This window comes from Sciurus carolinensis, chromosome 10, assembly GCF_902686445.1.
Source record: "Sciurus carolinensis chromosome 10, mSciCar1.2, whole genome shotgun sequence".
NCBI lineage: Eukaryota > Metazoa > Chordata > Mammalia > Rodentia > Sciuridae > Sciurus > Sciurus carolinensis.
The window spans coordinates 4,368,788-4,512,966 of record NC_062222.1 but is presented as its reverse complement, the minus strand read 5'-3'; the positions used below and the strand labels follow the sequence as shown (position 1 = coordinate 4,512,966).

Below are 144,179 nucleotides of genomic sequence, written 5' to 3'. Positions count from 1 at the left end.
GTTTAGCCTAATACTTGTTTCCAAAGAACAGGAAAAGTTTGTAAAAGAAACACTGAATTTTGATGTAGTTTTTGAGATGTTCTTTGAATAACTGCCCCAATAGTTACTACTGTGCACGTTGAATTCGCCGGCATTGACACAGCCTGTTTGTAATGACGGCTGTGCAGAAGGTCTTGGGAGTTGGAGTTACATTTGAGAATTCTCTGGAGGTTTTTCAAGCTGGAGTATCTGAGTTATGAATTACCTATTTGACTAAAAATGTGCTTTTCCTGGAGACAAAATGCTCTGAATAATCTCTCAGGGTCTTGTAAATCCACGTCCTGTTTCTCAGAGATATCTGTGAGCTTTGTGGCACATACAGAACTCTAAGAATTTCTCAATTGTAAGGAATTCTGAGAAAGTCCCTCTCTCTGAGCAATTGTCTGCTCAAGGATGCCTCTGGTGAGTAATAACCTTGGACTGCCTCCTATGAGAATTCCCTTTTTAGTCACATTTTCTTTTGGTAAAGTCACTGTCTTCATGCACATAATTGAAGGCCTGGTCTCAGTGCACTCTAGTAACCACGTGTAGAGGATAGGAAGCACTGGGCCCTGCCTCCTGGAGATGGCCACCAGGCTTCACAGAGGAAAGGGACCAGCATCCTGAAGGATCCTGAAGGGCTCCCCACACTTGCAGTAGGGTGGTTATGAAAAGGCCCAGTTTTTACCTTTGGGACATTGCTTCTAAAGGCTTTTCCACATTGACTTCACCAGAAACACCTGTGGAGGACTTAAGGGTTATGGCCTTGACAGATGTCCAGGTCCTTCCCCAAAGATTATTTGGTAACTCCCCAGGGGGTTATAGATAACTAGCCAGGCCTGGGAACAACTGTCAGACAATTTGGATATTTACAGAAAAGGAAACTTATTTGACCAGAAATACAAAGTAAAGCTGCAAGTTTCAACAGATTGTCTAAAACAGGAGCGAGAACCACAGCCTCATATCTGCAAATCTTCATGTCAAAATAAAGTTTCCAGATCTTATTTCATTAATTCACTTGAAATTAAGTGACTCTTATTTTAAAAACTACTTTCTCTACCTTATCACTTTCCATTAAATTTCTTTTTATAATGTTATTATGCGTGTATGCAAATACTCCTCCCCAAGGATTTCCAAGAGATTGACACAGGTTTCCCCTGGGAAAACCAGTCTCCTAAGCTCCTCTGTAACTTCTTTTAACATGTGCTTGTATTGCTTATGTGGGAGCTAAAATTTAGATTTAGGCAAGTTGAAGAATATATACTACCCTATATTTCTAGACCTACAAATGTAATATCTATTATGGTATTTCTAGCAAGTGACAATCTACTCCAACCTATTTTTGATTAATAAAAATGTAAGCCCATAATTCTTAAACTCCCAACAATCCAGCACTGATACAGAGGAGGGAGGGACAGAAGATCAGAACAGTGTAGAAAGGGGAAGAAAAGGGACAGTGCTGAAAGATCACTACAGATTGCTAGAACAGAATACAGCCAACTTAGACCCGGAAAACAGGAGGACCTGCCACGCACTGAGGTTCACACCTCGAATTCCAAACCCTGCACAGTGAAGCCCATCCGACCCCCAGACATCAGAGTCCCTGGGGCGTGCCTGGACAGAGGATGGAGCATTTCCAGACCTGAAGTTGCTGGTCCCTGACCACTCCCTTACACCTTCCGCTTTAAAGTTCAATTCTCCCAACACAGCGGAGCTTCTCAGGAGACGGCTTTAGAAAGCAGACACTGTGCTCTTTAAAGCCTCTTGCACAGGATCAGGACGCAATGAATCTCATCTTGGCTTTCTCTTTAAACACTGACCTTTGAAGCAAGCGTTCGTGTGTACACGGATGATGGCCGTGGAGTCAGAACAAAGCCGTTTTAGGTTGGCATTGCACAAGGGACTACAATACAGGGCTTCCCCAAATTCCTTGTCCTTCTTGAATTTAAAGTACCATGTGAATGAACTCCTAAAAAATTAAAAGACACATGAAACAGAAGCCCAAATCATTTGCTTCAGCTGACATAAAGTCAATGAGGTTGCTAGCAGAGTTTCTAACCATTTACTCTCAGTTTCTGCACTTGCCCCATGACAGGTCAGCTGGTCAGTAAGCCATTCTAAGTAAGGGGTACCCTGTTCATCAGAGACTTCCTGGGATCACTGAGGGCTTACAGGTTCAAATCCTTTCTAAAACAGGAGAGGATTATTTAGCTTGGAGTTTTACTAAGTCTCATGCAAACACGCATAGTTCACCTACCAGTGAACATATAGAAACAAATCCCACATTCGTACATGCCCGCAACCACCCCTGTGGGTCCAAGCTGGACACCTGCCCCTCCCCATGCTGTGGATGGCCTTTGTCCAGTTCTCACATTCACCATATGAATATTTGCTTTTGTAAAATGCCCTTTAGTGTTAGTAGGTCATTTTCTGTTAGTAGTGCCATTGTCTTTCAATTAAATGCACCTCCACTTATTTCTCTGCACACGGTCTTCCAAGCCAAATACTGGCAGTGGTGTTTGTATACATCTACACTGACATTTAAGAAGAAACGGACGGAGAAGTGAGATAATCAAGATGGGAAATCACTTTGTAAAATAAGACAACCCTCCTTTCTGTGGGAGGCAAGGCTGACCAAGGGTTGTTGGCTCTGCAGTCTAGAGATTATCTTTGCTGAGCCAAATTCCTTCTGAAGGTAGGAGTTGGGTCCCTGAGGTTCCAGCTCACCCCTGCTGTTGCCACCCCAGTGGGGTTTAAGTGAGCTCAACGTCCATCCTGTGTCCCACTGGGAACCCAGGGAGGGATGTTGTGCTTAATGACATCCTGGCCAGTGTCAGAAAGGGCCAACTCACCTCAGTGGAAGAGAGAATTGGAGACAAAGTTGACAACATGCTACAAACACTTGAAAGGCTAGTGCAAAAAATGTCCTGAACTCCAGATCTTTTTACATATGTTAAATAAGGTGTTTTGTTTTTGTTTTTTCAAATCTAAGTCACTCCCTCCCCACATTGCTTCATCTAGGTCTCCCTGACCAGAGAATTTTTTCAAAACCGGTCGTTTTTAAGTGCTTTTCTCCCGCTATGCCACATTCAAGTCCAACCATCGAACACAGGGCAGTTTCTTTCCTCCACCTGTCAGCTGAGCCTCTTCAGCCAGCACCTCCTGGGGCACGCACATCCCTGACCAGCTTGCCACCGCCCAGCTGCCTCTGCCCTAACGCCATCCCTCTCCAAGGACACTCACGCCCAGCAGTTGCTCTGCAAATGTCAGAGCGGCCTTTGCCAAAGGCAGCGTGATCACAGTACCAAGTTTCAGCAGGGTGTGATTCAATCAGAACTTGGCCCATCGCGATCCCCTGCTGGCAGTCAGTTTATGGAGGCTGCCGGCCTTCTGAGCCCTTTCTGCACTTGGCACTCCCAACCCAACACCAAGCTGTGAAAAGCGCTCACCAGCAGCAGCGTGCCTGCCTGGCTCTGAGCGGACATTTTTCCCTCAGGAGTGAAGGGGACTCTGGAGATGTTCCATCTGCCACATCTCGACCCCCGAGGTGACAGTGTTTGAAAGCTCCTGACGTTCTCCACTGACTGTTGGATCAGCCGGATGATCTAGTCTGATGTTCCCTTGCATCCGAGTCCCTGACCCGCTTTGTGCTCTGGCAACATGTGCGCTGTTTCTGGTTATTTTCCCTCATTCTCAATCAACTTTACATTCCCTTTGCTTCTAGATATAAACCAGGGAGGGGGACATTCCTAATTTTTTAAAACTATGTCTACAGCTTATCGAAATAACACCCCCGAATCACAACCTCCCCCACCCCATCGGCATTTCCTTAGGGCCTCCTCTTGGAAATACCGATATAACGTGGAACCGAGGGAGTCAGAGACCACCCCACCCTCCTCCGTCTCCCACCAGCTCCTCACTGTGGTCCCCAACTCCAGCCACCCGTCTCCCTTCCATGTTGACACTCCCTCCTCCAAATGGTTGATGATTGCACTCTTAGCTTAGGGCCCCCTAACTCAAACCCATTCTTAAAGTATAGAGAGCCAAGCCTCTTGTCACCTTTGCCCTTTGTCCCGTCTATTCACAATGGCCTCCTCCTGCTCGGTTCCAGCTAGTAGACTGCCAGCACTGTGCCCTCCCCTGAAAGCACCTCATGTGTAACTAACCAGCCATAAGTGTGATCTATGGGCAAGTCATTCAAAAGCATTTGCAATACTGATCACAGGGAAGGCGCGTAACGCACAGCTGGAGGGCTGGAGTTTGATTCTGTGACTAATGAGGGGCAGACCCTTCGATCCGTCTCCTACCTGCCCTCAAACTCCTTCTGCTCAGCTACGTAAGATGGCTGCCTCTGCTTAGAAGGTTGTGAGGCTGAGACTCAGTTGGAGATTGCAAATTCCGCTGAATTCCACGCAGCATTCCTTCCTCCTGGTCATCCTGCACCCCTAAGTCTACTCTGGGGTGCTCGGAGAGGCTGCCCCTCAGCAGCCTGAGTTACACGAGCTGACCCTTGAACTCACACCTCAGTGCAACGTGGGGCTTTGTCATGGGACAATGTGTGCCATGACAGTATCTGGTCCTGCCTTTTCATCTTCCTCCTGCTCAAGTCCTGCCCTGTGTGCAGGAGAGGAGGTTAAAACAGCCCAGTGACACTCAGGGAAGCTCTGTGCTGTGAGCACGCCTCAGGACCTCGTCCACTGGGACAGTGCCAAGATGGTCATGTGCCGATTATAACAGACCCATGAATCAAGGTAGACAGCACCTTTCCACGGGCCTTCTGAATCACGCATTTGCATGTTATGTGGAAAGTGACATTTTATCCTATAAAAGAAAGCACTGCATCCCTTCTTCAGCATAAAAAGATAAGGCATATATTATATCTGGGATACAATAAAGTCATTCTTGAAATATTTCAAAGTATAAAAGTCTGACTACTTGCATTTATGCACATGATTTACATGATCAGCATGCCAAACACATAAGAGCATTCTTTGAAGACATTTTAGCATCATAATTAATATTTATTCAGCATTTCCTATGTTAAGCCCAAAATCCCTTGCATGTGTTCAATAATTATTCCCAATTGAGGATGCTGGGATAAAGAAATGTTTAGTAATTTGCCTAAAGTGACACAATTAACAAACAGAAGACCTCAAAGGACAATTTTTTTTTTTTAACTTGCATCTTCGTGCTGTATACAGCAGGATGCTTTGATAGACCTGACTTATCCCAAGGGCTTGGCCTCAGAGACCTCTCTCTTCTACCAAAGCCTGAAGGCAGAAATGTCACCCTTATTCTGAAACTTGGGTGTCAGCTCCCTAAACTGGTGTCACAGTTGGATATGAGACCCCAGAGTCACATGTGAGAGTGCAAGTTTTAGAAATGAAACAATGGGGTTAGAGATCCTTAACCTCATCAGCGTGTCCATCCCCGGGGCAGGGTTCACTGGCTGGCAACTGAGGCAGGTAGGGATGGTTGGAGGAGCCAGGTCCCTGGGGGTGTGCCCTTGCAGTATGTATTTTGTCCTTGTAGAGCAGAGCTCTCTGCTTCCTGGAACCATGTCCCCAGCTGCTTCCCTCCAGCACACACTTTTGCCTGATATTCTGCCTCACCTCAGACCCCAAAGGGATGGAGCAAACTAACTATGGACTAAGCCCTTTGAAACTGAGTCCCAAAATAAACTTTTCCTCAAAATTGTTCTTGTCAGGTCTTCTGGTCACAGCAGCAACAAAGCTCAAACACCTGGCTACGTGAGAACTCTGGGCTCCTCTGCTCCTCTTCCCTGCAAGGGGAGTGATCACCTGTCTCAAGATACCACTTGAGAATTGAATGGGAAAGGTGTGAAGACTGGACCCACACTCTCTCCGATGAGGTGAGTCTGAGAAATTACACACTGTTCCTGTGCTTGTGTCACAAAAGCCTCTGGGATGGGAGGAAACGAACTGAAGAGTCTTTATTCTTCCCCAAACCATCCATTCCAGGAAGCATACTTGAAGTTAACTGCTTCAGGATCAGCTGTGAACAGACTCCAGTGGGGGCATCCTATCAGCACCCAGCATCCTGGACCCCCAGTCTTGAGAACCCCTCCCTCACCCCCCTGGCCTTATAATTGCACGTTAAGTGAAACGTCTGCAGTCTGAACTCAAGGGTATCTTGAGTCTGCTGTCAATCATGACGCATAGTCTATGCACTCAGAAGCGGGGAGGGGAATGGCAGCATTTATTGGGAGGAAATGAGGAAAAAATTCTTCAGTTTGTATAATGATCACACATTGGCTGGTGTTTTTTCAATTTTTTTCTGAGATAAAATCACTTTCGATAGTGACTGCAGGAGGTAATAATGTTATTGACTTTGACATTTTGACAGGCCTAATCTATTCTGTTAAGGAACCTTTATCAACAAAAACAAGTTGAAAGGGTTTGTCTGTTTTTATACAGTATCTCATCATATATCATCGTCTGTTATCCTTGCCTCAAAGAGCAAACCTTCCCTTCCTGCACGTCCTAACATCCTACAATAAAATAGAAGTACCAAACCATAGCACCCAAACACAATTTGTGTCAATTAGCTATGGTCTGCAAAAGAACACAGCTATGAATAGCTTATTAAAAAAAAAAAAAAAAAAAAGCACAGAATAAAATTAAACTTTAGAAAGCAACTATGGGATACAGTGACCCATACCACCATTAATGAACAAGCTACATGAAAATACCATGCAGCGGTCATTATGAAAATGAAAGGCTGAACAGCATTATACTACCAATTTATATGCGAGTTTCTCCCAGAAACTTGTAGCTTAGGAATGAGAAGCCAGTGGCAAAGGCAGACCAGCGAGTTTTAAGTGGGAGGACCCAGCATCCTCCTCTACAGCATCATCAGTGAGAAGCCAAATCCAAGCCAGCGATGCACTTGGACGTTACGACGGAACTTGGAGATTGACCATTTACTCAAAGACCTGAAATACACAAGTGGCAGCCCAGAGGTGGTTCAGGAAACCCGCGCCCTAGTAGCAGTGCTGGTGTGGGACAGTGCGAAGATGACTCGGCCCACTTCCGGGGCCCCTCCAGAGTCCTGCCTGGTCCCAGGCTCCTGGCCCACTTTCCTTCTGCCTGAGCACGTACTGGCCTTTGCAACAGCTGCCTCCCATTTGGAAAGGGACAAGTCACTTCCCCTCGAGTATCAGTAGACACACACTTCTCCTTCCGCTGCCCACGGCAGAACAAAGCCCAGGATGCAGACCGAGGCAGGCTGGCCTGTCTGCCAGGAGTGGCCTCAGGAGCTGGGATGTGGATGTCTGTTTGCTTGTTAAGTCTCTCAGGGTCAATAAAGGACCTCTCACTGGACCTTCCCACGCTCCAGTAGGCCTGCACAGAGATGTGCCCTCCGAGTGGAGAGGACTAGCCACAGCACAGAGCTCCTGAGGCTTCCCCTGCCAAACCTATTCTTATTGCTGTGACTCAGACAACTAAAAAGTTCAACGTGGTTATGAGAAAAATCAAAGATGTTAATGTCTATATAACAGTGATCTCACTAGAATTTCATTTTCTTTGTTGATCCTAAGAGAGCTTGTCTGAATTGCTGCAAATAGGTCAATATCAACATAAACAGCATTTTCTCTCTATTGTTGCAAGGTGCTTCAAAACTGAAATACAAATATATATTTTTTTCTTCATAATTTTCCCATTAACTTTTCCCAAAGTGTTTTCTACCAATTCCTAAAATGGATATACCCCTAAAATAATGGTGTCTATACAGATGCAGAGGCATAAATGGATGTCAAAATTTCTTGATCATTTTAAGAATTTATATACAAGCATTTGTTGCACATTTTTTGATAGTAGGAAATTTCTGAAATTCAATTAAGTCAAAACAGCCTGGAAACGGGACTCTAAAAGGAAATGAAAGGTTTATTCCACTTTGTGTCCCCTGCGTTTTTATACATATAATGAATCCTTCTTGAGAATCAGCTCTAGCTCTTCTTCTAATGTTTGTTTTCTAATGTTGACATCCACAGGCTCCCTCCCTCCCATTATGGGAATAGCTCCCAGGTGCAGCAGAGAAGCTACGTGCCTATAAAAAGGAGAGGAGAGGGCAGGACAGAGGCCCCACAGGGTCCCACAAGACCACCCAGGCAGCATTTGGGAGGCACGTTCCCTGGCCTCACATTACCTGCTACGTAGAATCCCCTCGGTTTCAAAAACACATGATACAGCTTTAGAGTAATAACATTAATGACATAGTTAACTGTCATATTACCTGTACTAAACAAAAACTGTCCTGTGGCTTCTCATAGTAGAAACAATGTATGCCTGTTTTAGGTAGCAGTGACCATAGAGTAAATAGATCACACTGGAGAGAATGCTTTTAAAGATCTACATGAGGCATTTTTAAATGACTGAAGAAGGTGTGATCCTACTCCACTGTAAAGGCCGTGGCTTTCACGCACAGCACAGCCTGCCTGGGATCCAAGGAGGACCAGCCTTTTAGTTTATTAGGCTGTGCCCAGATTAGATGTGGCTTTCCAAATGAAATTCAAGCCCTTCAGAAAACATTCTTGGTTTCAGATATCACTAGAAACCACCACACCGTAAGAAGGGTCACCAAGAGGTTTCCTGGGGTTCGCCGAGCCTTACGCAAACTCAAGATGAATTTTTTCCAAGGACAAATGCCAAGTTTTTAGCCAGCCCTGGTAAAGTTTCATGAAGATTTGACTGGCATGCAAACCTAGACCAATTAATAATTCTGAGGAGACACTAGGCCAGACTTAAGGGCTGCAACTGAAGTCCTGCCATTCTTCATGGTTCAGATCATAAACGCCATTCGGTGGCGTTAAGTTTACTACCATCACCAAAAAGCTTCCACACAAAGTCTGCATTTTTTGCTGTGCGTGTGTAACTGGCAACAATTTCTGTCAATATTTTTAAGAGATCACCAAACGTTTTCTTCCAAAAAATGTGTTGGTATCAAAACCAGTTAAATAAATGCTTTCTCATTTACTCTTCCAAAGTTTCTCTTCTTTTTCAACAGTCGCAGAACCTGCTGAAGAGGGGTCCTTGGTTTCAAGCAGGTTCAGGTGGGCTCCACAAATTCAGAGCAATTTCCAGGGCAGAGTACTTGGGGTCACGAGAGTCCTTCCCCTTTTCCTCAGAACCAGGGATTTCTCCTTGGGGACTGGGCTCAGCAGCTTTCAGTCAGCTGAAATCCAGAGGGGTAAGCCACGCCTATCGACACATCGCCATAAAGTGTACAACTCACTCATTTACTAGGTTTTGTTGTTAATCAAGTGAAGGGCGACTTTGTACACCAAATCCTTTTGGATAACCAAAAGCCAATACTTCCAAGAAATTGCTGCCAAGCAAACTGTGGTCAATTGCCTAATGCTCTTTTGTTTTAAATTTAAAATAATTAACATGATAGAATAAAAAGAATATTAAGCTGAAATCTTAACTTTGCAGAATCCTACATCATAACCCAACTGCTTGGTTGATTTCCAGTTTTCCTTTCTATTGAACATTTACCATGTATTTTTGTAAGCACAGTCATACAGTCCTCTTGATTTTGCATAAAGCAGGTTGTTTCTGGAAGATATTTTATTCCATTTAAAATTTTTAAGTCCTTAATTATTCAGTCCCTAATTATTCCAAAACTGATATATATCATATAAAATATATATCAACCAAGCGATTGGATGATGATGAAGGGCTTCTGGAAAGTGAAGATTTCATCATATCATTTTTATTCTACCATGTTAGCGTTTAATTCTACATTAAAAATGCAAAGGAAAAGAATGTTTGGCAATTGTTAAATACCATGTTTTGCTTGGAAATATTTGTGAAACAGATTGCTTTTCAAACTGCTTTTGAATAACCATTTAGTTTTATCCTTTATTTTTTTAAGGTATTATAATAATATATGCATATTGTTTTTTCACTAACCACAAATGTAAAGATTACTTGGAACTGTTTAAATGCAATTCACTGATTTACGTGTAGAGCCACGCAAATGCCAGACTGAGGTATGTCATAGTATATTATTAGGCTCTGTCCACCTCTGAAAGCAAAGTCTTCTGTCTGGACTGTTTTTAGAGATGAAAGTATAGACGATACTGAGCCTGTGAAATGAGGTCTCCTGACTCTACGTACAAAGTGCTTTTCATCACATCACGCCGGCCACGTTCATTGCTTATCACTAGCGAGGGGCAGCGAGCGGGAGTGACGTCAGTTCATGTGGCCCAGCGGTCAACGTGAGCACGCTTGTGATTTTTAAACTCTCATTTGTGTATATGTGTCTATATACATTGCTTATATATACTTATGTATTTTTATACATTTTATATGTATTCTATGTTTCTCCTCTACACATTTCTAAGACAAGCACAATCTTCTTTTCTTCAGTAAAATAAAACAGTTGAAAGTTACCTTCAATGTCTCATGAATAACCTTTATGCTTTAAATGCCAGACCCAAGTTTCTACAAGGGGGCAAACAGTGGAGCCAAATGGGTGTCTCGCCTCACTGTAAACATTCCACTTTCAATACTGCACGATGCACATCTGACCAACAGCACTGTTTCGACGCTCCCTGCTGCATTTTCATTAAGAGTCCCAGAAGAGTGTGCACCAAACGGCCTAGGAACCGTGGTGACTGCTGACAGGGAAGGCTTTCTCTCGGCCACCGATACTGATCGCTCACGCACTGTCAGAAGGAAAGTTGCCGCTGAACTTGGTCAATGAGCCTGAAAGCAGAGCAGAAATATCCAGCCCTCACATAACACATACCCCAGAGCTCACAAAAGGCCCTCACTGAACAGAGCTTATTAACTGATGTGTTACCCTAAGCCAAACTATCTTTACATCCTAAGTATTAAGACTAAAAGAAAACTGATTTGCACTACCGAGCACAATTTTTTGCTCACCTATCCATCAGACATTGGCTAAGACAGGGATTTTCCTATAGCTTGCCTATTTAAAAGAGCCAATTTGGGTTTGTCCACAAAGAACTAAGTCCTCTTACAGGACACTTCTTGGCCATGACTTTGACCCTTTCTAAAATGACACGTGTGAGGGTGGGACTGATATCCAGAGAAGGTAGACCAGGGATGGCAACTCAAAGGCATCGACATCTGCACTGCCCCTCCCATTCCCACAGAATGGCCAGTGAGGAACCCCCAGCACTACCACCTGCTCCCTCACAGCCCCTGAAGCACACGGCCCCCTGGGCCAGTCTGAATGAAGCTCAGAGGAGGTCGCCTACGTTCCCACGTAACTAACCGACCAGTTTCAACACTGTGCAGAAGTCCTGGCGTTATGGACAGCTGCTTTGTTACTTGGCTTAACCCTTTATTAATTTCTGAAATGCAATTTTCCTTGGGAGAGAAAAACCTCAACAGTTATTTTTATATTGGGGTGCATGACCCTGCAAGCCCCTGCCCCAAGAGATGTCTGAAACCTGTTTGGCATGCCTGTCATGTGATACCCCCATCTTGCTGGGGGAAAATAGCAATAGGCCCAGCCTGGGGTTTACCAAGAAAGCTGCCAGCCCGCACCCACTAGCATTCACGTAGGAACAGTCTTTATTTTTATTTTTATTTTTTATTTTTAGTAACAGTCTTGGTTATAATCCTTGCGGGGAGCAAACAACCCTGCAAGATGATTGTCTTTGAGCAAATGTCACACTATGAATAAAGATTTAATAAGCAGCTATATACATGTATACATATTCTAGTAATTGAGTTGTTTAAGTATTGCCTCCTCTGGAGGCTCTTTGCAATGATAATTTGGGAAAAATGTGCAAATGTTTGAGGGAGACCTAACAGTACTCTCCCAGTGGGTGAGTAGCATTTTGTTTCTGGGGTATAAAGTCACCCTTAAGTGCTGCTGTGGTTGCATTTGGCTTGTATGTGCTCGGGTGCTAGAAGCCTGGTCCCCGATGTGGTGATGTCGAGAGGTGATGAGCCTTTAAGAAGTGGGACCTAGTGGGAGTTATTAGGTCTAAAGACAATTGAGAGAGACGGATGGCTGAGTGCATTCCAGAGCAGTAAGTCCTCTGTGAACCGTTCTCTCCAGGGTGAGCCTGCCTCTCCCTCCCATTTCAGCATGTGACAGTGGCCCCCTTCTGCAGACAGCTGACTCTCTTTCTGCTCCTACCCCATGTGGTGACACATCCAGTGGGACCTCACCAGAGTCCAGATGTGGATGTCCTGCTCCTCAGCTTCCAGAACTGTGAGCCAAATAAACCTCTTTATTCATAAAGTAGCTACCGCCGGGTATTTTGCTTTAGGGGATCCCAAAATAGACCAAGCAGCGTCATTGCTTATTTTTAGGAAGGCTCATCTGTGTAATTTAAGATTTTTAAATATCCATCATCTGAATCCTGGTCTATTGTGTTGCAAATGTTAACTTTCTTTTTTTAAAAAAGGTATTCTTTTAGTGCCCTCTGATTTGATTCTAGAAAAACCTTTGTATCTTGAAATTATAAATATATTCAACATGTTCATTTGTCTAAATTTCTTTCATATGAATTTTAGGAATCCTCATTTTTCTGAGTGTTGACATACAACTAGACATGCAATCTACTTACAGAATTGCACGTGCCCCTTCCTGTTTGCACACGTTTATCACATTGCGACATGCATTTTGATACTTGATGTTTAATTCTACTAGAATTTTAAAGTTCAGTGTTTCTGAAATGCCCACACATTGGTTTTCCTCCTACTGGTCTTTACGATTTCTATCAACTTTCTGAGATCAGTAGTTTCTGTCCCCACTATTGTCACTCCTCTGCTATGACCAGGAGCACTACTGTTGGCATCCAAGACCTACCAACAGCCGTGTAACTGCAACAGCCCGTACTGTCCCCCCTTTGAATTCTGGACACTCCCCCAAACTTGGAAGGGACTTGGAAATTTCTAAGATGTTCTATTTCCTCATTTCTAAAGCAATCCACCCCACCTGTCTCGGATATTCATAACTACGTGATGAAGAGGGGACCTTGCGCAGCCCGAGTTTCTGACTTCCCACTTCCCGGCAGTCTCCTCCACACTGGTATTAAAACTGCATTTCATTCGTAGGCAGCTCTGATGGAGACAGGTTGTTCTGACGTTTGAGAGACCCAAGTTAAGAGTAGAAAAGCAAGCACATGTACTACATGTGCATTCACTTTATCAAATCAAGTTTGAAAAATATGTGTAAGCCTATATTTACATGACTATTGACAAAGCATCGAGCAGTCTGAAATCTATTCTGCAAGTCTGTATTCTACTGACATGTCTACAATGTTTTTAAAAATGCCAGCATAATTTGAATCCACGTGTATTTTTCAATTTTTTTTTTCAGTCATGTTAGTAGAAATGGTGAATTATGCTAGGGAATTTTTTTTCACGTAATTTGTATCCTGTGGGCAGAAACATCTATTAGATATTTCAGTGTTTACTTTTATTAGTTTTTTAATAGCTTTAATAACTTAGATGGTATTTTAACCTTATAAGTCCAAGGGTAATCATAAGAACATATTTGATGTAGGTTTTAAGATTTGTATCTTGAAATGGGTCCAGGAAGTTTTAACTCTAACATTTGAATTGTTCCAAAACTATCTGCTGCTCTGGCACAATCGACTTGTAGCAGGAATCCAAACTATGCACCATCCGTGGCCCAGAGGCGGCTCCATCAGCCAAGTAAGTGCTTCCCCACCTGCCAGCTCAGCAGCAGGGGCGCAGGCTCTCCACCAACCCTTCAGCAGAGAGTTGAGCTTTTGTTTACTTTTTAAAAATTATGCATTACAAATAATCTAAAATAAAAATATTACCCAGTCTAGCATTTAATATGTATTTGGTTGCCAATAAGCAGCAATGATGGCTACTGTGTTGGGTACGGGACAATGAACCCCAGGGCACTTAACCACTGAACCACATCCCCAACTCTTTTTATATTTTATTTAGAGACAGAGTTTCTAGAAGGTGACAAGACTGGCTTTGAACTTGCAATTCTCCTGCCTCAGCCTCCTGAGTCACTGGGATTACAAGCATGCGCTATGGCGCCTGGCTCATACTTTACATTCAATTATGTATATACACAATTGCTAGCATTATAAACTGTTTAATAGAAATCTAACTGTTGTCACATGCACCCGTTTGGAATAAGATTCATGAATCTCCAAGAACCTTGATTTAGAATAAGAAAATTGATGTTCGGTACCACTGAGAAAAATGTATTTCACCACAAGAAAAAGACCCTATTTCATACATCCTATTTGAGAAGACAGACTTGACAAGTTAAAATGATTTATATTTGTTCTTAAATTACTTCAGTTCCACTGGTCTGACCTCCAAAGTAGCTCAGCCTGAGACCCTTTACCACCTTCAGACATGGTCGCCTGTATTACGAAGTCCTAAGTCAAGAGACAGGATGTGTTACCATGGGGCTCATCCGGGCACACTCCACCTGGTGTGAGGGTAGCACTCAATCCAACCACTGTTAATTTCCTGGAAATCCTGATGTTGAGATAACACAGGCTTCCTGCTGGACTAACCAACAGTGGCCTTTACTAATTCAGATTGTGTCCAGTTATGACTTGATTGTGCAAAATGGCAACTTAAAAGTAAAGGTTTATGTCCCAACATCAACATCAACCCCAAGAGTCACTGTTGATAGTGTCCAGAACCACTTTCTATCTTTCCACTTTCCCATCCTTTGGAGTTGACTCTCTCCTCCTGGTGGTAAGATAGCTGCCAATCCTCTGTGTATGCATTTGCATTCTAGGTCTTAAGAATAAGTGATGAGAAAGACAAGATGAACAGGAGGAGAGCAAACCATCCCAGACCTCCAGAGCATACATTTCATTTCGCTTGGTGACACTGTGCCATGTATGTCAGAGAATGGGGCTTTTCCAACAAGATAGGCGGCTACCTTGAAAAAATTATGAATCTATCTGTATCAAGGGAAAGGAAGGATGGATCTGTGGACTAGGCAGCTGATGGTGCCTGCTTTCCTGATTACACAGGCAGTACCACGGCTTCCAGGGCATCTCAGCACACCCATGTGACATCATTCTGTCACTCAGAACAGTAAGCTGCCACACACAGGCCTTCCTGGTTTTGCTTTTGGATTTTCAGTATTACCACCATTAGACTTGTAAATAGTTCTCACTATGGATTTGGCATTTTATAAGGAAATTACATAGTATAAATAAAAATGCAAAATATTTAAGCATCTAATCATACTGTAGAGAGTGTGGTCATAAAATACACGCCTATATTCCCCCAAAATTCTATCACTCAATAGAAATGTAGGGAATTATGAGAAGTCTCACATGAAAATACTTCTGATATATAATTACCTAGTCTTGTTTGAGAAAGTACATCAATAGCCCCCCACCAAGAACATAAAAATCCAGTGAATAAAAATGCCACATGTCCTTCGAAGCATTACCGTCTGTTTGCATTGACGAATTTCTCCCACCTCCAAAAATGGCCTCGATATTCAATATAAAAACATACCTATTACAAAATGTGTGTTTTACATGGAAAAACAGGTATGGAAAAAAGTCAAACTCATCTTCAACACTATCGCTCAACAGCAATTAGTTTTTTCAAAAATCAACGAATGTTTAAAAGTGAAAAGTCTTATAAAAAGTTACATCCTATCATGGTTTATCTTTTTAATACATCCATGCAATAGTTTTTTTAAAGTCTTTCTTCCTCAAATACAGAAATTTTCTATACAATCTAACGTCCTCCATGAATTGACCTAAGTTTGGTGTTGAACTTCTGGGATCATCTTTCTCCCTGCTTTGGTGGGAAGAAGCCTGTCCTTGATAGCAAAGGCCTCTCATCAGCACCTACCCTTAATTCTCTGACAACAGCCCTGCAGCGCCCCCACCTGCAATCACCCAGGATAACCTGACACAACAAGGGTCCCCTGGAGTGCTCCTGTAAGAACCAGTCAGTGCCTTCTCGCATCGGCATGGCTGCGCAGAGCTGGTTGCATACAGACTAGACGCATGTGTCTGCATTTTATTAACAATCGCTCCCCCCAAATCATTTTTGGTACAGTTATTCAAGATACATAGAGTTTTGAGATATTAGGAATATTAGATAGTCACTTATTCTTGCCCCTTTCCCCTCCTTCATTGGTCAGAAAAAGTGAACCAGGTTTTCCTAATGAAAAAGCAAAATATTACTCAATTCATAAAAAAAAAAATCACACGTGACACTGGAGACAGGAGAGACTGTCTTTGCTTTATAGATTTCAGAATTTCTAGAATATATATTCCTTAGGATGAAGAAAGGCAAAGAAAATAAGCAGAATTGACCAGAAGCTGGGATTTGGTGAAGCACAGGCGCACAGGGCCGTCACACACTAGGGCCAAGTCAATGTCCACGTTCTACGTCTGCTTCAAGAGCGGCTGAAGGCCAAGGGGACTGCAGCATTTCTACACGGCCCCCTTGCAGGCTCCCTGTCGCCTCCGTCAAAGCTTCTGGAAAACACTTCCGTGGGTTTCTCCATTTTGGTTTGGTTTAGTTGTTACCTGCATGTCAATCATTTGGGTTCACAATATTCCAGCAAATTCTTAGCCTTTGTGCACCAGTAAGTGTGACTAATATGCATGATTTAAATCTTTTTGTAGATCAGCTGCTTATACTGTTATTTAATTTCGCTTCAGAAAACCACAGCTTTCTTACTGAACCACCCTCTACCTGATTTCTCCTGGGTACCTCACCAACATACTAATTTATGAGCCAAAATTCAGAGATGAGTTCTGCACCAATGCTTCATTTTGAGACTTTTGACATGATATGAACTTTAGACTAAAATTGCTCAGCGGATTGTACGAGGTAGAGAGTCAAGTATACTAGTTCACATCTGCCCTTCCCACTTTATTCTGTTCGTGATTTTTAAGCCTCCATTTCATCATGGTAAACTGCATTCCTTTTTATTTTTTTTTTAAACAAGATGTCGGTAAAAATCAAATGAGTTTCTGTGTACACAGAAATAACGAGTATAATAGTTGTAATTATTCCTAGTGCTTTTGCTTTAAAAATGGTCATTTTCTGGAATATGCTTTTCTTGAATTATGTGCAATGGAAAATAGAAAGCTGACCTGGCCCGGCAATTTACAGTGCCTCCCTAACCTGCAAACTGAGGGCTGTCACCCTGAAAAATAAGAGTCTGAGATTTGTATACTAGTTTGCTAGGGCTGCCGTAACAAAATAGCATGGACTGGGTTATCTTAATTTTTTTCACAGAACTGGAGACTGGACGTCCACGCTCAAGGTGCCAGCAGGGCCGTTTTCCTGAGGTGCTCTGTGGGACTTGCAGATGACCGCTCTCTTGCCGACCTGGCCCAGGGTGGTCCTGTGTGCACAAGCACTCTGGGGGCTCTTCCTCTCACAAGGACACAGCCGTGTTGGACAGGGCCCCACCCTCACAACCGCCTTTACCTTGACCTCTTTGTAGTCCTCCCCATAAGTGTGGTCACATCCCGAGTTCTGGGGACAAAGACTTCAACTTGTACACTTGGTTGGAGAAACCAGTTCAGCCCATAGCAATTTTGTTAATTTTCCATTTTAAATTGTATTGAGACCATTTCATCTCATTTGGGAAAATAACTTACACACACTGACATTTACAAGACCCCAGAAGACTATGTCATGCTGGGCCCAGGACAGGGATCCACATGCACATTCATGAGGCCTCACAATAATCATTTGTGACATGGTGGCAAAGGCCTCAGTCAGGCTTTGGCAACAGAAAACTGGACTCCTAGCTCTGCCACTTAATATCTGTTCATCCTTGGACAGAATATCGGGCTTGACACTGGAGAAGTTGCAGATGCTGAAAGGCAGAGCTGTATGCGAGTCCCACACTGTTTCCGGGCCTCAGCGACACACTCACGCTGGCGATACTCAGACATCCAGCGCTGCTGGCTCCGGGTTACTCCAGCTTTCTTCTACCGTTATCTGCACCCTGATCAGTCAGTCCACCCACTGGTAACACCATCTAATACGTATTCTAAGTCTTTTGTCTTCATCAAAAGTTCAAGTGTTGGATGAAACTTCTTAGAAGTGACTTTGGAGACTTCGACCCATGTGATGTAAATCCCCGTCCCTGCTCAGTGCCAGGGATAGACTCCCGGGGGCTTTCATTTACTAGTCCAAAGTCCTCAGTGCACTGTCTGCACACCCCCAGAGCTACCCTGCACGTGGTCCAGTGGTTATGGACTAACCAAGCCTCTGTTAGCAGTCCGAGGACTGCACAGCGCATACAAACCAAGGACAGCTGCAGAAACTTCAAATACAGAGGTCGAGTTTAGTAAATTCAGATTTTGCAATGCCTCAGTAAATTCTCTCTAGTATTTCGACTACCATGCACAAATCAGCAACTAATGTCTTTTTTTTTTTTTTTCCCCAGACCAGAAAAATGTCCACTAAACTCTCACAAAGGAATGATGTGTGATTTGGACTCTTCAATTTTAAACTGGATTCACGAGTATTCTGTGCATCCTAATCTTGCACCAAAGAGTTTCATAATTAATGCTTTTTAAGTAAGAACACAATTTTAACAAAAAAGCTTCACATAATGGTTGTGCCCTGGATTTTGCAAGTATAATAATCTGTGATGATTTTGCAGTAAAACACAATAAAAAATAGAGTATTTATGGGCTGGTGATTCAAAGGTGGGAAGTTCAAGATGTAAAGGGGCTGGAAGTTAGAGAAATTCAGGAGCCCCAAGCCTGCATGAACTCCCCTCATTTCGCTGATTGCACTTTCATATCCAAGCATGAGACAAAAAAAATCTAAGCTACCCTTAAAAGAAGTCTGAAAGAAACAAAGACAGATCTCAACAGCTTCCATTGCCTGGGAAACAGCACAGGAGCTCTGGCCCAGCCCAGCAGGAGTGGGAAACAGATTCAAGACTCCAGAAAACCCTGCGGAGCCATCCCCTGGGACCCAAGGGGCACCTTCTGGGATTCCAGGAGAAAATGCTATCGATACACTCTCATTCGGCTCACGAGCAAGCCTCACCCTCAGGGTGATAAACAGGAATTTAATCCTCTGCTAAATCAAAGAACACACCCGAATCCTGTCACTATGATGCATAAGCCAAATGCCCCTGATGTGTCAAAATCACAGACTTTGGAACAAAAACATGTGGCTCAAATTTAGGAAGAAATACAATCAGGACATGGACTCTGGGATATCCCATGTTTTGAAATATGAATGGACTTGAGACATAGGAAATCTTTAAAAAGGAATCTTATGAACCACCTTTAACCATATGAAACACCTATGCAATATCTACACAAAAAGCCTTTGGATGATAAAATCATAAATGTACAAAAAAGGAAGGACCAGTGATTCTCAAACGAGGTCAGAAGTTAAACAACTGAAGTATGTGGGAGAGATCAATACAACAGGAACTTCTCAGGAAAAAAAAAAAGTTAATGAGAAAATATTTTCACATACCTTCATTAAAATGTTTAGTATTTTTAGAAATGCAAATTCAGGAAGCCAGGAAATACCCAAGCAGGTTGAAGACAAGGTGACTACATATGGATACATCATAGTCAAACCTTTAGAAATCACAAGAGAAAACTAATCTAGAAAATAAAGAACGATGTAGATGTTGGTTCATTAGAAACAAGAAGAATTTAAAATATTTCAAGTGGTAAAATAAAACCTGTCAACATGTAACTACATTAATCAAAAAATCTTTAGACTTAAAAATGTGAAATTCAGACATTTTTAGATGTCAGTTTTTAGCCTGGCGACATAGCCACCCTATGAAGAATTTTGAATGATTTCTTCAAGCAGAAGGTAAATGGTAGCAGGTGAAAATTCAGATTTCTGAGGACATGACACTCAACAGTAAACACATGGATAAGCAAGCAACATTTTGAGTTGTTGAAGATCAGTTTAAAAATAGAAAACAAAACCATCAGTTAATCCCTTAAGCAAAAATAGCAGAATATCATGGAGCTCATAGCATTTGCAGAAGGAAAATATAGATGACCGTAGTATAAAAGATGCTGTCAGTGTCTTACATGTGTGCGGTAAAGGTGGTTGGCAGGAAGAGTGAATATTGTAATCCCCAGAGAAAAATCCAACTCTATGCTGTATGTAAAAGATGGGCCTTAAATGGAAAGACCCGGGCTACTGAAAGTGACAGGAGCATCCAGCAGCAAACGAGAAGAAGCTGCTGCTGCTCCATGAATATCAGACATGGGCAACTTCCGGACCAAGATTACTGCAGAGGTTGAGCCCCACCACCCCAAGGTGGAAGGGTCGGTGGGTCACCAAGCAACAATCCTGAGTGTGGAGCAGAGCTTATGACACCAAACAAAGCCGCATAATTAAAGGGAAGGATGAGTAAACCCACCATTGTAACTGGAGATTTTATCACCTTTCTCAACATAAAAATTAGACGAAGATTTTAACCATGCTGTTAACTAGCATTGCAAGACCCTGCACTAAAAACTACAAAATATACATTAGTTTTAAAAGGTTCCTGCCATGTTCGATGGGATAGAGGCAGACCATATATTGAGCTAAAAGAAGAACATTACTGATGTGCCTTTTAGTTGTGACCATCAGCAGAAATGACAGATTTTTCTAAATAGACACTACTTGTTGAACTTCCTTAAAGTTTTCTGAGCTCTTTAAATACTTATATTTAAAAACTAACTTTCAAATACAAAGTAAACACCTCTTATTCCAAAGAAATCAAAATTTCCAATTTTTCCCCCTATCTTATTTAGGAGAGTAGATAAAATGCAATATTCATGGGTGATTTTGAGTATGTGGTGGCAGGGAATGATATTTACCTTCAGTAATCTTGCTGAAATAGGGGGACAGGATCACTAGGAAGTTCTAACAATCAGAGAAGGTGAAATATTGGCAAAATAAAAAGTAATTGTGCATTAATGAAAAATAGGCAAGTTACATAATAACCTACAATTTTATATATATTCCTCTTCTACCACTGAATGAGCTTCCTGGCAAATTCCATTTTAAAAACTTTCCATCCAATTTTTCTTGTGAAAAACAAAGCCGAGGCTCAATTTCTCAGAAAATTCACTAAAAAACATCAACTATGAATTGAGCCTTCCCATCATTTCCTAATGCTATTAATTTTCCAAAATGCCTTTGTTTTTTGAAAAGAAATGTGTTCTTCATGTGTGGAGGTCATTTATCATTGTCAGGGAGGAAGCAAGTAAAATGAAATCGCTTCCCTAATGATTCAGGCTTTCTTTATAAAATTTCTGACTTGGTCGACATAATAAAGTGAAAGCATGAACTTAAGGAAATTAAGCCAGCTAGATCACATGGGGGAAAAACAATTGAGGGAAAGAGAAACCAGGAGGTTGGTAAAGTTTAAGATTCATAGGGAAAAACTCTGGTGAGACTGAACATAGTTTAATATGCCTCATGAGATTAGTGATTCTTGTGGTAATTCAATGAGAAGTTTTTTAAGTGACAATCAAGAAAAGTATCCAAATGTCAAACACAGGAACAGAAAGGACATTTAAAATAAAATGGGAATGATATCAACACTATGGCAAGTCACAGGGTCCCATTTTTAACCACCCCATAGCAGCAAGAATTGTGCAACAAATCATGGGGGACAAAATGGCCTTATGGAAGCTCTGTGGCCATATATGGGACCACAACCAAGATACAGCTGTTTTGATAGGAAAACTCACACCTACATGTAGACCTGCTGACTGTGACCCTAACTCCAGGCCCTGAGCCTCTGTAGACTCAGTTACAGCCCTGATTGAAGTTGGTCCCGTTAGAATCATCTGCCCAAGGACTCGGAAGAAGTCACATCCACCATGACTTAGGTGACAGGCACACAAATCTTGGTCCTGGCGGTGGACAGTGAAGTAGCCTTATGATCCAGCTCTAGTCTCTCTTGGCCACTGGATGGAAGTAAGGCTTATCTGGCCAGGTTCCTGCTGGGAGAAACCTGTCCATGCCAAAGGTGGGCCCACTAACCTTGGTCCCACAGGAGGTCCTGAAATGATCCTCTAACTCCATCTCATCTTCTCCAGCCGCACTCTGAAATCAGTCTCCCCTGTCCTACCCTGGAAGACGAATGCCCAATTGTGCCCTGCAGACAGGTTCACCACTTCTAGCTCACTGCAGATCTCGAAGTGGCCCTACAATCCAGTACATACCCTAACAGTTTCGGAGCAGAACTGCCTCTTCAGCAGGTGTAACGGTTAATTTGAATTGTTGACTTGATTGGATTAAGAGATGCCTATGATTAAGAGGCTTCCCTGTGTGTCCATAAGGGCGTGTCTAGAAATGATTGGCATGTGGGAAAGGGATCTGAAATGGAAACCCTCCCTAAGCATGGGAGGTACTGCCCGATAGGATGGAATAAAAGCTGGAAGAACAAGGAAGAAGATACAGATGCAAGCTTGGCTCTTCTTGAATGGGCTCTTGATTGCTGCTTCGATTGCCTGAAGATATCAAATTCTTGCTTTTTCACTCTTCCAAAGTGGATTCTGCCAGTGATTCTCCAGGGAGTTCCTGGAAGTCTTGGTCCTGGCCTAGGGTAGCCCTGTTGATCTTTTTTGTTCTGGGGCTTCTGCATCTTGGACTGCACAGCTGCTAATTCTTCCAGCTCTCCAGCTGCAGACGGCCATTGTGGATAATCCAGCTTCTGATCTTATAAGCCAATCTAATAAATCCCCTTTTATAATCCTACTTCCTGTGGATTCTGCTCTTCTAGAGACCCTGACTCATACAGCAGTCAGGAGAACCAGTGCCCCGCAGTGCCCCAGGAGCAAGCCTACAGCCTTGAGTCTGGGCCCTGCATCCTGCTGCACCCTGCTTAACTCTAGTGCAGCGCCAGGCCTGCGTGCACAGGGACCAACCTAGGAACAGAGCAGAAGCCCTCCAGGACTTCAGAGAGCCACTCCCGCATGTTGACCTGGTAACAGACTCACCAGATTCAACTGCAGACCCAACAGGAGCCAAGTGACAGCATGCCAACCACACCTAACTGCAGACCTGGAGACCAACTCATCATCGTGGGAATCAACAGCAGGAAGCCCTCACCTGCGGAAACCAGCACTGTACACAAATGGGATTGTGTCATTCACCTTTACTGACATCATCAGCTCGTTGAGAAAAGGTTTCTTTTGACTCAGTTTTAGTATTTCCAATCTACAGTCAGCCTACTGCTTTGGGCCTGTGACAGCACATCATGGTCTAAGAACAGAGTGGAGGAAAACCATTCCCCTCACAATCAGGAAGCAGGAAAGAAAGGAAGAGCAAGGGGCTGGAGTTCCACCAACCCCTTCAAGGGCATGTCCCAATCATCCGAAGGCTCCCAGTAGGCCCCACCTCTTCAAGTTCTGCTGCTATAACCCAATTCTCAAAAGACAGATTCTTGAGAACAGCAAGAATAAAGAAGAGCTGCCATATTCAAGTCAAGTTCCATACACATGGTAACTGAAATGTAGCTTGTAGCTTGGGTGCCTAGACACCCATCAGGCACAACAGACTTTCACTCAAAATCTGTCACGAGAGATAAAAAGACTACATCATGTTAAGAGGTCAATCTGATAGAAGGATAGAAGAATTATAGATGAATATACACCCAACATTGGAGCAGCTAATGCATAAAGCAAATATTAATATATCCAAAAGGAGAGAACACTGCAGTACAGTAGCATAGTGCAACATCCATTAAAAAATGAACAAATCATCCAGACAAACATCAGTCAAATATTAGACTTCAGCTACACTTCAGACCAAATGGACAACCTAGCAGACACAGAATGTTCCACCCAACAGCAGGGAATACATACTCTTTTTAAGTGCATGCACACGGATCATTTTCCAGAATAGGAAAGGCCATGTAAGTCACACAAATCTCAAGTTTAGTAAGACTGAATTTGCAACCATTTTGAAACACAAAAAGTACAAGTCCTGAAATCAATAGCAGGAGGGGTTCCTCAAAAGTCACAAATGGCAATGCATCCAGACATCCAGACACACAAATAGAACCAGAACATGGCAAAATATAAGGCATCCAGCAAAGGAATTTTACTGTATGCTTCTCTAAGAAGGAAGTTCATAACAATGTCTACATTAAGAACAATTTTCCAGTGACCTAAGTTTATACCTCATGGAACTAGAATACTAAACCCAAACTTAACAGAAGGAAAGTCTTAAAAACGGTCAGAACACAAACGAGACATGCTAGGGGAAAATTAAAAAAGGACCAATGGAACAAAGAGGGATTTTTGTTTGTTTTTGGAAAGAAACAGAATTGACAAACTATTAGCTAGGCTAAACAAGAAAAAAACGGAGGACGGAAAACTACAAATGAGGAGGTAGCCCAACGGATACCACAGAAATACAAAGGGTCATCAGACACTCTACGAACAATTATATCCTAGAAAGACAGGAAACTTTCCAGATATGTACAGCCTACTAAAACTGAAAAATGAAGAAACAAGTCTCAACTGATCAGTAATGAGTTAAGGAGATAGAATAAGTAATCAAAAACCTCCCAACAAAGAAAAGCTCAGAATCTGATCACTTCACGCATTTATATACAGAGCATCTTTGTAAAGTTAATTCCAGCCTTTCTTAAAGCCTTCAAAGAATTAAGAGCAGAGAACACTTGCACACTAATTTTATGAGGCCAGCATTATCATACCAAAACCAAACGAAGACACAGCAAGAAGTTTTAAAGCCAGTGTTCCTAATGAACACAGATATAAAATCAATACTAGGAAACAATTCCATATCATGTTAAAAAAATAATTTATAAGAAAATGGGATTTCAAGATGGTTCAAAATCAAAATCAACATGACAGATCCCTAATAGAAGGAAACCCTAGGATAATAATAATTGATGCAGAAAATTTGAAAAATCATTTTTAATAAAAACAAATTATAGAAGGAACGGACCTTCACATAGCCAACATCAGATATGACAAGTCTAGAGTAATCATCCTACTCAATAATGAAAACTGATTAAGTCAAGGGTATTGGTTCCAACAAAGTATTAGAATTCTTAGAGCAATTAGAAAGTAAAATAAATGGCACTTAAATTATAAAGGGAGAAGTTAAATTATCCGCTGATAACAATCATATAAGTAGAAAACTTTAACCCAAAACTGTTAGAATAAAGTTTGCAAAATCATATAGAAATCAGTTCTACTTCTATATACTAACAATGATCAGAAAGAGAAATAATCTGTTATAATTTTTAAAAAGAATACTTAGGAATAAAGTTAACCAAGGAGGTAAAAATCTACACTGAAAACAATACTGATGGAAACTGAAGACACTAATAGGGAGACATCATATATTTAAGGATTAGAATGATTAATCTTGTTAATTGACCGTTCTACTTGAATGCAATCTATAGATTGAATGTAATCAAAATTCCAGTGATATTTTTCAAAGAAAAACAATCTTAAAATATATATAGAATCAGAAAACCCAGAATAGCCAAAGCCATCTTGAGAGAGGGCATCACACTGATTTCAAAATACATGACAAAGCTATAGTAATCCAAACAGCAAGGCACTGTCCTAAAGACAGACGAGTAGGCCAGAAGAACAGAACAGAGCTCAAAAGTCACCCATGTACCTGTGGTAACCTAATCTGTGACAATTCACAATAGGTAATTTGTTCAATAAATGGAAATGGGAAGCAATTTCTATATACAAAGAAATTGGGACTTTATGCCATGCCATGTTCAGAAATTAACTCAAAATAGACTAAAAATTAATTGTAAGACTTGAAACTATAAAATCCCTAAGTGAAAAGCAGCAAAAATGCTCTTTAACATTGTCTTGGCAACAATTTTTGGGAGGACATCAGTCAACAGAAGCAGAAATAAACAGAAATATGTCAGACTAAAACCTTCTATACCACAGTGGAAACTATCCATGGAAAGGGAACCTACAGTATCCTATGAGTACTCCTGTTAATGCAGGTTGTTTAGAGGTGAAGTAGGATTTTTGAGAGCTGTGATTCATCAGTTCAACCTGGTTTTAATCAACTAACCAGGTGGTAACTGTAGGGAGGCGGGGCGTGGAAGAGGCAGGGAGGTAGGAGGGTGTTCCTGGAAGGGTACATCTTCCCTGAGTTCGCTCCCCTCTCTATTTCTGACTGCTATGAAGCAAGCAGCTGGTCTCCATCATGTCCTTCCACCATGACGCACTGCCTCACCCTGGGCCCATGCGGGAGAGTCAGCTGATCCTGGAGTCTGACACTGAAAGCCAAAATGAGCTTATCCTACTCCAAGTTGTTCTTATGAGGTATTTTGCTCAAATGCTAAGCTAACACATGTGGGAGAAGATATCTGCAAACCATCCAATAAGGGGTTAATCTCCAAAATATATTAGGAATGCACACACATAGCGAGGAAATCCCATAAAACTGGCCAAGAACCTAGACAGACATTTTTCCATGTAAGACCTAGAAGTGCCCAACAAGTGTATGAAAAGGGTCTGACATCATTAATCTTCAAATAAACGTAAAACAAAACCACAATGAAGTTATCACTTCACACTTGTACGATGGTTAGTATCGAAAAGACAAGCAATAAATATTAGAAAGGGCATGTTAGGGTGCAAATATGAGGTGTCCTCCCAAAGCTCCTGTGCTAATGCAGGAAAGTTCCAAGGTAAAGTGATTGCGAGCGCTGTAACCACTGTCCATCCCAGTTTGAATGGAGTGGGTAATAACTGTAGGCAGGTGGAATGTGGTCGAAGGAGGTGGGCCACTGGGGGTGTATCCCAGGAGGGCTCCTCCTCTCCCTTTCTCTGCTTCCCAGCCCCAAAGCCATGAATGGCTTCCCTCTGCCACACTCTTCCACCACCATGTGCGGCTTCACCTTGGGCCCACAGCGATGGACGCGGCCATCTGTACACCACGATCTCTGAAACCATGAGCCCCAAATAAACTTTTCTTCCTCAAAGTTAATCTTGTCTGGTGTTTTGGTTACAGCAACACAAAACTGAGTAACACAGGGTATGTGGGGGGAAAAAAAGAATCTTTATACATTCTTGGTGGGAATGCAAATTGACACACCCATTAGACAAAATAGCACAGAAGTTCCTCAAGAAAATTAATTTCTATATGATCCAGCAATCCCACTTTTGCATACATAACTAAAGAAAATGAAATCAATAACTCCGATAGCCAACCTCATGTTCAAGGGAATATTATTTGTAATAGCCAACAGAGAAACCACCTAAGCGTCCACTGAGAGAGGGATAAATATTGGTGGATATACACAATGGAATAAATTCAGACTTGAGGAAATCTTACCATTTCTACAACTTAGATGAACCTGAAGTACATCATGTTTTAGCTTTCTTGCGGCAACTGAAGGACCTGACCAGAAAATCTGTAGAGGAGGAAGTTTTATCCAGGGACTCACGGTTTCAGAGGTCTTAGTCCTCAGAAGGCTGGCTCCATTCCTCAGCGCTGGAGGTGAGGCCAGACACGGTGGAGGAGTGTGGTGGAGGGAAGCAGCTCGTGATTTCAGAAGGAGACTCCACTTGCCAAATACAAGGATATACCCAAAGCCACACCCCATTCCCACCTCCTCCAGCCACACCCACCACTTCAGGTACCACTCAGTTAATCCCTAGCAGGGGATTAAATCACTGATGGGGTTCAGACCCTCACAACCCAATCATTTCTCCTCTGAACCTTCTTGCATCATCTCTCACATGAGCTCTTGGGGGACACTTCAAGTCCAAACTGTAACATAATAAGTGAAAATAACCAGATTTTACACAGACAAGTATTGTAGGAGTTCATTTAGGCAAAATTTTATGAACAGCATAATAGTAGTTGCCTGGTATGGGGAGGTGGTGGTAAGGAAATGGAGATTTTTTCAAAGGGCAGGAACTTACAAGAGGGATAAATCCTGAGGAATGAGTGGCATGGCCACTATAGTTAATACTGTTATTTACTTAAAATGCACTAAGAAGAGATTAAGCATCCTTACATTAATGAAAATTGCATTAATTTGTAATAATCATTGCATGTGTGTACATAAAAACATGTATGAAGTCATCACATTGTATACCTTAAATATGTATTTTTATTTAACAATTATACCTCAACCTCAATAAAACTGGAGAGAAAAAAAAAAAAAAAGCAACATCTATCTGATTCTTGTCCCCACCTCCAATTTTTAGATTTCTTGCACATTTCTTTAGAAAACCTGTTCTTAGGAACTAAAGTTGATTTTATAATGTAATATACACCTCAACTATTAAAAATTGGATTTGAAAGATCTCCTTGCAGGGGTGCCACATTCTAATTTTAATTAAATTTGTTTTATGATATTCAAACTGCAAGTTCTCACATGTCCTGAGTCAAATTAAACCTGCTCATTCCGGTCCTTCTTTCATGAATCATTTCTGAGGATTTCTTCAAGTCTGAGCCCATGATGGGGCAGTTTCCACACTGCCCCCAATAGAACACCAAGTCCAAGAAAGAAAGAAAGTTCTCGTCTATTGCTCTATCCCCAGAAATTCCAGTGGTGACTGGCCCTTGTACAACACAGAATAACTTTAAGAATGAACCAAAAAGCTTTGCTGCTCTTGAGCTCTGCAGACCACTTAACCCATCTGTGAGACCCACAGAAAATGATAATCTCACTTTGTTTGTCTAGCCACAAAATAGAGCTAACAGTAGTGGCCTGTGAGATGGGAGTTGCTTAGCTTAGTTCCTCACTCGTGTTTAATCAGGAGCAGCTTAAAGTACCTCTTAAATTTCAAAGAGGAGAGCAGACCATGGGGTCTCACCTTGATTTCAAGAATATCTTTGGTAGAAATGAATTATGGCATTTGCCAGGAAACAGATGGAACTGGAGACTATCGTGCTAAGCCAAATAAGTCAGCCCCCCAAAACCAAAGGTTGAGTGTTCTGATATGTGGATGCTGACACACAGAGGGTGAATTGAAGAGCAGAAGTTCATTGGGTTAGACTAGGGGGAATGATGGGAAGGGGGCGAGAATGGACCGTAGAATGAATCACACTCACTTTCCTATGTTCATACACGATACGCAACCAGTGCAATGTCACATCATGTACAACCACAAGAATGGAATCCTAATTCTAGTAAGTTATGCTTCATGTATGTATGAAGTGTCAAAATACATTGTCATGCAAACTGAAGAATAAAAAAAAAAGAGTGTCTTCATTAGACAGGGAACAAATACTATGTACACAGTCACCATCACCAGTTACTCTTACAGCCCTCCGGAACCCAACTCGAGATCATTGCCTGGTTTGTGCAGGCTCTCTGCCAACAAATATCTCCAGGACATTTAAATATGGAATGCAACAATGTTTGACTCTTTAGTTGCTAATGAAAATGAACCTGCTACTCCATGGTCTGAGGCATGCTCAATGAAGAGTAGAAAAATCAATTTCCTTTAAGGAAAATTTTCATTTCCAAGTTCCTCTTCCGACTGTATCCCTAGGAGATGGTGTGATTTCTACAGCCCACTAAAGGATATAGGAAGAGAAGTTCTCTCTCAAAATCTGACTGAAAAGTCACCAAGTGAGACACACCCCCCCCCACCAACAATTCAGTATAATTTAATTATGGGGGAAAACTGTCACTGGTGGTTGATGGGTCTGACAACTTTGGTGGGAGTATTGGAAAGGTTCTGACAATCACGGGGGTCAGGGGTGCTTAAAATTCAGCAATTACTGCCAACTTAGACACTCAGTTCAACACTTAGCATTTTAGTCTCTAAAAACCTTCCTTGACATGTGTAACATACATTTTAAGTTTTCTCCCAGAACAACAGAGGACAGATGACCACTTGCTTTACTTTGAGAACCCAGCAGACCCAGCACAGTGATTGTCCCCGAGGAAGAGTGTGTACTACGAAACTCCACAAGATCTCCACTTTGGGGAAGGGACGCTGACGTGGCCCTTGAAGAACGTTCCTGAGATCCATAGTAACAAGGATGAGCCATTTTCCACCCACATATTACTCCTGGCACCCTGCGTATCTCCAGCAACGCTGCCCCCTCCACCGTTGTGTATTGGGACATTTCAGGGTGTTCAGACCCTAGGAGCTCCTGGAAGCATCTCCACCCAGCAAGGGGAGCCACTGTGATAAGCACTTCTGAGTCCACGAGGCTTCTTGGAATTTCGATCTCTAGTGAGGAAATGGAGACCCAAGTGGGAAAAATTTAGCTCAAAGAAAACTGGTAAAACCTTGGAGACAGGGGAGATTTCTCCTTATGGGGGGAGGTGGGGACTCACACGTTGGGCGAGATCTCAGGCAGCCTGTGCCCTGGAGATGCTCCTGCCACTTCCAGCGTGAGCAGAAGAGCTCAGAGGTTCGAGGGAGCAGCAGTCATCGCACTATAAATGCCTCGTTCCCTTACTGAGCAACCCTCCTTCAAGAGGCTTTCAAACAGATGCGTTTCAGATTTTGGAATATGCGCATGTAAGTCCAAACAGAAAAGTGTTTTGTTTCATATACACGTTATGCACAGAGGGTAACGTCACGCTATTCTCAGCGTGCCTGAATTTCGACCTCAGCAGAGGGTCGGGAGGGGAATTCCCCACTGTGGCATCATGTCTGCCCTCGAGTTTTCCAATGAGGATGGTTCAACCTGTGTAAAATGTAGTTCCAGAGCTACTGGCACAGGATGGACCACAACCAGACCTGGGCAGCCTAGCAAGGATTCCCCCATGAAACACACACCGTAAGGACACTGGGCCGTAACCAGTATGCGGAAAGCCCCCCGTGTGCACCGACAAGTTCAGATTCATGATCAAAGTAACGTTTTCCAGCACCGTTAACTGCTCGGGCAAGTGGCACCGTAGGGAGGAGGTAAAAGTGCTGCCTGGACAGGAAGACAGGCCAGCCCTGATGAAAATCCACGTTCCTCCTGCCATAGAAGGGAGCAGTCCAGGAAGTGGGCAGGGCTACCCAAACCAGAGCTGCGAGGGTCCACAGGTTTTTAAAAACACCCCTGCAAGACTTTTTTTTTTTTTAAATCTCCACTTTTCAATCAGTTTAAAAACTTTCACATTCTCCAAATAAGACATCAAAAACTTGCACTTGGACATGGGCCCCAATCAGATTCAGTACTGAACAGCAAGAGGCAGCAGCTGGTCCTGCAGGGAGACCAGCCCCAGGGTGCTGCCCAGCTTTGTGTCAGTAACTGGATTTTCCTCAAGGGTCCTACTTTTTCACAGAGCAATAATCCTCTGGGGCTCCACGTAGGGTCTCTTGCCATGTAGAAGGTGCACAATAGCTTTGAATTTTGTCTGTCTCACACATCAGGACAACCAGGGCAGGCCAGCGAGCCACACGGTGGAAAAAATTCTCTGAATTGCTGAGTAGCAGCCAAGCCAAGAGAAATTGGACACCCCGTAAAGTAACCTGGGCGGCTGTGCTTGGGGCTTTCTGGCAGAGGGGTTTCCTAAGTCATATTTCTAATTATAAATTGAAAGCTTTTATCCTCTGTGAAAGGAATGTCGAACAGGTGGAGAAAGCAGGTTTTGCAAGTAGTCCAGAGAGCGTGAGAGGCCCCTGCTTCTGAAATTGCAGCCGAGCAGCTGCCTGCTCCACCCCAACAGAAGCCCAGCCCTGGAAGGACCCTGGGAACGTGCTTGGCACCTACAACTGGGAGCCGAGTTTTCAGTGTTCAAAAAGACAGTGGAAATGTATTTGGCCACAAAGACATGAATTCTAACAGTAACCAAGAGCAGCGGCACCAGCACATCCTCACCAAGGCCCACACCCCCGGGGCAAAAAAAGCTGGGCTCACGCTCTGACAAGGGCTGCAGCCGGCTGGGACTCCCCGAGGGCAGGAGACAGTTTCTTCTTGCCAGAACTAGCTCCTGACCTGAAGAGCAAGCTGAAGAACGTGCACCACTGGCCATCATACTACAGATCTATTAACTCACTGGATATACAGAACCCGAATGGAAATAAGAGGAAACCCTTATGTTACTCTTTTCACTCCCTGGGAAACAGCGAGAGGCTGGAGGACCTCTCTCACATCTCACACTGCAGTGCTCATTCCAGCCTCCTTATGACATCGACCTAAAGGAACAGTGTTCAGCTGTGGTTGCTTTTATGGAAATCGTAGCAATAAATTTAACTAACTGCAACTCTAAAAGGATCATTCATACTTATCACATAATTCAATGATTATGATCCAAAACAAAACTGATGCATTTTTGTCCCTTGAACTCAACTAATTTATAGTATCTACAGAAAAAGACATCCTCAACTGTCAAGTCATGCTTTTTATGATATCACAGCTCCATAAGCAAGTTCACCCTAGCCATGATTGACCATGTGTTTGAACCTGGTGCAACATTAGCTTGGGTAGAATACCAGTCATCTCCTCACTGTGTTTCTTATGCTCCCATGCAAGAGCCCCAGAGTGAATTCCCTTACATTCCCTTTGAAAGTTAAACAGCAAATGGCTTCCCCTTCCAAACCAAATGCATTTATTTATTATCATTGGTTTATTTATTTATTATTATTATCATTCTCCACCCCAGATACTGTCGGTCTGCTGTTACAATTTAGTCTGTTCCCATCTCTCTACAGACCAAGCAGGAAGCTTAAACATAAGCACTGGGTTTCCAGGGAGCCCGCCATCTTGGTCAGAGCAGCCAGCGCCACTGGGCTTAAGCTCCACTAAATATTGAACAGGTGTGGCTCTGGGCAGCAGCATCACATTGATCTCCTGGAAGAAGAGTCCCTCATCTGCCTTGCAAAATGAGTACAACATATTCCTGTAGGTGTCGAGGGGTGGGAGACAGATGGAAAGATAAGGTGCCCATGATGAGCTCACCACCATGGACACATTTCACCAGTATTGATTTCTGTGCTAAGAATGTGGCCACTAAGCAGCAGTGCTTGGCAATGTCCCAAGTACTTCACGGCTGTCCTGGCAGCTGTGTTGATCATGGTGTCCAAGGTAAGCAAACACTTCAACGTCCACTGAGAAGAGCTGCAAACAGGAGGCCACCGCTACTCTAACATCTGCTTGGTAAACAAGAGCCCTCTGCACAGGCACCTTGGAACACCGCAGTGAAGGCTGAGAGACCAAGTGTGTTTACAGACGGACTGCGCCTGGGAACCGTTCATTATTCTGCTGGGTAAATAAGCAGCTGCTGTGATTAGTTCTTGACCTTTGGGAGTGGCCTTAGCCTGGGACATTCAAGACAGATGCTCTGAGTTATCGACCTGCTTCTCTGCCACAGTTTGTCCTCAGAGAGGGAGACTTTTTTTTTTTTTTTTTTTTTTTGGGCAGAGGAGGGATAAGTTCAACTGCCTGGAAACTGTGATGGCCGTCAGATCTACTCCATGAGAATGTCACAGGCCAGACTCTAAGGGAAATGACTAAACAGACTCCATTTTGCTCTGAGACTCCATCTTATGTAGGAAATAAGCTTCTCCCATGGGAACACCCCACCTCTGTGCCCATCCCCAGTTACTTGGTGTGACATGTTTAATAATATACAATGGCAACTCCTATGTAGTGAAGAATTGCTCTCTTTTGATTCCTGTTGCTCCTAAACAATGTACCATGTGAACTGTGGTTGTGTGGATGTTAGTAACCATTCTCTAGTTTGTACCTAGGTAAGGGTCATTTTGACCCACTTGCCCCTCTGTGGATGATCTCATGATGTTAGTTTGTAATTTTGAATCATAGCAACAGACACTTATGATTGATGTGATTTTTGGTATAAGAACCCCTACAACCCTGTGGTCAGGGCTTTTCTCCCAATAGCCATTTTTTGGGGCATTGTGTGTGACAGTCAGTCAGCTGGCTTAATAAAGACTCTCAATTTTGGACTTCTCAGTGGTGATTGGTCTGTTCTTAAGTTGTGCCCCATAACATTTGGAGGCCCTAGCGAGATCCTGGCTGCCTGGTGGGTAACCACCGCTCACCACTGACCTGGAAACTCCTGCGGAGGGGAGAGGCCACAGCCTTGCTCCTAGGGGAAGGCCTCTGAGAGACGTTCCTCAGCCCCAGGCTGCACTGTCTGTGGAGCCCCGCCCCAGGACTGAACTAAATTCTCCAAGAGAGTCACCTGTTCCTGCACCTCTGGGGGACTGGTAAGTCTGTTCTGGCGGATCTGCATCTGGGGACTCTGAGGAAGGCTGGACACAGCATTACCTCCCGAATCCAGGACTGGCAAGACATTGCTCAGTCCCTCTGGTCAGGAATCTGGAGTGGCCACTTGCCCGTGTCTTTGGTGTTTTATCTGTTCTGTGTTTGTTTGTCCTTTTCTGTTTTTTGTTGCCCTTAAGTGTAAGCCTGGGTCAGTCTCCCTCACGTCAGTCATGTGCTCCCCTCCAGTGCATGTTAACTGATTTCCAGGAATTCCAGAAGAGAGCCAGTGACTACGGAACTCGCTGCAATGCCTTTTCTCTCTCTAAATTCTGTGAGAGAGAATGGCCAACTTTCGAGCTCAGATGGCCCCCTCAGGGGACCACCAAATTGTCTTTGGGCAGCCTGAACATCCTGATCAAATGTTTGATAGTCAAGTTTGGAAAAAAAATGGTTATAAAGGTTTTTAACCATGTTCACTAAAGCTTACATTAAAATATAAACAGTTGCCAATAGGAACTTCCAACTACTGGACTTGGTCCACCAAAGTGCCAGGCTGGCTGCTATCCAGGAGACCAGGAAAACCAGTTTAGAACAAGACCCCAACCCGAGGGGGCTCTCCCAGGAGACCAATGGAAGCAGCTCCCTTGCTGTCTCTTTGGGAAACTCCTTCAGGGAGGGATAGGGCATAACCTTTGTCTATATTCTCTTAATTGTTTTCATCTCTGATGAGAGGGACCACATCAGCATGGAGGCCAAAAAGACTTTAAAATTCTATTTTTTTTTTTAGTTCATAATTTTGATCTGGAACGCCTAGGTTAATTTTTGATCAGACCTATTATATCCAACTATAAAGTTTTTTTAATGCTGTTTCATTCAAAGACCAGTTTACAAGGGTTAACTCTCAATCTAATGGGTTTAAAAAATAAGCTATACGGTCTTTATCCATCTGTTTATTTTATGTATATGTACACCAGTGTATTGTCATGTCTACATGTATTTGGTACCAACATTGACATGTGAGCTCAGAAATTAAAATTTTAAAAAATGGATCCAAATGCTTTTGATTTACATGATTTAAAAGGTTTTTAAATTGAGTAAACAAAAATATGGCTTTCAAGTTACTAACACAGTTTTGTTTCCAGGTGGTCAAAAAGTAAATAAAATGTTAGTTTTATAAAATGTCTAATATCCATTGTTTCTAGGTTTTTCTTCAACAGGAAAGAAATGACTGATATGGCTCAATACAATTCTCTGATATCTTGGCTTTAAAAAAAATAAATTAGATTTAACATATATGGGATTAATGTGTTTGTTAGAGACATCTGATTGATTCAGAGAGTTAAAATGCTGACTGTTAAATATAACAAATACTCTTAACTCCTTAAATTCCACAGAGTAACATACTTAAAATATTTTTGGTGTTTTCATACATTCGTAAATAAAAAAGGATTTAAATTTACTTTGTATTATCACTGAAAACATGGTTACTAAAAGTCTTAATAGGTATTATTCTATATAAAACATCCAAAAGTTTCAACTGTATTTAAATAGAGTTCTGTAAGTAACAAAGTATTTCATCGGATAAAAGTGGAGTGATTTAACCTAAATTCAGAAATTTGTAAGGGTTGTTTCAAAGTATAAATTTTAAAAAGGGGATCAACAGATTAAAATATTACAAGGTTTTAGATATAAAAATATATTTAATAAAAATGTTTCTAGATAAAAAAAGTCTTTATGTGATAAAAAAAAAGGCTGTAATACATCTAAGTAAGCAACAATAGTGTCTAAGTGATTAAAAAGTGTTAATTAAGGGTAAATTTTAAAAGGTTTATGTGTATATATAAGTAACACAACAGTTAAAACTACTCAAGGTTTTTTCCTAAGGTCAAATATCAATGTACTGATATAAACCAAATTTCAGTCTATTTACTAAAATGACCAATAATTCTTAAAACATTAATTTACTCTTAACATTGTATCTGTTAAGTTTTATTCTGTAGAGCAATTAGTCTTAAAAATTAAGGGTTTGTACAATCCTGGTTAAACAGCAACTGTTATTTTAGAGTATTGTACTACATTACAAAGTCTAAATTTTCTTTAAAAGTTAAACATGGTTAATATAAAAACATCAATGTAATTATGATTCTATTACTCTTATTTATATATTAAATGTGTTCATATCTTGCAGGTATACAAGTCTTTAAAAGGTTTAAAAGAACATTTTATCAAACTGGTGTTCTCCAACCTAAAGTTGTAATGGTAATTTTAAACTTACCAGAATAAGAAATTTTATTGGGGGTTTATTTATATCATTTAGTGTTCTGTAACTGGACCTGAACCTTATGTTACCTTCTGCACTGAGATAAAAATGTAAATGTATTTCTAAAAGATAATGAGAGTCTGATCTGTTTAAAGGTTAATATCATGAAACAGGAAAACATTTTGCCACTTTACTACACAAAAGGAAAATTAAAAGCTATCTCAGCTTTCTTTGATTCATACTTTAGGTGTAATATCATACTGTGTTAACTAACATTCATATATTTATAAAGAGCCCTGTCTTACCTGAGATAAGGTTCTGCCTCCCACCTTACAACATGTTACAGTGGCTCCAAAATAAGTCAGACTTCAGTTCACTTAAAGTATATTCAAAATATTGTTTTTTTTGGTGTAAAATTACTGCAATCTCAAACAGGAGATATAATATATAACTCAGTCAAAATTTAAGATAGCTATTACACAACTAAATATGTTTTATACTGTTGTTAATTCCATTTTGTATTTTCCTTGTAAACTCTGTTGACTGATTAATGTTTTACAGAGGTACTGCTTCAAGAACAATCTAAATTAGAGATAATAAGCCATCACCTATAGGATAATATAAACCCCAGTTTAATAAAACTTGGTAAATAACTATAAAGTCATAGACATTAAAGTTAAAATCCAGTACTCTTACTGTATGACTGGTAAAACTGACTTTCTGAATGTTTAAGATCAAAATTTAAAGATTGAGATTAAAATAAAGGGGTCAAGAGAATTAATATTTGGCTCTTGCCCTCAGAGTCAGCCTAAACCCAGGGAACAAGAGAGCTTCTCTAAGGAGTTTTGCAACTCTGGGCCACACAACCTTCCAATCAGGGAGATTAATGAGACCACTAGAGGATAAGAAGCCAATCAGTGTGCCTGGTGCAGAGGAGGGTCCTGGAGAAAGGGAGACATCCCTAATGCTTCCAAAGAAGCCACCTCATCAAGGAGACCCTACCAGGTGAATGGCACTAAAGGAGCTAAGAAGTTGCTCTCAAGTTCCCCAAGAGTGACCCCTGTGGGAACTCAGCTGACTCTTAACAGCAGATAGGAACAAGGTCAATTAGACCAGCTTGGTCTTAAACACCTAGCAAAACAGTTAAAACCAAAACACAGTCATTCCTGGACATTTTAAAAACTAAACAATAGTTATTTTAATGTAACTTTGGATGTATACTTGTGTTAGCCCCCCCAAAATAAGTAGAACTAAAGGTAACAAAAAAGATTCTTAGACAAAAATACCTGATAATTATCAAAAGAAACTGCCAGAGTTGTAAGTTTTTAGTCAGTTTACGGCCTACAGATCTTTCTAACCTCTGATACAGGTAGACTTAATCAATGTTTGCTAGTACGATTCTCTAGCCCTGAGTAACAAAAATAAAGGGATCTCTACTAAACAAAAATATCATGTCAGTAAAAAGATATTTTACAAAAATCAGATAACAGTAAGTAACTTAACTAAATGTTGTGTTTACATTCCTGATAACTCCAACAGTGTTAAGATTTACAATTAAGGCCTTATCCTCTCCAGCCTTGTTAGACATTGTTAGGCTGTTTTATGTAAACAACGTCTCAGCTCTTACCTCCTGGTAAGAGCTTATTAATTTCTATCATCTTCATGATATTCATTGACATGTTCTAGATGCTATTTATTTTGTACTCATGTTTTTTTGTTTCTTTCATAGAAAAAGAACTTTTTACTGCTTGCCCCACCCCATATCGCCCCCTCTCAGCTCAAAGCAGCAAGAGCGGTCATCGCCCTTTTTCCTTACAGCAGTAAAGAGTCCCTAACATTAGAGGGGCAATAATAAAAATGTTTTAAAAAGACAGTCAATATAGATAGGTAAATTGGGTTAAATCACAAAAATAAGGGCCAGTTTGGGTCCAGAAAGTTGGAGACAAATAACCTCTGAGAGATTAAAATGTTAATGCTTCCAGAGCCCTTCCTCCACCCTTACCAAGAACCTGCTCCTGTTCTAACCTGTTAAGTCTCTTCAATAGGTTCAACTTATGAGAGAATCAGTCCCAAGAGACCACTGATTTCCAACACCCATTTCAGTCAGAAGACTATGTCTACATCAAATTGTTCCAGAAAGGACTAACACCTGGCTAAAATGGAAGGGACCTTACTCACAACATGGACTCATCACATCTGAGTCAAGACAACAGACAAATGAACAGCCCTCAGAGACCCCAACCACTGTCTAAAGATAAGACTGAAAAAATGTTAAACATGTTTTTTCTCTTGCTTGAACTATGTCAGGAATAATTCCATGCTTAGCCCTTCAACTTTTTGAGATTACCAAATGGGATAAATTCTATGTTACTGTTCACATCATTCCCCAGGTATACTATTATGATTAAGAGGAAAGAAGAAAACATATGGGACTAATATCTAAACAAACGGCCCCTTAGATCCCCTCCTAGTGGGAATAGGTACAGCAGGCTCCACAGCTGTGAACCACTGCCCTGATTACTGGAAACCAGAATTTTAAAACTTTAAGTAGACAAATAGATTTGGACTTAAGTGAGTTGAAAAACTCTGTAAGCCACTGAAAAATTCCCTTGATTCACCTGCTGAGGTAGTTTTGCAAAACAAAAGAGGGTTAAATTTGCTGTTTTTAAAATAAAAAATTCTGTATGGCCTTAAGAGAGACCTACTGTTTCTATACTAACCTCTCAGGTATCATTCATGATAGTTTATCTTTGAGTAAAAAAAAAAAAAAAAAAAATTGGTACCAAAATCTGTTCTCTTGGTCTCCCTAGTTAACTACTCTAATGACCACAATGGTGAGACCTCTCATCCTAGTTTTGTTGGGACTTTTAATCAGGCCATGCATGATAAACTGTTCAACTAAATATGTTAGAGATAGAATCCAGTCTGTTAAGCTAATAGGGTTGCACACTCACTGCAATCACCTATGCACTACTAATGAATCAATGATTTGATTACGTACATAAAACCAGTGGGGAATGTGATGGACTGACAGATCTGGCTCCATGAGAATGTTATAGGCCAGACTCTAAGGGAGATGACTAAACAGAGTCCATTTTGCTCTGAGACTCCATGTTATGTAGGAAATAAGCTTCTCCCATGGGAACACCCTGCCTCTGTGCCCAACCCCAGTTACTTGGTGTGACATGTTTAAGAATATACAATGACAACGCCTATATACTAAAGAATTGCTCTCTTTTGATTCCTATTGCTCCTAAACAATGTACCACGTGAACGGTGATTGTGTGGATATTAGTAACCATTCTTTAGTTTGTACCTAGGGAAAGGTCATTTTGACCCACTTGCCCTCTGTCGATGATCTCATGATGTTAGTTTGTAATTTTGAATCATAGCAACAGATACTTGTGATTAATGTGATTTTTGGTATAAGAACCCCTACAACCCTGTGGTCGGGGCTGTTCTCCCAATAGCCATTTTTGGGGGCATTGTGTGAGACAGTCAGCTGGCCGGCTTAATAAAGACTCTCAAATTTGGACTTCTCAGTGGTGATCGGTCTGTTCTTAAGTTGTGCCCCATAACAGAAACCACCAGCAAAGCATTCTATCTTGATCTCAGTTCAGGAGGCTACAAACCTTGTAATGGCAAGCTTGAGCAACTGACCCACATACTTGCTGACATCTATGTCCAAAGTCTTAGCTAGGAAAAGACTAGCCGTTCAGTGTTATGGATCCATGAGCTTATTCAGCTTTGCAATTCAATAGAAAAATTGCAATCTTACTTGTAGACCAACCAAGCATCTTCTCCCATATCATTCGTTAGCTAAGCCTGTAAATTGCCGACAAAACTGATGGGGAAAATATTGTTCAATAATAACTCCAAATTGAAGGTTTCCAAGCATATCCTAAGAAGAGTCAAATGCAAGCCCTTTCATACGAGGCTTCCCCTTGGCTTTTAACCCATCATGTTAGGAAGGACTGTATTAGAGGAAGAGCTGATGGTTGGAAGTGTGGTCCTTTGACCTTCAGTCCCCAGAGCACTAAGCATCAGGGAGTGCTGCCCAGTGGTGGGGCACTTGCCTGGCATGTGTGAGGCCCAGGGTTTCCTCCCCAGTACAGGGGAATATAAAGAACTTTATGAATAACTAGCTCTCATGCCTCCCATACCAATTGACCTACCTTCCCTGAGAAATGAGAATAAGCTGCCTTCCGGGTGGTGAGGACATACGTGAAGCATTGAACTCAGTGCCCAGCATGTGACACCCTCCACGCCTGCTAGCTGCCTGGTGGTCTGCTCTCATTTTAAATTATTAACTACACCATTTCCAAAGAAAAGGCAGCTGTGCCTAGTTCGTTAACTATAACATCAAACAGACAAGAACTGGATTTTAAAGCCTTGGTTAAAGCTTCTTTTAACCCAGTAGCTAATACTGAAGTGAGTGCCCAGTATCTTTAAGCTCATCAGCTCCTCCACCTAAATTAAGCTAAGTGGTAAATCATGCTGTTGCTGCCAGTGATGCATCAAAACTGATAAAAGTTGATGGTTAGGTCTTAAAACATTTCATAAGCTTTGGGAAAGCTCTGCTAAGAACCAGCACAGGAAAGTTGAAAAGATTGGATTCTGATTTTGAAATTTTTGCTTTAAGCGTTGGTATATAAAAACGCTCTCATTTAGAGCCCTATCTTACCTCCTTGAATCCCGAAGAGCTATTTAATGATTCATTTTTCTTCTATTTTTCTGCATGGGTAAATACTGGAGAGATCCAGAAAGTAGTTTTCAAGTTAATTCTGTCTCACGACACATGGCACTTCAGAGCGGAGCACCAGGCAGACAAGTACGTGAGTCCAAACCCAGAGGCATAAACGAGTATGACTTAATGTGGCTGATGACTGTTTAGGAGTGCATCACAGCCAGTCCCCAGAGTTAAATCATCCTTAAGATGCAAAAGTGAGATGTTATTTTTTTGTATAATTCATTATTTACAGTTTCAGTGTCATGCCAGCAAGAAAATTTTTTTGACACCATAATCACCATGATTTATGGACAATATTCTGCTTTCACTGTTTTCCCCAGGAATATCAGATCACTTTGTACCCTTCCTGGTTTCAATTTACTCTAGAATTACTATTTCCAAACATTGTGAGAAATGGCTGACTAAAAATTACCTTTCAGGTTTGTTTTGTAGTATTTTCCTAAACCATTTTCACCAATTTTGTTTCAGTCCCTCTGTGACTTTCAAAACAAAATAAAATCAATCATAGTCATCTTCCTCCTCAAAGTACCTAGTAAATTTTATGAAACAGACTGGATTTATTTGTACATAGGTTTGTTGGTGGAATTGTGGAGTAGAAGAATCTGAAAGCCTACCTTTCACAAACACCTCTTTTTACTGAAAATTTCTTTTCCCTTCTAAACTCATCCCTCTTATTTAAACAGATGACAGAAGTCCATCTGTTGTGCCACCTTCCCTCAAACCCTCTATGACCTGGTTCTGTGGGGCAGCTGGCACTTGCTTCCCAAAGGTCAGCAGAATTGGAAGATGCTGGTGTCTCCTGTCTCCTGCCAGAGGCTGAAAAGGCTTGGGTCACCCAGCTTGCCGATCTGTACCCTCTTCAGGCTGTTTCAGAGTAAGGAAAACATGATGGGTGAAGGAGTCAACTAATTGTGTAACACAGCACCACAGGATTGCACGAGTACTTTCAACCGTAAATACAGTTCAAAGCCCTCACGTAAGGGAGATGAGGAATAGCTCTACTACGATCTGCCAAGGATTTCAAAGCTCACTGTCTTCATCACTGTCTTCCTCATGGCTCCCACTGATTTTTCTGTGTGCTTCAAATTCTGGAGTCAGACTCTGAAGTCTTCTGGGGTCAAGCAAGAATCATGCAAATCCATGCAACAGTGAGGACAGCAGGAACTGATGGACCACAGGACACCCCGCCCTGGACCCCGAGGTCTCAGAGCAAAACCAGCGCCACATGGTGACGCACAAGGACCGCCACGCTTCATGATCGCCCTTCACCTTCCACCTCAGAAAGGTACCATTGAGAATGTCGGAGGGAGTTTGATTGCAATTGCATTCGGTCTGTAATGCTGTTGGTAGTATGGCTGTTTTCACAACATTGATTCTGCCTACCCAGGAGCATGGGCGTCTTTCCATCTCCTGAGGTCGTCTTCGATTTCTTTAGTGTCCAGTCCTTTTCACTGTTGAGGACTTTCACCTCTTTTGTTAGATTGATTCCCAAGTATTTTTCCCCCGAGGCTAATGTGAGTAGAGTAGTTTTCCTTTCAGTAGATTCGTCTCTGATGTATAGGAACGTATTTGATGTATGGGTGTTGATTTTATAACTTGCTACTTTGCTGATTTCATTTGTGAGTTTTAGAAGTTTTCTGGTGGAATTGTTTGGCTCTTCTAAATATAGAATCATGTCATCAGCCAATAGTGGTAGTTTGAGTTTTTCCCCATTCGTATCCCTTTAATTTCTTTCTAACTGCTCTGCCTAGAGCTTCAAGGATGATGTTGAGTAGAAGTGGTGAAAGAGGGCATCCCGGTCTGGTTCCAGTTTTCAGAGGGAATGCTTTCAGTTTTTCTCCATTTAGAATGATGTTGGCCTTGGGTTTAGCAGAGATAGCTCTTATACAATGCTGAGGTATGTTCCTACTGTCCATAGTTTTTCTCATGTTTTGAACATGAAGGGGTGCTGAATTTTGTCAAATGCTTTTTCTGCATCTATTGAGATGATTGTATGATTCTGGTTTTTAAGTCTTTTGATGTGATGAATTATGTTTATTGATTTCTCTATGTTGAACCAACCTTGCCTCCCCAGGATGAACCCTACTTGACTATGGTGAACTATCTTTTTAATGTTTTTGTATGCAATTTGCCAGAATTTTATTGAGAATTTTTACATCTATGTTCATCAGCAATATTGGTCTGAAGCTATTCTTTGATGTATCTTTGTCTGGTTTTGGTATCAGGGTGATGAGCCTCAGTTTGGAAGGGGTCCCTCTTTTTCTATTTCATGGAATACTTTGAGTATTGGTGTTAATTCTTCTTTGAAGGCCTTGTAGAACTCAGCTGAGAATCTGTCTGGTCCTGGGTTTCAAAAAGTAATCATGAAATTTGGAAAAGTAAACCCGGATTAGCCAAAGCAATCCTTGTCCAGAAAAGTGAAGCAGGAGGCGTCACAATACCAGACCTTAAACTATATTATAGAGCCATAGTAACACAGACAGCATGGTATTGGCACCAAAACAGATATGTAGACCAATGGTACAAAATAGAACAGACAAACCCACATAAATAGTTACCTTATATGAGACAAAGGTACCAAAAACATTCACCAGAGAAAAGATAGTCTATTCAATAAGTGGTGCTGGGAAAAATTGGATTCACATGTAATGAAATGAAATTAAACCCCATCTCTCATCCTGCACAGAACTCAACTCAAAGCAGATCAAAGATGACTTAGGTTAGGTACTAGACCAGAGACCCTGCACCTAGTAGAAGAAAAAGTAGACCCAAATCTTCATGTTGACTTAGGATCTGACTTCCTTAACAGACTCCCAAAGCCCAAGAAGTATAATCAAGAATCAACAAATGGTATGGATTCAAACTAAAAAGCTTCTTGGCAAAAGAATCAACGTGAAAAGAGAGCCTACACAATGGGAGGAAATCTTCATCACAAGCACCTCAGAGAATTACTCTCCAGGATATATAAAGAACTCAAAAAAACTTAAAACCAAAAGAACGACCCACCAATAAATGGGCTAAGGAACTGAACAGACACTTCACAGAATCAATAAGAAAAAATGTTCAACATCTCTGGCAATTAGAGAAACTCAAATCTAAACTATTAAGATTTCATCTCACCCCAGTCAGAACTGCAATGATCAAGAATACAAACAATAAATGTTAGTGAGGATGTGGGGACAAAGGTACACTGATACATTTCTGGTGGGGCTGTAAACTGGCACCACCATTATGGAAAGCAGTATGGAGATTCCTCAGAAAACTTGGAATGGAACCATTATGTGACCCTGCTATCCCACTCTTAGGTTTATACCCAAAGGTCTTAAAATCAGCATACTCAGTGACACAGCCATATTAATGTTTATAGCAGCTCAATTTGTTTATAGCAAAACTACAGAACCAACCTAGGTGCCCTTCAAGAGATGGATAAAAAGATGTATACATACATGATGGAATATTATTCAGTCTTAAAGAAGAAGGAAATTATGACATTTTCCGGTAAATGCATGGAGCTGGAGAATATCATGCTAAGCAAAATAAGCCAATCTCAAAAAACCAAAAGCTGAATGTTTTCTCTGATATGCAGATGCTAATTCACAACGGGTGGGGGACGGTGCTAGGGAAGAATAGAATTACTTTAGGTAGAAGGGATTGAAGGGAGAGGAGGGTTTATGGGGATAGGAAGGATGGTAGAATCAGACCTTACCCTATGTACACATATATTTATATGACCAGTGGGTTTCTGCATCATGTACGACCAGAAGAATGAGAAGAATCATACTCCATTATGAATGATGTATCAAAGAGCATTCTACCGTCATGTAGAATTAAAATTAATCCAGGCCTGCTCAGACTCGATCATCGGGGATCTTCACAAAAAGTATCATTAATCTCAGAATGAACACCAAGTTCAAAATGATCTCTTATTATGCTTTGTATGCCTCTCAGGACAAAAAAAAAAAAAAAAAAACCATTAAAGGCAAAACTTACTCTACAGGGTGAGCCAGGTCTGCCAGTAAACAATGCCAAGGAAAGCATCTGACTTACGGCTAGGAATTACCTTCACACGAGAACTTTGTGGGAATGTGTTATTCTAGTTCGTATTCAGAGGTAAGTGGGAAAGCAGAAAACATCAACTCTTCTCATTCTTTGAGGAAAAATAGGACTTGTGGGAAATACTGTATTCTTTTTATTGTGATTATTTGGTGATGTGAACTATAAAAATAGAATTAGAGTTAATCCTAAATCATTTATTAAAGTGTAGGCTTGATTGTAACTAGGAAACATTACTGATAACAGTGTATATAAATTTGATCTGCTAGTGATAGCAAAGTGAGTTTAAGAGCTAATTACATCACCTCAGAGGTTTGTCTCCCCTTGGTCTTTCCTGGAGATGTCATGTGATCTGGTAGGCAATACTGGTCCATCACCTGTGAGCAGGACTCTCCCGGCTCAATCACCATGGAGCAGCACACCCTGAATATCGCCTGGGTTTGACTCTCTGCAGAGGTGAGCGAGGTCAGTGGCCAGTTAGCTCAGCAGAACCCTCCAAGCGTGCTGCAGGTCAGCGTGCCGGGGCCAGAACAGAGGTGCTCACACCACACAGCAAGAAGCAGAGAGTCAGGTGGGACAGTGGAAGACTTAGGGTAGCGCACAGGTGGGCAGACCACGCTGCCTCCCTGCGGGTCACGCAAAGGTCCTCTCCTTCCAGGCCGCATTCACCTTCCCAGCAGCAAGCGCGGTTACCAGCTCCAGGGTGCAGGTCCGAGTCAGGGGCCGTCCCAGGCCAGGGACGCACACGTGGTCTGCCAGGCAGGCAGGACCGGAGTGGCCCAGGAGCGCCGGTCGGTAGCCAGCTGAGCAGCGTGGTTCTGGTTATGGCTTGGACAGAGGACATGCAGAATCCTGGGAACACCCTGGGTGTCACCAACAGAGGTGGTGTAGACGTGTTCTTGGCTCCCAGGGGCAGGACTGGCACCTCCCTTTCCCTTCCTGCTGCTGAGTCCTGTCAGTTTCTCTACTGGCCACTCCCTGTTGGTGTGTCTCATGTGACTTTCCATCCTTATCAGTTCTGCCCCTATTTCAGCAGCCAAGCTCTGCTCTCTTACCGTTTATCGTTCCCATTTTCAGCACGGCTCCTAAGCTACCAACTTACCTATGTGCAACAGCTCGCCCGGCATTCTCCCCACCTTTACAGGGGACTGGAGTGTCCTCGGACCACAGCAGGCAGAGCAGCCCCTGGTCCTTCTCCACGCACACCAGTGGCTCCATGCACACCCACCCAAGGAACCCATTTCAAGGGATTCGGGTGTCCATTCCAGAGAGAAAGGCACCAATGTAAACATGTGTCATGGTGTGCGTGTGAGATGTCCCCAAAAGATCACGTGAGAAAACGCAAGGTTCAGAGGAGAAATGAGTGGGCTGCTAGTCTAAACCCATCGGGAACTAGTCCCTGCTGGGATTAACCCTGTGAGGGCAGGTGTGGGCGGCTGGAGGGCTGGGGCCCTGGGGGCGGGGCTTGGGGTATACCTGTTGATCTGACCAGTGGCATCTGTCTGCGTCCTCATCACGTGAGCTGCTCCCCTCCCCCTCTTCCACCATGATGTTTGAGGCCCAGGGAATGGAGCCGGCTGCCTATGGACTGAGACCTCTGGAATCCTGAACCCCCAAATAAACCTTCTCCTATACAATTGCTTTGGTCAGGTCTTTCAGTCACAGCCAAAAAAAATCTCTGACTAAACCGTTGTGTTAACTTGTGCAGATTTAAACCTATTTCTGTGCCTTGGCCTTTGTGACAAAGTATGAACACAATGGGGTCTTTATTAGGTATTTTCCAAAACACATGTCTAATACAAGGACAAAGATTAATCTTAAATCTAATCCCCAAGAGTACTACCTTAGTCTTTGAAACACTCAGACATCAAACTGTGCTCAGTTGCACCCCCCCCCCCAAAAAAAGAAAAAAGCCAGAGAACTAGGTTGTCAGGCAGATGCCTGGAAATGAAAGACTAGTTGATATGAGATGTCACAGACAAAAATTCAAACTTCACTGTTACTTGACCTCAAATCTGTTAATACAATTTTAAAATAATCATTGTTCCTTTTACCTTGCCTATCTGAGTGTATGAGTTGAGCTAATAACTGATGGACTGACTATTTTAACTCAGGCTATTTCAAATAAATAACTGAACATTGTATCCAAAATTTACTTAAAATTATTCTCAAATGATACTGATTTACATAATTAAGAGAAACTTTCAGTGTAAAATGTTCACATTGCATTTTTTCTATCCATGAATATCTTATTTCCATGAAAAATGTGGGACTAGGGATTAGATTAGCTAGTTATTAGCTAGACAGGCAACAAAAGCTGTCGGCCAAACTGTAGATTATATAGGTCACAATTGCAAAATAAGGACATGTGTACCGAGAATAAGCAGCAAGAAGTTTAATTGGAAATATGATGGGAAGAAAATTTTAGCAGCAAAAGAAGATCCAACACTAAGCTACAGGAAGATTTTTTTGAAGACAGATTGTATTTCTACTCTGGCAGGATTTTTATCAGTTTGACAGGGTTTAGTCACAGTTCCAAGTTGTACGTTAGACTCTAGTGTACCCAGAAGACTGGTTAGAATCAAAAGCACTTCAGCAAATGAGTTCAGAAGTACCTTCCCAAAGAAAATCTTTTCCACATGCACTTCAGATAGAACACTTATCTCCAAAATTTATATAGAACTAACAAAACTTTACACTGAAAATACAAAGAACCCAATCAATAAATGGGCCAAGGAACGGACACTTTTCAGAAGAAGACATACAGGTGATTAATACATATATGAAAAAGTGTTCAGCATCTCTAGTAATTAGAGAAATGCAAATTAAAACAACTCTAAGATTGCATCTTACTCCAATTAGAATGGCTACTATCAAGAACGCAAACAATAATAGGTGTTGGCGAGGATGTGAGGAAAAAGGCACACTTTTTCATTGTTGGTAGAGTTGCTAATTGGTGTAGCCACTCTGGAAAGCAGCATAGAGAATTCTTAGAAAACTTGTAGTGGACCCACCGTTTGACCCAGTTATCCCACTCCTCGGTTTATACCCAAAGGACATAAATTAGCTCAATTCACAGTAACTAGATTGTGGAACCAACCTAGATGCCCTTCAACAGGTGAATGGATAAAGAAACTGTGGTATATATATATATACACAATGGAATATTATTCAGTCATAAAGAAGAATAATATTATGGCATTTGGATAAATTGATGGAATTGGAGAATATTATGCCAAGTGAAATAAGCCAATCTCCAAAAAACAAAGGCTGAATGTTTACCCTGATAAGTGGATGATGACATACAATGGCAGTGGGGGTTAGGGGGGTAAGAAGAATGAACTTTAGATTACATAGAGGGAAATGAGAGGGGAGGTATGAAAAATGGTGGAATGAGAGACATCATTACCCTATGTACACATATGATTACACAAATGGTATGAATCTAAATCGTGCACAACCATAGAAACGAAAAGTTGTACCCCATTTGTGTACAATGAATCGAAATGCAGTCTGAAAAAAAAATTAAAAAAGAAGTACCTGACCAACGATCACTGGCCAGCAGAGCACCTTCTAAGTGGAGGTCACACCTCACTAGGTCCTGTCCCAGCTCAATCCTTTAAGAGGTGACACTCAGAGAGCTCCAACTTTGAGTCTTAGTTTTCTGATCTTAAAAACACACATTTTAATCTCCACCTCAACACAGCAGACAGGCCCAACCTGCATTGGCAAAGGATTCCATGTTTATCACGAGTGCCCAGCATGCATCTTTCATCAGCTAAGTCTTTATTTAAAGATGCGAGTTAAAGAGGAAGGCCCAGTCTCTACCCTCCCATGAGGTCCTTGGGATAGAAAGCTACAGGACTTTCAAGCAGTCCCCAGACTGTCCTTTCTCACGTAGCAGGGGCGGGAACCAAGCTTGGCATGACCCTGGGTGAGTCCCTAGACAGGCATTTGAAACTTTGATGAAAGAACGTTGACTTCAGACTTGTCATCCAGTCACTTAATAGTCCTTTGCCTGCTAGGTGTCCCAAAATCCACTGGGTTTGAGAGAAAACATTGAAAAAAGAAAAATTCCTGGAAATAGAAATCTTTTAGCCAAGATCCGCTTGCACACAGGACTCCTGGCATGGATGAGCTGCAGCCTGATGTTAAATCCAAGGAGGCTGCTGGAATGGATGAAGCAGAAGATGGAATGGCGGCCTACCCAGAAGGGCGGAAGCGGCCGGGAGCGTGTGGCACAAGAGTAGCTCGTCCTGCGAGCCCCCCACGGCAGGACCAGAGCCAGCCTGGGGAGGAGCCATCTCCTCAGGACCAGGGAGGCTAAGAGGCAAGGAGGTTAAGGTCTTCCAGAGCTAGACCGTCACACTGCCACCCAAACTGTGTTCTGGATTATCCAGAATGTTCAAGGTACTTCAAAGCAAGTTCAAAGAAATGTGTTTTCTAAATTGAAAATATACATACACACACCATTGCATCTCGTTATACAACATGGATTTACTGCATTTTGCATTCTATTCTAGACCTTCTAGGGGCTTCTGGAATTTAAAATGCAATTGCTTTTCTGCAGTGTAAGCTGAACTTGAGAATGAAGAGCAGATTCTACAGGAAACGGGACTATCCTCAAGGGAGACCTTGAATGAGGGGAATGTGCTTTAACTTATGCTGCTATTCAGTCAGACATGAACTGGAGAACATCCGTGTGACTTCGGATGCACTCGCTCCAAGAAGCACTCACTGTTCTCCCCCACGCCCGCCTCCCCTGGGTCTCTAACGAGGCCCCAGGCGCTTTCCACTGGGGGCCAAACCTCAGATAAGGTTCTGTTGATAAAAACCCACTTGTGATAGAAGTAAGAGGTAATTATTGGCTGTTTAACTATTTTTAATGTTATATCATACCTAAAGAAATTGTTGTCTACTTGAAAATGGTAAAAAAAAAATACATTTTCAAGCTTCAGTTGTAAATTAAGCAAATAAATCTAACTATGAATGACCTACGAGTGTTCAATTTCCTAGGCCATATCACTCCTGCCAAAAGAAAACAAAAAGTATCTGGAGAAGGTTAAAGGCATTCAATAACAGTTTTAGAGAAAAGTATCACTTCCATGAAATTCAGGTGTGCAGTATCACAATGAAGCACATACGGGATTTTGAACTGTGTTTTCAGCTAACCTGATCCTAAAAGATGCCCCAACCCCCACCTAAGGAACTTTTCCATGATACATAAATGCCACTCCTTGGTCATTTTCATTAAGGTGGGGGACACCTGGGGAAAGCAAGTTCTGTAGGTCATTCTGATCAACACTCCAAGAACCACTGCCAACGAAAATGGCATAATTCCAAAAATAGAAGAACCACATGCACGTCAAGTGGCACTGGCGAGTCCACTCGTGGACTTGAAGGTGCTGGACACGCTCAGCGCTGCACGTGGATTGTCCTTCATGTTTCAGGGCAGTCTTAGACACTGATGCTGTGTTTGTCTCCACTGGACAGTTGAGGCTGATGGAGACAAGGGGATGGTCTGGCCCCAGTCAAAAGCACACAGCGAGGAAGCACTGAGGAGCCGAGATCTAAACTCCTTCATATTTTAGGGGGACTGTACTTAGAACCACAGTGAGTTACTAACTCACTTTCACACTGGTATACTTCACTTACCCAATTTAAATCACAATTAACTTTCCAGGAAATACAGTAGACAGAAGTATGCATGAAAAAGAAACCCACCAAACATTCATTCCAGTGAAAGCATGAGTTGGACCTGAACCAGGACACTAAAAGATGTCATAGGTTTTTAAAATATAGAAAATATTTTGTATTTGGTAAGTCTGACTCTTAATAAACAGTACGTGACAGTTGGTTTTGTGTTAACTAGACTGGGGCACTGGGGTACCCAGACATTTGGCTGTTATTCTGGGTGTGTCTGCGAGGGTATTTCTAGAAAATGTGAGTGACAGATTTCCCTCCCCCATTCCTAGGCATCACCCAGTCCCTAAGGACCTGAACAGAAAAAGGAGGCCAAGGGAGGAGAGGCCTCTGGTGAACTGGAAAACAGGTCTTCTGACCTCGGCCTGGGGCTTCTGCCCTCCACGCTCCTGATTTCAGGTTTTTGAGGTGAAACTATACTTGGCTCTCCAGTTTGCAATGGTGCATCCTGGGATTTCTTAGCCTCCATAACCCTGTGAGCCAATTCCTCGCAATAAACCTCTTTATATGCACATATACCTCCTGTTAGTTCTGTTTCTCTGGAGAACCTTAATATACAATACTATAATTTTTGAGTATAACCTACACTTGGCAAAAGATGTCTATAAGAGACCATGTCTCTAGGGACAATAATATATGACCTAAAAGTGTTCTATTTTCTTGGTATTATCTCTACTGCCAAAAGATCTCTCAGGGGTTGTAAGGAGAATCCAAAGACTCATTTTTACAGAAAAATGGAAAAATAGCACTTCCACAATTCTCAGGTATGTAGTACTGAAGTGAACAGTGATTTAACCTCAACACTCTTCCAGTAGCTTGGATTCCAGATTTGCTGTTCAACTACTCCACCAACTCTTTCAGCCTTCAGACAGGTTTCTGGTTCTAAAATCATTTGCAATATTAAGAGCTTTGTAAAATTTCATTTTCATTTTTATAATGGTTGGCACAAAAGTAGAAAACAAATCATGTTTAGCATTCAATTGCAATTGATATGTCAATAAGTACAGAAAAGCCCCATTACTCAATACCAAGTTTAGCGAATTCTCAAGATCTAAAGTGTTTGCTATTGCACAGTATGTGAAGCATATGCACACACGTCTAATTTCAATTAACACAATTTGGACAGTCGACCGGGTTTTTAAGAAAGACTGACAGGTGAGATTACCACCCAACCTCATGGACACATCACTGAAATACAAAAACACCCTTGCAATCGCTCAGTAGCCCTGGCGTGCTAACTCTCATTTGCACGTCCTAATTCCGCTTTGAAGAGTCCCAGCAGAAATTTCCAGTTTCCTTACTTCATCATCCAATTGACACCCTTAAACCTAACAGAGTGGTTAGAAAGTCAGAAAAAAAATCTGCTTTAGATTTTTATGTTTCAGTATGTTCAGGCAACCTGAGAATACTTTGTACTTGTCAAGGAGCTAGGAGGGGGTCTAACAGCTTGGGCTCTTTTCTCTTTTGAATATACAGCATTAGTATTCTTCTACTTAACCACATAAAATGTATGATCATCATGAGAAACCTAACTTATTGAAATTTTAAGGACAGGAGAGTGAATGGTTTAAAAAAAAAAAAAAAAGGCTGGAGAGGGGAAGAAATAAACTGTATTAAAAGGACAGAATTCAAAAGTACTCTGGAAACTAGCAAAACCTCCCAGGGTTTGACATCCAAGGAAGTCAGTCAGTCTGTGAAACTAATGAGTCTGTCCTGCCTTGCTGCAGGGAACTCAGTCGTTTAAAAAGCAGCATTAAATTCAATCAGCAGCCAGTCCTCCTGAACCACCGCTTAGCAGACTCAACTTCTCCCTATCCTGAGTGTTTCAGGGAATCAGTTTTAAATTCAGGATTTAAATATTCTACTAGTTGGCAATGTAAATGAGCTCGACTATTCAGGACGATGATCCCCATCTTTATGGGCAATGGTTTTAGCAATTCTATGATCTGTGCTTTAAAATGCTTAAGGCAAGACAATTTTTTTTTCTTTTCATTTCTACAGCAACCCTTTTTCCTTGTGTTTGATTTACATATTCTCCATCAAATCTGTCAACACTCCTGAGTTGTATGAATAGTAAATTAACATGAAATGCACAAATACAAGTTTATTTAGAATCTCACCAATTTAACAATACTAAAAAAAAAAAAAGTTCCTATTATCTATTTGGTTTAAAGAGGGACATTTTTATGCATTTTTTAAAATTTTTCTGTGTGCAAGAATGTGTGATGTCACCAAGAAATAAGTTACAGAAATAAGTTTATGCTTTTTCAAGGCAAAATTTACAATTAAAAATAGTTAATTTTTAAAGAAAAATAAAACTGTTAAAAATTTCATTTTCTTCATGCATGAGGTACACAAGGAAGCAGCACAGGAGGGTCAAGGAGCCTGCCCTTTCTGTGCCTCCATCCCTGATGCTCAGGCAACTGCAGCCACAGGTTCCTGTTCACCCCTTGGTGACAGGTGCTTCCTCGTGACAGCTGGCAACAGGGTCTACTTGACCAAGGTAAGAAAGGGCGCAATCGATTCCAGGTCTCCCCTGAGGCACATCTCTCCCTATACCCACCTGCTCTTCCATTGATTTCCCGACACAATAGTGAATCCCTGGAACTGATGACTTTGGAGAAGTGCATGCAGAATCTTCACCTATTGGTGAATCTAAGGAAGTTGTTGGTTCCCCAGGAGAGGAAACAGGGAGGCCTCACAGGAGGACAGTTCCTGTGGCCACTCGGCTCCGGACCCCAGATTCATGAATCCCCCGATTCACTTTCTCCTTGGGAATCTTTCTCTGTCACCAACATAAAAACCTCAGGGGAAATAAGCTGTCATTACTGGCCGACATCTGAAACGAGAAGCAGATCTTACTTATATTCGGGCACCCTTTCTCACTGAAGGGTGACCTGCAGATGGATGTAGTGGTGTTCCAGGTGGAGCTCCCTAACTTGGGTGGTTTCCATGAGTTGCAGACTTTCTAACCTCTACAGGCTGGCTGGCTGCCGCTACAGACAAGCTCTGTGGTCAGTCTCGGATGTGATTTACCCAGGGCTGCTTCCCTCCGATAGGCTTTATTGCCAGGGTGGCTGGTCATCAGCAGAGGTAGCCTTCAGTACGGAATTTGCTACCCAAGTAAACACGGACTGACTCTGAAAGAACATAATGTTCTATGACTGCTTCTAGTATGTTCATATCTGTCCTTAGAAACTTAATTTAGATTTGAATTCTCCATAGCAAGACAGCAAGAGACAATCTTAGAATTTGTGCTCAAACACTGTTGCAAACAGGAAGGAAAATAGATGCCAAACTGTCCTCCAGTCATTCTTGCTATTCAAATCCACATGGATAAAGGCTTCTCAAATAATAAGAGGGTATCGAGGGAATACGAGACCATACTTTGTTGCAAATAGGATAAAAAAATGAAAAAAGACAAAACACAGCCAATGTCAACAGCAGGCCCTTCGGAGGCTCTGCATTAATTTGGTCAGATGGACCCTAAGGCAGACCATCATTCAGATTTGGGGACAACACAGCAAGATGGAATTACAAGACCTTCAGAAGAGAGCCAGAGTCACGTGTTTCCCAAACAGCCTTAAGCACTTGCCAGGGTGTCTGGGTAACCAGAAGAGTCTCATGTGAACAGTGGGTGAGAGAAGAGAGAAGCAGGAATTCTAATCCAATAGTCCTTCTGATCTCACTTCCTCCATGTCAACATGTAGTTCCTGCAAGAGGGAGCTGGAGGAATCATGTCATCTCCAGCTCTACAGAGGCCAACGTGCTACCTGTACGACCGTCGTGCTGTCCATCTCCAGCCAACCTCATTTCATTAAGAGGGAGGCTCTCAGGGGCTGGGGTAGTGGCTCAGTGATAGAGTGCTTGCCTAGCATGGGTGAGGCACTGGGTTCAATTCTGCATATAAATAAATGAATATAATAAACATCCCTCAACTTTAAAAAAAGAATGAGGCTCTCCCTAAAGAATCAGAGAAAATCTTTACCACCTGTACCTCAGAGCATTAATTTCCAGGATATATAAAGAACTCACACTTAACACCAAAAGAAAGACAAATAACCCTATCAATAAATGGACTAAGGGACTGAATAGACACTTCAAAGAAATATGATCAGTCAATATGGAAAAATATTCAACATCACTAGCAATTAGAGAAATGCAAATTGAAACTACAGTGAGATTTCACCTCACTCTAGTCAGAATGCAAACAAGAATACAGGCAACAATAAATGTTGGCGAGGATGTGGGAAAAAGGTCTACTCATACGTTGCTGGTGGGACTGAAAACTGGTGCAACCACTTTGGAAAGCAATATGGAGATTCCTCAAAACTTGGAATGGAATCACCATTTGACCCAGTTATCCTACTCCTTGGCCTATACCCAAAGGACTTAATCAGTATACTACACTGACACGGTCAGATGAATATTTATAGCAGCTTAATTCACAATAACTAAACCACAGAACCAACATAGGTGCCCTTCAGCAGATGAATGGGTAAAGAAAATATGCGTATACACAATGGAATTTTACTCAACCATAAAAATGAAATCAGAGCATTTGCCAGAAAATGGATGGAACTGGAGACTGTCTTGCTAAGTGAAATAAGCCAATCCCCCCCGCAAAAAATGTCTGAATGTTCTCTGAATGCTCACCCCCGGGAGACATGAGTGGAGGTTCACCAGATTAGATGGGGAAGAGGGGTGTGAAGGAAGAGGGATGGAATGGGAAAAATGAATCAGACATAACTTTCCTATGTTCATATATGAAAATGTGACCAGTGTGACTCCATGTCATGTACAACCATAAAAAGTTATAATTAAAAGGAACAAAAAATTTAAAAAATAAAGAATGAGGCTCTCCCCATAGGTTAGATGCTGGCATTGGGCTGTAGCATGAGCCCCCAGGGCAATCAGGAAAAGCAGTCACTACTTCAGACCAGAGTCCCCGTGAGGAGGAAATGTAACACCATTGAGCAGCACCTGGTCTCACCTCTGGAAAGGACATGATTTCCACCATGGTCAACACAAACGCCCCCTAGAATGGTGTAGCTCTCGCCACTATGGATGCCTCTGCACCATTGATGTGTGTCCACACGGAGACTGCCGAAGAAAAATCAAAGATACATCATCACTCTATCCTGGTCACGTTTCGGTAAGTTTAAAGAAGTGGTTTCCAAATAAACCAAAGCTGCCAAATTTTTGATGATCATATGGTCTTAAAGCAACAGAAAGAAAAGCCATGTATAATTAAGAAAAACAGCAGTAGCATGTATCACACCCACCTTTCAGAAATTAAGGGATTAAGAGCATAAAATAAACATGCATTCAAAGATGAGAAATAAAAACAAATGCAAACAAACATGTGCGACCCCAGTATTAAGAGAAGCAAGAATTCAAAACATGGGTACGATTCTTGATGTACTGGACAGGTTGATGGGATCTAGTGATGAAGAGAGTGTGGAGGATTTCTTGCCCTTGAGTCACGGGTATATATGTTGCAGTAACCCTGTAAAGTAACTGGGAATTGTCCGATCACTCTGAGGATGCGTGGGGCCTTTGACCCCTTGCATCTAGAATGTGTATTTTTATACTAGTAACTATTAGAAGACAGGTACAAAATTATTTATTGCATCACTTTCTGCTATGAATTAAAAAGGAGCAACACTATAAACATAGGCATGACTCCTAAAAAGAAAACTGAAGGAAGTCAGATAATATGTACTTTGAGACCGTTAACACTATGATCAGAATACACCACAGTGTGTGCACACATGTGTTCAGACACTTGACTAAGACTTTAAAACTTTATAAAAAAGCCAGGAATTAAAAACGTCAAGTTGGTAGTTACCTGAAGATGAGAAGTGGTTTTGGCTGGAAAGGAGCAACAGGAGCTTTCAAGATGCTTGCAATTCCTTCCATGAGTTTGCTTGTATCATGTATGCAGGATTTTGTTCCTTTCTTCTATTATCTAGCAACTCTGTATTCAGTTAGGTAGAAATATTTCATGACTTTAAAATTAAAATTAGCCTAATGCTAACACAGCAACTTTTATTCTCCTGTCCCGGGATCCTAATAAGCCCTTTGGAAATCCTTGTTAGATAAGTAGACAGTTTTTTTTAATGGAAGAATGAGTAGTTTCATTTTATCAGCTGGATTTTTTTCCTTAAGATTTTCAGTAAAATATCCAATGCCCTATGCAGAAGAGGAGAAGAGGCTACACACACGAGTTATGTCCGGGCACACACTGGATTTCGACTTACAGAAAATGGGTAAAGAGCAGAAAGTTGCTGCCTGGTGGAGGTGCGTGCTTTCTGTCCAGTAGTGAAGACGCGCCTGCTGCGTCTGCTCCAGGTCCGACTTCAGCGCCCTTCTTCCAACCGCCACGCACACCCGTGTCCTTTCCCGTGTTGGACAAGCTGTGTCAACATACTCTTAATTTAGGAAACGAATGTTCAACACGTTCACGATATGTTCATGTAACTGTTCAAATTTTAATGTTCAAATTCTAATTTAATGCAAGTTTCAAAGAATGCAAAAGGAAATGGATACAAGTAGGAACATGTGAACACAATGACTGTGTCAAAACGTGCCACAGTGGCTCTCAACATTGCCAGAGATTCAGAAAGAGCCAGAAAGTTCACTGCTAAACAAGGTCAGTCCAAAAGCACTTTCGACCTTCTACCTTAAGTACTTGTGGGCCAGCTGATGCAGAAAGTGTCACGATCCACCCAAGACCCTAGAAATCAGATGATGTGCTCTTCTGTTTGGGCGGTTTCCCCCACCTTTCTTTGCTGTTTTCTTTTCTCAAGAGCATGCAGAAAAGCTACCAGCCTCATTCCAAGCTGAACCAAAGTGTTCTGAAGAAGATAAAAAGAACATGCATATTACACTGAAGCTGCAATGTTTTCAAAAGCATTACTCTGGAGTTTTTGGAATGCAAATATTTTTAAAGACACTTTGTAGTCTTTGTGAGTCAGTGTTTTGCAGTATTTTTTTTCTCTCATGATATTGTGTTTAAAGCATGAATAGTATTCAAGTGTTTGCCTGTCATCTGTTGAAGTGCTCAGAAGGAACTCACTAAGTTAAAGGAGCCCAGCATTCTCTTCTGCTTCAGGACTCGAAGGCTGACCAAAATCCTGCAGACCAGGCTGTCCACATCTGGTCACTCAGCAACTGGTGACGTATTTCCTTCACTGCTCAGTTTAAACAGACACCAAGTACCTCACATTCTGAGCAGGGGCAGAAAGCTAATTCAAACATCAGTAGAGCAGAAAGTTTAAACCTATTGCAGATGCAATCACTATTCAATAGTGTTGAAGAGCAATAAGCTAATTTGGGAAATGATCAAAAATTTTAAAGTAATAAAATATAAAAATGAACACACTCCACATCTACCGCCACCTCTCTGTATAAGCAAGTGAGATGAAAATTATCAGCATGTGACAAAGCGCACTTTTTAAGATTTCATTAATGGTGTTCCAAAGCTGGCAAAAGCATGGTAAGAAGCATAATCGTGACCTATGGGTAGTTGTGGGAATCAATGCAACTTACTGAAAAAACTTTTATAATATGTAGTGACTCATTTTTTGATCATATGTCATTAATAAATTGATTTTAAAATAATTTCTAAGTAGGTATTTAAATACATGCATATGTACATTCATAAATATACTTATTAGTGTTTTTTATAACCACTTATGTGTCCAACACTGAAGGAATACTTGAAAATGAGACATTTAGCCAAATAGCAGGGTGTAAAATCACCACCCATAAATCAAATGCATTCCCACACAGTGATGAATCCACTGAAAGCAATTAGGAAAACTACCCAATTCACAAAAGCCCCAAAAATATTTGGAAATCAATCTAAAAGATGTGAAAGACCTCTACAGTGAACACCACTACAAAACACTAAAGAAATTGAAGACCTTAGAAGATGTAAATATCTGATCCATGCCCTTAGATAGGCAAAATTAACATCTTCAAATGGCCATACTACCACAAGTGATATACAGATTTAATGAAATTCCTATTGAAATCCCAATGGCATTCTTCAAAAAAGTAGAAAAAGCAATCATGAAATTCATTTGGAAAAATTAGAGACCCAGAAGAGCCAAAGCAATCCTTGGCAAGAAAAGTGTATCTGGAAGCATCACAATACCAGACAAACTACAGAACCATCGTAACAAAAACAGTATGGTATTGCCACCGACACAGACACGTATAGACAGACCCACATAAATAGTTATCTCATACTAGACACCAAAAACAGTCATTGGAGAAAGACAGCCTCTTCAACAAATGGTGCTGGGAAAACTGCAAATCCATATGTAGCGAAATGAAATTAAACCCCTATCTCTGCACAAAAATCAACTCAAACTGGATCAAGGACTTAGGCACTAGAACAGAGACCCTTGCACCTAATTTAAGAAAAAGCAAGCCCAACTCTTCATCATGTTGGCTTAGAACCCGACTTCCTTAACAAGACTCCTAAATCACAGGAAGTAAAATCCACCATCAGTAAATGGAATGGAATCAAACTGAAAAGCTTCTCAGCAAAGGAAACAATCTACATGAAGAGAGCCTACAGAGTAGGAGAAAATATTTACGACATGCAACTTGGAGCATTTTTCTCCAGGATATATAAAGAACTCAAACTCAACACCAAAAAAAAATCCCCATCAATAAATCGGCTATGGAACTAAACAGACACTTGACGAAAGAAATACAATCAACAAGCATATGAAAAAATGTTCAACATCTCCAGCAATTAAAGAAATGCAAATCCAAAGTGAGATTTCATCTAACTCCACTCTGAATGGCAATCAAGAACACAAGCATCAGAAAGTGTTGGTGAGGATGTGAGGAAAAGGCACACTCATACATTGCTTGTCCAACAGAAAATTGGTGCAACCATTATGGAAAGCAGTGTGGAAATTCCTCAGAAAACTTGGAATGGAACCATCATTTGACCCAGTTACCCAACTCCTCAGAAATACCCAAAGGACTTAATCGGCATACTACAGTGACACAGTTACATCAATGTTTATAGCAGCTCAATTCATAAACTATGGAACCAACCTAGGTGCCCCTCAACAGATGAATGGATAAAGAAATTGTGTTCTACACACACAATGGAATATTACTCAGTGTTAAAAGAAAGAAATTATGGCATTTGTAGGTAAGTGGATGGAGTTGGAGAATATCATGCTAAGGGAAATAAGCCAAACCCAAAAAACCAAAGGCCAAATGTTTTCTGATATGTGAATGCCAATTCACAATAAGGTAGGACAGAATAGAGGTACTTTGAAGTAGGCAGAGGGGAATGAAGGGAGGAGAGAGGGAGCATGGTGGTAGGAAGGATAGAATGATTCAGACACTATTACACTACGTACATATGATTACATGACCGGTATGATTCTACACCACATACACAAGAATGAGAAGTTATACTCCATTTATCTATGTGTCAAAATTCATTCTACTGTCATGTGTAACCAATTAGAACACATTAAAAACAAAACATACTACGTGACATTTCAAATAATGGTTTCATTCTTTTTAATGTCATGAAATTCTTATGTCAAAATGTTGCTAAAATTCCACATTCAGTTTGATTTACAAAATTTTTAAGAACACAGAAGCAGCTCATCAGGTAGTGCCATTACATGTTAGCAGAGAGCTTCACCTGTAATCCTAGCTACCCGCAAGACTGACGCAGAAAGATTCTAAGTTCAAGGCTGGTTAAGTTGGCTTTTTCATTGCTGTGACCAAAACAACTGACAATAATCTAGAAGTGGAAAAATTTATTTTGGCTTGTGGTTCAGTCAATAGTCAGCAGACGCAACAGCTCTGAACCCAAAGTGATGCTAAATGACATGGTGGAAGAACATGGTGGAGGAAAGCAGCTCAGGACCTGGAAACCAGGAAGCTGAGAGCACTCTTCCTCACCTGGGACAAAACGTAAACCCAAAGGCATGTCCCCAGGGACCTGTTCCTTCCAGCCATTCCCCACATGCCTATGGTTACCACTGGTAATCCATCAGTGGATTAATCCATGATTAGGTGACACCTCTCATAAACCAATGATTTCACTGCTGCAAATTCTTGAATTGCTTCACACATGAGCTTTCCATCACATATCCAAATAATATTCCACCTGTCCCCTGAAAGCTCATGTCTGTCTCACAATTCAAAATGCACTTAGTCCATTTCCATGAGTCCACATGGACTTTTGGTGATTCTGCAACTGTTAAGACTAAGTCCAAAATCTTATCTGACACTCAAGGCTACTTTTTTTTTGGGGGGGGGGGGATTGGGTTACAGGGGATTCACCGTGGGGCAACTCAACCACTGAGCCACATTCCTAGTCTTATTTTTTTTTTATTGTAAACAAATGGGATACATGTTGTTTCTCTGTTTGTACATGGCGTAAAGGCATACCATTTGTGTAATCATAAATTTACATAGGGTAATGTTGTTTGATTCATTCTGTTATTTTTTTCCCTTCCCCCACCCCTCCCACCCCTCTTTTCCCTCTATACAGTCCTTCATTCCTCCATTCTTGCCCCACTCCCTAAACCTAACTCTAACCCTAACACTAACCCCTCCCACCCCCCATTATGTGTCATCATCCACTTATCAGCGAGATCATTCCTCCTTTGGTTTTTTGAGATTGGTTTATCTCACTTAGCATGATATTCTCCAGTTTCATCCATTTGCCTACAAATGCCATAATTTTATCATTCTTTATGGCTGAGTAATATTCCATTGTATATATATACCACATTTTCTTTATCCATTCATCAATTGAAGGACTTCTAGGTTGGTTCCACAATCTGGCTATTGTGAACTGAGCAGCTATGAACATTGATGTGGCTGTATCTCTGTAATATGCTGATTTTAAGTCCTTTGGGTATAGGCCAAGGAGTGGGATAGCTGGGTCAAATGGTGGTTCCATTCCAAGTTTTCTAAGGAGTCTCCACACTGCTTTCCAGAGTGGCTGCACTAATATGCAGCCCCACCAGCAATGTATGAGTGTACCTTTCTCCCCACATCCTCGCCAACACCTGTTGTTGCTTGTATTTTGATAATCGCCATTCTAATTGGGGTGAGATGGAATCTTAGGGTGGTTTTGATTTGCATTTCTCTTATTACTAGAGATGTTGAACATTTTTCCATATGTTTCTTGATTGCTTGTATATCTTCTTCTATGAAGTGTCTATTCATTTCCTTAGCCCATTTGTCGATTGGATTATTGGCATTCTTGGTGTAGAGTTTTTTGAGTTCTTTATAGATTCTGGAGATTAGTGCTCTATCTGAAGTATGATTGGCAAAGATTTTCTCCCACTCTGTAGGCTCTTTCTTCGCATTGCTGATAGTTTCCTTTGCTGAGAGAAAGCTTTTTAGTTTGAATCTATCCCAGTTATTGATTCTTGCTTTTATTTCTTGTGCTATGGGAGTCCTGTTGAGGAAGTCTGGTCCTAAGCCAACATGTTGAAGCTCTGGACCTACTTTTTCTTTTATAAGATGCAAGGTCTCTGGTCTGATTCCGAGGTCCTTAATCCATTTTGAGTTCAGTTTCGTGCATGGTGAGAGATATGGGTTTAGTTTCATTTTGTTGCATATGGATTTCCAATTCTCCCAGCACCATTTGTTGAAGAGGCTATCTTTTCTCCATTGCATATTTTTGGCCCCTTTGTCTAGTATGAGACAATTGTATTTATTTGGGTTTGTGTCCGTGTCCTCTATTCTGTACCATTGATCCACCTTTCTATTTTGGTACCAATACCATGCCGTTTTTGTTACTATTGCTTTGTAGTAGAGTTGAAGATCTGGTATTGCGATACCCCCTGCTTCACTCTTTCTGCCAAGGATTGCTTTAGCAATCTGGGTTTAGCAATTCTGGGTTTTTTATTCTTCCAGATGAATTTCATAATTACTTGCTCTATTTCTGTAAGGTATGTCATTGGGATTTTAATTGGAATTGCATTGACTCTGTATAGCACTTTTGGTAGTATGGCCAGTTTGACAATATCAATTCTTCCTATCCAAGAACATGGGAGATCTTTCCATCTTCTAAGGTTTTCTTTAATTTCTTTCTTTAGTGTTCTGTAGTTCTCATTGTAGAGGTCTTTCACCTCTTTTGTGAGATTGATTCCCAAGTATTTTATTTTTTTCAAAGCTATTGTGAATGGGGTAGTTTTCCTGATTTCTCTTTCTGAAGATTCATCGCTTATGTATAAAAATGCCTTAGATTTATGTGCATTGATCTTATATCCCGCTACTTTACTGAATTCACTTATGAGATCTAAAAGTTTTCTGGTGGAATTTCCTGGTTCCTCTAAGTATACAATCATATCATCAGCAAATAGGGATAGTTTGAGTTCTTCTTTTCCTATTCATATCCCTTTAATTTCTTTGGTCTGTCTAATTGCTCTGGCTAGAGTTTCGAGGACGATATTGAATAGAAGTGGTGAAAGAGGGCATCCCTGCCTTGTTCCAGTTTTTAGAGGGAATGCTTTCAGTTTTTCACCATTTAGAATGATATTGGCCATGGGCTTAGCATAGATGGCCTTTACAATGTTAAGGAATGTTCCCGCTATCCCTATTTTTTCTAGTGTTTTGAGCATGAAGGGGTGCTGTATTTTATCAAATGCTTTTTCTGCATCTATTTATTGAAATAATCATGTGATTCTTGACTTTAAGTCTATTGATATGGTGAATTACATTTATTGATTTCCTGATGTTGAACCAACCTTGCATCCCTGGGATGAAACCCACTTGATCATGGTGCACTATCTTTTTAATATATATTTGTATGCGATTTGCTAAAATTTTGTTAAGAATTTTTGCGTTGATGTTCATTAAGGATATTGGTCTGAAATTTTCTTTCCTCGATGTGTCTCTGTCTGATTTAGGTATCAGGGTAATACTGGCTTCTCACCGAGTTGCTTAGTGCCTCACTGTTGCTGAGGCTTGTTTGAACTCACAATCCTGCCTCAGCCTCCCTAACAACTGGGATTACAGGCATGCACCACGGTGCCTGAGTCAAGGCTAACTCTTGAGTATGAGCCAAGATCAAAACCCAGGTACGTATATCTACTAGACAATGGCAGAGTAAATCTTCATTCCACAGGGAGAAATCTGGGCACAGAAAGAAGTGATGGACACAAAGCAAAACCAAGATCCAGCTGGGCAACCAAGTCCTATAGCTCCATGTCCAGCATCTGGGGCACATGGATTCAACATGTGATCTCCAATGGGCTCCTGCTCCTTCACCCCATGCTCTTGCTGGTTGCTACCCATGTGGCCATTTTATTGGCTTATTTCTGCTCAATTCCCTCAGCATTCCCCAACAGATGTTCCACATTACTGTCATCTCAAGCTCTGGGGTCTCCACTGCAGCTTTGGCGTCCTTCACGTATCACCTTCTCAGGGACTCTAACCCTGCTATACTTTGCCTCGCCTCCCAGGTCTTCCTTTGAAGTCTTGGTGGAAGTCTCCATGAGCCCCTAACTCTAGCATTCTGCATTCCTGCAGAGCCAGTGGTTGATGCCAAATTCTGCCATCATTTTGAGCAGCAGGCAAGCCTCCTAGTACCATGGCTGTAGCAGCCTCTCAGTACCTGGGGGGGCCAAGCATGGTGAAAAAATTTCCTCGGCAGCCCTGTGGTCCCTTGTCAAAGCAATTTTTATTTTTATACCCTTGAGCCTGAGATGGGTGTGGTCATGCCATTTCCTGGAATGCCATCGCTGAATCTTTTTAGTGGATGTAGCATCTGTAACAACCACATCTTCATGACTTCCAGGGTTAAGTCACACTTTTCTGGCTAAACTACGAGATTTATAAATATTTGTTTTCTGATCTTGATTACCATAGTAAACTTGGCTAAAAACTGCCAGCAATATCCATGCCACTGCCCGTGTTATGCTGACTTGAAATTCCCTGCAAATGTTTGAGTCCATCACCCTTAAATTGAACTTTTAAGAGTCTCAGGAGATGCATAAAATGTATCCAACTTCTTTGCCAGAATGTATGCTCTAGTCCAATTTCCAATCGCGTCCTCCTCCACTACCTCACAAGCCCCATCTTTTCTCACTCCTATGGCCATTCTGAGAGCCCATCAGAGTCACCCAAGTTTTACTCACAATATTCATTTTCCAGCTTACATCTCTAAGCTTTTTAAAATTCCTCTCCCTAACGACAACTCCAAATGCTTCTGTGTTACATGGTCAGGTCAGTCACAACAATGATCCCATTTCTCTGCACCTGTTTTTCATGTTTTTTTTTTAAATTGATCACTGACCAAAAGACCTAGTAAGATCAAGGTCGAAGGGGAAAAGTTTATTTGGATTCCCAGTTTCAGGGGTTCCGTCTATGATCAGCGACTCTACTGCTCTGGGCCCGAGGTGAGTTATAATGTCATGGCAGAAGGAAAGCTGCTCAGACCAGGGAGCAGAGAGTGCTTCTCTCTCCAGGGACAAAATGTAACTCCTAAAGGCAAAGCCCCAACAACCTGCTTTCTCCAGCCACAACCTACCTGCCTACATTTGCCATCCAGTTAATCTAACAGTGGATTAATCCACTGGTTAGGTTAAATCTGTCATCATCTGATCATTTGATCTCCAAATATTCTTGTATTGTCTCACACATGAGCATTTTGGAGGAAAGCATGCACCCAAACCACAGCAAAGGTCAACCTGAGCAACCTAGCAAGGCCCTATTTCAAAATATAAATTGAAAAGATAGTGGAAGTGAGGTGGTCGACAAGTCCAAACCTACTCAACAGAGAACAGAGGCAGCAAAGGCAAAGTGGAGTTCAGAGGTGGGTGACAAATAATTGCTCCAAGACTCAATAATGCCAAGTCTAAGACCTGGAGTGACTGGAAGATTTGTCACCAGAGAAGAAAACAAACTCAATCCCCTAACCCCAGACCCAAACCTGGAGAGGGGAAGAGGAGAGGGGCACCAGATTGCGGGGGGGGGAGACAGGTAATCTCTTAAACTCACCCACTTAAAAATACATTGGAAAGAGACAAAATTTAAAGTGTGACAGTAACAGAGGGCTCCTTAATACAGAGCCAGTAGCTTAAACCAAATTGTGGAAAGAAAGCTGAGCCGCAGGTCTAGTCATCTTGTGGACTACTCGGCTGATCATTCACCCCCTTAAATCAGCATGGCACCTTCTGCACCCAGACAGCTGTAAATTAAACCAGAGGGTGGTCCCCTGCAGTGGGCCCTCTTAAGAATCCAAATAGAGAAAGACCTCTAGATGGATCTCTACTTGCTGAAAATTGCAGAAACCCTCTCTACCTCTGCCTCACCTGGAACCAGGGGAGCGGGGAAGAGCAGACCCGTGCTACGACGTGCACCTGACTCTGCTCGAACTCTGCGACCCAGGCAGGGGTGGAAAGCTCTGCACAGCATCTACTCAACTCAGACATAAGGAACTGCTTAGGCCCCCAGCAGAGGAAGGCAGATCCGCCCCAACCACTGACACTGGAGGGAGCAGCCACCAGAAGCCTGGTGACTATTCCCAGGATTGGGGGAAAGCAGACTGAACACCCAGTGATGGAGACCCAGTTCCCAGATGGTGAAGGTCATGGACACAAGGCTTCTAGAGTAAGTTCCCTGAATGCTGCAGGAAACTTAAATGGAAAACACAAAGATAGCCAGAGTGCTGTCAGTTAAGGCAGAATATTAGACGAGCCTAGGCAACAGGAAGAGGCTGCTCCCAGCTTTAACTAGTGTACGACCGGGCCCATGATCACAAATGACAAGTGAATGGGCATCGTTGGGATGCTGTGGGACCTTGCATCAGAAGCAGCCATCAGAGAAAACCAATGCCCACCATTCACCACCCGGGGCAGTGGAAACTAGAGCCCAGGTGAACAACCCGAGTCTCTACTACAGTACCCTAGAGAGCGCCATTGGCCAGGGGATTACTTCTGTACCACAGAACACCCTTGGGAAAACCACAACCAGAGTTCCTGCACTCAGACAGCCCCTAGGATCTTCACCATCATGCAAAGGATTCTAAAGAGGGGAGCAGGTACCAAGTGACCCACAGCAATCCCAGGTCACTCTGCAGCCTGTGTCCTGAACTCCTGCACATAATAGAAATGACCAAGCCACAACACTGCACCCCCAAAGCAGTCAAGCAGGCCCCTCAGGTGACCCATCAGCTGGAAGGAGATTCGTAGCTACTAGGAAGTTGACTCCTGTGCTCCAGCAACTCAGGAGAGATCCACAGCTACAGATTGACATCTGCTAAAGGTCTGAATCCCAGTGAAATCTAAACCAAGATTCAGCAAGAATCTACTACATCTTGACATGGTTTACTAAACAATTTGATCATAATCATGTGAACAATTCTAATTGGAATGGTAATTGTTACCCAAAAGCCAACATTGTCCCTTCAGCCCATTTAAATGCATTTCATCTGCTATACCAGAAGGCCAATGTCACTATATGTTAATAAAGAAAGAAAGGGCAAGCTACCTGTCCAAGGTCAAATAAATAAATGCATTTCATGAAATAGTTTCTGGAATTTTTGGCACCTATCTTCCCATCTGTCTGCCTCTCTCTACTTGCTCCTCTTACAGTATCTGCTGCTACCTCAATATCTACCAATCTATTTGTTTCTACCTTGATGTGAATTATTCTTTTACATGTTTTCTCTTTCCTACTTTCATTCTCTTTTTATCTTATCTTCTTCCCCGACTTTCAGCACTCATTTAAGGTTATAGTAATCCTGCTAAATTTCATAACTTTTGACCTAGTCCAGAACTTTAAGGTTTACACCTGGATTTGAGGAATTGTGCAGTTCCTTCTATCAAGTTCGTTTCTCCTAAGGTTAAGAAGCACAAGGCTTGGCTCTGAATGGATTAGAGTAAATGAGGTTCAGTGGCATCTCAATGTGGTGCTGTTATTGGGATCAGCAGAGGTCACATGTTGACTAAAAATATCTGGGTATTTGCCCAACCCAAGGTTCAAGTTCCAGAAATGTACAGAGCATTTAGCTCTGATGCACTGAATAACCTCCATTGTCAATTCTAACTCTTGGACATCATGATGGCCACTGCAAATGCTCTGGAAGGAAGACAAAATGCCTTTGCACTCCTTCATTAGACCAAACAGAGGAAGGCAAGGAACACCACATGAGCCAGTGCTGGTCCAAATGCCCGACTCGGGAAATTTCTGGGACTTGACAAACACTTGCAGATCCTACAGAGTTTGACTTGCATTTTACAGTACTGGCTATCACTTTGTGAAAACTAAATGGTATTAAGGCCAGTAAGTGGGTCATTGAAAGAGTAGCTCTGGCCCCTGATATGACCCACTGATCTCGAGATCTTGAACAGAGATGAAAGCCATGTCATCGAAAACGCTCAGGACGTCCAGTGCTGGCCTCAACTCTTCCCAAGCTTCTGGGAATTGACCTCCCCTCCTCCCCCAAAGGCTGTCTCCACATTCCACATCTTTCTAAACCCAAAGGGGAAACCAGGTTCCCAGGTCCCCTCTCTCAGTTTTCTCATGTTACATTATCCATCCAGGTAGGTAAAGACTTAATTAGAGGCACTAACCTGTACCTTTTTAGTAACACTGCCATGTGTTAAACCTGTGCTTTGTTCTTCCAAATCTTTTCTCAATTACTGTGTGGGTAACGGCTATAGTTCAACCAAACAGCTCTACCCTTTGGTGTTCATGGGGAAGAGTCTTGTGACTTCAATTGCACCTTCCAGCACTGCTGAGCTCCACTGTGTGTGTATGTGTGTGTATGGGGGGGTCTTTATGCAGTTTCTGGTTTACTATTCTAATTGCTCTTTTCTGTTGCAGCTACTTAGCAATTCCTAGAGAGTTCCTTAAAGCCAAGTTTAGAATGAGTAAAATGGAGGTCAATACTCTCAAGTCACTGACCTGCCATCAGTTCAGGTATCCAATGGTGGTTCTAACATGTTCACGGAACTGCACATACTTCCTACAGTAACAGTTTGCATCTTAAGAATATTGCCAATAGCTCTGCAGAGAATTCTCATGCAATGAACACCTACAGCTTGAACAGTTCCAGGTAAAGAGTGTTCTTTTCAGCTTCTGTCAGCAAGTGTTCAGGTCCACTATGCACTGTTCCAGGGGTATTTCACAGACCTGGAAATAAATGAACTATGCTGTCAACAGATGACAACAGCCGCCAAACCTCCTTCACCTAACTAAAAGTCACCATGAGACAGGTGCAGCGGCACATGCCTGTAATCCCAGAAACTCAGGAAGCTGAGGCAGGAGGATCACAAGCTCAAAGCCAGCCCCAGCAACTTAGCAAGGCTCTAAGAAACAGAACATGTCTCAATAAAAGGTTGTGTGGGGAGGTGGCTGGGGATGTGGCTTAGTGGTTAAGCATTCCTGGGTTCAGTCCCCAGTACCAAAAGTAGTCACCATGACATAACCTAGCAACATAATCTGTTTCCCTCATTGGGGAAGAGCACGTGGTAGACAGGGCAGGAACCTCCTCAAAGTGCTGTAGGTCATGCAAAGGGTGCGTGACTCAAGTCATTTCACCCACAATGGACACATCTTTTATTAAGCCTATAGCTAGAAAAAAAAAAAAAAAAAAAGAGGGGCAGATCATTTAACATTTTCTCTGGGCATTCTCATTGAGGTGTCTGATGAAATGTTCTCTCAGCCCTGAATTAAGAGTGAATTAAAGGATAAAAACACCCGAGAAATTTTATGTACTGATAATACAGTCCTCACAGGAGTAAAAGGGTTTTTTTCTCCCCCAATTCCCGGTAATGCAGGGACTTTTATTCTTACAGAACTGTAGCACTGTGCCTTTAAAATGATGCTAAGCCGTAAACACATTCTACTTTGAATAAATTTTCATTAGAACAGAAAGGTCCATATGGATAAATATGGGGTTTGAGAGAATTTCATACTATTATAAAGACACCTTCTCCAAATCCTGTCATAGTTTGAATGAAGTCTGATTGGCTAGGTAGTTTTCTTTGAGCTATCGAGGATATTTTTCTATACTGATTAAAGTAAAAAAGAATCTTAAAACTAAGTTTCTGTTTTTCCAGAATATTTCAGACATACTTCCCCCCCACCCCGAGTAAGTTTTCTGATTTGAGGTGGGCAGTAAATGTTCCTTGAATGTAGCTAGGAAGAAAAGTCTCCAAGCATTACTTCCTATAAAAGTTACTGGTGGCTGGGTTTCCATGTTCCGAGCACCAGTCTCCCTCCCTCCCTTTCCCCCTGCCCCTGTCTTAATCCGGCTCTTGAGAACTTAGGAAGCTTCTCTTTGGACATGCCCAAGTGCCTCCTCCTTCCCCTCCACCCCGACCCCTGAGCTTCACCTCCTTTGGCACTGATGGAGCCAATTTCCACCTGCTGTGTCAGGTTCCCTCCCCACTAACTTCAGGTGGGACGGGTGCTAGGGCAGAGCTACTACTAGTTTTCAAGAGCTGCTATAACCAAGTACAGCAGATGAGCACTTCAACCGAACTCGTTTTCTCACAATACTGGAGGCCAGAAGTCTATCATCGACTTGCTGACAGCATTGTTGCCGAGGCCTGGCTCTTTGGCTTGCAGTGGGCCACGTCCTGTCTTTCCACAGTCCCCCGCTGTGTGCACTGGACTCTCATCTGCTGTAAGGTTACCAGTCATACTGGATGAAGGCTCACCCTGATGACCTTGCTTTATCACCTCCTTCCAGGCCCTATCCTGAGACAGTCACATTCTTAGGTACTAGAGGCTTAAGTCAACATAAATTTGGAGGTGACATAATGTAACCCATTAAAGGAGGCAGGTCTAAGATCAGAGAAAGTTACAGTGGGCATAATTTCCCTAGCCACTGTGTGGTCCCTTGGTTTTGTCACTAGCTGACTTCCTCTGCCAGCACACCCCTCTCACTGGGTGGTCACCCTCCCACAGTTGCTTTTTCAGTGGGTCCTGGGAACAGCCATCCACCCTTGTCCAGCTGGGAATCCAACTAGGATGCTTATTTACTGTTAATGTTTTATAAATTGCCCCTTTATAAAATGGTCCCCAATTGTCCCTTCTGAGTGAGCCATCTGCATATTGCCAGACCCTTGAGCAACACATCCCAAAACATGACAGTGAACAGCTTATACCAAGTTATCCTAAAACTGTACCACAAACTTCCGAGGGCGGGAATCCGATTTCTCATCTTCTAAATTAAAATCGATCTCATAGCCTGCTGTTGCTAGGTGAAGGAGCTTTGGGGGCAAGATTCTTCAGGTTTTACATGTTTTCCAGATGTATGTATTAATAACAGATTCTACTAATTCCATTCCTAAGGGTGGGTGGGGAGTGGCTACTCCCATTTTTTCCTGCAGAAATGCCCATCGCAGTATTTATGGCCACAGAAAGCAAGCTTCTCTTCCTATGTGTGTGGTCCCCGTCTTTCTCTAGTTTTAAGGCATTAGTTTCTTCATCAGCTGCTGCTGTGCTGTCCTGGAGGCTGCGGTGAGAACCTCTGCATTGGAAGAATTCCTTTCAAATTGAGGAACAGGCTGCATGGTGACCTTCCCCACAGCACCACACTGGGTCCTCTCCGTGCCAGCTGCCACCAGGGGCAACGCCAACGAGGCACAACCACTTATCATAAAGCGCAGTTTCCACACTTTGTATTTCTGGATCACATTTGTTCCCTTGGCAGATATTTTTTCAGTTTGCAGTTTATATTTAATATCCGGAAGTAAACACGTTTCACATGTCCTAGGAAATGAGCGTCCAAAGTTGGTATGTACCATTCCACTCTTTCCATGGCTTACTTCCAGGGGGAAAGAAGAGGATTCCTTCCTGTTCTAGTCATGCTTTTGAGAAGTTCCAATGAGTGAAGAACAGACTGCTTTTTTAAAAAATATGATGCATCTTCTATGTTGAGCAATAACTTAGATTTCTCTCACCTTGTGCTGGAGTGCCAAGTCTGAGACGTGTTTAACCTACATGACCTAGCCAACAGCAAAGCCTGGCCTAGCGTCCCTCAAATGTGCTCAGAACACTTATGGTAGCCCACAGTCAGGCAAAAATCAAACACAAAGCCTATTTTATGGTAAACTATTGAATATCTCATGTCATTTATTGGGCTTATACTGATTTTACACCATTGCAAAATCCAAAACCACGAGTCATTGCAACTCGGGACCATGCATGTGCTTTGCATCATTAGATTCTTGGGGTTCAAACTGCAAAGTTATGCAATTATCATGCACCTGACATATGAGGCAATGTCCATCCGTTAACAGGTTCTTATTTTTATTTTTATAAATCACTCAACCCAGAGACATTTTTTGAATCATTCAGTCTATGACTTTATACATAATGTGAATACTGAGAGCTTAGAATATTCTGGGGTATTGGACATCATTTTGCTTTCTGGTCAGCATCCAAGAGCCACATGAATCTGACCACAGTCCCTGGAACAGAAACACTCAATGTAGTATGTCCTTAAGACTGACGATTCTGTCACAAAATTGTCCCACAGAAGTTGATCAGGAAGTGCTATGTATAAAGCGAGTGTGAGCTAGTCCCTACAAAGACACAGTGTATGATGTGTGCCAACACACCAGGAAGTCCACCACTCACCTCCCCGTGTTCCAACAGCTGCTGGTACAATGGTTGTGTCCAGATCAGCACCCAGGTCAAAGGCTTTCTTCACTCTTTTGTATGAAAAGCACATATTCTTAGAGAATTGCATTGTTTCAAGGCTGCACACTTATTCTAGAAGTGATTTCTATTTAAGTAGAGTTATGAGTGCTCAGGATATCTTGCAAGATTCTCAATTATCTTCACCCAGCAACGAAACTGGCCTTGTGATTCTTCATATCAAAAATTGAAAAATTCAAACCATTTAATAGCAATTTTTACCTTGAACTTTACAAAACTAAGGGGAGAGGGTTGTAATGGTCACAGGTGACACTGCAACAGGAGCATTAGCCAGCATCACTGTGGTCCACTGCAGTCCCGAGGGGCAGAGGGTAGGAGTGTGAACCTGGAGGGGGGTCCTCAACTCGCCCTGGTGCACCTTATAACAGCCTCACGGCTGACACACCATCAGCGGAACCTCCAGTGATACTTTGGAATGTCAGCAGTTTTCCAGGCTGGTGCCACGTGGTAGGGCACCTTCAGGGCATTGGAAAGTGAGCCACATCTCCTCCAGCCAGGCCAGCACGAGGGTATGCAGCCAGCACCGCAGCAACATCAGCAGGCGAGCTGTATTAAACATATTTTTGACTTATAATTCCTTCATCTTATAACAGGTTTATTGGGACCCAACCCCATTGTAAGTCGAGGAACCTTCTTAACTATAGGACTTCAGCAGGTGTCTTTGCTCCAAATTGCAGCCTAACTGTAAAGTGGGGATAATAGAAGTACCATCTGTTCATATATTTGTGATTTAAAATATTGACATACGTACAATAGTGCTACATGAACTCACCAGTATGTTCTGATTTGGAAGTGGCAATTTCTGCGTTTACAAGATTCAAGTCCTGGCAATTTGTACCTAATCACAGCAGTAGCCAGAGTTCTTCTTCACCTCCCTAACCAGGTTTTCAGCTCAGTGACAGAACTGGGTGTTTGTCACATTCTAACAGATGTTCAAATGGCTGTTAGGGCTCAAAATGGAAAAACTCACGCAGTCAGTCAGATTCTTGACTTTCACAGAATTATCTCAGCACAAAATTCTTTCAAGTTGCTATTTAGGCTGAAGAGAAGGCGGCGTTTGAGCCCCGAGGATACCTGAACGCTCTATCAGCAGTGTACCTTCTGCAGTCAGTCATGCCAACGCTAGTGTCTGATCAGCTCTTGGCACAATGGTAGTTCTCAAAGATGTGTGTGGCTTCTTATGGAGTAAAGAAAAAAAGGAAAAATGTTTTCTTTGCCCCATAAGGGTAGAAAAACAAATCCCACGCTGTTTGCCATGTCCCTGTGGGGGTATGAGATGGTGGAGTTCAATGTCCAGGCCACAGTGCTGAGATCACTTGGCTTCCTTACGTCCTATGTCACACACGAGGAATTCTCCACATAGGATGGGAAACTGGCCATCCATCTTCAAGCATCTGCTTTCAGGCATGGCTGAAGCCCTCGTTTCTTAATAACCTCACAGTCCCCAAATGTTTCCAGACCGTGTGAAATGCAGATAACCCTTAGGGGAATGTGGAACTGCAGAACGTCTAGCAGTTTATTATCCCAATGGCCAATTTTAAGTTTGCTAAACTTGGGAGGGGGAAATGCAATCCAAGAAATTCCTAGTGTCTAGAGACTCTGCCAATGAGGCAAAAAAAATCTTTGAGTTGAAAATTAAACGTGCTAACTCAGCAAAATGTTTGAAGAAGGAATCCTAATTACTTGGATTATGCATCACTTATTTTTTAGATTTTCGTAAGAATTTCCTTTTCACTAATTATAGTAATTCTATCAAATACTTCCCCCCCCCCAACATACAACTATGGGTACACAATTAAAATAACTCAGCTTACACAGCATCATCAGCAACTCTCTATATGGTGGCGATTTTAAAGCATTATCCTTTTATCCTAGAATTTTTGTCAAAATTCCTGAAATCGTAACACAAAAACTGCTTTATGCCTTGATCCAATAAAATCATAAAAATATTGTAGTATTTACTACCACATATTGCCTACACCATACTAGCTCCTTTTACAAACTTAACATATAAGAATTAGTTGCCAGTTTCAATCAGTTCCACACTGTCAAGTTCACATGAAGCACTTTTAATATCACGGCATTTTGTGTAAGTACTTTACATAAAACTACTCGTTTCCTCAAACTTCTAACCACAGTAATAAAGATAACACGTCATGCCCTCAAAAGAAAATGTTTTCAACACTTCTGAACTCAAATATATATTCACTTAGTACTACTTATTTCTGGATACTCACAATCACAGCAGATGTAGTCTTGAATTACAAAATATTCCAAAGGGGCAACTGTCATGACCAGATTCCATGATGTATGCCTATGACCTAAAACTTACCAAGGAGCTGATAAAAGTAGCTCACCTTCCAGAGTAAACTCTTGTTTTCCATATCAGTCTGAAGCCAATTCTGTAGCAGAAAGGGACAAGTCTAAATTATATATTGCAAACTTTCCAGATATATTGGCAATCTCTTCTCTCCTCTACTATATGATAGTCAGTTTTTAAACATGAGAATTCTAAAGCCTGTCAATGGTCAAGTCTAACAACACAATTACTGACTTTGCTCTCTTCTTTGTTGGGCACCATGTTTAAGTAGTTGGAAGTTTTACTTGCCTTTCTCTGTGAACGAGCCAATGGAATACATGTGACCACTTGGGAGTCACTGCACATACCCAGTCTTGACCAGCCACACAAGCCTCAGAGTTACACCTGCTTGCCAGATATCACAAGAAGAGGTGTGTCCAGCACCCACCTTTAAAATCCAGTTTAAAAAAACGAGTTCCTTCCTCAAACTGAACACCTCATTCAACCCAAGTGTGTCACCTCCACTGACTTTATCACTTCAGTCTGTGCCCCTCGTAGTTCTCATACATACCTATCAAAATGACCTGTTGGCATTCCCTTCTGCCAATCACAAGTTCATCCCTAAGCCATTTTCAAACTATTTCACATTTATCTTGTAGTAGTTTCGCAGTTTATTTCTTCACATCCTAAATTCTAAATATTACTGTATTAATCATTGAAGAAACACCAGAAAACAAAACCCCAACATTTAAATTGGCACTCATGTCTTTAAGAGCCTCGTTTTGTTTTTGTTATTCTTTAGGTACACGTGACAGTGTTTGACATATTATACATACATGCAGTATAACTTATTCTAACTAGGTTCCTGTACATGATGTGGAGCCCAGTCTGGCTCTGGTTCCATGTTGGGCAGGGGACTTTTGAAAGCTAAGTCCACCGAGGCTAGAACTTGGTCTGCCTATTTGCTTTTGGAGTTTTGTGTTTCTATTCCATTTCTAGACCACAAAGATTATCTTGTTTATGCATCTTTTGATGTTTTAAAATTGTCACTTCTGTGTTTGGCACGAGATGCTTTAAAACAAGCTCACACTGTGCCACCTTCTCACAAGATCCTGATGGTTTCCAAGTACCAATTCTGTCGTGCTGAGCATCCGCACGCCAAGATAGAAAATGCTACTTGGGACCTAAATCCATTTCCCAGTAAGGACACCACCTGCCCCTCGTGCTCCAGGAAGTATTGCATTTAGCAGCAAATGTGGCCTCTGCGTGGTGGATTCTGGGAGCCACCCACACAGTTGTGGCAGTCACTACTCTCCAGACCCCAGACGTTGACAGATGCCCTCTGAGGAAAGGGGGCAGACTCACTGCCTGCTGGGAAACAGTGACCTCAGGTAACCCTGTAGGAAAGGTGTCAAAATCGCACTAGTGTTAAGGATAAAGTCTCTTTGGGGAGACACAGATTTAGATATTACATATAAATGTGTATGTGCGCACACACACACACACACACACACACATACACACACACACAGAGCATGTTTTGTAAGACCAAAAAGCTATATTACCATTTTGTCATTTTAAAAAAGCAATCAGTAAGAATTGAAGGTGGTACTTGCCATACAACTGCCCCAGAGTGCCTGTGGCACACAAATGTCACTTGGAGTTTGCCGAGGACCTTCCCCATTTCAGCATTGATGGTGCCAAATCCTCAGGAAGCCCAGTCCTGCGTGACCCAAGATGGCTGGTCATTGCTACAACATTTACATCCCTCCCAAAACGCATCCAAGGAAACCTAATCGCCGTGTGGTGTTGGAAGGTAGACCTTCGAGAGGCAAACAGGTCACAAGGACAGAGTCCTCGTGAATGGGATCAGAGCCCTGAGCAGAGAGGACCCAGAGAGCTCCCTGCCCTCCCCCGTGTGAGGCTGCAGTGGAACAAATCCCAGGCAGAAACAGGGGCGGCCTCACCCGACACCAGACCTGCCAGCACCTTCAACCCACTTTAGACTCCAGAGCTGTGAGAAAAGTCTGCTCACAAGCCGCGCAGTCTAAGGTACTGTTACAGAGGCCGCAAGGACCAAGCCTGTGCAGCAAGTGGACAACCCCCGGTTCACACATGCTGGCAGGTCCAAAGGGAAGGGATGTCTTACACCCCCTCTTACTCCTACTTCCTACTCCATCTTTTGCTCTAAATCTTAAATTTCTCTTTTTCATTGACAATTAAACAAACGTAGACGTAACATCCTCCATCTTAAGGAAAACGATACATAACATCCCAAAGGCCTTTGTGTGGAACAGAACCTTCTGATGACTCCAGAGGTAAGAATTCCACAGAATGTGATTTCAGAGTGAGCAATGCTGGCCTTTCCAATCTGCCACGCTACACCCCCATCCGTTCCCCTCAACCCCACACCCATCCCCCTTGTTTCTCTCCCCCATCACCATCCTGTTTATTCTTAATCAGTTTTAGCTCCTGGGTGCATGTGCATAACTCATCACCTAAGGTCTGAACTTTTTCCTTCCTGGTTTCCATCGCAGATCGCCTTTCTTTCCTATGCAAGGCCGTTCTTGTCCTCAGATGAAATCTGGAGGACGTATTTAGATGTGCCTCTCCTCCTATCAGGTAGGAATTTGGAGGAGGAATGTGCTCTGACTGAGAGGCTGCAGAAGAAGTTCCTTCCAGGAGGGAAGATGTGGAAAGCAAGGGCACGGCGGTGAGACAGTGCAGCTGAGGCACACCAGGGACAACAGACAGCACAGAAGCATCGTGCAGGAGGTCAGGCTGGGACCACACTCGGGAGGAGTTCCGGTGGCCGCTGTCCTCTTGGCAACTACTAAGCACGAGGTAAAAGCAGCACTGAATGAGTTGAGGCAGCAGAGTTACCCTTAGTGAACCGTCTGCACATCCTCAGAGCCCATTCCCGCCCCACTCCCTTCCCCCCGGAAGCGCTCCGTCCTGAATCCCTTATTTGCTGAAGTCTGTTCTCCATTTTCAATTCCACAGGACTGCAACAGCCTCTGCTTGGAATTTTATTGCATTGTACCGTCTTTTCATTTCCTAGTCTTAAGCTGATAGGAAGTACGAATGAAGTTTCATTTTTAAGAATTACTGTTATGAGAAAATTTATCATTGATATATTTTGCATCCTCTTTTAACTTGGGGCAGGAAACCTACACCAGGAACCCAAACAAAATGTAATGAAAAACTTTAAGTACTAATAGCATCTTAGATTTTATTATCTGTGTATAAGTAGATTTTTTTCCTAGAGGAAATAACATTTAAAAATTTATCAGTGAGATATTTAAAAGAGCAGTTTCCATTTGATGCCATCTTGAGCCTTGGGGACAATATTGAGTGACATTTTAGACACTTTCCTTGCCATGTCAGAGCTTGTACAAAAATTCATTCAGAAAATAAACTACTTTCTGTCTACTTACTCCCAAGTGTACTGTGGAAAAGTTATCTGTAGTCTGTTGAATCAGTGAGCAAGTGTTATTGTTTCTCTGATGCTTTCTTTGTTATAGTTCTTGCTGAATTTCATGTCATCTATAACATACATACATTCAATAAATGAGTATTTTTCCCTTCCTGCTACGTTTAGTCTTTTTTCCTGCCCCTTGTTCATTTATATGCAAAATTCTGAGCTGGATCTCCAGAAATACCATGCTTATGTTGTAGCCGAGTATTACTGAACTACCAGTATTTTCCATCTGCACATGAACACTTTTCTCTTACACAAGAGAGACAGTTAGAAATGTAGTAGTGCATAATGTATCTACCAGGTGACCAAGGTCCTGGGTCTATATGATCTTCTTTCTTTTGAATAAGAACCAAATCATACTTTTCCACCTCTTTAGTTAAGTTCAACTCAGAAGGAAAACAGCATGCTGCAGGGTCCTGGTGTCGCTGAACTGCGCTGAAGCTATCCGGCCGTTAAGCCTTTCTGTGCATAATCAATTCACACTAATGGGCGAGAGAAATGGAGAGAAACTTTCCCATTACTTCACTAATGTAATCACCATGCATCTGCAATGGCTTCAAACTAAAAGCAACGTACAAAAATATGTGTGGCCAAATTGCTCCAGATATCCATTATATCCCATTTTTTATGCTTTATGTAGGCCTAACTCACTCTCAAATCACAAGGCGACAGTAGTTATCCTCAACGTTACCAGGTTTCCTTCCTCTAACAACTCACCAGCAGGCTAAAGTTGTCAGTCGATCGTCTTCAGAGTACAGAGTTCCATTCTGCTTGCTATTTCCGAAGCGTTACTTCTTAGGAGGAAAGCCTGCCACCAGACGCGTCCCTGGCGCCCACTCTGGTAGGACAGGATCCAGGCGCGGGCGCGGCTGCGTCTGGGCCTGGCTCCCCGCCTCACCTCCCCCTGCGTCTCTTTCCTGGTGTGCCAGCATCTTCCTCATGCCCTTTTCCACCACTGGTGGGAGGAGGGAGGTGAGCAATGGGGGCAATGCAGCTCCCCAGCACACGAGCCCTCCACCTCACCCGCAGGGCGGTCCCAAGCAATCCCCACCGTCAGGCAAGCGTGTCTTCAGCACCAGCCCTGGCTTCTCTGAGCGGGGTGCGACACCCTGTCTTAGATAAAAGACTCCCAGCCCAGAGCGCCGGGCCGGTCCTACGAAGGGAAATGCTGTCACCGGCGGGAGAGGGATACTGGGAGGAAACCAGTGGGTACCACGTCCACCATGTCCACCACCACCAACGGGTCCCTGGAAGCAGAGTCTGGCTCTTTTGTAAGCATCTTAATAAACCCTCTTCACGAAACTTCCCTTGGGAAGGGAAGCAGGAGCGGCAGAGATCAGGCCCGACGCGTTCCGCCCGTCCCACGGAGAGCGCCCAAGTGCAGTCCCTCGCTGGGCCCAAGAGGCCTGGCCTCCGTCCTCCCTTACGTCAGTCACTAGACGGCTGCCTGGCAAAGAAGGCGACTCTGGTGGTTCTTGAAATGTCGAAAGCCGAGGTCACCAGCCGAGAGGACACCCAGCCCCTAGTCTTTCTCTAAAGGGAAAACTGAGCAGCATGTGGCTCCTGCCCCGTTCCTCACACACCTGTAGGGTGACATGCAGAAGTGGCCACCCGGGCAGAACCACCCGAGTCTGCAGCTCGTCTTCCCGGCTGACTGTTGCCAGCACAAGGATTGGTTAAGCAGTCTGTCTACTCCCCACTGCAGATGGACAACCTTTCCCCCAACTTGTCCCTTCCACACCCGCCTCCCTCCCGACACAGCAAAACCAGGTTCTTCAGAAATGGCCATCCAATGCACATTTTAGCTCCACAAACTTCGGGGTCACGAGCGGTTACACAGTATTAGAAAATCCCCCTCCCCCATACCAACAAAATGAACAAAAATAGCTTCAAAATGAAGACAAAAAAAATTCCTTTACAAGCAGCAACCAAATAAGGAAATAACCGAATAGAGTCATAAGCCTCAAAAAGCAAAGTTAGGGAGGAGGAGGAAGAGACTGCCCTTGACATTTCTTCCACATAGTTAAAGGTTTTAAAATGAATCCACACCTATTTATTTAATTATTTAAAGAGAAAAATAAGTCGGTGAAAAATGTGCCCCAGATGTCCCAGAAACAGTATCTTCTTAAAATTTACCAATGTAATCATAATACTCGAGGATCTAAAAGCTAATCCTGGTCAATACAGTTTTAGTCAGAAACAGCAACAAAGAATTGCTTAGAACACAGTGTAGATGATACTGCGTCAGTTCTCTGCCCAAGTTTATTCCAAGAACACTTTTATAAATCAGCAGTTTGTATTAGAATAGTTTTTTTGCCGCCCTAAGACCTTTATGCTCCTTTGTTTCTCAAGTTTTATAGTCTAAAACTAGTACTAGTATAAATTAAATTAGTTCTAGTATAAGTTAAGAACATTTCCACTGCCACACATTGCTGTTATAGAGTAGGAAGGGTAAGCATCACCCGCGTTCTTTATTTTGGATTTCACTTCATGCTGTGCAGAGCACTGTGGGAAATCCCGGCATGGGCCTGCTCCCAGCGAGCTCAGAATAGCTGGCGATGCGGCGGTCCCAGAAGCTCCTGGTTGGGTTCTGCCTTGCAGACACCCACTTACGGCCAACCAGGTACAACAACATCCCTGTTTCCAGAGCTCCAGAGGATGATCCTAGAAGCTTGCCACACCCACGTTCAAGGACTGGCGGAACAGACTCTGCAGATGATACCTCCCCATCATGCTTCTTCTAAGTGACTGATATTGAAGCAAAAAAAAAAAAAACAGAGGATGCAGGGAAGACTAGAAGAGCGAGCAAGTCAGCTGAACACTAAACACCCGTAGGTCAGTCCCAATCTAAAGGGGCATCCTGGCTTGAGGCCAGCCCACTGATTTATGAGTGGGACCAGGAGACGTCCACTAAAGTGGTTACTGCCCCCCAACTCCTGTGACCTGGCCATCCTCAGCCTCCTGATCTGTGGGTAGGTGACTGTAAGGAGCAAAATTAAATGTGTGACATTCTGTGTGCTGTGTAACTTGAGCGCTGTGTGCTGTGATGATGTAATGACGTAACGTTACCTCAAGATAAGACTGACGTTGCCCCAAGCTGGAGACACGTGCAACTGACCCTGAGTAAGATAACTGACGTCTCCGGACCAAGACCGGCTGCAGGCTCTGATGAGAGGGATTTATAAAGGCTCGTGCTGAGCCTGCCTCAGTCTCCATTTGACGCCAGTGCTGCGCCAAGCCTGGAGGAGACTCGCTGACTTGCTCGTCACCTGCTGGAGCATCCGTCGTCCCGACCGTGACCGAGACGTTCCTGTGGAGGTGACCTGGGAGCTGCAGCTGCCCCGTGTGCCTCCCGCCTAAGACACCTCCACCCTGCCTGCCTGCCGTGACCTCGCCGCCCTCCTTCGCCTTCCAACCGTCCTTGCCGATCAGGACCCGGCTGGAGGGAGCGCCCCAGCGAGATCTCCTGAGCTGTCTTCCCGACTGACCTCTGGGAGCCGCTGCCCTTCGACTCAAGACACGCCACACAGGCGTGGACCTGGGAACGGGTCTCAGAAAGGAGTGAGTCTTGCTTACTTGGGCTTATAGTAATTTAGTGATTAAGCCATGTGTGACATTGGTGTGACTAGAGTTAAGATAATTATAATACTTGTGTGATTAGCATCAAATAAAAGCCAGTTGATTTGGGACCAAATTTATTCTCATTGACTCCTGCTTGCCGCTCGTGACATGACAGGACCCAGCATCTGAGGGTTCAGAGGAGAACGGGTACGTGAAAGCACTTGCCAATGGAAGCACGCCACGGGGACAATGGGAGGTTCTGGGGGCGCCAGGCCTAGCCTCGGTGAGAGCAAGTGCGCTGATCCGTGGGACCTGGACTACTCTGGAAGCCTCTGAGGCAGGGGACAGGGTGACCGATTCTCAAGCTGAGAAGGGCTGCAAGCATGCACACGTCCTCCAACGGGGCTGGCGCAGGAGACAGAGAAAGCAGGGACTGGGGAGTGTCAGTTCCCACCCGGGGCAGGAAGGCTTCTAACCCCAGTGGGGACGAATTTCCGCAAAACCGAAGGTGCCTACTGGCAGCTTTGAACACCTGTAGGTGCTGATGTTCTTTTATGTTCTTTTTCAGGAGACAAAATGCAACAGAAGTAGCAAGGAGGCTCGCTGTTTCCCCAGCCACCAGAGACACCCCCGGACCCCCTTCCCTGAGCTCGAGTGCTGATGTGGCTGACCAGGAATAGGGGCCATGCCTGGGGAGACGGACACACACCAGACTCGCCTGGCACGCCACCTGCCAGTGCCCTGGAGGAAGCTGGATGAGAAGCAGAGGCAGACACCTCCGAGCATCTGCAAACATTGCCAGAGCCCGAGATCTTACACCAGCAGACACCAAGGGTTAAAAATCTGGTATGGATTTCATATTTGCACCCTCAGGTGGTTGAGGCTTGAGAGTTTAATTCCAATGGCAAATACAACTACAACTGGTGAAATGGGATCTCCGCGTCCTGTTCCCATTTATGTACCAAGTGCTTATTTTATGAACCACCTCAATGAAGACAGCATCTACTACAGGACTGACCCTCCAGGAAGAGGGATGTATTATCTTGCTCAGCCAGTGGGACTCAAACCCCTGAAGTAGTGGGTTTTAGCTTTTGAAGCCATGAAACCATTCAAATGAGATCTATTGCGTCCCAATATGAATTCCTACTGAGGACCAACCTAACGAGCCAATGACCAGAGCCCCCACTCTGACACTCAAGCTGACAGGAATGTTCTATTGAGAAATCAACTACAGCAAACGCTGGGGAGTTCTGCCCCCACCCCACGAACACGTGCGCCAGCTGGAGCTAAGCCTAAGGAGAGACGTTTGTGTTGCTAGAACCAGAGAAAGAACAGTGGGAGAAGGTAGGGGAGACCTACTCAGGCCATAAAAGCCTGGGTTCTGTGGTCTTTACAACGTCAAAATCAGCTCATGAGAACATCAAGGTCAGAAACAGCATAGGAATACCAAGAGGCAAGAGATGGACGTGGTCCAAGGATTCCCAGATATTTAACAAGTCCCACATCATCAGGCTCTCTCGACTGCCGGAGCCAATTTCCCTGTGCATTTGAAAGGGAGGCAGTCCTGAGGTAACAGAGCCAACACAGTAACACAAGCCCAACTCTGCTGCCTGTCTGTGGGGCTCCCCATGTCCAATCACCATCTGTTGCAGTCCCTCCAGGTGGCTCCTGAGCCTTCCTCATGGACACCCTAGGGACAGCAGAGAGAGGCAGCAGATCATCTTTACAGTTCTTTCCAGAAGCAAGAATTGCACTGGGGTTTATAGATGCAGTGCAAGACCTTCGCCTTCTGTTCTTTTGGTCTACACCAAGTTCAAGGATGGAACAATTAGGTTGTTCCCACCCCAGGACCTTCCCACACAGTGAGATCTGGTAGGAGCGAGTTACTTTCTCTTTCCTTCCGTTTCATTCCCAAGACTTCAGGGGGTATAATAACTTCTGAATATGGCAATGAACCCACCCATCTTCCTATAGGTGTGCAAACTCATCTTGGATCAGAGGGGTTTTCAGTCATCTGAGTGTTTACTATGCTGAATACTGTGGGAAAGGAAGGAAATGGCATGACTTTGCCTTCTAGAAGTTTCCAGAATAATGAAGGTTTAAAAAAGATCTATTACAACATGATGTGCATTTACAAAACAGGTCCCCAAGTGCTGAGAATGGGTGAAGGACAACCCAGCTGGTGGTAGGTGTCCCCTGCCAGAAGCAGCTTTCCTGAACAACCTCGAGTTGAGTTGGAGTTAGTCATGCAGAGGATGAAGAGCCATGGGGGTGGGGGTGCAGCCTGGACAAGGGGTCTTGCAGGGAGAGCCACGGCATACCGCAGGGACAGCCCCCATCTACAGTTGCCAGGTTTTCAAATGAGGAAAGCCATGAAACCACTTTAAGAGGTTTTTAATAAAAAAAAAAAAAAAAAAAATTTCAACTATTTGCGAGCTGGTTCAATTTCTGTAGTAGCTCAGAACACACCCTGCCCTTCCCACTGTGCTCCCAGGGAGCTTCTTAGACTCGGCAGATCCCTTACTGACCTCTCACCTCTGTTGATGTGACACCAGAAATTTTACGCTAAGGTTTTCCTGGTTGTATTTCAGGAGAAACGGCTCAAGTCAAGTCGTGTTTTAACATGCTTGATGGAGCGAGCCCTTCAGCCCTGTGAGATTTCACTCACCATCGTAATTATGACGCGCAGCTTTCCCAAGGCTTCAGGGCTCAGCCCCATTTTGCTCAGGGCTGACGCTGGGCTTTCCCTTCAGAGCCTCACCAGGCAGAGTCAAGTTAGACCAGTTCAGCCAGCTTCCTGCGGGCCAGTCACACTCCCCTGCTGCCCCCCACTCCAAACACTCGCCCCCAAATTGCTGGGTGCTGCCATCGGAATGTGCACATTCACAGAAGTACTGTCAACAGCAGCAGGTTGCTCTGCAAGTGTTCAACACAAGTAACCCAGACAGCTGCCATTTTGAAATATCACTTCTTTCAAGCCAATTTTGGAATTACATGTAATTACTTATCTGGCCTTTCTCAAAGAGAAAGCCTTTCAGCTGTGTGCATCGATAACGTATTTTTTTCCCTTAATAGTTCATGAGTAAGTTTGAGGGTAGTGGAATTGCCTGGAAAGTTCTATAAATACCATTTGTAACTAACCAAAAAACACATCACTTAAAAACCCACAGGCAATCATGAAATCACAAGATGGAAGGACGCAGGTGTCTCATTTCTACTCCTTTTGAGGTGCTGGTAGGAAGGACCTTTGGGAAAACTCAGTAGACTCCAGCGCATCTCCGGCATAGAGCATCACTCCTGGGAAGCACTTCAGACACCACCCATGCTGCTCTGGTCTTGTAAGTAGCCAAGGTTCTAGGGATATGGCAAACCCAATTCACCTGGGATTCTTACAGGAGGGTTGTCATTCCACACTGGAACCCTCCACTAGTTGAGCTAGGGTTTTGATGCCCTCAAAGAGAATATCTTCTAGAAATACTAATCTGCATGTTATTTTAGCCTGTTCCAACCCTCCAGTAAGCTCTCCTCCATTCAGTATGGAACACCACCACACCTTCCAGGAACCCCACTAAGGGGAGGAAGTCTTCCCTTCAGGACCAGTCTGTATGAAAGAACAGATCAGAGAAGAGTGGATCTCAGGGAGAACCTGGTCTTCACTCTCCCACTCCCTCCCCTACCCCCACAAGTAAGGGGGTGAAAATAACTGCAGGATCTGGGAGAAAGGAAGACACCCGAGCAGCAGACATCGCCAACGCCTGCTCCAGAGAAGGTTGACTGCAGCAGGCCAGCCCGGGGCTTTGTGGCCCTGTGCCAGCTCTCAGGGAGCCAGGGGCCCTGAGGCCTTCCTGGGCCCTGGGCAAGCATCTTCCCGGAGGCAGGCAAGGGCAGAGTCCTGGTTTTCCTAAAGCAGCGCAGTCTGCAGAGTATAATCAGTCCTCCTCCTGGACTCCACAGCGGGTAGGAGTGACAAACAGCACACAGACCCGGGGTCTCCAGGTAGGATCAGCAGAAAGGCATGAAGGACACCACTCCAGGCAGCCCAGAGCCCAGACTCCAACCACCAGTTATGCCCCGAGTCATGTCCCTCAGTTCACCTGAAGCCCCACTCCCCAGGCCTCAGCACGTGGCTCTATTTGGAGACAGGATCTTTAAAAAGTAAAGGAGTTGGAATTAGGTTATAGGTACAGGCCCTGGACCTGTGTGGACCCTCATGAGGAGGGAATCTGGTCTTGGCATGCAAGAATGGGGAGCATCTTGTGACCAGGAGACAGTGCATCAACAAGACAAGGAGACCACAGAAGCAGCCAAGCCTAACACCTTGAACCTGTGAAAGACTTCATTTCTGACAGTTTATTATGGCAGCTTTCACAAACAGATGCCACTCTGAAGCAGAGACCTGGCGTATGATTCATGCGCCATGTTGAAACCTCCCACACTGAACCTTTTAGAAAATACAGGATCAAGATTACAATTATGTCAATCAGAATCACAGTAGTGATTCAGGGAAGGAGGAGTTTTCGCCTAACAGTTATAGTTCGCTGTCTTGTATGGCAATGATCACCGGAACACTGAATGCTTATTCATTTCAGCTATGCATTAACCTCATGGGAAGTGATTAGTGAAAACATTCTTTTTCAGATTTCAGAAATCTGAATCAAAGGCCTATGCTTTTTGTATTATCCTTCTATACCACAGTCTACTAATGCTGCAGGAAATTTACTCAGGATACACAATACAATGTTAAAGATTTGGAATAAACAGCTACTTATTGAATGAAGGAATTATAAAAACTTCAGCAATCCCTAATGGTAAACATACTTTCCACATTAGTGTTTATTGAACGATTACTGGCACGTCTCGACTTTGCCTAGAAAGATAAAATGGAATCAGCAAATTGGGACAAGGTGCTTTTTGCAGTTCAGCTGTTTGACCAGAGTTCCATTTCCAAGCTAATCAGGAATTTGCCAAACAGCAAACATGAACAGAATTTCAGAATCACTGAGAAACTTAGACACCCTCTTCTCTCACCAGGAAAGCGCGTGGCCTTGGGTCATTTCACTAAACACATCTCAGCTTTCGCTTCCTCATCTATAAAATGTGGATAATAAAATCTCACTTACACAGGTGTGGTGCGGATACAATCAGATGGCACTGGATGTATAATAGAACAATTGAGAAGAATGAGAAATTAGCTTGAAATGTCAATTAGAGTCAGGTTATAGATCATCTTTCATATCCCAATAGGCGTTTGCCCTTGGTGTTCAGGTCAGGAAGAACATTCATGATGAAGTGCCGTGCTAGCCGGGCAGGGTGGTGCACATCTGTAATGCCAGCAGCTTGGGAGGCCAAGGTCGAGGCCAGACTCAGCAAATGAATGAGAACCTGTCTCAAAATAAAAAGGTCTGGGGATGTAACTCAGTGGCAGAGCACCCTGGGTTCAAACCCAGAACAAAAAAAAAAAAAAAAAAAAAAAAAAAAAGAAAAGAAAAAGAAGAGAAAACCCAAAACCAAACACCTTCTAAGAGGGCCTGGTTTCTGTATATTATAGTTACAATTTGAAGGTGCCTGTCCATTGATAATGTCTTCAATTCTGAGTGCCATGGGGCAAGCATGGAGGTATCCATCATCCTGGAGTGAAACGGTCATTCTGCTTTCCAATTCTGGGAAATTACCAAGTTGTCAATATGTCACAGCCCTGTAGATCCCCCTTCAGAAACCACTTTCTCCACCACCTTGTGGGACCGGTGGTGGCAGACATTCATAAGCATCTGCCATTTGGGGAATCGTCTTTGTGAAGAACGCTGCTTCATTCTTAAGAAAAGTGAAGCAGGAGGCATTACAATAGCAGACCTTAAATTATACTACAGAGCTCTAATAATGCAGCAGGATATTGACTCCAAAACAGGCATGAAGACTAACGGAACAAAGATAGACAAACCCACATAAATACAGTTATCTCATACTAGACAAAGGTGCCAAAAACATGGAGAAAAGATAGCCTTTTTAATAAGTGGTGCCGAGAAAACTGGAAATCCACATGTAGACAAGTAAAATTTAACCTCTCTCACCCTACACAAAACTCAAGTTGAAGTGCATCAAAGACCTAGGAATTAGACCCCAAACCCCGCAACTGCTAGAAAAGAGTGTAGTTCTGAGACTCCAACACATCAGCTCAGGAACCAACTTCCTTAATAAGACTCCTAAAGTGCAAGTAGTAAAATAAAAAATCAGAATGTGAGACAGTAGCAAATTTGGAAGCTTCTGCAAAGCAAAAGAAACAATTCAGTGTGAAGATAGCCTACAGAATGCGAGAAAATTTTTGCCACCTGCTTCTCAGAGCACTAATATCAAGGATATATAAAGAACTCAAAAAGTTTAACACCAACTCCCCACGCCTCACACAAAATAACCCAATCAAATGGGCAAAAGAACTAAACACACTTCAAGGAGGAAGTACAAAAATGGCCCAACACGAAAAAAACTTTCAACATCTCTAGCAATTGGGGAAATGCAAATTAAAAGTACAGATTCCATCTCACTCCAGTCAGAATGGCAATTAAGAATACAAGTAACAATAAATGTTGGCAAGGATGTGGGGGAAAAGGAACACTCACACACTGTTGGTGGGACTGCAAATTGGTACCGCCACACTGGAAAGCAGTATGGATTCCTAAAAATCCTAAGACTAGAACCGCCATGTGACTCAGCTATCCTACTCCTTGGTTTATACCCAAAGCGTTTAAAGTCGGCACACTGAAGTGATGCAGCCAGTGTTTACAGCAGCTCAGTTCATATAGCCAAGCTCTGGAACCAGTGTAGGCACCCTTCAACAGATGAACGGATAAAGGAAGTGTGGTGTACATACCCATGCAGTATTGCTCGGTCACAAAGAACGACACTGTGGCATTTGCTGGTAAATGGATGGAACTGGCAACCATCATGCCAAGTGAAGTGAGCCAGTCCAAAAAGTGAAAGGTTGTGTTTTTTGATATGAAGAAGCTAGTCCAAAATAAGTGGGGGGGGGGGTTGAAAGATCAGGGGAGTAGGCAAAGGGGGAGGAGGAAGGAGATAAGGACCTTGGAATGGATCCCAACTAAATTTCCTGTGTACATGCGTGAAAACACCACAGTGAATCTTACTATCATGTACATCCACAAGGCGCTAATTAGAAAACACTACGTTGCAGAAAGATCAGAGTAGAGGGAAGGGAACAGGGCAGGGAGGGGGAGGAAGGGGAAGCCCTGAGGACTGAATGAGCACAAGTCACACTGCACGCGTTTGTAGCTGTCAGATGGATCCTGGTGTCACACGTTTCTCTAAAGAACCCATAAAAAAGAAATCGTTTTGCATACTTAAAGCTGCTTCACCCAAGTGTACAGCCCCAGAGGCTCCCAATACCTAGCAACTGATGAAGGGGTCAGAGCAAGCAGAACCCATCTGGTTCAGGGATCGGCCCAGTCAGCAGGAGCCAAATGCAAATGGCTGGAGGCCGCACTTGGAAGGTCACATGGAAGTGGCAAGGGAACGTCCCTCCAGAGTGAAGGTCTGAAACTTTCCTGGTCACTCCTGCGTAGGAAGAGCATGCAATGAATAACCAAGTAAGCAGAACTGTCCCTGGAGACCTGAGCCACCTTGCAGGGTCTGGATCCCAGAGCTGGAGCCGTAGGTGCGTGACAGGAGAGCCACCGTGGCCAGGACAGAGGCTCTGCAGGGCCCCCGTTGGCTCCCACTCACTGTAGACAAACCATCGCTGCTGCGTGTTACCAAGTCAGCGATGGGGAACAATGATGAACCCATCGTGGCGCACGTGGTGGCAAACTGACCACATGGGAGCCCTCCACCCAGGAAGGGGCAGTCATTTCGACAGGAATCAACTTATTCTCATCCTAGGTTTGCATTTTCTGGCTGCAGGGTTGTAGCCAACAGTGCTCTACCCTCAGTGGGTGGAGCACAGGGACCCAGAATCAAAGGGCAGGTAGAGAAGACACCTGCCCATCATTGCTACTGACATGTGGATCACGTTTGCTTTTCCATTCCAACAGCTCTGGACCATGAGGACATTGAGCTCCCCAAGACGAACTTCAATCAGGGGACACACAAAGCACTCCGTTTACCACAAAGATCAGCTGCAAGTGGGTCACTTGGTTACCCTATGCCAAGAAACCAGCCATCCAGAGGGAGCCACCGCCTGGGGAGGGGTAGCCCAAATAATCAGGGAGGGCTGCGGTCTCAGTGCAGCAGACGGAAATGGGCTTCACGTTTCAGGTGACCTCCTCGGACACCTCTTTGTTTCTGCACAACTTTCGTGGTGAATGGAAAAATCCCAGCAGCCACAGCTGGGACAGTCACAGTGCAGACCTCAGACCCTGGGGGTGCAGGCCTGGGTCACGTCACCGGGTGAACCAGGAACAACTGTGGAGACGCTCACCGTAGAACAATCTCAGAAGGCAGGAGCAGGCACAGCGAGTGTCCCTGTGGGTCACTCCAAGGTCAAAACCCTGACACCGCAGGGAGCTGCTCCCAGATTTCATGCAAAGATGGAACTCTGACAGGAGTAGAGGGGACTGTGGGGGACGTCGTGACCGTCACCTGGCTCCCTTCCCAAACGAAGGGTTTTATATGCTGGGAGTGCTTCCTGCAGAGATGCTGCCATCCTCGCTGCTGTTCAGGGAACGCCTTGCTGAGCTGCGGCACCCGGCGCCACACCTGTCGCCGCCCCTCACCTGGGGCCCATCGGCATGGGAGCAAAGAGCCCTGACCCCACAGCCAGCTCATGCCAGCTCTGAAGGGCCGTGCAGGCCTCTGTGGAGGCTCAGCAGCCCTTTCTCCCACCCCGGCCTGCTTGCTCGCCTTTGCTCTCCAGGACTGTCGGTTCCAGATCCTAAACGGTCACCTCCACGTCAATGGGCTCCGCCAGTCTCAGAAGGGCAGGCGGGGAAGCAGAGGTGAGCCCGGAGTTAGCGATCCAACAGTCAGGCCGGCAGCCAGAGTGGGCCAAACCCGCACAGAAGGCCGCTCTGACATTTGTAATGGCGGATTCTCCTTAAAAGCTGAGGTCGAGTAACATTCTCCCCTCCTCTGCTGAGTAAGATTTTATGGACAGTGATGGGCTAATACTGCAGTTCTATCTCATCCCTGCCTACTCATTCATCTATGCATCTGTTAACACCAACAAAACAAACACCCATACCCTGTACTGTCCCAACAGGCAAAGGAATGCACAATACAACCCTGCTATTAAAAATAATTTGACACAGTACCATCATTTTTCCCCAAGTGTTTTTAAAAGATCATATCAAGGAACTATAAGATGTATAAACATAATGGATTTTCCAGTTTTTCTGTAAGTGAAAATAATTCCAACTTTCCTACATAAAGTTCTTGTTTGATGGATATTATCTCATCAAGTCATCAGTTATCTGGGCTGCAGAGGACTCTGGCCATTATGTTTGTTCATCAAATCCTCCTAAATGCCCTAAAATTTACTTTACACTGCATTTGAATTCCAGTAAAATACACTGTAAAAAACCATATTAAAAAGTTTTTCTCTAAGAGTTGGTTTTATACCAAAAAATAATTTACCATTCAGATAGTCTATTTTATTACAAATAATTCTAACAGATGCTTAAAGACTTGATATTCAAACATTGTGGAGGAATCATTTTATTGTGAAGTGAGGCAGAAACTTGTAAAGTAATTAAGGGTTGAATTAGCTCCGTGAGAATCTCAGGAAAATATCAAGCACAATTTATGTATCCTTTCACATGTTAGGAGACATCATATCATCATATACAAAACTTAAGCCATTATTTAGTTTCAGAAAATTTATAACCATGTGCTTCCAACCCAGGAACATATCTACATATCCCTTTAGATTTATAGTCTATATTTCTAGCCTAAGAAATTATTCTTGGACGACTGTGCTGTGGTTTATACACGAGTCATCCCCCACACGTGAGAAACAATATGGACTTCTTGGAGGTGACATGATTCAGTTACGCAGGTTATAACCTAATGAGAGATTATTCCCCTTGTTAGGTTACTAACTGGAATGGATTTGTGGGTGTTAACTGTAGGCAGGTAAGGTGTGACTGGAGGAAGCGGGTCACTGGGGCGTGTGCCTCTGGGTTTGTATTTCGTCTCTGTCAAGGGTATGTTTCCATGGCTCTCATGAACTGAGTGGCTTTCTTCCACCACACTCTTCTGCCATGATGTTCTGCCTCACCTTGAGCATGGACGTATGGAGTTAGCCAACCATGGACTGAATCTTTGAAACCAAGGGCCAAAATAAACTTTTTCTTCCATTGTTCTTATCAAGTATTTTGGTAACAAAAGCTGACGAAAATAGTAAAAGGGTGACATAACATTTATACAAACATCAAATATGTACATTGAATCCATCTTCTCTGTAGTGTATGGAAAGTGACCAACAGTAATGAGATGCTGTTTTACATTGTCATCCCAAATCAGTGTAGCAGAAAGCAAAGTGCTTTACAAGTGCTGAAAGGAAGTAACCCGACACAAACATTCAATAGCAAGTGTTATTATGGTCAAAATGAGTATTTTGAAATGAAGAGGAATTTTTTTCTTAAGAAATATTAATTCTTTAAAAAATATTCCATTTGACCTGGAAACCGTAGAGCAATTAGACAAAAATAAATAAATAAATAAATAAAGAGATATGAACTCAAACTATCACTATTTGCTGATGATGTGATTCTATATTTAGAAGATCCAAAAAAATTCTACCAGAAGATTTCTAGAATAGATGAGTTCAGTAAAATAGCAGGATATAAAAATCAACACCCATATCTCAAATGTGTCCTACACAGTGGTGAATTCACTAAAATTAGAAAAACTACCACATTCATAATAGCCTAAGGGGTGGGGGACTTGGGAATCAATCTAACAAGAGGTGAAAGACTCCACAATGAAAATTACAGAGCACTCAAAGAAGAAATTGAAGACCTTAGATGGAAAGATCTCCTATGTCCTTGGATAGGCAGAACAAACATTGTCAAAATGACCATATACCAAAAGTATTATACAGATTTAATGCAATTCCTATTAAAATCTCAATGACATTCTTCACAGAACTAGAAAAAGCAATCATGAAATTCATTGAAAAGTAAGAGATCCAGAATAGCCAAGCAATCCTTAGCAAGAGTGAAGCAGGAGGCATCACAATACCAGGCCTTGAACTGTACTTACAGAGCACTAGTAACAAAAATTGGCATCAAAACAGACAAACCAATGATACAAAATAGAAGACAGAGACAAACCCACAAAAGTACAGTTATCTCACGCTAGACAAAGGAACCAAAAACATTCATTGGAGAAAAGACAGTCTTCTTCAACAAATGGTGCTGGGAAAACTGGAAATGCTTATGTAGCAAAATGAAATTAAATCCCTGTCTCTAGCCCTGCACAAAATTCAACTCAAAGTGGATCAAGGACTTAGGCACAAAAATAGAGACCCTGCACTTAACAGAAGAAAAAGTAGGCCCAAATCTTTATCATGTTGACTTAGGACCCGACTTCCTTAACAAGTCTCCTAAAGTGCAGGAAGTAAAACCAAGAATCAATAAATGAAATAGAATCAAAACAAAAAGCTGCTTCTCAGCAAAGGTAACAATGTGAAGAGAGCCTGCAGAGTGGGAGAAAATCTACCACACGCACATCAGAGCATTCATCTTCAGGATATGTAAGGCACACAAACCGAACACCAAAAACAAGCAAATAACCCAGTCAATAAATGGGCTAAGAGACTGAACACTTTACAGAATACAGTCAACAAATATGAAAAAATGTTCAACATTCCTAGCAATTAGATAAATTCAAAACAAAAGTAAGATTTCATCTCACTTCAGTCAGAATGGTAATTATCAAGAATATAAGCAATATTAAATATTGGCAATTATGTGGGGGAAAAGGTACACTCATGTTGCTGGTGGGACTGCAAATTGGTGCAACCATTATGGAAAGTAGTATGGAGATTCCCCAGAAAACTTGGAATGGAACCACCATTTGACCCAGCTATTCCATTCCTCAGTTTATACCCATAGGACTTAAAATCATCATACTATATTGACACAGACACATCAATGTTTATAGCAGCTCAATTCACAATAGCAAGATTGGGGAACCAACCTAGATGCCCTTCAACAGATGCATGGATAAAGCAAATGTGGCATATATACACAGTGGAATATTATTCAGCCTTGAAGAATGATATTATGGCTTTTGCAGGTAAATGGATGGAGTTAGAGAGTAGCATGCTAAGCAAAATAAGCCAATCCCAAAAAAACCAAGGGCCAATTATTTTCTAATATATGGATGCTAATTCACTATGGGAGGTAGTGTATTTTATTAGGCAGAAGAGAGTGAAGGGAGGGGAGGGGACAAGGGGGTAAGGAGGATAGAATGAATGGGGCGTTATTACCCTATGTACATATATGACTACACAACCTGTGTGATTCTACATCACGTGCAAGAATGAGAAGTCGTACTCCACGTATGTACGATGTGTCAGATGCATTCATTCTACTGTCAGGTATAACTTATTTGAATTAAAAGAAAAAAAATTCCATTTCACTACTAGACTTCTACTTAGGATTTACAAAGTTAGAAAGAGCAAGGCTTCCAGAATTTCAGTCAATGTAATGTCCAAATTCAGTGTTTCTCAAACTCAGCTGAGGTCACAGGTGAACAATCCCAGGCAAAACTGAGGAAAGACAGGTGTCTCTAATGAGTAACAAGGCACGATCCCTGGTGTTCCCGAGGAAGATACCACAGGACACCAGTAGGAATTCAGCTCACTTTTTAAATAAGATGCTAATGGTCCACAGCTAGTGATTTAGAGACTATTGAATTGACGATGACTCATACGAAGGGAATCTGTACCCCAGGAGCCCCGGACCTCACTGGATACTCAAGAGGAGTGTGGCACAGGACAAACATGTTGGGGTGTGGGCTTGGGCGATAGTGCAGCAGCTGAGGGAAGGCCCTCCACCCACCTGGACCCTCACCTGCACAGGAGCAGAAGCCCTAAACCTTGTGCTTTAGGGAAGAAAAATAAAATACCTGGGAGAGGTGCAGGAAGGTATGCCGAGCCAAGATTTGCCCTCTGGGAAGGAGGGTCACCGAGAAGGCCCACCTTCAGGATTCGGACTAAGCGCCAATCTGTTATTCAGGTTAATCAGAGCAGAACCACCTTGTGCCACCACCACGCTCCGTCCCATCATCAAGTTGACATGTGTCAATCAGTGAGCAACAGTGGTTCATCACTGGGAGAGGGGCTAGGACACACACAAATCGAAGGCTGGAACTGTGGCTGGCGTCCACAGGAGTATGACTTCAGACTCAGGAGCCCCCTTCGAAGTAGTGCTCGACAACTCTCAAGTGTGGGGTGCATTGGGGACAGTCCAAACAACAAACCCCAACACAGCTTTGCTCCTAAGGGTTCAGTGAATCTAATGAAGGTTCACCAAAGAAAAGGGGGGCCCACACCAAGTGTATGAATGATTTACCTCAGTCTCCGCCATCCGTCACAGAATGTCCGTTTCGAACAACAAAGTTACACCATCAGAAAATAAAAATAAGGGCTCAGTCAATAACTGGACTGAATTCAGCCATGATAGAATTATTAAACACCATTTTACTACTAACAGGTTAAGACTTACGGTGTGAAAGATCAACCTGAATCCTCAGGTAGGTAATTTTACCATGGAGTGAAAAATTGATAATGGATCAATTGGAAATGCAAGAAAAAACCAGAATTCACTGGATGGGATTATCAGATCATGATAGCTAAGGAGTCAATAAACTTGATAGGATAGTAAGTTTCCATGAAATGAACCATGAAGGAAAAGAAATGAAAATACAACCAAAAAGTACAACTAAGGGGCATGACATACATATTTGCAATCTAATAGGGGAAAAATAACAAGGCAGAAAATATTTGAAAATAGCTGAAGATTTTTCAAAGTTAATGACAGACACACAACAGGTCTCAGGATCTTGGAGTATATGAACCAAATGTCAAAACAAAAAAACATGAACAAGAACCACCAACACCACCCAAGAATATCCTCTCCAAATCAAAAACCAAAGAGAAATTTTTTAAAGTAGAAAAAAAAAAAAAAACACCAATATAGCATCACATCTCATTAGAATCTATAAAAATCAATGACCTCACAGCTTTAAAATTCTCTTAGAAAACGAATTCAAAATTCTGTACACAATGAAAAAATATTTCAAAATGAAAAATTTTCCATGTTTTAATCGTTTTTGCCTTGCTGTGACCAATGTACCTGACAAAAACAGTTTCAAGGAGAAAGTTTATTTGGGCTCATGGTTTCAGAAGTTCAGTCCATGGTCAGCTGACTCCATCATTCTGGGCCTAAGTTGAGGCAGATGGTTATGGTGGAAGTGTGTGGCTGAGGAGAGGTAAGAACAAGATAGCCAGGAAGCAGAGAAAATGCTGCTCACCAGGTACAAAATATAATACCAAAGGGACACACCCCTCACAACTACCTGTTTACAGTTATTGCCCAGTTAATGAATATTAGTGGATTAATCCACTCATTAGGGTCCATCTCTTATAATCTAATCATTTCACCTCTGAAAATTCTTACATTGTCTCACTTGAGATTTGGGGGGACACCTCATATCTAAACCATGCCTAATGACAAGTACAGAATGAACTTATTTCCAGAACTCTCTGGCACTAAGAAGAATGTTTAAAAGGAGTTCCTCAGGCAAAGCAATATGGTAGAAACAAGCAGCTTGAATTTGTACCAGAGTGACCAGACTAGAATATATGAAGGTAATTATGAATCTTGCTTCTGATTTTTAATTTCTGCAAAGAAATATTAACATAAAATAGTTGACAGGATTTTGAATTGAGAGCACATATGAAATCAAAATGTACAATAGCACAAAAGGATGTGAAGAAGGAATTGAGTGTGTGTTTTTACAGGTCTTCTACACATGAAGTGATGTAACATGTGAACGCACTGATTAATGATGTTTTAAACCTTAGGACAAGAACTAAACACTACTAAAACATGAATAATAACTAGCAGAGATAAAGCACAATCCCCTGGATATGTAAATAATCTAAAGGCATAAAAACAAAACATGAAAGTATATCATAAGTGGTCTCAACAAACCAATTAAAACAGATAACAGGTTTAATAAAAAAGGAAAATTCAACTGCTTACTGTATGAGAATTGAACTTAAAATATAAAGATACATAGATTGTAAGGAAAAGAGTTTTAAAATTATACCATAGAAACACTATCAAAAGAAAGCTGAAAAGCTATATTACCCAACAAAGTGCAGAAATTATGACAATCAACTATGAACCTCACAGTTTCAATGTGTATGTAATCAAAGTAGGAAAAAACATCTACAGCTAGATTTCAATAATCCTACCTCAGCTGTTACTAATTACTGACAATCAGAAAATCAGTAAGAACACGGAAGACCTCGACCATGCTATGGACCAAATCTGACATTTACAGTCAACTCCCAACAATGACAAACACACAACATTCTCAAGGGAATGTGGAATATTCACCAAGATGAATTATATTCTGGGCCATAAAAATGTTTTAAGCAAATTTACAAGTAGAAATCATAGATTAATTTCATTATTCCCCGACAGTAAATTTGGAATCAATGACAAAGATATCTGCAAAAGCCCCAAGTATTTGAAGATTCAACTGCATACTTCTCAATAGTCCATTTCTCAAGGCAGAAATCGAGGTTGTAAAATGTTTCAAATCCAATGAAAAATTTAAATGAACATTAAAATTTGTCATTTTCAGCTAATGTGAATTTTATAGTATTAAACATCAGATGAGAAGATAGATCTAGTACTATCAGTAACCCAAGTTTCCAACCTCACAGTAAAAGAAAATTAAAGCTAAAGGAAACAGGTAGCCAAGATAACAAGTTAATCACACACACACACACACACACACACACACACACAATCAATGAAACCAAAGCTGATTGTTTGAAGTGATTGATTATAATCAAATAACCTCTATCCACAATTAGGGAAATAAAAGGGAAAAAATTCAAATACCAGGAAAGAAAAAAGAGACCTATCCCTAGATAGCTTAGAGGCATCATATCAACAGTAGGGTCATGTTACCAACAGGTCTCTGGATGCCAAGTTTAACAGCGTGGCAGACATAAAGCTTACTTTCCACTTCAGCCCATGCAGGACTCAGCCAGTAACCTGTTCCTCATTCTGTCCCATTTGAGATCACTAAGGACATTGATATCCTGAATAGGGAGGCACTGTGGCAAGAATAAGAGGAACTGGCCTGAAGAACATGGGCTTAGCTCCAAAGGGAAGCAACCAGAGAAACCTAGTAGCTCCATCAGCAGAGCTAAGTGGAGCCCGAGTACTCCAGGAGGGTCACAGTGAGATCATGTCACAACTGCACATAAGCCGCATGAGCTCAGTGCCATCCTCACAGCTGATCCAGGCAGCAGGGCCCAGTGCTTGTCCATATGGCCATGTGCCATCAAGGAGAAAGCTGGGGGCTCACCAGAGCCATGTCATCCTGGGACTCCAAAGCTAATAAGAAAACGTGGAAGACAGTGTGCAGTTTCTAAAGGCACTGGTTTTAGTGAAATGTCAAAATTTTTTCTTTTGCTTGATGCAAAAGTAACTTCAGTATCTTGGAAATTGTACAAACCACACATATATCCTACACACATGGTTTTGAAGGGGTCTGTGTGCTGAAATGTGAGCATGAATAATAGTGTACATATACATTTTGCAAATATTCTGCACAAGAAAGTTGAATTTTATGACATCTTGCAGTTCTGTTTAATGAGTGACATTTAATAGGTAATTGTTACCCAGAAAGTCAAAGTTGAAAGCACAAAAAGCTCACGAGGGAAGTTTGAAGTTTGGGCAAACAGTGGGGATTTAGAGATTCAAGCAATTAAACTAGAGAACTTGATGGGAGTTTCCCAGTCTCTATTTTCTCCACACCTTCCCCTGAGAAAGATGCTAAAAAACTAGAAATGATGCCTTCCAGGTCAGAATAGTGGACAGGAACCTCGGATGTTACAAATATTGTATCCAAGGCCTTTCTCAAGATTCCTATTTTAAATGACAAATTTTATGTTAAAACTTTAGTTTTCTAAAATCCTGGGATAGTATATTTTTAAATGGAGCTGATGATCCAAAAAGTATTAACAGTTGTTTAAGTACCTAAAAAGGTATTTAATTCGCACTTGAAAATACTTGAAATGTATTCTGTCCATGGTAACTTATATATTATACTAAAGCTTAGAAAATCGAGAATCTTATAAATCACCACCACACATTCACACATTAATAAGTAGCACCTGTCAAAACGAGTCACGACGAAGATAAGACTGATCTTCCATTTGGGCAAAGTGGATTCCAGGTGATTTCAGAGTTTGGTCAGGAATCCATTATTCTTCACTCTGTATTTAAGCAGGAACACAAGGAAAACAGACACATGCACACAGATCAAAATGTTTTCTAAAATCTCACATTGTGATTTGTAGCAGCTAAGTGATTTTATTTCTGCAAGCAATTCAATTTATATTCCATTTGGTAAAATTCCTTTGAAGTGTTGAAACAAAGCCAGTTTCAGTTTGGATTTAAGCAAAAAGATCACAGCTATTCATAACATTAAGAAACAAACACCACTATTTTACAAATTTTGAGGCAATTTCTTGCAAACAATCTGTAGAATTGGCCATGTTGAAACAACTCCCATATATAGTGCTTTTATAGTACATCATCATTTCTCATCCTGCCAATCATAGTAAATCAGAAATACCGAGTTACTGCTCTATTGGAATATTGCTGACGTGCACAGTGGCGATGTTCCAAAGGTATCCATGAATAGGAGTTTTATGTTTCCATGGACAGTTACATCTTAAGGCTTGCTATCATTTGGTTGAGCCTCAACAAAAGTCTGATAAATACTATGTAATGTTGAATGGGAAAGGATTATTTGCCATTTTCTTAACTACAATTTGGTATTAAGTCTTGCAGACACACAAAGGAGGGATACTATAGCAAAGCATTAAACCAGAGGCAATCTAAAACATGCTCTGCAACCCAGATGAGAACTTTCCCATTCTATGGATGAATAGCTTTTTGTCTTCCAGCATTGACATTCTTTGTCAAACATTCTTAGGAAAATGAAAGCCATCAAATATCATTAGCCAAATATTCTCTCTCCAGAAGAGAGTCGCTGCAGGATTGTAATACTGCTTCCTTTTTTAAAGTGTAATGTAAATACTCAACAGCAAGTTTAAAATCGTTTCTTCAGCACCTTTGAAAGATGATAAGGAACAGGTACTTTTTCCACAGCATGTTACTGCAGAACACGACCCGGGAAGGCTACGGGCACAGACCTGCCATCTCCCCTTTATGTTCACAGGCCAGTGGATGCAGTGGTAGGAGCACCGTTCATTTGCCACAGCATCTGGGATGCTTGAAGTATAAAATCTTATTGTCAAGAAAGATTCTGGGAGCATTTTTCAATTGTCAATTACCAAGTTAAAATTACTATTAAGTTAAATTCCCAGAAATACGTATTTTTGTTTATACCTCATTTAACTGAAAACACAGATTCAGGTTTTCGATGCTCTTCAAATAGCTTAAAATGAACAGATGGTTCAATGAGATTTCTTTCTGTTCCTATTCAAGATTGTGCTAGTATTTCTAGAATTTGTTGTTTTATAGTGTTTTACTGGTCTTAATTATAAGAAAGCATTATGTAGTACCACTGAAGGAGAATTTTGATTTTATACATTAAGTAGTATATATTTGACCTCTAAATTCTCTATGAAATATGCTGAAAGACCAAAAACATTTGTTTGAATCTAAAGTTTTTCAAGAATAGTCTCAACTACTCCCATTTGTAAGGATAAATATAAAGAATCTCTAGCCAAAGTCTCTGAACACTAATGTATTTCCCCAAAAATTCATTCAGAATCCAGAATGGGATTAACAAATGTGTGCCCTGAGGAGTTTAGTTCAACGATATTAAACTTTAAGTTCTCGTGTAAAACTAATTTCATGAAGCAGTCATGATCTATCTTATCCTAAGGTGCCTCAGTGCTCAAAAGTATGTTTAAAAGTAGTTTTCAAGCAAACCACTTAACAAAAGTGAATTTAGTTCTGTGTGAAGTCTAGAAATTTCCATGGCTGGAATAAAACCTTTTCCTTCAATTGATCCTTGTGTTGAATCAGCTTGATGCACACATTTTGACCACTTAGAAAGCAAATTGGCTACTTGTAAATTGGGGTAAAACTTCAGCAAATTTTCCCTCCACTGAATCACTGTTATGGGAAAAGCATGCTTTCCTGTCCCATTGACCTTGGGCTAGGCCATGTGACCTCCGCTGACCAATGGGATGTGGGAAGGAGGGACATCATGCAGGCACCAGTGGAGCGATACATACAGTCCCCACCTGTGCAGCGACTCCTCCACAATACGGCACCCTAGGAACACCCTGCCCTGTGAAATGGGGACTCAGGAGGGATACGAATGGGTCTTTTCTTACATACAGGTCATGTATCAGTGTATTTGAAATTAAGTTAGTAGCATAAAATATAATCATTTTATGCAAACTTTATGGTAACCACAAAGAGAAAAAAACTAGATTTAACACACAAAGAATCAAAGCATACCACAGAAAAAAATCAAGAAGGAAGAGATTAAGAACAAAAGTGCCAAAAACCCAGGTAATAAAATGGTAGCCATAAATCCTTAACACTTAAATTATAAATGGCTTAATTATATCAAAGGACAAAGACTGGCTAAAAGATTACCAAAAAAAAAAAAAAAAAACTCCAGCGATACACTGAGACTCACTTCAGCTCTAAGGGCAGACACAAAGTGAAGGGATGGAAAAAATTCCATGCAAATGGTGAACCAAAGATAGCTGGAGTAGCTCTATTTATACAGAGACAAATGAGTTGCATCAAATCGCTCGGGAAATAGGTTTTACTTAAAACCTGTCAAGAGGCAGACTAACATTAAAGGGGCCAACCCACCAAGAGGATATAGCTGTGCAATAATGGTAAATATTGATGCATCGACATTAGGAAACCGAACTACATGCAACAAGCGTTACTAGAACTGAAGGGAAATTAGACAGTAATACAATAATAAAGAATGTTAGTACTATACTTTCAACCATAGATCATATGGACATAAAATCTAAAAGGAAAAAATGAGCCTGAACATTGTAGACCAAATGGACCTGAGAAGCATATATAGAACAATCCATCCCAGCAACACACATATTTTCACCTGCAAATGGAAAATGTCCCCCGAGCATGTTAGTCCACAAAGGTCTTAAATTTAAAAAGACTGAAATCACAGTATCTTTTCCAACCACAGTGGAATGCAACTAAAAAACAGGAAGAAAATTAGAGAGTTCACAAATATATGAAAATTAAACAATATTCCTGAACAACCAAGGGGGGGTTGAAAATGAAGTTTTATATATATTTTTATATTTATATATTATACATATCCAGAAATGAAAGCACAACATTCCAAAGCAAATGGCATGAAGCAAAAGCAGTTCCAAAAGGCATATTTATAGGGATGCACTGGGGATGGGGAGAGAGCTAAACTTTGTATCTCAGAGCTAGAAAAAAAAACTAAGCCCAAAAGTTAACAGAGGAAATGACAGAGATAAAAATAAGTGAAATAGTGAACTAGTGAGAGGAACAGCAAATACCAATGAAATCAAGATTTGGATTTTTGAAAAGATAAATTGACAAAAAAAAAAAAAAAAAAAGACATCAAATTATCAATGGAAGAGGAGACAATTCAACTGATACCACAGGAAGAGTACTAGGAATAATTTCATGGTAAACCAGATGACCTAGAAGGAATGGGTAAATTCCAAGGAACATACAACCCACCCAGACTGAATCATGAAAAAAATTTAAAAATCTAACCAGATCAACAAGATTAAATCAAATAAAATGTCTCCCATCAGAGAAAGTCCAGGACTGGGTGTCTCCACTGGTAAATTCTACCAAACACCGAAAGAAAAATAACGCCAATTCTTCTCAGAAATCTCCCAAAAGTTGAAGGAAAACTTACAAGAAAGCCAGACATACATGTATGGTTACACAAATGGTGCGACTCCTTCATGTACAACCAGAGAAACAGTTGTACCCCATCTGTGTGCAATGACCCAAAATAAAAAAAAATAGCCAAATACAAAGAAAATTATATGTAAATATCCCTCATGTCTATTGGTGCAAAATTCTTCAAAATTCTAAATTGAATTCAACAGCACATTAGAAGATCACAAACCATCATCAAATAATCAAATGGGATTTATCAAGTTATCCCTGGGTTGCAAAATGGTTCAACACATACAAATCAAAATTGTGACATGCCACCTTAACAGAATGAAGGGTAAAAATCAGGTGATCTAAATAGATACAATAAAGCCTATCAAAAATTCTACTTTCCTGATAAGAACTCAAGCACAGAGGAATCAAATTTCAACTTAATGAATCTCGTATGACAAGCCCTCAGATGAAATCACAATCAGAGAGGAGCTGACAGCATTTCCTTTAAGGTCTAGAACAAGACAGGTGTCTACTGTCATCATTTCTTGTCAATTTAATACTGGAAGTCCTGGGCAGAGAAATCAGGCAAATAATCAGTGACATGAAATTTAGACAAGAAAAAATTCTTAATTTGCCAAATACATGATCATATATATGACCATTTTATTTATGTAAAACAAGAGATTCCACTAAAAAATGGCAGTAATAAACCAGTAAAGTTGCAGCAATCGCTTGTATTTTAAGTTAATAATGAAATATCCAAAAGAAATTAGCAATCTTCCTTATAGCATGGACAGTACTGAAGAATCTTTGAATGAAGGAGGTAGAGTGTCTGCACATTGACTACTATTAAACACTTATGAAAGATACCCCATTTATGCAAGTATTAACATTGTCAAAAAAATACACTACCTAAAGCAACCTACACCTATCAAGTTTTAAAATTTTTAGAAGGCATCTATTGCAAATGATAGACATTTTAAAATCAGTATATAAGTGTATATACCTTATATACACCTACTATACCTACTATACCTACTATAATCAAGGTCATTTTTTAAGCTCTAGAATCCATAAGTCACAATATTTGAGAATTTACTTCCTCTTTCCAAATATTTACATAATGAGGGTTTGGAGTAGAAATTTCAAGGTTTATCCAAAAAATGTTTTACCTTTAAAGAAGTATTGGCAGCACAAAACCTAAGGGTGGTTTATGATAAAGCCATGAATTAGGTAAGCAGGTAATGATTGGATATGATCTCAGAAGAGGCTAGTGGTTGAAAGGATGGGACAGAGAATGAGACTGACCCAGAACTTGAAGTGAACCTGAACAGGTTGGGAGGAAAGGAAGCCCAGCCTAACCAGGCAATAGACAATCACCAAGGGAAGAAATATGTCAGTTTTGTTCAGGCCGGGGCTGCAACCTATCACAGAGTTTTGTGTAGCAAGTGGTTTTAAAATCCTCATAGCCCACATTTTTGCAAAAATAATTTACAAGTTGTAATTTTAAAAACTTAGGACTTTAGCTCTCAAAATATCTAGCAAAATCGCTCATGTAGTAAAAAGCAGTCATCACTAAGGTTGTTCACTTTTAGATCCAGTTATCCACAATTTTCGCTCATTCCCATTTCTCTCCAGTTTTATCTATCTGTAATTTGTGGTAAGCCCCATACACGCTTCAGTATGTCAAAGTCACAGAAGAGGTGCATTGTTAAGAAGGTTTGGAAATGTTAATTACCAGGCTGTAAAATTTCAATTTGATTCCATGAGGTTTTACTACCCCAAATTTTTGTCCAGTTTTTAATGGTTTTTCAATATTAAGAGTAATTAAGTGACTGAAGATACTTAAAAAAAAAAAAAGTCTTTTTGGGAATTGTGAGAAGATGGGAGTCAAACTCACCTAGAAGTTTGATTTTAGAGACATGTGGTTTCCTCAGAAGTGTGAGCAAGAGAAAAGGGAGGCAGAGGGCCAGTGTGGAGCTTTGGTTCAGGGGGACAGGCACCGGAGAGATGAGGCTCTTTGACCACCAATTTGTGATTATTTGCATGTCACTCATTGGCAGAGTCCCCCAAAGACTACCTGCAATACTGAGGTTATTAGATGCATGTTACTATGGGGGAGGGGTTTCCACCTGGACATCCCCTTAGAAGTATTTCAGTGTGGAAGAGGAGGACTCAACCCGGGGACCTAGGACAGGCCTCATGAACTGGTGGAACCTGGACAGAGTGACTTTGGATTGGTGGGCACAGAAAGCAAAGGCTTTGAGGAGTCCTGATAAGGAGACTGTCCTTGGGGTGCTGACACTAAGCACCCTAACCTCAATGTTTAGACCAGGAGATGCCCGCTTCTAAGACCGAGTGACCTCAAACATCAAGATGACCACGTGCTCAGGGTTTGTCCAGCATGGAGACACGACAGCTCACTAGTCCCAGGATGTTAGGACTTTTCTTGTACATCAAAACAGTGGTGATGTCTGCACCAAGCCCCCCTGAAAAAAATCCCCTCACTGGTTACTCTGTCCCTGGTGGCTTTCTGCATGGCACTTGGCCTTCTGTCATTTTTAACTTGTTTCCCCAAAAACTTTCTTCACTGCTGCGTGAAACCAGTCCACGTCTATCCCGCTTACCTATGTCTGAATTTTATCGGTATAATTCAAGGTAGAAAAGCACATGTCAGAAAAACCCATCATCCCACTGCAGATACAGCGGAAGGGCATTCCTGCCGACACCTGCTCAGCACCCTCTTCCTGGCAGGGAGTAGGGGTTGAAGACAAAGGAACACAGCTCTGTTGAAGGGCAAGAACTCAATTCTCATCAGAACATCTACCGTCTGATGGGCGTTAGAGGTTGGAGAGTTGACAAGGAGGCGTGCTGCTTGCCCAGCAGCCTGCAGAGCACATGGTCTATCCAACACGCTAACACGCTGCTGAGAGTCTCACGACACTGGTGACAGACGAAAACAATTTCCCATAGACCCAAGCGAAAGCAAAAACTTATCATACAATAGGAAAAAGTCACGACCTAACTTAGCTCTGAATCTTACTTGCACACTGTAACAAGTTGTTAGTTCAATGTAACCCATTTTTAACACATACACAGAGGTATTAATTGACACCCAAAAATAGCAGGAAACAGCTGTTGGCAGAAGATCCAGGAAAAGCTAAGTACTAAATTTCTATCTTCTACAGTAAAAATCAAAAGCTGATATGAAAAACTAATTTTCAACTCAATAGAAATTTCACTTAGAAATTCATACCAACATCAGAAGGGATCAGAGTGGAACTGGTTACCTCCAGGAAACAGCAAGGTGGCAGGAGGAAGATGGCCAGAGAACAAAGAGCGGCTTTGCAGAAGTGCTGCCAGTGAGGAGTCACTTATGTGTAACTTTAATGAAGCAGCAAAGTCCTAACATGAAACCTGGACCTGTCATAGAACCGCTTGTGCAAGTCTTTTAGCCAAGGATCTCGACCTTCCTGTTGCCACGCGAGCCAGTCCGAACCTGGAAGGGTCTGTTTCCTGCTCCCAGCCGCCAACCACATCAATACACCCAGACTCAGCTGGCCACGCTCCTTCACCAAGCCAGGCCACTGCCACACATTGCTGTGTCCTTCCCTGACCTAGCTACTGAAGGCCCCATGTACCCTGAAGTCCCCTCCTGGGGGCGCTGGGCCGATTCCCTTCCCTCCCCACAGCTGCTGCACAGTCTTCACGCACCTCTGCCCACGGCATCACCGCCACCTCATCTCCAGTGCGTCCTTGGCCCGTGTTCTGGAGTATGAGCCAAGTGGGACGAGATCAAAGACAAGCGCAAACTCACCCGCTGCGTCGACAACGCCAAGGGCATTTCTACTGGCAAGCAGAAAGCGTCCTCTTTCTCGGGGTTGGGGGGGTGCTTATGAAGGTAAGAATTCTCATTCCCCGAGTATTTCAGGTCCTTCTCCCCCTTGAATGTGTTCCGTGCCAGGTAGCTCTTTCGTTGATCACAGCCTAATCATCTTACTTAGAAGCATGTTCATTATGACCATTACATATCATATGTTGTTTTAAATTCATCCCCTCTTCGTTCTTAGCCTGCCAAATTTGAAAGTCGATGTACCTCATGGATCCTCCAAATGACTTTGTTTCAGTAATGCGTTGGTGACAGCTAGTTGCTGGTTCCAGTTTAAATTTTCTTTGCCTGGCCTATTTAAATTATAATCGGCACTGACAGCTAGTGGTCACAAAGAGACCATAGTTACAGAATGTGTATTCTTGGGAACCAACGTGGGGGCAGATTTCAGTACAGCGGAAACACCAAGGAGCAGACTTCAGTTTGATGAACATGGAGAATACACACTTAACACAGCAAAAATTTATCGTATCACCTCTCAACAGCAGAATCCATCAATCTCACTCCGACTGGTAAGAGGACAGCTGAACTGCAGCAAGCATAGCAACCAGACCTGCGTTCTCTTGAATTTTCTAGACATGGCACATTGCTTCTGCCCTGTTCGTGTGGGTTTTGGCAACATTCACTAAGCATCTACACTGCTGTGAATGTTTTGTATAAACTTTCAACATCACAGAGAGCACAGCGGGTCCATGTATACTTACACTCTGCCATCGGCCATGGTGGCACCATTGGTTGCATTTTGATGTGTCAATCAGCCGTGCAGAATCCAACTTGCTCCATTCAAGTGAGTCACGTAAACTTGATGGACCCCACATAAACACGTATGTGTAATAAGATCAAGGTAAAAATCATTGTGTCCTTGTGAAGGAGTCATGAAAAAAAGAGTGAACTCTGAAACATTAAAAATTCCAGTGTGGCCCAAACTGTTTAACAGCCCTGTGTTCCTAGTTGCCAAAACACCCGCCTGTAATACCTGTCCCTTGCCTATTCCAATCACATGCCAGTCCCAGTGAGAGCTGACCTCAAGTATTCAGATTCAGAGTAAAGACAGACATCTGTCAGGAAATTCCTTCCAGTCAGGAAACAGCTATTAGAACCCTAAAACACAGAACACAATGCAATAAACTTCCAAGGGAGACTGGTGGCAATTCCCCGGGATGCATTAGCAATGGAGAATTTTGGAACTGAAATACTCTGCTAGGCATTTCTTGCTTATTGTTAAATAAAGTTTGCATTTATAGACCAGAATGTTTCCAAGATAAGTTTTTATGGAGTACTAATAATTTTTGTGGAATAAAATGATACTAATTTTTTAATATGGGCCTACTTATAACACTATTTTGGTGAGAAAGTTAGGAGGAAAGAGTGACCAAAGACACCAACCAGAGGGGACCATTCTGTAAGGCCAGGACTGAACTAATCTGTGTTTCTAGGACCTAAAAGAGGTTGAGAGACTGGCATACTTGGGTCACATCTGCTTATGGAGTGGACTTAAAGCACTGGAAATATTCAGGTTCAAGAAAGAGGAAGACCTCCGAATGGTACCAGTTAAGGTCTGAGCAGTCCCTCACCACCTTCACCGAGACCTGGAAATCCCGCCAGTTGGGCTTTGTTGGTCCCCTGGCCTCCTTGCCCTCCAGCCCACGCGCCTGAGTGACTGGCTCCCAGAAGATGCTCTGCAGAGCCTCTGACCTGGGTTTACATGCTGCCATGACAGGAGCTTGGCTTCCTCATCTTGGCTCAAAGGCAAAGTGAATGCATCTTAGCATTTCAAGGACCAAGAAGCTGCTGCCCACATGAGGGTGGTTCATTCACGGTCTTTACTTGGGACTTTAAGTGAATGTGACACCATTTGGGCATTTCGTGCTCATTCTTCCCTAGTACTCCAGGACTGGGCTGTTCATGAAGCCACCACTAGGTGAACGCACGATTACGTGACCTGCAGCAGGGATATGGTCCAATCCCCATCCCAGACTTTGTTCATTTTGCCTACAGCAAAGAATCGAAGTCAGAAGCACAGCATCATGTTCACAGGTTCTCCAACAAGGACTTGGGGCTGCTTCCACTTAAAAGCACAGACTACCAGGGCCTGCAGATGTCCCGCGGCGTCCAAAAGCAGCATGCAGTGTGGCATCTCTGCCTTCGTCTTGTACTGTCCCCTTCGTTACCTTAAACATTGCCAAGTTCCTGCTCAGCTCTGCACACGGGCTGGTCCATTTTCATTTAAGGACTCCTCCCCTTTGAGGCTGAAGGCACCAAGACTGAGGTGTCTGTAGAAACACCGTAGTCATTGTCAGCTGGCTTTAACAACCTTTACTCCAGAGTAGAGGGCTCCAGTCACTGTCCTGCCCCTTTCAGGAATAGTGGAGCCTTGAAGGCAGGTCACCCCATGAGGTTGTCCCCACTAGGTGGGAGCAGTCACATCATGGGAACCAACTTGTTCCCCTCAAGCAGTAAGACTTCCCTGAGCCTCCGACTTGAGGACACAATCAACAGACCAGACTGGTCAAGACTGCTTAATGATGCACCCCTTTCACTGCGCCCCAGTCCTTGCTCTACTTAAACACGAGGCTCAAGTCGGTATGTCCACAGAGGGCTGAGGACGCTGGGCCACCGTGGCCCCTGCACAGCCGTGTGGGGTGACTACCTCCCCTGCCTTTCACCAGTGCTTCCATTTCTCTGGGATGAGTGACTGCATCTATTTTTTTGGAACTCCCCAAAACCAGGTCCTCCAGTCTAGGACGCCAGTACAGTACTCTGAACACGGAGAGACGTAACTTTCAACGCAAAGAAAGCAGACTGTCACTGTCAGCAGCCTGGCAGTACAGATGACCATCTCAAACTGCCCACGTCAATCATCGTATCTGACTCTATCAAAAAGTGTCCAAGCAACACATCACACTAGCGAGTCACCCTCCTGTCTTCCTTCTTCCACAGCATTACTTTAAAATGAGCCGTCCGCTCGAGTTACAGGATAGGCTTTGTCTCCCTTTATTTCCATTTTGATGGTGTCACAGAAAAATGGAAAGGATAGTAGATGAAGCAGAGAAAAAACCTGCTTCCTCACCAGCTGCTGTTGAATAAGGATTTAATAGATATTTGTTACTAGTTTGTTTGTTTTTTAAAGCAAAAGGTTTTTAGTACATACTGGAAGTTTGTCATTTTAAAAATCCCACTTTTCCTTTCCTAAAACCATCTTCTCACCTACCCCTTCCCATGGTGCACACATGCATATAAATTCGTAGTCTTAGCTTGCCTTCCATAGTGGTTTTAATTGTTTTTCTTATATCCAAGTATGTGTTCTATTACAGAAGGAAATCTCATCCAATTATGCTCTATTACTCAGGAAAACACCTCATGAGAAATATTCCTGCACCACAGAATAGCGTTCTTACCTTCAGTCTCATCTGGGATCGCCCCCGTCAGAAGGGTTATACTGTGGCAGACCTCCATGTACCCCAACACTGAAGGGCGGTCAAGCTGCAACAATCAGAAGCAGGGACGGTCCACAAGCAGGACTCGGTCTGCAGATGAGGTACCTTGCCTGTTCCCACCCCATCACAGGGGACAGCCAGGATTAGCCACCAAGGACAACTTGTCCCCACAGGCCTGGGGATGGCACCAAAGGACCTATACTAACCAGCCCTCATCCACTGTTCATTTGCATTCCCACCGACTGCCAGCCCTGGACACTCAGTCCTCACCCCTTGTCTCAACCACCCCTGGACACTCAGTCCTCACCCCTTGTCCCAACATTACTGCTGTTGAATTTGCTGTGCACTCTAGTGTTAAGCCACCTCCAGCACCTTGTTCTCTGGAGGTGTCCTGTGTATACATGACATACACGTGTAGATAAACTCCTTTTCTCCGTGTATACATGACATGCACGTGTAGATAAACTCCTTTTCTCCCTGTGTATACATGACATGCACGTGTAGATAAACTCCTTTTCTCCCTGTGTATACATGACATGCACGTGTAGATAAACTCCTTTTCTCCCTGTGTATACATGACATGCACGTGTAGATAAACTCCTTTTCTCCCTGTGTATACATGACATACACGTGTAGATAAACTCCTTTTCTCCCTGTGTATACATGGCATACACGTGTAGATAAACTCCTTTTCTCTTATTTGTCTTGTTATAGGGGTCTATTCCAATGAAGACCCTATAGTCGAAGAAAAATTGTTTTCCTCTATTCTAGGAGGGTAAACCTGGCAATTCTATACATATCTATATTGGCTGACTTTTCTCCAGGAGGACTAAAACTGGTTTTGAGGGTTCCATCGTTAACGTATGATTGATATCTTATTTCATTCAGAGAATGACAATTTTTCCCAACTTTGCATCAGTCATTGCCAGGGAATTTTCTGACTACAGAAGGAGAATTCTGCTTGGTTCATATATTCAACTGAAGCTTAATGAGTACTATTTGTTAGTAACTGTGCTAGCAAATAAGAACACAAATATTTGGATCCTAATACGTATGAATTCTAATTCCGACATTAGCTGGAATATACCTGACGGTTTACACTAATGAGACGATTCTAGTGTCTCCCTAAATGGTGTATGCTAATGAGACAACTCGGAACTGGGGCTGCCCACAACACAAAGAAACCTCATCAGAGGCCGAACTTAAAGCCAGATCTAAGGAGAAGAGAGGAGGTGGCGATTCAGCTCAATCCCGGATGCTTGTGTAACAAATCTCAAAGCTCTGGACACAGACTCAGGTCAACTGGATCAGTGGCTCTCCATGCCAAGACTAGGCAGCCCTGGAGACCCAGCTGCTTCAGACCTGGTTCCTTCCTAGTCAGGTTCTGCCTCACCCGTTTCTTCTACTGTGTATCCTTGTAATAAACACGACAAAGTCCGGTGATTTCTGTGAGTCTTAGTGAATTACTTAGGCTTGTATTTTAAGGCAAAACCTCACCAACCTGCAGCTGTTAAGATTCTTGGACTTGGTAGTTTGAAGAACTGGACTCAATTTTGAGCATGACCAACTTTAAGTGCTAAGCAAACTTCCAGTTTTAAGTCTTAGCCTTCATTTTGACATATGTAAAACAATCCCTAAATTGGTCATTATGAAGAAAATTACATGGAATTCGTGTCATGTGCCCTGTTAATGCTGTATTATTGTCTAGAAATTCTAAAGTCCATCCTAGTACCCTATCTTATGAATGGAAGACTTAGTAAAAATTGCTCTTAGCACACAATCAAGGAAAAAAACAATTTCATGTATCCCGGTTCTAGCTTGTCTGACTTGTGATCTCTGTATATCTCTCTTCAGGTCAGTCACAAGTGTCATTAGAAATATTAGGCCTATGATTAATGATTTCATCTGAAACTTCCAGAAGTTGAGGGGGGGGCAGCAAGGATAAGAACAAGACAGAAGTTCATTAACATTTAAGACTGAACTGAAAGGTGCTCAACAGAAAATCAAAGCTTAGGAAACTACCCTGGCACACAGACAACTCAGGGGATCAGAAACAGAAGACCCCATTCGGAGCCTCGACTTGGCCATCCTCCATTTCCACTCTGCAACAGCAGAAGAGGCCCTACCCATCTAGAAAATGACATTTTAACAGGAATTATGAGTCGATACAAATGTAAATGCAGTGCACAGCATAAGAGGGCTCAAACTAATTACTCTTTATCCTGTGTGTGATCATGGATCTGGACACGTACTGATAGCTTAGCATGGAGGTGTACGTTTGAGAAACCCAATTGCCTGACTTGACAGAGTTCTCAAATAGGGTTAACCTTTAGAAATAAACCTAGGCTTGGGGTTGGTATCATTAGAATATTGGATCCCAGAGAATCAAAGAAATGAAAGTTTTGAAAGAGAAAAGATACTGCAGGCCACCTAAGTTCACCAATCCCTTCTGCTTGGTCAGTAGAGTTAAAGGATGTGATTTCAGCTATACTGACTCACATTTCCAAGCAGCAACTTTCAGCTGGAAACATCTATTCCCCTTCTGGTTTTCCGCAGTTCCCATGCAGGTCCTACTAGGAACTGAACATTTGTGTCCTGAAAGTTCATTTTAAAGCCCTAATCCCAACATGACTGTTTGGGGATGTTGTCTTGGGATGTAATTAAAATGGAATGAAGCAACAAGAAACCTGTTACAAGACTCTGGGGCTCCCTCTCTTCAGGAAAGGTACGGAGAAGGAAGTCTTCAAGACAGGAAGGGACTTGGCCCAGAGACCAAGCTGGCCAGACCAGGATTGTGTCATCCAGTCTCCATGACTGTAGGAAAACAGATTTCTGTTATTTTAGTCACCCAGTCTGTGGTATTTTACACCCAACTGCTCAGGTCCCATGTCCTCATTTATGTCACCGACCTGGTCCTAGGGGCATGCGAGTCTGACTCATCTCAAAGATGAGTAACTTCCAGATTACTAGAGGTCAGGACTAAGTAGTCCTGGAGGGTAGAGATCAGGACCAGGAGACATGAACAAAGAGGACAGAAGCACAGGAACGGAAATCAAAGGATGTCCACTGAGAACAAAGGCACCCAGGCCAGGTGGAGGCAGGGTGGGAGGGCAGTATAGGTCAACACCCAGAACTAGCAACACACAACCCATTGGCCCATCTGCCCAAGACTCTTGCTGCAACTGGGGAAGGATGCAGAGGCTCCGAGCTTAGTCTGAGCTTTCAGGAAGCCTGCCACCAAGAGGAAGCTAAGCTCTAAGCTGCAGCAGGCAGCTCCTCACTCTACCACAGATGTGAACATCTAACATCTGTCTGCAAAGCCTCCTCAGTTCTTATTGAACGGTAGTTCCTGTTCTCAAAATGGCTACTGTGATAATCAACACTTGAGAATCAGGGAGAAGAGATGGGATCTCTCTTTTATGCAGGATACTGAGTATTGCTAAGTTCCTGCTTCTACCTCAAGAAATGTGCTAGCCCTCCGATGAACAGATTTGATTGTCAGGTGGGAAGGACGGTGGCTGGATACATGTGCGCGCTCTTCCACCTGCCTGTTAGGCTGGCATTAGAACAGAGGTGCGACTCTTAGCGCAGGCTCTGCCTCTTCTCAGGAATGTGGCAAGACAGGTGGAGTCCAGTGTGTGGGCCCAGGTCAGCAGGGGAGCTGCTCATGTCTGATTTCTGAGATTTGTGATATCTATAAGATTACTGTTTTATTTTAAGAGAATGGAAGCCAACATTTTTTTCCCCACTGTTGAATAGGTTAGGAACAATTGATGAAGCTATACAAATTTGCTGAACATTAAGAATTACCAAGTTCAATTAACTTAAAATTAGAGTTATGTCTTATTTTCCTTAAAGTCTATGTTAACCCTTCCCAATTATCTAGACATCTTTACCAGGGCTGGGGACAATTCAGTGGGAGAGAGCTTGCCTAGCAAGTATGAAGCCCTGGGTTTGCTCACCAGCACTGGGGGCAGGGGGAGCACTACTGGCAAAAAAACACCATATTTTGAGAAGAAAAGTTTTATTTTACAGGTGCGTCCTTGAATAAAAATGGAGTATCTGTGCAAAAAAAAAAAAAAAGAAGTGGAAGATTGATAATCAAAGCTGTTGCTTCTACTTTAAGATTTCCTATTACAGAATGGGAAAAATCTGAACTGTTTATTAAGTCACCCAAGAGACAAAAAAATAAAATAAAATCAGGCTCCAAACAATTCCAGCCTTAACCGTGACTGTTCCCTGGTGTGCTGTCAATCACTCCCAGCAGGTTACTGCGTTCAAGCCTCCGCACCATCTTGGGTGCTTCCCCGAACCTTTCCTGTAGGCCTCGTACACCCAGACACACAGTAAGATCCAGCTCGACTGCCTGTGAACATGGGACGCCTTCCTTCATCACTGAGGAAAGCTTCAAGTGGACCCTGTCCTGCTGGCAGCTACGGATCTGTCAGGTGGGGGACATCAGCCCCCTCACCTCCATCAATAGCCTCTGCTCTGTACCACCTGAAATCCAACTTTCCTTTTATGTTGTGAGCCCTTCCCAGGTGATAAGTCACCTTAGGGAAGCAACTACACTTTTCTTTCATCCATCACCAAGTGGGACCTTAGGCAGTCACCATCAGCTCAGACGCCATGTCACCCTCTCTTGACAAGCTCAACTGAGTGGGGCAGAAACCCGTCCATATTCTTAGACACCAGCACAACATCTGGTACACATGAACTTGACTAGATGTTCTGAATAAATTAAAAGCAGTGAGAAGACTGTTTTTGGTCAGTGTATCCATCTTCCAGAATATGAAATCCTGGAATAATTCATTAAAGTCAGGTCCTGAAGCATATTGAATACCATACTAAAAAATTTCTTGAAATCAGTACGGAACTGATCTTAGTTTCTGAGCATGGGTAGACGGAACTATAGATGTGGTCTGGAAAAATTAACAGCATTTGCAAACCTGCTTTGGAGAACAAGGGGTTAGAAGGCAAGAAGCACGGTGGTGTTTTTCAGGCATCAACTTGAGGTGATCAACCTCACCCTAGGGCACAATTAGCATGGAAGACAAGAGGCATGTGTGTTAAGGAGACAATGACTCCCCTGATCCTCAGTCACAAAGATGACAGTGATAAAGAGAGACATTAGATAGTGTGATAAAGCTGTTTGTTCCCGTTTGATGCAGGTTGTGTTTGAAATGACAAGTAATAACTGGGCACCGGCATGGGAAGATCCAGTGAGTCATGGGAGGAACCAACAATCACCATTCCACAAACATTTGTGTTCTTACTCAGAAACAAACAACTAAGCAGATCTGAAGATTGAGTTGAGCAAGTCTGGCTTTTCTCAAGCAATGGCGAGTGTCTGGAAAAGAGATGGTCATTATATAATTAAAATCACATGGGCTAATAGTGGATGTTTGGATAGTTGATATGGTAGGAAAAAAATAACTGGGGTTCATGACGAAAGACGGCTATGCATTCGCAAGTTGATAACAGCAAAGCAAGGGCTTCGTAAGGAAACGGAAGGGTCCATGATCGGCCTGAATCTTAGTAAAGCAGCGGGAGTTCGTGAGTCAGAGATGAATCTAAGTAGGAAAAAAATATGTAGGGTTTTGTACACTTGCTAGAATAAAATATTGGACAGTTGTGTAGGAGAAGGGGCTACTTACAGTCCAGAGAAAAAGCAATCAGGAATCAAGCTACAGGAAACGGCAGCGGAAGCACAGAGGTAGAACAATCCAGAAAAAGAACTCTGCAATGCAGCTGAGGAAAGACTCGGGGGTACTCACAAGGCCTGTGTCGTCACCACAGAGAACACAGAGTGCCAAGGGCGCCAGGTGGGCTTTCAGAGGTGCACGGTGGGGCGAGTCAAGCAGGTTAGAGCCTCCACACTGGGGTTTGCTTGGACAGGAGGGGAAGCAGTGGTGAGGCTGCTCCAAGTCAACCTGACAGTGGCCAGCAGGTACCTGAGCACCACGGGTAGGTGGCCAGCAGGATAGTCCAGGGCGTTCACATGGAGATCAACTGTAGCCATGTCCTCTGCTGCAGGATGGGAAACAGCACCATGTGTGTTAAAGATCAGGAAGGGCCAGGTTTCTGGGACAGTCACCACAGAAGGGAGAGGGACACCAGGTGAGCATTTCCTGGGAAGCCCAAATGCCATTTCTAAGCCTGGGTTTAGCCACCACTAATGTTTCCAAGGGCATGTGACATCCTATTGCATCCGAGTGGAATCAGCACATTTATTCTACCCATTCCCCTCTACCCTGTCCAGGAGTCATGTGGAGAGTCTCCGGTGACAGATGCTATTGTGTCAACAAGCCTCCAAAATGTTCATCATTAAACCAACGCACAGGTCAAGAATGAGAAATGAACGTTCAGACCACACGCTGTATGTTATGGTCTCATAACAACGGAACTCATTCTAAGGCTGACTTTAGTTTCTCCAGTGTAACCACTGGGTTTCTTAGGACAAAGCCAGGGTAGGTTATGCAGCAAGGGTGGCGACCCCTGAATTTCTAAGGGAAGATTTCTCTCAATGTGGAATCAATCCTTTAAGATTTCATTGGGTTCAAGCATTTTTGGATACGTTTAGAATATGCATAATTAAGTTTAAGGTTACAATCTCTTTAGACTTCTAATTGGATTATTTGTATTAACTACAAATTAAATTTCTCTTACCAATTCTATAGTTTTTACTTTTGGCACTTAGAGTTAAGTCACTTTAGCACAGGGATTTCAGAATTTTTTATTACAAAACTGTCCATTTCTTTTTAGGTTAAAAACCAAGTATGGTAACCTATAGCTTTCATAGACTTGGGGACATCTATGAAAAGTGTATCAGTCACAAACCTTAACTTACTATAACTTCACTTTGTAGTTGGTTACAGCTTTGTAGGATATCTCACAACTGCAATTGATATGATCTTAAAGCTAAAATTTTAAATGTTTTATTCAATAAAAGCTCTTTTGTCCAGTTAATATAAAACTACTGAGGATTCCAGACCTAGTAAGAAGCCTGGAGATTCTAGGGAATCATGTTCTTCCCCATTTTCTGTTGCAGTGATGATTAATATCAAATGGAGTTCACTGAATGTTTTCATTGAAACCCCAGAACAAAAATTGTGCTGCAATGAATACATTTTCTATCCAGTATTAAAAACTTAAACAGCTTTCACCAAGGAGAAAACACCAAAGGAAAGTAGGCCTTTGGACAGACTGCTAGTCACTTCCAAAATCTGTCACCACCTTTCCCTGTAATTACCATTATGGGCTAAATGTTTTCGGTCCTCCTTGAAGGAGTGGCCATGTGACTAAAGCCCTTGAGGATGGAATGAGACTTAAAGTGGCATCAAAGACTCGCAGCATTTGCCAAGAGACTTCTTGGCAATCCATCGTGTGTCTCACTATTCAGAGTGGCTTGCTGTAAGGTTAACTCTTCCTCTCTACTGCCGTTTGCCCAGACTTCCAGTCCACCCTTGTATCTTCCTCTGGTGAAGAGTCCTGGATGGACAGCATCTTCAGGAGTCCAAACACAAGGTCTGTGTATGAGACAATCCCATTTGACCTCCAGACAGACAATGCACGTCTCAGTCCACGAGAGCCCCCGTATCCCGCCTGACCCTCAAGTTCACTTGCCATTCTCATTAGGAGGCGTTATTCCAGAGTTCTTTCCTTTTGTAGGTCTTAAAAACTTAGTGATTTTATAACAAGATCAGCAAAACAAGTAAGAAAAAGGATCAATGAGGTTGGACAGAGATTTCCTTAAAGGGTTAGAGTTTTGAAGATTCTAATAGAACACAGAAATAGGAAAGTAATTCATTGTAGGAAAAACAGCATGGACATTAATATCTCAAATATAACATAACATGAACTCTGCATCATTTGAAACCAGAAAATATGCCTAATTTTAGCAAACACCTCAAAAATGTCATACTTCATGGAACATCTGAAATGTTATTCCAAGTCACATAGGAACAAAAGGAATCATTGAATATGAATTTTAGGTTTAAATGACAGTCTCAGTAGCAAGAAATCACTGTTGATTAAAACTGACAGAAATAGAAGTTTGAATTTTGTATGATACCAGTGGTAATCAAGTCTTACCAGTGAATGCTAAATCACCAATGTATTTCAAAGTAGCTCTTTTCGTACATATGGTATATCATTTTCAATAAACAGACTGATAAATTTTCCCAGATGTTGTGTGTAAAAATGATGTTAATGATACATTACTCCTAAAATTATCTTGCTTGAAAGGAAACTAAATACGAGAGAAGGGCAAGTTAACACAAGTCTATATGCTCAGACCAACCAGAAACCTGACTTGGGGCAAAGAACTTTAAACTTCACAATGATGATAGTTGGTGCTCCTTCTCCCCCAGCTAGGGGGACTTGTTACCATCACACATTCGGTCATTCTAGGATTAACTTCTTATGTGATGGCTTCACATTCTCACTGTTCTTAGAAAAACTTGCTCATAAAACCAGATCAGGAGAACTTTGATTCTTAGATCAAGAATCAGAATGTCTTATATTATAAAGACACCAATCCTTTCAAACCTATTAAAGGTTTTTTTTTTTTTTTTTTTTATTCATATGTTTGCCTTTCTAGGTCAACATTTTTTTTGTAGTAGGGATTGAACCCAGGGTGCTTAAGCACTGAACCACGGCCCCAGTCAATTTTATTTTGAGACAGGGTCTTCATAGGTTGCTTACAGCCTCCTTAAGATACTGAGGCTGGCTTTGAACTTAAATCCTCGTGCCTCCTGAGCCACTGGGATTACAGGCATGGGCCACCACACCTGGCTTAGGTCAATGGTCTAAGAAGTTAATATGCTTAGATTCCCGGGTTCAATGGTTTTGAGTGATTCACAATTCAAGGGACTAGCCAACTCACTTTGAAGAACAAGAGTCTTAGATACAAAGACCTGAGTCTCAATCCTGGTTCCAATTCCTAGTTGGGGCTGCTTATCCAAGTGATTAGTGCCCATATGGCTTTGAGACCTCCGTGGTGAAGTGCAGACGTGGTGAAGTGCAGACAAATGCCTATTGAAATCATTTGAAGAAAAATTACTCAAAGTAAAATAGGACATTGATATAATCAATACTACCTTTCCATTCTATTAGCACAAGATTTGTTGAAATTGTTTACTTTTTAATCAACTACCTTGGCATTCTACCAATTTCCAGGCTGGAAATCAATGGTTTTAAGATTTTCATGTCATTTTATTTAGCCATTCAAAAGGTAATAAAACTCAACACATGCATTTATAGCAGGACAGTCCACCCCCACATTAGGATCTTAGGTCACATTCCCATCGCACTTGCAAATAAACTTTGAAAATCCTCATTCGGATTTGCTCTATGATAGGTTCTCCTGAAATTCTTTATGGGTGTTATTTTTATGGGTGAACAAAACTTTATAAAAATATCCAGAGGTAATTAAGTAGGAAAAGTTTGATGAAAAGAATTTATAATTTTGAAACATAAGGTGTCTAAAACAAAGATGGTCTCAAATGAACCATAAATGTACTCAACTTACCACTTTGTTTTTATACCCTGTGAAATTTTATGTGCACTTTTATAAAATTACTGACCAAAGGTGAGAAATTTCATCAGTTACCTTAGAAACATCTGGGGATACATCAAAAATACACTGATGGAAAGGTTTAAAATAATCTGTCTTGCATTTGGGCTTTTATTGCAAATGCCATCAGCCTCTGAACACCAGCTTTTGACTCTGTGCACATATGTGCATGCCAACTGTACACATGGAAGATCTAGAACTGTTGTCGGGGCCATAGTGGGAAACAGTCTAATGAATGCCGAGAGGAAATTACCCGAGGTCCACTTCAACTCTGCATCTGCTCACGGTCAGAGCCGTCCTCTTTGGCACTACCTTTTCCACCCGAAGATATTCCAGTCGGAAATCTGACAGAGAACTATCTGGTCAGTGTCGTCACTGCTAGTGGATCATACAGGCACTTGAACTTGGAGAGCTTCATTTCTCCAAACAGAACTTCTACTTTAAAAAGCCTTCAATTATCAGCTCTAGAAAGCTCTTTCGATCCTATTTGAAAATTACACAATGAAGTAGGTTTCCTTGTTATGTGACTGTGCCTTTGTAGTTTACAGCTAGAGTTTGAGTCGTCGTCCAAGTCCGAGATATTTTTCATTTTGATGCATTACTTCCCTAAGGTGTACTATCAGGAAAGAAACTCATTGTTTTGAGATGATAGTGAAAATCAGGACAAACCTAACAACTATGGATTTATTCAATCACTGAAAAAGTGAATACATTTCAAATCTTAACTTGATACAAAACTGGATGCAGAGTGGGGTGTGGTAGCCGGAATGAGAAAAGGGCCATCCCACTGTCCAGCAAGTTCCTGGACTTGATCCACGGATAAGACGGTGGCCCCAGTGCAAAGGCTGCACAGGCGGGCCTCTAGATCGTGGAGGGAAGGACAGGGTTTTCCCAGAGCGCCGTAAGCCACACAGCCATCAGGCTCTCCAGGGGGAACGACTCATAGTGGCACAGGACATTCCATCTCACCAGGTCGAAGGAGGGAGAACTCATTACTCCTGTCCATATGGTGGAAAATGAGACTCAAGCATAAAACAAGTCAGATAATGTTTCTGCCTCTACAAAGATAACACATGCAAAAGCACCATGATGTGGTCTGACCCAGGGTGTTTCCACATTCCAGTAAGTCCTAAAAATAGCTCCAAAAATAGCTCCACCTAAAATTAGAGAAGAGTAGTGAACACAAACCAGACTGCTCAGCATAGGGTCTTCGGTCCTGAGGGGGTCCATATTTTTAGAGGTACTTGTGAACAGTGAGTCCCCAATTTTTTTTGTTTTTAAGTACACAGAATATGATGTTTACAAGGAGCATAATGTAGTCCAGTGAAGTTTACCAAGACTTTAACAGAGCATTCAAAATGGTGGCCAGTACTGTAATAGCTATCATCACTAAGCAATTTGCTGATGTAATTGGTAGTTAACACCTCTATCATAAGAACCCATGGCTTACCCTGCTGCTCATTCCCCACTCAACAGACAGTAACATTAAAGGAGAAAGACATTATCATAGAGAACACCTGACTTGACTCTTGATGAGGACCCAGTACATAGTGTGCAATTTTAACTTCTGTATATAGTACTTCCTGTGACTCCACAACAGAGGTCAGCAGCCAAGAGCCAAAGGTCACGTGGGAGAAGGAAAGGCAGCAAATCTTAGTTACAGACATTTCTCTCTAGATGAAAGGCATTCTTAGAAGAACCCACAGACAGCTAGGAGAAAAGTGACATCATCCATGCTGGACTTAGGTGGATCCATGCTGAAACATTTTTATCATTGGCACATTGGTCAAATTCTTTCAGGAAGAAATTCCATGTGCCATTAGCCAACATTCCCCCCAAACTGCTTCTTATACTTCAGACAGAAGATGCTGCTGAACACCTTGTCTTGTCCCATCAGCTACCATTTCCAATAATGAGATTTCCAGCTGCATTTCACGTTAAATACAGCCACGTTGATTATCTTTGGATAACAGGATTATATACGACATTTATCCATTACCCCTTTCTGGACTAAGTTTCCTACAAAAATATATTTTGAATCATATTAAAATATATTTCTATACACATGTGTACCTGCATACATACATTCATGTCTAGGAATCTATGAATTGCAATCTGATGAAACAAGAACATATTTTAAAATATTCAAGATAAATATGTTGATTGCTGATAATTTCACACTTGTTAAACTAGGATAAGCACGTTTTCTTAAAGATTATCTTAATTCCACTTTAAGTTAAGACTTAATGAACTGGAAAGGCTGAAGCTGAGGGCAAGTCAAACACCATCACATTTGCTCCGAGTGGCATGAATGGATACAATTTATTGATTAAGTTTTAATTCTCAAGTTAGGGAGAACTGATCAATTGTTGAAATAGAAACTTGGGAAATGTCAAATATCTTGGTTCTCGGAATGCTTGAAATCAGGAGGCATGATTTGTGAGAGTGAGTGTAGTCCAGACCCACTAGCACGCTGACCTCTCCAGCCCTGGAGAACATTCCTGCAGTGGCCTGTTGGAAACCAGTCCCTTCCACACGGTAGACAGCACACAGAACACTTGCTCAAATGCATTTTTATCTAAAGATTCAAACTGTACCGATTAGGCTAAGGCACTGGACCTCGTCCACCACTGTGCCTGGTAGGTAACACCCATTCCAGTCGGCAATCGCCAAGCGGTCAGAAGATTGAGCAATTATTGAAAATTATTGAATTTTAACAGTGTGCTCACCCCCCCTCCGGTCCCCCGCAAGCACATGCAAATGTTTTATTAGGAAAAGAATAAATTGCACTGCTTTTGCTCCAAGGAAGCTAGGTTTGTGAACATTCTGCTGTACGTGTATTTTCATCACTATTGTGAACATTCTGCTGTACGTGTATCTTCGTCACTATTGTGAACATGCTGCTGTGCGTGTATCTTCGTCACTATTGTGAACATGCTGCTGTGCGTGTATCTTCGTCACTATTGTGAACATGCTGCTGTGCGTGTATCTTCATCACTATCGTGAACATTCTGCTGTGCGTGTATCTTCATCACCATTGTGAATATTCTGCTGTATTATGTGTATTTTCATCACTATTTGCCCCAAGGAGCAGACTCCAATCTCAAGTTTACCATTGTCCTCATTTCCTATCTTTATTTGCCTCTCTACCAAAATATCCCAACCTCTACCTCTCAAGAAGTCTACTACTTTTCTCAGGAAACCTCACGTTTTTCTGTTGTTCTTTCATGGTATTTTCTGTGGTTCCCTTAAGCATGTGGCATGCCTGTTGACACAAGTAGGCACATCTGAGTGTCGCAGTGTCCCGTCAGCATTGGAGGGACCACAGCACCTTCCTCTGTTCAACACCTACAATAACCTGTGCGTGTGGAATCCAGGGCGAAAGATACCTGCAGCTTCAAGACCCTTACTCATTCCACAAAAGCAATTTGTGTTTGTTGTCACCTGCTTCCTTTGACTCAACCCAGATTCAAGAATGGTTTATACCACCATTTGACCCAGTTATCCCACTCCTCGGTTGATACCTGAAGAACTTAAAAACAGCATACTGTAGTGATGCGGCCACAGTGTTTATAGCAGCTCAATTCACAATAGCTAAACTATGGAACCAATCTAGGTGCCCTTCAATAGATGGATAAAGAAAAGGTACTACATGTACATCAAGGAATATTACTCAGTCATAAAGAACGAAATTATGGCATTTGCCAATAAATGGATGGAACTGGAGATTATCTTGTGTACTGAAATAAGCCAGTTCCAAAACATCAAAGGCCGACTAGTCTGATACTCAGATGCTGACTATCAGCCAGAGGAGGAGGAGAGTGGAGGTTCACCAAATCAGACAGGGAGGAGTAGGGGGAAGGGAGGAAGAATTGGAATGGAAAAGAATTGGGAAGGCAATTTCCATGTTCCTATGTTCACGTATGAATACACAGTTTTACTTCACATCATGTACGACCACAGAATGTTAAGTTATACTCCATGTGTGTATGTCAAAATACATTGTCATGTGTAACTGAAATGGTTTCAATGTTAAAATGAAAGATTAAAGTATCATACACTTTAAATGATTATCTTTCCATATTTTCTAATAAATTATATTTTGAAGTAACTTTACATATACAACAATCTATTTAAATTTCTATCAAGTTTGACCATAATCACATACTATTTGAAATGTCACAACCTGTAACAATTCTCAGGTAAAATTCAAATTAAAAATTCTTAATAGAACAATTATCCTAAATTGTACCAGATTCAAAATTGGTTTTTCACAAGTAAATACCACATTGATAATGAAAATTGCACTCAGTATACCTTCTAATTTGTCACTGAGAAATAGGTCATTACACACAATAAGTTGGTAATTCAGTGGAGATTCTCAGTACCCAGATCAAGTCTTATCCTATTCAATACTGTATTAAACCCATTTTTAGAGAATCTTCCCAATGCCATCTCATTGGAAGGAAACCTGTAAGTGATCCTTTGAAATTCAGCAACGTAAGTAGAAAACATGAGAACACCTCATTTGTGTAACAGCTTGAACTTATGTCTGGAAGGTTTCTTTCTGAATTACTGATGACTGTGCAGCGACACATCACATTAATAAGACAACTGCCTTTGTGTCCCGAGCCATGAGATTTCTTAAGTATTATGAAAGTGTACGTGAACCTAGTGCTTCAAATGTTCAAATCAGGCATCTCCCCTGAGGCTGCCTTTGCGAAGCACCGAATCCAATCACAGAATGAGATTTGGGATTTGGTCCAAGGGGACACCAAAGTTAGGAAAAATCAAGGTAGAGTGTTAGCTAACAAATTACTAACCATCATATCCTGGATAGGCCGAGAATGAGACTCACCATTGTGACAACCCCACAAATGATAGATCAAGTGGTAGCGAGGAGTCAGAAGGTGGCAAGTTGTTTTATTCTTTGCAACAACCATAAAGGAAATGGCAGCAGCAGAGTTTGATCTACTTATTGAAAGAGGTGAAGCCTCAATCTTCACAAAGAACCCATGACAATCATGGTTCATAGCATACTGCAGTTTTTCCAGAAGAATTCCTTTCTTGAATTAATTTAAAATCTTCTGCATTGTATTGATTTCGTGTGAAAATAACTTATCTAACATTAATGTGCTATTTAGCAAACACTTATGCATCACTAAATTATTTCTCATGCCGAGTCATTTACAAGCAAGAACTCTTTGATCCTGAAGGCAATTTCATCTCCACTCAGTGGAGATTATTCACTAGGTATGGATGTAGCTTAATGGTTTTTGTTGTGCCAAATTTATTTCCGTATCTGAGAAGTGAATCCAAAAGCCCCAAATGGATATTTTGAGGGGAAGTCAAGCTGGAACGAAGTAGAGGATATTTTCAAAAGTTGCTGATTTAGTGCTTAAATAAACCTTACTTTTGTGCCTAGGTAGCACATAATGAGCTAATGCTGGCAATCATGAAACAATTAACAGATGTTGAGAAGGCAGAATGGATATAAAATCTTAGTTTAAAAGATAGAATTCTAAGATTATTTCCTTCTAAAACCCAAAGTCTCAACTAGGGGTTGAACACTCATACTTATGTATGTACACTCATCTCCAATTTATTAGCTAAGTTCGACAGAAGTTTTGTATTATGAATGCTTCCTGACTATACACAATATACCATGTAATAAAAGCTGTTCCGCACAAAGTGACTTCTTAAGCACACAGTAGACCCACAGTGAACATTCATACTGGATGGATCATTCTGTATTCCATTGGCTCTTTAAATAAGCCAGTTTACATCATGTTCTAGTATGGTTCTTTTTCTGAGAGAAAGCAGAATCTTTCAATATGGAAATGGGAAATGATGGTTACAATGATTTGTGCTTTGACCAACGGACCCTTTTCCAGTCCTGTAAATAAAGCTAAGATCCTGCCTCATCCTGGTGTTTACTACCCTGCTTTATAAGGGAAGCAGTTCAGAACTTGGATAGGGCAGTCTCCCTCCCTCAGCAGGTCACCTGGTGGGAAAGGCCCCTGGAGACCTCTAAAGTTAACACACTCCCATCGGTGGCTCAGCTGGCATACTTAGAGCATGGTCAGAGTTAGTTGAGGTTATAGGTCTTTGGTGTCAGACTGAAAAGATTTGAGAGTCCGGGTTTGAATTCCAAATTCCCAAGTGCCCAGTTCATATAGTACTCAATTTCTTAGTATTTCTACAATCATGCCTTAAGAACACATTTTACAGAAAACACTAGGGATTTAACAAAGCCTGGATTTCTTTTGATTAAACCTCAGGAAACCTTGGATCTGCCGGTGTCATAAGCTTTTGCGTTTATACATTGGGACAAGGCCCTGTTTAATGTATGTAAGTTAGCCATTTAAATGCTATCAGAGTACGGAGTTAGGTTCTGTGGTCCTGCCCACCATATTTCTGCTAAGCTTCTCTCTCCACCTAGAATCAACACTGTACTTCGACCACATGCATAAGGTGAGCTCTACCCTTATGCCAAATGTTCCGTTACCATGAGATCCAATCCAGCTTCCTAACTCTCCACAGGTGGATGCATCCCTTCTTTGCACTTGGTTTCAATTACTCAAGGTACATGACTTGGAGCAGTCATTTAGCTGCCTCTAGATCACAAATGCCAGTGTTGATATTACCTGAAGTTTGTAATCTAATACATAGTAGAGTGTCCACTGTGCAGTATGTTTTCTATATAGAACTTACTTGAAGTTGAACTTTAATAATAAAGCCATCTCTGGGCTGCAGTTGTGGCTCAGTGGTAGAATACTTGCTTGGCATGTGTGAGGCCCAGGTTTGATCCTCAGCACACCATATAAACAAGAGATTCATTGACAATAAAATCTACCTTGAGATTGATTTTTATCTAGTAGGGTTTCTTTGATGCTAAGTCACAGACTTGCAAGTCCTTTGCATACAGATTACTACAGTAGGAATCAATTGAGCAATTTTCTATAACCCACAATTGAGGGCATTTGAATCCTCTGAAGGAAAATGGTAATGTTAAATAGCTTATTGACTTATTTTCAACATCTATTACCAAGACAGTATTTTTAATTCAGCATGTAGCTGAAGTAGTCTGACTCAGATGATTTATTTTCTCACAATAGAGGTGCTCACCCTTGATCCCTTGCTATTTAAAAATGTCATCCTCCTGGTCTGCCCAAGACTTATGCATATGAGGCAAATCCAGCCACACATATGTGGCCCTTCATTAAGGCAAAGTGAAAGTAGCTGCTCTACAGTTAACCACTGAAGCAGTGGAGGAGGAAACTTTCAAGGTTCAGCTGTCAGATGTTAAGGGTCAAGAATATTCCAAAATGGCATTAATAAGTGCCATCTCTAACTTTTTTACCCATCTTACAGCTTGGAATCTGATGCTTTAGAAGGTTTACCAGATTAAGACTACTTTTAAAGTATTAGAAAACACAGAGGAGACAGTAGGTACTGAGGTGGTCATTCACCTCAGATTTAACATCTTTCCCTGTCACAATTTGCAAAACCATCGTATTTAGTTATCTAGTAGAGAACAGTTCATTGTGCACAAGCGACAACATTTGTGTTTACTTTCTAGTGTCATTTTAAAATTTAGTAGTTCAATGTCTAGCCGCCAGAGGAAGAGTTGTAAGATTGACAGTATTTTATCTAATCCTAATTATTCTAGTTTGTTAAAATTCTTTAGTATCCCACCATTACAATATTATAGATTATAACCCAGTCTGTTTAATCGAAGTATTCTAACTATATCCTAGTAGATAAGCTAATAGATTCTAGCAGTAATCCCAGGGGAATTTGAAATTAATGGTTCCATTGTGCAGAAAGTAAAGATCTTGATTAAAAGAAATCTTCTGAGATGCATATGGAAAGACACTGCTCCATTTTGGTTTCATGCAGGGAAAAAAGGAAACTAGTACAACTTATGGTTGAAACCAGAGTCTTAAAAATTTTATTGAGTATTGTCCCTGGTTCTAGATTTGAAAGTTAGAAGTGCCAAGAAGACTTCCACTCTTTTCCCAGAGTCAGTGAATTTCAATCATGGACCAGAACCACAGAACTATGTGATCAAGATTACCTACAATTTGGGCTGGGGTTGGAGCTCAGTAGTAGAGTGCTTGCCTGGCATGTGTGAGGCACTGGGTTCGATCCCCAGCACCACATAAAAAGATGAAAAGGTGTCCTTCTACAACTAAATATTTAAAAAGTAAAAGATTGCTCACGATTTTTAACTTGCTAGTTTTTGTTACTGTTGAAAATTGCCTTGTTAAAAAGAGGATTAAGGGCACTTTTGCAAGAGAAATGGATACCCTTTTGGTGGTAAGAATACAGAGGGAGCAGAGGGGCAAAAATACAATCTGAGGCTGCCAAGGAAAGAAAAAAGGAACAAGTCTCAGCCTTTGGAGTGGCCTTGGCGTGCATAACAAAATTGTCACTAACCAGCAAGACGGTGCCCTATGGGTCTTAGGACACCACTACTGGTTTATATCCAATTGGGCCAATATTTTATCATAAACCATTCATTTGTTCTGGACATAGATTAATGACCTCCAACTTTAAGACAGGATATAATAATGCACAGACATGATCTCCTTCCCACTCATGGTTCATCATTTGCACTAGGACTGGACAATTTTAAGATGTGGATAAAATGTGGAAAGAACTTTGGTAAAGGGTAACTAAACCAAAAATTTGGGTTAGGTGAAGGATGATGCCAAGAGTAGTCAGATCTAAACTAGAACCTTGAAGATTTGGGGGAAGAGAAAATCCAGAGGCACTGGAGAGGAGGGGGATGGCTCATTCTAGAGGCTAAAAGAAGCTCAACACTATGGAAATCCAGAAAGGTCGTCGTGCCTCATTAGCAGGTGTGGCTTCACCCTGGGAGAACAGGACAGCATGGTCTTAGTCTGTTCTGTGCTATTGAACAACAGATCAGGTGGCTTATGGTTATCAGTGACTCATTAGCTCATAGTTCTGGTGCTGGCAGCTGGAAAGGGCCTTCCTGCTGCATCGATGTGATGCGTGACAGAGGCATCTCATGGGCGAGAGAAAGGAACCAATCTAGTTACAGCCAGCCCATTCCAGTGACGCCAGCATCCTACTTCCAAGGGCACCATGCGTGGCCTACAAAGCCCCTCATCAACACCACCACCTGGAGACTGGGCTTCCAATATGTGAACTTTGGAGCACATACCCAAAGCAGAACAGTCATGAACATTTTTCTTCCCCCAGAAGGGGAAAAAAAACACTGTCAGGAAAATGTGTGTTAATTAAATGTTGCTATAAGAATTATCAGGATGAAATTTTTCTTAAGAGTAGCATTTATCTCACTGTTCAGTGGCTCAGAAGTCCAGGCCTAGCCTATCTGGGTCCTCTGCCTAGGATCTCAAGTCCAGGTGCATGCTAGGACTGTTCTCAGAGGCCTATCTGGGGAATCATGACCTTACAGACTTCCCTTCCCTTAGCAAAATTGGTTTTCTGTGTCTGTAGGATACGTGGTAGCTTGCTCTTCCCAGGCCAGCAGGGGAAGAGTCCGAGAACAGGCTCAATGTAACCATTGCAGGAGTGCAATGTCACATCACTGGTGAAGCGACTGCCATCCCACCCTCTCCCTCAGCTGCATGGGATTGTGCATGTGTGAGCACCAGGAGCAAACGCCACAGGCTACCCTAAATGCTGCCCCCAGAGGGAAAAAAATCACAGGGAGGAAATAGCAGCCAGAGGGAGGTAAGACATAGCTTCAGTACTAACTTACATGAAGATGGGACTTGGAAGAAGCTTGCCAGATTCCAGAAAATTCTAGCAGGTAGAATGGATAGAGCACAGTAACCAAATTTGGGGATCAAACATGAAAAATTTCAGGTCAATCAAGGAAATTGGGCAACATTGATCAGCAAGATCTGACCTTCAGGCCCAACAGAGATTAAAGGTCTTTGAGTTCAATTTAAGTGCTCCAAATTTTAAACACTAAGTTTGAGACAACAGGGCTTTCGGGAAGTAAATAGGATAGGCAGTTGGACATAGGGAAGTCATGGGTGCAGGAAATAGTTTCAAACAAGTAGCTGCACACACTAAGACCGGCAGTGACCATCTCCAGTGGAGGGAGAGCCAATGACCACCTGGGTCTTAGACACCAATGCAACAAAGCAAGGACCAGTAGACTCTGCTGAACAGGTGCCACTTAGGTGACTGTATAACTGGAAAACCAACAGGAACTTTGGAGTTGCCTACTGGTATCCAGAGAGGGCGACAGGAAAGGTCCAGAAATGGGCAAGGTCTGACGCATCGGGAACTCCTGAGGAGGGAGGCGGGGCCCCCTGCTGGGCGGCTGTTCCTCTTTTACTTCAAAACCTTTGACAGAACACCGTTTAGAGTGTGAGTCTTGTCTGGGCCGTTCTCCGTGTAGGAATGGTAGAAAGGCCTCGTCTTCCGTAGGTCAAGAGTAATTGGTAGAGCCATAAGGATTTGGAGCAGGGACAGAGAAGTCATAAAGACCTGAGCTGTAACTGCTCTCCCCACGCATGCGCCCTTGCAACTGGAGTGTGCTGTGGTCCTGGTCTAAGGGTGGTGGGAGTTGGGAGTTTTCTTTAGGTATTAAGGGAAAGGTGTCTCTGGAAGGCGGAAGACCAAGAAGCCACGTGTGCCCAAGTGCCACACCCTGCACCTCACCCGCAGGAGGACACCACTGATGTACAAGAGCCTATTATCAGGTAAGGGGAAGGCAAGCTTTGAAGTCCATGAACTCGGTAAGCAGCAGTCTGCTCACCACTGGACAGAGGATCCACTTGGCCCTCCTCAGCCACCCCAGACTCTGGTAGCCTCACCAACCCGGCTTCCTTCTGCTCCTTTTGGCAGAGACCACAGACCTAGCAACAAGCCCCGTGTCAGGGGATGCCAGATGAGCACTGGGAGGGGACCAGAGCCCGTCCTGCAAGGCCAGTGGGGAAGCGAGTCCCGGGACTTCTACACGCTCTTTGCTTTCCCCAGAGGCAGCCTTGCACGAACAATCTGCCCTACTCATCCAGGAGTGGCACACAGTAGGAAAGCAAGTTAGAGCTTGTGCTTTTAACCACTTTTGACATTTTTTAGTTTAAACAAAAAACAAAAAAAACAAAAAACACGCACACACACACACACACACACACACAAAAAAAAAAAAAAAAAAAAAAAAAAAAAAAAAACAGTTCAAGGTTTTCTAAAAGCAGCAGCCAACCGGAACAGATACTTCCAAATCTCAGCTTCACCAAGCTTTAGATCAGCTAGGACGGAGGACTGGAGCCAACGTGGTAGTTCCTGCTCTGCCAAATCCCAAGGCCTGTAGGAACCATGAACAAGAAGCCCTGTGGCCCAAGCGTGAGACTGTTAAATCTTATGCCATGTACCCTCAAGTTCACCATTGTGGACAATCTCAAAGACCGTGTTTAAGAATCAGCGACACTGACCTAGTAAGAAGTATAAACAGGTTGCACTTTAAATTAAGGGGAAAGACATGAAAGGATGACTCAGTTTTGTTGTCACACACAAGTATATATAGCAAAACATCACAGCTGAAGATAATGTCCCCTCTCTCCTGCTCCCTACAACGTGTTCCCAATATTTAACAAAACTAGATCGATTTTAGGAGAGAAGGACTATCACGAGTTGAATTACAACCACCCAAACTCCGGACGAAGCCTCCATTACCTCAGGATGCCATTGGAAACACTCCACGAGGCAAGGTGAACGAAGCCCTTCGTGTGGCCCTACTCCAACAGGACCAGTGTCTTTAGGGGAGATTAGGGACAGGCACAAAGGGAAGGCCATGGGAAGACTGCCTACATGCTAAAGGGAGAGGCCTGGAAGAAATTCACCCATCATTTGGCCTCCTGCTCTTCAAAATTGAGGTAGGAGTTAGGCCACCCCTCGGTGGTACCTTCACAGTAGCTCTAGGGCGTGACGACAGAGACCAAGCCCCAACCACGATCCAAACCAGCACCTCCATGGGTCAGTTGTAAGTGTACATCAACCAGCACGCGCTCTGTGCTGTGCTGGCAGGAGGAGCAAGAGGAAGCACCAGGAGTCAGGCTGCCTTGGGTGCAGGGACTCTGGAGCCACAGGGATGCAGGGCTGATCCCCTCACCACCTGCGGGGTGACAGCTCTTCTGAAGAGAGGTCAGCACTGAGGCTGCACTTTTTTGCAATTTCAAGAGCAAGGGGCCCTGCCCGAGGAGGAGGGTGCCAAAGCTCCCCAGGAAACGAGCCATGCCGGAGCCCACGTGGCATGAAGCCCCAGAGTCCCACAGCCACCCAGGGCAGAGACTGCAGCGTGGAGACCAAAGCCAGACTCACGACCAACTGGGGCAGTCAAAGAAAATTCCCCAAGACAACCTGCATGTGTGATAAGCCTGCTAATTGAAATTTAAAAACATCTGAAATCTCATACTCACGAGAGATCAAGGGGAAGATTAACAGAAGATTAGATTCAGGACGTAATTACATGAGATTCTTCTACCTCTTAAAGTACGTATTGTTAGGCTCTTACATTGAGGTAAAATAGGTATACAAAAGGTCAAATTTTTTTTTAAATGTGATATATCTTAATTATATCTAAGATTTTGTTCTTTTCACACTTTCTTGTGACACTAACTCAACACACAATTGTGTTCAATTTTGTTTTATGTATAACCAAAGTATTAAAAAGATTTCAAATCAACTAAACCAGATACCATCTGTGTTAATATCCCTTGCTGCATGATCATTAAATTTGGCAACTAAGGACACATCCGATTATTGGTTCCTACAGGCCTGGAGAGTGGGCAAGGCCTAGCTGGGCCTCAAGACTGCAGGTGTTCGCTTGGCAGTCTCTGGATTCTGAGCCATCCTCAGGTTCTCACATGGGCAGAATTCATCTTCAAAGTGCAGGGCTGAGGCCCTGGGTCCTAGAAGCTGCACCCAGCTCCCTGCCACCCGGGCCTCTCCAGAGGCAGAGCAGGACAGCTCACGTAAAGGTCCACTGGAAGCTTCTCACTCCAGTCTTCCACAATAGTCTTGTATAAAACATAACTGATCAAGGAAGTAAGGTCCCACCACCTTTGCCGTATTTGACCAATTAAAAGCCAACCACAGGTCCAGTCTACACTCGAAGGAAATGGTTCATACATGGTCATGACCCCATTTGTTACAACACGCTCATATGAAAAGTAATCAGAACATAATTCATAAGTCCATTAATTCTGCCATAAAAAAATCCAGAAGCTGTAAGATGCATTTCAAAGACAACCAGGATGATCAAGTTGAAATGGAAGAGACCAGTATGAAGATAACACAATGGCTGAGAAATGAAGAATTAAAGGAAACATGATATAAAGGAATCAAGTGCAGAACAGAACAAATGTACACTAATAAGTCAACACTAGTAACACCAGGATAAAGAGAAAATCTTACAAGTGGCAAGCAAGAGAAATTGCCAGGTGAATAACAGCATCCTACTCACCAGTAACCAAGACACTGGACTGGAATTCCCAGTGAGGAGGGAAGGAGGGAGCGGCAACCCGAAAGTGTGAACGAACCATGCCTCAGCATATTCAATTATGAAAAACAGGGTGAAATCTCTCATCTGGGAAGTATTGGGCAAGTCCTAGTTCTGTGACGTCACCCATCAAGAGCACCATCAAGAGCTGAAAAGCTGTGGTATTTAAAACACCACAGAATATCCACAATTATACAATAAAAATAGCATGATTATGCATAGAACAAAGTTGAGCACAGACATTATGATTTCTGTATTGATTTAGTGCCACAGGAAAGTACAAGAAGAACATACTTTATCCATACTAGTAAAATGCTGGTTCCCTTAATAAACATTCCTCCATTTCCTAATCCTTCTTCCTTCAATTCCTTTTGAACTTACCACCTCTGGTAGGAAGCAAACCTAGGTTAGTTCTCTTCTCAGGACCCGAGTATGAAAGGTAGAACATGGAGCTTCCTCCTCTGAGGCCCAACATACACATTTATTCCTGGACTTCAGTACAAATCCGGTCCTTGGTTCCAGCGATAGAATACACCTTGAAGTCACCATCTGGCCATCCCAAGTCGACTTCCTTTGTATTACCAATGCAAACAGCAAACTGCTTCAGCTTTGTAGCAACTGTTCAACCACAATAGGCTTAATATTTTACCATATTTTTCATAATTGAAAATATTAAGGCATAATTTCAATTTTCTTTCCCTTTGTAAAAGTCAGCTAAAATCTAGTATCTTGTAAATCCTGCATTTGCATTTAGTCCATGCTGCACTATCAGCTTGGCACCTTTCAAGGGAATTCAGGTTCAGGACATCTTACTGTTTAGACACCCAATTAGGACGTAGATTGTGAATCGAATGTTCGAGTCCTTTGTTTCAATTTGGAATTCATTACCCAAATTCATCAGCCTCAGATCCAAATCACTGGTCTACATTAATGTTGGTTTTATCTTATTTCTTCTAGTATAATTAGAAAGTTATTCAAAACACAATTCAAAGTGGCAACAAACGCCCAGTTAATATAAAGTATGATGCACTGAATGACATGTTACTAACCAGCTGCTATGGTGTTGAAACACTGATGGAGAAAGGTTCCTTCAGGTGTTGGCAGTAAGAGCACCTTTTAGATGATGCAGATTTTATATCTATTTCAAACAGGATTAATTCACAATTTTATGAATGTATAGTAAAATGCCAGAATGTATAATCGCAGCAAGGTTTGCACTTGATTGTGGGTCTGGAAGAACAAGATAGTTGTGGCTAAAATGAGAATTTATGACTTTCAGAGAAAATGCACAAAAGGGCCCAGAAATTAAATCTTGAGATCATCCAAGGATCATTTTAGAGGAATGGTCTATAGGTTAGAGATGACCAACTCATTCTGAGAATGTTTACGAAAATCATTTTCTTTTATCTAACATTGTTCATTAAGTTACCCTGCGGACAAAGGGATACAACTAAAGATATTTAGTTCATTGAGTTACTGGCTGCAGAGTTACTCTAGAAATACACAATCAAAACAGACCAAAAGTAAGATAAAGGGAAGTAATATACAGCTGACAGTTGAAGACAGTACAGGACTATTTTCAAAATACAAATGGGTCATTCATTCATTCTAACTGTCCAAAAACTCCCCACTTCAAACATTCTTCAGAAGGCAGTGGGCCAGTGACTGTGGAAAACCTGACAGAAAACACATTCTGCTCAGTTGAAAGGAACCAGTACCGTAGCTGGTGAGCTTTGGAAAAGAAAGCTCAGTGGGTTTTGGTTCTCTCCTTTGCAATGTCCTTTTCTGAATACTAGAATCAACTTAATGCAATTCACCCACCCACCAAGAGAAAATTTCAAAAGGGACCTCAAGTATAGAGATATCCATGGTTTATGTATTTCACATGTAATTACATCTTGGTGAAACTCGATTACAGTGATAAGAGAGGCACTATTTCAGGTAATAAAATTGTAACGTAAGTCTTACACCTCTCCCCAAAAAGTGGTGCGCACTTACAAGAGGCCATTGGGAGGATTCAAGATGCTGAATTCGAGGAAGGCTGCATTTCCAGTTACTCCACAACTTGGAATTCAAGCTGCTCCTCGGCAAGGTTGATGCAAGAGAATTGACCAGAATTCCATCAGACAGTCTCTCCATGGAGGTTTAGGTACATTGAGCAAATAAGCACTGGAGCCAAGCTGTGTGCAGCAGCAGTTGCCTTGGCACAGGTCCACCAGGGAAAGATAGTGGACAAGTTTGGTACAGGAAAGCCCATCAGATCAGAGAAGCAGCCTGGATTTAGCTTGTCTGGAGGCTGCACAGCAAACTGGAATCTTTACAGTGCTGTGTTTCCTCAACTAGCAAGCCGAGACCTGAGGTGGGCACCATCTTGAGACCTGAGTGCAGCTTCCTTTTGCAGGAACCCTGGAGAACTAGCTCACATTGACACACGGTTCTGGCAAGTGTCCCCCAGCCCCAGCAGAAGACACAAGATAGGATTGTTCCCAGGGGGAGTCGAGTCAAAAATGAAGGGGAGTTCAGCCTGCTTTCCTTTAGAGTCTGGCAGCTCAAGTGATGAGCTGAAGAGTCAGGAATCCGAAAAGGCAGGTAAGGGACCAAGCCTGGTGAGGTTGGGCAGCAGAATATGGAGGGTCTGGCTACCAAGCCTGTGAACAGAATTCTTAAGAGGCTCCCAAGACAGACTCCCAGCAGGGATCAGCAATGCTGAGCCCTAGGAATGGGTTGATCTCAACTCTCCAGGTCAGACACCAACCAAGTCCCTCGGGCTTGACAAGGCCCAAGTCCCAGCTGCAGACACTCCCTACTTAGAGCTCTGTAGCACCCCACCCTAGAGGTGCACCCATCTAGAAAAATCTGTCCACAGCATTTACCATGCCACCCCACCTTATGCTTCTGAGAAGGGTGGCAGAGACTTCAGATTGTCCCAGGCCACTCCAACGGGCTGCTTGTGAGCAACACAGAAGAGGAAGGAGTTCACAAGCCCCCATCCTTGCTCATTCTGCACATAGCCAAGAAGAAACAAATGGGCCTAGGCAGGGACCTTCCACCCTCGGTGCCGAGTACCTCAGTGGAGGCAATTCTTTCACTTATTAACATTTTCAATATTGTAATCATTACAATATTTTGATATTTTTGCTGTGCTGACCAGTTCGTGTATATGCATTTACCTATTTCATTTTAGCATTTTTTCTACAGCAGGTACTTTTCCTTGTCTTCTGAGGGTTCAAGTTCTGTTCATTTCTTTTCCACTGCCAGATTGTTTTCACTACCATTTTGTTTTTCTCAACAGCCATGAATTGCTACACCTCTTCTGCATTCTGTTCACATTTCTAACATTCTCAAATTTTTAACAAACTGTATTTTTACCATCTTTTAAGAACGATTTTGTTTCCATGATTTGTGCCTATCATCTTGCAGTTATCAGTATTGCAGATGGCATATTTGACATCTGCCATTTACCTTAATGCTAGATCTAGTTCATCATCTCAGCCGTTGGCAATTACTGATGCCACCATTCCCGTTTCTGAGGTAATTAGTGGTGCAGATGTCATAATAGGCACCAAGTATTTATTTTAATTGGTATATTGTTTGCTTTAGTTACGATTGCTTTCCCCTTTTCTGTGAGGTGCTAAGAACCTGTAAACCTATAGGAACACAAGTTCACAGGGTAGAGACTCTTAAACCCACCCAGTACATGTTACAACTTGCTCTATACGCTGATACTCAAACTTCAGCTATACTTCGTTACTAATAGAAGATGTGAAATTCCAAAACAATGGACAGTCCCGAAGTTGGGATAGGCATGGACCTTGAGGTTCCACTTAAGGACATTCACTCCTACAGCAAAAATACAAAGACTATGGATACAACACCTACAAGAGGTTCTCAATCTAGACTGCTCTAAGACACTTTGGCAAAGAAGACTGCTTGTAAAAGGGTCTGCACATGAGTATAAAGGAAATCCATCCTAACGTATGCATAAAACTCAACAGAATATGAGAAATATGAAAAAATAGTTAGCATGATACTTCATAAAGTTCAAAATTCACCAGAAACACTGACACATTGAAGCAGATGAAATTTAAAAATTGTAATGATCCATGTATTCAAAGAACATAAAAACTGAATTAAGCCAAGACAGATTATGAAGGAGAAATTCAGTAAGGAGATAGGAGATATTGAAAACCAAATCTTGGAAATGAAAGATGATGTTCAGCTGAAAGTCTCCAGCAGATTAGATCATGCTAAAGACAATCTTTGATCTGGAAAACAAAGTGACCAAACTATCATTTGGATAATAGTAAAGAAAATAATTACAGCTAGAACACACAAGGATTCTGGGGCAACATTGAGGTCAAATTCAAGAATTGTTGGAATTGAAGATTGCAAGATGCAGGTTGGTGACTTGGATTACCTCTTCCGGGAAGTACCAGAAATTTTTCCCAACCTTCAGAATGATATGGATACCCAGATGATGAAGCATTCAGAACCCCAGTAGAAAAGATCAAAAAAGAACCTCTAGCTTGGTGCAGGGATGCATGCCTGTAATCCCAGTGACTCAGAAGGATGGCGCAGGAGGATTGCAAGTTCAAAGTCATCCTCAGCAAAAGTGAAGGGCTAAACAACTAAATGAGACCCGTCTCCAAGTACAAAATAAGTCTAGGGATGTGGATCAGTGGTCAAGCACCCTCCCCCCCCCGAATTCAATCCCTGGTGCTCCCCCAAAAAAGAACCTCTCCACAATACATTATAACTAAGATGCCCCACATAGAGAACAATGATAGAATTTAACGTCAAGAGAGAAGCCAATCTCAAAAAACCAAAGGACGAATGATCTCGCTGATAAGTGGATGATGACACATAATGGGGGGTGGGAGGGGTTAGTGTTAGGGTTAGGTTTAGGGTTAGGATTAAGGAGGGTGGCAATAATGGAGGAAGGAAGGACTGTATAGAGGGAAAAGAGGGGTGGGAGGGGTGGGGGGAGGGAAAAAATAACAATGAATCAAACATTACCCTATGTAAATTTATGATTACACAAATGGTATGCCTTTAGTCCATGTACAGAGAAACAACATGTATCCCATTTGTTTACAATAAAAAAAAAAAGAGAGAAGCACCAGGTCACATGTAAAGGCAAGTCAATCAATCACTTAAGATTTCTCAGCACAGACTTTAAAAATCCAGGAGTGCCTGGACTGTGTTTCCAACCCTTAAAATAGCTGCCCACCCAGATGATTGCTGTCCAGCAAAGCTATTCTTCAGACTAGAAGGGAAATAAAAACCTTCAAGGATAAGGAGAAAATAAGATTGATGACTACTAAATCAGTACTATAGAAAATATTTCAAAAAAAAAAATCAAAATTTCCAGAGCTGACAAAATTTCATTTGAGGAATTCTTAAGGAAATTAAATACTAGATATCAAAAATGTTAGAAATGAATAGATCTCTACAGCTAATGAGTCTTGGAGAACGGATTTCTAAAAAGACCCAAATATGTTGAGTGGAACATTTCATTAGGCAAAATAGCCACAAGATTAAAGTGAAAAATGGAAATCAATATACCATGCAAATGGAATCTGAAAACAAGCAGGAGTAGCTATCCTCATATCCAAAGTCAAGTTCAAGCCAAATTTAATCAAGAGAGTCACAGGTCACTTCATACTAATGAAATAATTTTCTTCTGTTCCATTATAATCTTTGGCATGTCAGTTCTTCCAGCTACAAATTCCCCATTTCTATGAACATCCAGATCAAACATGTTGTCATGTATGTAAAACCACTGTAAGACAGTACTTAAGAGTTTGAACTTAAGTATTTCAGTTATGAAATAGGCATGAAATTATAGAAACAATAAACTTTTCCCAGCTTAATCTGATTACTATTGAAGGAAATAATTTTCACATGATAGCTGATATTGATACCTCCAAAGCTGGTGATGCTTGAATTAAAGACTCAGACCTTAGTACAATGTTGAAAGATGAACACTTCTCTTACCACTAGATAAGTCATCCAGAAATTTAGCAAAGGCTCTTTGGACCTGAGAAATATTAAGTCAAATTGACATCTGTAGATTATTTCATCCAAGAGCTGAATACACTTTTGGCTCAGTGGCTCATGAAACATTCTCCAGAATAGAATATTTCAGGCCACAAAGCAACTCTTAGGAAAAAAATAGAATACCTTGCATCTTACTTGATCATAATGGAATGAAAAACCAAACTCTAAAACTATATAAACAGATGGAATACAGTTTTAAATAATGAATTGGTGATAGTAATAATTTAAAAATTCTTAGAATCAAAAGACTAGTGATACAACATACCAAAACCTCTGGATACACTGATGATTTTAAGAGGAAAGTTTATAGCTATACATGCCTACATAAAAGTCAGAAAGACATCAAAATATAATGGTGCATCTCAAAGCTCTTCAAAAAAAAAAAAAAAAAAAAAAAAAAAAAAAAAAAACAGTCATTTCAAAACCAGTAAAGGGATTGAGTTTGCAGCTCAGTGGTAAAGTGCTTGCCTTGTATCTGAGGCACTGGGTTTGATCCTCAGCACCACATAAAAGGTATTTTGTCCATCTGCAACTAAAATTTTAGGAAAGAAAATAAGTGACAATGAAATAAAAATACAAACGGTCAATGAAGAGTTCTTTGAAGAGACTGGATTTATAAGCTCTTAGCCATACTAAAGAAAAATACTCAAGGAAAAGAGTCACCACAGATCAGAAATTTAGATATTAGGGACCATGTTGAAAACATACCCCAAATAAAAAAAAACCTAGAATACATGTTTCTGGACACTCGTGACCTGCCAAAATTAAAAGGACATGCAAAACCTAAGCAGACCAGTAACTAGGAATGAGATTGAAGCAGTGATAAAAAGACTTCCAACAAAGAAAAGCCCAGTACCAGATGGATTTTCTGAATTCTACCAAATCACTGAAGAACAAATGCCGATGGTCCTTGAATTATTCCATGAAACAGAAATGGATGGAACATTCCCCAGTTCATTCTATGAAGCCAGTATTACCCTGGTAACAAAGCCAGATAAGGACTCATCAGGGAAAAAAGCTACTGACCAACAGCCCTGATGAGAGGTTAAGAAATTAGCAGTTTGTACGCAACAGCGTGTTAGGACTGCACATCACCCCCCAGCACACCTTTTTTTTTTTTTTTTTTTTGTTTTGTTTTTTAATCAAAGTGAAGGAAGTATCGTTTAACATACTGCGATCAGGCTCGCTTCCCACCGCCCGCTCCCCTTTCCTCCCTCGCGCACGCTGCGGTCCGGGAACCCTTTCGGGGCCGCCAGGGTGGCTCTCACCCAGGGCCCGCGGTCCCAGAAGCTGCAGCAGCGCTACCGAGATAATAGTTCTGACCTCAACCTTCTCGATGCCAGCAAGGAGTGCTTGGATCCTTTCAGCTCCACTCGGCGCCAATCATGGCCACATTCTGGGGGATTACTCCAAGCACCTGGTGAGGGAGGAAGCGACGCACACGCTGGTGGACCTGGCCAAGCCCAGGCGTGGGGAGGCTGCCCGGGAGAGCACGCTCAACAGCAAGAAGTTCGACAGCACCGAGGGTCGGGCGGTGAGGCCAGCGGCCGGCGGAACCGCTCAAACACGCCCCTTTTGGTGGGCCGCAAGGATGCGATGCCAGAGGTCAACAGTTCTGGAAAAGATGAGATCCTTCTGCCAACGTGTCCGCAGTGGCAACTGGAAGGGGTACACGGGCACGTCCATCACAGATGTCAAGGTCAGATCGGAGGCTCAGACCTGGGTCCTCTTATGGTGAGCGATGCCCTCAAGCCATACTCTGCCGGAGGGCCCGGGGTCTGGTGTGTCTCCAGCATTATGGGACCCATGCTGCCAAAACCCTAGCCAACCTGAACCCCGAGTCCTGTTTACCGTTGCCTCCAAGACCTTTACCACCCAGGAGACCATTACCAAAGCAGAAATGGCAAAGGATTACGCCAGCCAGGGATCCTTCTGCAGTGGCAAAGCACTTTGTTGCCCTGTCTACCAACACCGCCACAGTGAAAGGGTTTAGAATTGACCCTCAAAACATGTTCGAGTTCTGGGATTGGGTAGGAGGACACTACTCACTGTGGTCAGCCATCGGCCTCTCCATTGCCCTGTGTGTGGGTTTTGACCACTTCGAGCAGCTGCTCTCAGGGACTCACTGGATAGACCAGCACTTCCACATGACACCCTTGAAGAATGCCCCTCTCCTGCGAACCTGGTACATCAACTGCTTTGGCTGTGAGACACATGCCATGCTGCCCTATGACCTGCACCATCTTGCTGCCTCCTTTCAACAGGGCGACATGCAGTCCAATGGGAAATACATCACCAAGTCTGGTGTCCGTGTGGACCAGACAGGTCCCATCGTATGAGGAAAGCCAGGACCAATGGCCAGCCTGCATTCTACCAGCTCATCCACCAAGGCACCAAGATGGTACCCTGTGACTTCCTCATCCTGGCCCAGATCCAGCACCCGACACGAAAGTGTCTACATCACAAGATCCCCCTAGCCACGTTCCTAGCCCAGACTGAGGCGCTGATGAAGGGGAAATCAATAGAGGCGGCCTGGAAGGAGCTCCAGGCTGCAGGGAAGAGTGCAGAGGACAGCGAGAAGCTGTTGCCTCACATGGTCTTTGAGGGAAATTGCCCAGCCAACTACTGTGTTCACCAAGCTCACACCATTCATGCTTGGAGCCTTGATCGCCCTGTATGAGCACAGGGGTATCATCTGGGACATCAACAGCTTTTAGCAGTGAGTGGAGCTGGGAGACAGCTGGCTAAGAAAGTTGAGCCTGAGCTTGAGGGTGACACCGAGGTGACTTCTCAGGATTCATCCACCAGCGGAGCACCAGCGCAAGCCAAAACTGAACTCAGCTACAGCCCTCCCCGCCCCCGCCAAAAAAAAAAAACCCACACAAACCTCAAATCAATGTCTATTAATGGGTAAATGAAGAAAATGTATGTGTACACAATTTCATTCTTTATGGCTAAATCTCCATTATGTCATTTTCAGGAAAATGGATGGAACTCGAGAACATTGTTAAGGAAAATAAGCCAAACTTAAGAATTCTATGCTTCAATATGAGAAGATAAAAAGGGGCAAAGCAAGATCTGGGGGGGCGGGGTGTCAGTACAAGAAGGACTGGGTGAGGCAGGAGGGGACAGAAAAGGGAAGTACTGGGAACAATATTGGCCAAATTGTATGTTACACCAGGTGCATGTACAAACATTACAATTATAATGCACCAATAAAAATAGGTGAAAATAGAAAGTCCTAAACATAAAACTCAATCATAGAATTCTAGGAGGGGTTTCAGCTTTCTACGCTATCAGTAGGTCTCAGCGTTAGATCATGTGTCACAGCTCATCTGATGCCCCGAGGAGTCTGCCTGGACACAGGCAAAGTGAAGCTTTATTACCAGCATTTTGTGTCCAAGGCTAATTTGTTGTGCTCCATTTTCTCCATTTTTATGTTGTTTTCAGTGGATAGACACCTGCATCTCATCTGAGTAACTAATGCACGGATTTGCTGGAAGAGAAACGGAATGCACAGTGTTTCTCAGCATCACCTGCTGTTTACTGCCTCTTTTGGAGATGAGGGACGCTGCAGATTATAGGGAGAGTCAAACTAGATTCGTTTTTGGCAAGGCCAAGTAACTTGAAGATAGCAGGGATGGTTTATATATACATGACCACCATTCATACTCAAATCTAGGTGTCAAATGACAGACTTTAGAATAGCCTTACATGGTCGGTATAGACCAGCTCTTCTCTGTAAGAGGCAAACTAATGCCGAATACATTAAATGCTTTACCACAGGACATACATAAACCCCGGGTTAGAATCAGGCAGAACCCAGGCCCTGTCAAATCTATACCTTCATAGGCATTTAGAGACATTTATAATTCTAGCACTTTTACTTGAAAATGCTGTAGTAATTACACAGATCTCCCAGTCGCAAATGTTATTGATGAGCTTCTTAGGCATTTTCAGCCAGAGCATTTCTGCTACCCTTCCACGCTAACAGGACTATTTTGAAAATCAACTGGAATAGCCAAAATTTGAGGGCTCTGGAGAAACGTGTTTAATGTAAATTTTTAAACAGAAAACTTGACTTACCTTCAAATTTAAAAAGTGTTTTAAGTCTATAAATAAGAACTTTATAAATTATAGTGCCTTATAATTACTATTACTAATCGGTTCACACTATTCCATTTAACATGCTCTTGGAAAGTTGAGTTCCGAATCTCATGTGGACATAGCAAATGTTCACATCTCCACAGACATTTAAATTATCGTACAATAACAGTCTTTCAAGAAAACAAGATGTAATTTCCTCATATTTTCATTTTAGTGTGTGTTTAACTTCTAGGGCCTTACATCTTCTGTGTACTTGATATGTCTGATGAGACTTTTCTCAAGTTAAACTATGAAACAAAGTTGCCTATCATTCCCCCACCACACACACACAATCTTGCTAGATTTTCCATCATTCTAATAAAAGATAGTTGTTGTCTACTTGCATTAACAAGAAAATCATTATAGGTTTTGGGAAACGCTATGATAGCATAATGCTAGAGGTAAGTGCCACCATTAGTGTCTGATAGCACCATGAAGCAGTCGGCCTGGCTTGGGCCATTCCTGGGCTCCTTGCGTACACCCTAGGAGTCTGGTATCTCCAAACCCACTTCCTTCA

The 144,179-nt window shown here is 42.3% G+C and overlaps 1 pseudogene; it reads left to right on the top strand.

The window, feature by feature from the left end:
* Positions 1-49,316: 49,316 nt before the first annotated feature.
* Positions 49,317-142,430, top strand: LOC124994831 (glucose-6-phosphate isomerase-like; annotated as a pseudogene).
* Positions 142,431-144,179: the final 1,749 nt, after the last annotated feature.